The sequence below is a fragment of the Trichosurus vulpecula genome, chromosome 5 (genome assembly GCF_011100635.1).
Source record: "Trichosurus vulpecula isolate mTriVul1 chromosome 5, mTriVul1.pri, whole genome shotgun sequence".
Classification (NCBI taxonomy): Eukaryota; Metazoa; Chordata; class Mammalia; order Diprotodontia; family Phalangeridae; genus Trichosurus; species Trichosurus vulpecula.
The window spans coordinates 132,146,913-132,276,567 of NC_050577.1; the positions used below are offsets into that span (position 1 = coordinate 132,146,913).

Genomic DNA, 129,655 nt, shown 5'->3' on the forward strand with positions numbered 1-129,655 from the left:
GAAGGATGCGAGAAAACCATGAAAAACAAGTCAATGACTTGCTAAAGGAGACCCAAAAAAATACTGAAAAATACACTGAAGAAAACAACACCTTAAAAAATAGACTAACTCAAATGGTAAAAGAGCTCCAAAAAGCCAATGAGGAGAAGAATGCCTTGAAAGACAGAATTAGCCAAATGGAAAAGGAGGTCCAAAAGACCACTGAAGAAAATACTACTTTAAAAATTAGATTGGAGCAAGTGGAAGCTAGTGATTTTATGAGAAATTAAGATATTATGAAACAGAACCAAAGGAATAAAAAAATGGAAGACAGTGTGAAATATCTCATTGGAAAAACCACTGACCTGGAGAATAGATCCGGGAGAGATAATTTAAAAATTATTGGACTACCTGAAAGCCATGATCAAAAAAGAGCCTAGATATCATCTTTCAAGAAATTATCAAGGAGAACTGCCCTGATATTCCAGAGCCACAGGGCAAAATAGAAATTGAAAGAATCCATCTATCGCCTCCTCAAATAGATCCCAAAAAGAAATCTCCTAGGAATATTGTTGCCAAATTCCAGAGCTCCCAGATCAAGGAGAAAATACTGCAAGCAGCCAGAAAGAAACAATTTGAGTATTGTGGAAACCCAATCAGAATAACCCAAGATCTGGCAGCTTCTACATTAAGAGATCGAAGGACTTGGAATACGATATTCCAGAGGTCAATGGAGCTAGGATTAAAACCTAGAATCATCTACCCAGCAAAATTGAGTATCATGCTCCAAGGCAAAATATGGATTTTCAATAAAATAGAGGACTTTCAAGCTTTCTCAGTGAAAAGACCAGAGCTGAATAGAAAATTTGACTTTCAAACACAAGAATCAAGAGAAGCATGAAAAGGTAATCAAGAAACAGAAATTGCAAGGGATTTACTAAAGTTGAACTGTTTTGTTTACATTCCTACATGGAAAGATGACATGTATGATTCATGAGCCTCAGTATTAGGGTAGCTGAAGGGAATATGCATATATATATATATTTATATATGTTTATGTATATATATATAAGTGAATGTGTATGTATGTATATATCTATGTGTGTGTATATATATGTGTGTGTGTGTATATGTATATATATGTGTGTGTGTGTGTACATATATATATATATATATATATATATAAGAGAGAGAGAGTGGACACAAGGTGAGTTGAAGATGAAGGGAAGATATCTAAAAGAAATAAAATGAAATTAAGGGATGAGAGAGCAACATACTGAGAGAGGGAGATAGGGAGAGATAGAATGGGGTGGATTATCTCGCATAAAGGTGGCAAGAGGAAGTAGTTCTGTGGGAGGAGGGGAGAGGGCAGGTGAGGGGGGAATGAGTGAACCTTGCTCTCATCAGATTTGGCCTGAGGAGGGAATACCATACATACCCAATTGGGTATCGTACCCCACAGGAAAGAAGAGGGAGGAAGATAAAAAGGGGGGGGATGATGGAGGGGAGGGCAGATGGGGAAGGAGGTAATCAAAAACAAACACTTTTGAAATGGGACAGGGTCAAGGGAGAAAATTCAATAAACCGGGATAGGTTGGGAAGGAGCAAAATATAGTTAGTCTTTCACAACATGAGTATTATGGAAGGATTATACACATGATACACATGTGGGTTATGTTGAATTGCATGACTTCTTAGAGAGGGTGGGTGGGAAGGGAAGAGGGGAGAGAATTTGGAACTCAAAGTTTTAAAAACAGATGTTCAAAAACAACAAAAAAAAGTTTTTGCATGCAGCTAGAAAATAAGATACACAGGCAGTGGGGTGTAGAAATTTATCTTGCCCTACAAGAAAGGAAGGGAAAAGGGGATGGGAGGGGAGTGGGGTGATAGAGGGGAGGGCTGACTGGGGAACAGGGCAACCAGAATATAGGCCATCTTGGAGTGGGGGGGAGGGTAGAAATGGGGAGAAAATTTGTAATTCAAACTCTTGTGAAAATCAATGCTGAAAACTAAATATGTTAAATAAATAAATTTAAATTAAAAATAAATAAAATGAAGATTAAACATGTTTTCTTTTTGTATAAATTTCTCTCTTGGTTCTGTTCATTTTACTTTGTACCAATCGATAGAAGTATTTTCAGACTTTTTGTTCCCTTCTAGAGTTGCAATTATCACTTCATTTCAAATAGAATGAAAATATTGCTTGATAATCACAATATTCAAAAAAATCAGTCAATTGACAAGCATTTCTCAGGCACCCACAGAGTCCAGAGGGATGGCTAAAACAGCAGACTCTTCGCAACTCAGCTCATGTGAACTATTGTTGCTGCCATCATTAAATTTTGCTTTTGTAATGAACCAAAGGTTCATTTGTTTCTTGTCACAAATTAAGTCAGTGAAAGATTTTTATGGACATACTAAAAACAAATATCGAAAATCCATAAAGCAGAATATGTGAAAATGTTCTAAATCTGGTTCTAACTTTACATAGCTCTAATGCTGCCTAGGCGTTCATCATTCAATTATGTAAAATGGACTTTGTACAATTGAGACTCATAGTGTTCTTTCTTAAGATTGCAATTGAGTTTAATAGATTGTTTCTTGTGCTTTCATTATTGTGATTATCAAGTAATATAATATAACAAGCACTAATCAACATTTTCAGGAATAATGACTAATGTTTGTTGATAATGATTGAGGTGGTACAAGGTACAGAGTGTTGGACAATCAGGAAGACCTTATTTCAAATTCAAACTCAGATATTCTCTAGCTATGTGACTCTGAACAAGTCACTAAACATTTCTCAATATTAGTTGCTTCAGTTGTAATAATAGCACCTACCTCACAAGGTTGTTGTGAAGATTAAATGAGACTTACATATGCAAGGCACTGTAAGCCCTATATAAATGCTAATTATTATTATAGGAGTATTATAAGCAAGATCTTGCTTATTTGTTTACTAGGATACTATCTTTTTTCTTTTCCCAATTATGGAATATTAACAATTATTATAAAATAACCATTCAATTATTTGAAGAATTATAGGACAGAAAGAAATAAACATGATTCCATCTCCTTTCTGTTACTTGGGATTAAGTAATTTCCAAGAAAATAAAAATGTGGCAGAATTGTGATTTCACTGGTATAGTTATTTCCTGGAATAATGCAGTCACCTCTATGCCTAGAGAATAGTCTTTCATGAGTTGCTGCAACCAAAAAGAAATTGTCATCTTATGATCAAGTTTGATAAGGTTTCAAAAATTAATATAACTACATTACAACTGTTTATTAACTGTTTCAACACAACTGCCTCATTCTCATTTTATCTTGCCCTGGACTCTATTAATGCAAAATGCTGTAGCAACAACTTCGTATGTATAAAAGTTGTAGGCAAACAAAAACAACCAGACTACAATTTGTCTTGAAGTCCATTCACTGTACCTTTCGATCTGAATAGATAAAGCATGGGACTGTACTAGAAATGTTAGCTTAAGAGAAGAAAAAGAAATTGAAGGAATTATAATAGGCAAAGAATAAACAAAGCTATCACTGTTTCTAGATAATATGATGGTATACTTAGGGAATCAAGTAAAAAAAACCACTTGGAATAATAAAAAAACTTATCAAAGTTGCAGGATATAAAATAGAGTGACATAAATCATTAGCATTTCTATATATTACTAACAAAGCCCAAGAGCAAGAGATAGAAAGAGAAATTCCATTTAAAGTTACTGTAGACATTATAAAATATTTGAGAATCAACCTGCCAAGACAAACCCAGGAACTATATGAGTACAATTACAAAACACTTTTCCCACAAATGAAGTCAGATCTAAATAACTGGGGAAAAAATCAGTTGCTCATGGGTAGGTCAGGCTACTATAAGATAAACGACAATTCTACATAAATTAATTTATTTATTCAATTCCATTCCAATCAAACTACCAAAATATTTTATAGAACTAGAAAAAAATAACAAAATTCATCTGGAAGAACAAAAGGTCCAGAATATCAAGGAAACTGATGAAAAGAAATATAAGGGAAGGTGGCCTAGATATACTGGATCTTAAACTGTATTATAAAGTAGCTATCATCAAAATTAGTTGGTACTGGCTAAGAAAAAGAGTGGTGCATCAATGGAATGAGTTAGGTATACAAGACACAGTAGTCAATGACAATAGAAATCTACTGTTTAATAAACTCGAAGAGTTCAGCCTCTGGGATAAGAACTCACTATTTAACAAAAACTGCTGGGAAAACTGGAAAATAGTATGGCAGAAACTGGGCATAGACCAACATTGTACACCATATAGCAAGAAAAAGTCAAATTGGGTACACAATTTAGAAATAAAGGCTGATACTATAAGTAAACTAGGAGAGCAAGGAATAGTTTGCCTATCAGATTTGTAGAGAATGGAAGAATTTATGACCAAACAAGAGATAGAGAACATTCTAAAACGCAAAATGGATCATTTAGATTACATTAAATCAATTTTTTTTTCACAAACAAAGCCAATGCAACCAAGATTAGATGGGAAGCAGAAAGCTGGGAAACAATTTTTACTGCTAGTGTCTGTGATGAAGACCTCATTTCTAAAATATATAGAGAACTGAGTCAAATTTTTAAGAATACAAGTCATTCCCCAATTGATAAATGGTTAAAGGATATGAAAAGGCAGTTTTCAGAAGAAGAAATTAAAGATATCTACAGTCATGAAAAAATGCTCTAAATCATTATTGACTAGAGAAATGCAAATCAAAACAACTCTGAGGTACCACATCACACCCATCAGATTGGCTGATATGATGACACAGGAAAATGATGAATGTTGGAGAAGATGTGGGAAAATTGGAACATTAATGCATTGCTGGTGGTGTTGTAAAGTGATCCAATGATTCTGGAGAGCAATTTGGAATGATGCCCAAACAACTATAAAATTGTGACCCAGCAATACCACTTCTAAGGCCATATCCTATAGAGATCATAAAATGGAAAAAGCACTCACATATACAAAAATATTCATATCAGCTCTTTTTGTGGTGGCCAAGAATTGAAATTGTGGGGATGCTCATCAATTGGGGAATGGCTGAACAAATTGTGATATATGAATGTAATGGAATACTATTGTTACATAAGAAGTGACGAGCAGGCAGACTTCAGAAAAAACCTGTAAAGACTAAGATGAACAAATGCTGAGTGAAGTGAGCAGAACCAGCAGAACCAGGCAACATTGTGCCATAACTAACTTTGATGGACTTCTTCTTAAAGCAAAGATCTAAGAAAACTCCCAAAGATTCATGATGGAAAATGCTATCCATATCCAGAAAAAGAACCGGGGAGTCTGAATGCAAATCAAAGGATACTATTTGCTCTCATTTTTTGTTTGTTTGTTCTCTCACATTGTTAGGGAAGTTATTGGTTCTAATTGGTTCTAATACTTCTTTACAACATGACCAATGTGAAAAAATGAGGTGACTACATGAAAGTATAGGTGGAGCCTATATCGGATTTCATGCTGTCTCAGGGTGGGGAGAGAAGAAGGACAGGGAGAAGATTTGGAACTCAAAATCTCATGGAAGTGAATGTTGAAAACTAAAAATAAATAAATAAATATGGTTGTTTTTTTTTTTTTTAATTAGATAAAACACAGGGTAGGAGCTTTACAACATCAAGGCAAGAGCCTTATGCTCTTTCTTAAACATCCCCAGAACTACAAACCCTACTTTGTGTATTGTTAATAGAATGGGAAGATGTTTCCCATCCATTAATAGGCCTTTGTGACCTGCTTAAGTTACATGGAAGCCTGAGTCACATGAGCCTGTGGTTGGAGGAGCTTGCTGAATGGGTGGAGCACGAAGGGGTGGAGCAAGAAATGGGAGTGAGTTGAAGCTTGGAGAGAGAGGAGGCAGGGGAGCAGAGCAGCTAGCATGAGAGAGAGAGGGAGTGATTTTGCTTAAGGAAGTTTGTTTGTGGGGAGATCTGACGGAGGAAAGCCTTGGGGATGGTGGCGCCCAATGTGTTAATAATGTGTATAGATTTCTTTGTTGCTATGTTGGATTTGGCTTTCTGGTGTTTGAATAAATGTTTTGGTTTCATCTCCCATGAAGAGAGTCTGTTCTATCTTGCGATTCAAACCTGGGAATACACTGGCATATTCATAGCAGCTGCCGTGGGTATCGTATTGGTGATATACTCTGTCTGGAGGGAGGGGAATGGGAACAAGAATTTGAGTCCGTGAGAAATATGGAAAGTGGTGCTGAGTTTAAAACTGGTTTCCTCCAAGGGGGCACTATACTGCCTAGGACAAAATGAACTTCCCTAACTCCTCTTGGCTCCACAGAAGCCCAGTCATTCAGCTGAAATTTGGATTAGACTTCAAATTTATTTTATCTCTTACAATTCTATGATTACTCAGTTAGTGATACTCTCTCTACCCACTCAGGATAATATCCAGCACAGTAGGTGGTGAAGCATTGCTTAGCTGAGGTCCCAAGCACCTATAACCTGGGTGAATCCCAGGCTTTCACTTGCCATTGTGGTTTGTCAAAGTTTCCACACTGAGCTTGGAAGCTTGACTTCTCAATAGAGGACCTAGGCTCTCCAATATAATAGGCCCCCTCCCCAATTCCAAGGATAATTCCATATTTGACTACAGCCTATGGTTTCCTGTAAAAAGGGAAACAGTTAAAAAAAAGAATCAGATATGTAGCAGACAGCTTTATTCCCAGACAGAAAAGAAAATGCTAAGTAATAAAGAATCATGGAATGATTAGACTAAAATCCAGGAATTTAGCACTATCAGATACTTTAGTAAGCTAATATTCAGTTTTTGCAGTGCTACTAAGTAGGTCAGTACATTTCACTTTCACAAAACACAAGACTTAACACTAAGTGGAATTTTCCTGATTTTCAGCCTCTCTGTCTCTCTCTGTCTCTCTCTGTCTTTCTTTTTCTCTCTCTCTCCCTCTCCACCCCTGTCCATGAAAATGATTCCCTTGATACCAGCTCCCTCCTCCTGCTCTAATTATAATCCCTCTGGTACAAGCTCTTCCTTCTGTTACCTGTAGGACTGTACAATGTTCTCAAGGGCAGTGCTAAGGGAAAGAAATACACAACAGACTCAAAGGAAATCTAGAGTCCCCTAGCAGAAATCTAGCTAGTTTTGTCCATGCTAGACTCTCCATACAGAAAGCCCCCCACCGACTTTCCGAGAGTCCTGTGTGGAAAATCCCTCCAATAATTATAATGAAAAGCATAATAAGAATGGCTAGCATTTATATGGTACTTACTATATGCCAGGCCCTGTGCTAAGCACTTCACAAATATTATCTCATTTGATCCTCACAACAATCCTGGAATGTGGGTGCTATTATTATCCCCATTTTACATATGAGGAAACTGAGACAAATAGAAGTTAAGTGACTTGGCCAGGGTCACACAGCTAGTAAGTATCTGAGGCTGGATTTGAACTAAGGTCTTCCTGGCTCCCAGTCCTGCATTCAATCCACTGTGCCTTCTAAAGTGCAAAGGGTACCAAAATTATCCCAAAGCCCCCATATCAAGTATAACGGCTAGCTAGATTGCCCTTGGCTGAAGACACAAAGACTCTCAACCTTCACAAATTTTTGTCTTTTACCTGCCATCACCCTTTTCCTAGGGTTCAATTCTGGGAGAAGCTTGACTTTCAAATAGCAGAAGAAAGCCATGGAATTGGAACCTATTAGAATATCCACTGACCGCGCCCCCCCCCACCCCGCCTCTGCTTCACAAGGAAAGTTGCTATTTACAATAATGTTGCCTTTGGCTGTAATCTAGGGTATCCCAAAACAAGGAGAAAAAGTAAAAAGCTATCCCATACATCAGATTGTAGAACAGTTTGTTTTCACCCCATATAGAAAGCATTGATGAGTGTTAAGGGAATTACAGTGTACATTAAAAGAATAACTTCAATAGGATTTGGAAACTCAACCTGTAGTCAACGTGTAACTTGTAATTATCTGCCAGGAGGCAGGGAGCAAGTCTTGAAATATAATTCAATTTGACGATTCTTCTAATTAGTTATTTCACATTTTTTATGAACAGGTTCAATCAAACACCTTATATGTATGTATGTCTGTATATGCATATACATATATATATGTACACATTATATATGTGTATACACACACACACATATACACATATACACGCATACACACAGATATCCAAGGCAGATCTTTTCCAGTGGCTCCTCTTTCTCAAATGCCAACTGTTCCTTTTGTTCCAGCCTAGTCTTGTTGCTGCCATACAATTGACCACTTCAGTAAATACTACGGCCATAGCTTTAATGGCCTCCCAGGACCTCATGACCTTCTGGAACTTACAAGGTCTCCTGGGCTCATCTATCTTGAGGTTGCTACTCAGTCGTCTAGTGACTCTGAAAGACAAAGTTTCCATCATTCCCTTACTCTACTCTCTCATGAAGCTTTGAAGAGTCCTTATGATTAGAAGCCACAAAAGGAAAGGAACATTATGGGGGAGGGGGCTAGGGCAGAGGTTTGAGCCTCCTCATTGGTTCTTAATCTGCAACTGTGGGTATACAGATAAGTCTTGATAAGTACAAATAATGAATCCCCTGGAGTTGTCCCATATAATCACACTATTTGAAATTATAATTATGTAAAATATGGCAGTTGATTCCAGCCCAATTCAAACATATAGTATAAATCCAAATAATGTGACTAATACATAAGATTCATTATTTGAATTAATTGGAAGCTAGCTAAGTTCTGGCTTGAGAACCAATGGGAAGACTTCACATACATAGACTTGACATCCTAGATAGGCAGAATCTATATAGTCTATATAGTCTCAAGAACAGATGGGGAAAAGGGCACACATTACACATATGTGTCTTATAAAAAGGAAAACCAATGAGGAACTTCATCATGCATGGCTTTATTTATTAGATTTGGCATCCAAAGAGCTGTGTTCCAAACCATCAAATAGAGATAATCATGCTTAAACTGCCTATTTCACAGGATTGTTGTAAAAATGGGGATAAAGTATATAAAGTGCTGTATGAATCACAAGAAACTAGGTACATGAGAGTTAGTATCATCAAAAATAATTGTAATGGGAATTATTTGTCCATTTTCATCTAGTCTATTTTCATCTGTCTTCATTAAAAACTCATGAAAATATTTTTCCCTTCCACAAATTTCATACTAGATTGCAGCCAAACACTTGTCATTAAGTCATGAGGTTTTAATTAATGATTTGCCTCTATATTTGAAATATTAAAAAACTTACTAATTTATTCTTCCCTATACATATCAGCTAGGGTTTTTTTGTAACATATACATTGGCCCTCTCCCCAATAACAATTATATACATGTTAGAAAATAGTTATACAATACACTGCTAATTTTCTGTCCACAAATTATACATATAATATGTATACAATGATGGAGTCTATTACTTACTAAATAGGACTTCTATCTAGACAAGCCATAACCCAAATGTAGTCAAGAGTACTAGATCATGGTCCCAGATGGCAGATAATGTTATTGTACTCCATATGCCATTTAGAGACAGCATTGAAGTTTGGTAGAATATCAGGTTTGGCAGAATAGAATGGAGGGTCTATCTTTGAAGAAATATTGACGGGTCATGGCACAAGTACAACCAACAACATATGGATCTTCTGACTTATACACTGGGCCATAAATAGTCCACCACTGAGACCAAAATACCTACAGGATAAGCTTACATTTTGGTTGTTTGGACAGAAAAAAAAAAGGAGTAAGAGGAAGAGGAGGAGGAGCAGGACAAGAAGAAGAAGATGGAAGAGAAGGAGAAAGAGGAAAAGGAGAAGGAGAAGAAGAAGAAGAAGAAGAAGAAGAAGAAGAAGAAGAAGAAGAAGAAGAAGAAGAAGAAGAAGAAGAAGAAGAAGAAGAAGAAGAAGAAGAAGAAGAAGAAGCAACAGCAGCAGCAGGACTGGGTCGTCATGGTGGGTATGTATCATTTCTGTATTACGAAATTCATTCATCGTGAATGAACAGGATAAATACTAGTAATATAGAGAATCCAATTCATATTATGAATGAAAAACAGCAGAGGAGAAAAAAGGGAAGGGGAGCCAAGGCCAATTAGATAATAGCCTGTTCCATTCCCCTTTGCAGAAATTTTCTCACATTTTGAGGGTCAAACTAATGTTAAAACAAAATACTTCTAGCTTCTGTTCTACATTATATGTATCTTAAAGATGAAGCCAACTTTGATGATCTATACTAATGGAAGCCTGAAACAGTATTATACACTAATACAGGCAATCAAAATATCTGTAGTGGAAGAAACCACAAAAATCACAGACTCCAGCCTTGTAATAAATATAAGAAATATTTCTGCACTATGGTCAGATAGCTTCTACTTGAAGGGAATTGTCTCACAAGCAATCCATTCCATTTCTATAAAGTTATCTTTCCTTATAAAAGTCAAAACCAGGCTCCTTCCATCATTGTTCTTGGGAATCCATTCTACAGGGTGTTCCTAAAGTCTGTATACATAGGCAAAAGTGCATATTTTCAAGAAATGAAATGAATGGAATTTTCAACATTTTATTTGATTGGAATATTAACAAATAACAACTTCAATACAATCTCCATCATTTGTGATACAAAGGTTGATGCGCTTTGCAAGATTCATGTGAACTCCAAGCAATAACTCCATATTGCCATCAATTTTAGCACATTCAGTCTTTATGCGTTCATGCGTTCAATGATGTGTTGCATCTGTGATTTTCATTGACTACACCTTCTCCTTTAGCATGCCCTAGAAAAAGAAGTCTCTGAACAACACAGGCTTCAGTGAAATGGTTAATGAGGTGTTAATTAGATTTCCTATGTATCCAGACTTTAGGGACACCCTGTAGAGATACCCAAGTCTATACAATGGCCCTTCACATATTTGAAAATAGACATCACGCCTTCACTTAGCCTTCTCTATCTTAAGTATTCTTAGTTCATCCATATCTCTCATCTCGGAATTTACCAAAGTCCCTGTTAAGATGAAGCATCCATAATTAAACACAATACTCTGGACAGAGACCCTTCAGCCAAGAGTTGAATGGGACTATGAGCCTCTGTAATTTAAACCCTATTATTCTATTACTAAAGCCTTGGGGTACGTTTAAATCTTTTAGCAACTTATGATCAGCTAAAACTGACATATCTTTTCTCAGTGAACTGCTGTAACCCCCTCCTCCCCACCATTAATAACAGCATCAATAGGGCAATTATAATTCTGCAGAGGCTGGGTTTGAACCCAGGGCTTCCTGGCTAAGGCCAGCTCCACCCTCCCTGTGCCAGGCTCCCTGTCCCATACAAATCATGCCCCTCCTCTCCTGAAGGCAATAAAGGGGAAGGGAGGGTCAGAAGTAAGAGGAACCTAGATTGTCTGTGTCTCAGGGCATCCATCAGACCCCCACGGTGCTCTTTTTCGGTCTGGGCTTCACAGAATTATTAATGGCCGGAAGACACTTGGGAGGTTGTCTAGTACAACCTCTTCATTTTACAGAAGAAGAAACTGAGGCTCAGAGAGGAAGTGCTTTGCCAACATTCACAAAGGGAAACAACAGAGAGAGTTCAGGAATTTGGACAGGAGGCCTCTGCATAGGATACAGCTCGGCTCCCATTAGGCCACACCTCTCCCCCCGCAACCCCCGCCCTGTCTCCGCCCCGCTCCTATGCCTCCTGTGTTTCAGCACCAGACTCGAAAGAACCTCCAGCGGCGGGAACAGCCAACCTTGGGCTCAGCCACCCTCATTATCTTGAGCTTTGGACCCTCCCACACAGAGCTAACCCACTCTGCACATGCGCAGTTGCGCATGTGTGACTTTACCATTGGGCACATGCGCGTGACCCGCGCATCTGACAAACGCATGCGCAGTCCAGTCTCCCTCGCGGCGTTGTCAGGGCTACAAACATCTCTAGGGTTGAATCCTTTACAACTGTTTATAACTGCAGTTTGGAGTCTCTTATCCTCCTCCCTTCAGCCACTGAACTTTTCTGGAGCGGAAGCGAGGGCCCGGAGAAGGCTGAGAGACCAAGGAAGAATCCCTCGCGAGTTCTCCCGACCATCTCTGAAGCCGGGCCCCGGAATGAAGAAGATTTTCAGCTTCGGCAGCAAGAGAGAGGCGTCTCGGTCTCGCGCCTCCTTCCCCCCGCGGAGGGACAGCGGGGTCCAACCCTCCGGCCCTAATGCTGGATACCTCATCAGGGTCAAGGACCTCGGGAAGATCCACAAAGCTGCCTCGATCGGGGATGTGGCGAAGGTGCAGCAGCTGCTGATGCTCGGGAAATCCGGCGTGAACGATCTGGATAAAGAGAACCGGTGAGAGGGCGGTGGGGGAGAGAAGGGAAGGCTCCCCTAGAGCAGCCTAAGACCACTCTCCCGGCCCGTTTCTCCCCCCCCCCCCCCCGCCCGTTCCTCCCTGTGTGTCCCTGGGCCTCCGCTGACCCTTGGAAAAACTATTCCCCTCAGCACCTGGGACAGGGCAGCGCCTCTGGTCAGGATCAGGTCAGGGTCAGTCTTTGCCTCCCGGAGATTGGATGGCAAGCCCCGAAAGCTGGCGTCCCCTCAGCCTCCTGCCTGCCCATTGCTAATGAATGGGAAACGCCTTCATTTTACTCTTAGCCCGCGTCCTACTAACTTATTCTTTCTCAGTGGTGACGTGGGAGGAAACACTCCTCTCTTCTAGTGAAATGTCGTTTTGAGTCGTTTCACTTGTGTCCGTCCATCCATGACGGCATTTGGGGGATTTTCTTGGCACAGGTACGGGAATGGTTTGCCGTTTACTTCTCCAGCTCCTTTTACAGATGAGGAGATTGAGGCAAAGAGGGTTAAGTGACTTGCCCAGGGCCACACAACTAATGAGCCGAGATTTGAACTCAGGAAGATGAGTCTTCCAGACTCCAGGCCCAGCGCTCCTATCCACTGTGCCCCATCTGCCCCATCTGGTGAAATGTAGCCACGATATGTGGAGTGTAAAAGTGTCAAGGCAGTAAACTAATTTCTTCTTTTATTAAGCATTTTCTATATGTGTCAGGCACCCAGCCAACCGCAACATATAGGAAGAAATGGGGGAGCGGGGGATTGTCCCTGCATTCTAGGAGGTCAGTCTAATGGGGGAGGTAATCTGCACGGGAGACTGAGGAGAGAATCTGATACTTGGGAGGACCAGGAAAGAGTAGTGTTACAGAACCCAGAGAGAAGAGAGTATCAAGGAGAAGAGCGCTCTAGTTTGAAAGGCTTCAGAGAGGTCAAGTAGGATGAGAATTGAGAAAAGACCATTCCATTTGGCACTTAAGAGAGCATTAGTATCTTTGGAGAGTTTGGAAGCCAGACTGTAGAGTGTTAAAAGAAAATGACAGGAGAGGAAGTGGAGCCACTTGGTGTCAGTGGTCCTCTCATAGCATTTAGGCACAAAAGACGAGAGAGATGTGGGATGGTGAGAGTGGGGACAGATTGATCAAGTGGAGGTTTTTTGTGAATGGGGGAGAAGTCATAGGCATGTTTGTAAGCAAGCAGGGAACTAGCCTGTAGGCAGGGGAAGATTGGGGATAAGTGAGAATAGGAATGATACAGGAGGCAATCTGTTGGAGGAGATAAGATAGAATGGCGTCACTTGTACGTGTAGAGACATTTTCATGGGCAAGGAGAAGGCCACCTCTTCATGTGAGATGGGTGAAGGAGGAGATAGTAGCAGAAGGCATTTGGATGATGTTAGATGAGAAGGAGAGGGGAACAGGGAGGTCTCAGGTAATGGCCTCAATTGTTTCAGTAAAATATGAGGCAAGATTTTTAGCTGAGAAGGTTCACAGTGAAACATAGGAGGTTTGAGAAGGGATGAAAAGGTTTGGAATAGCTGCTGTGGTAAGTGTAAGCAGACTAGTTTTTCATGTGTAGTTTATAGAATCAGTTTCCTTACTTTCTTTCCACACCTAATATAGCTATCCAATTAAATAATATATATTAGAGTTTCTCATGGGATGTGGACCGGATATGTGGTTTCATTGATATAGGGAACTCCCTTTGCACTGCAGGCCATTATCTTCTCTGCAAATTAGAATCTTAGAAAATTGCTTAGATCAATGAGAGGTCAAGTGACTTGCCCTGGGTCACACTAACAGTGTGAGTCAGAGGTAGGTCTTGCAAGCTTCAAGGCTAGCATTTCAAGGCTAACTATCCATCATACCTGGATATCATACCTGCCTTTCTGGAGTTTATTCAACAATATATGCAAGGGGATCTTTAAATATGAGTCACAGAAATTATACATAGGGAAATTCATTTCCAAATGCATTTTAAAGGACATGTACGCTTTATTTTGTTTGTTAAAAATTGAAAATCTGTGGAATCCAGGCTGGAAATTTGATAGTTCAAAGTACATTATTCACTTCTCCAAATTGAATTTTGTACGGTTTCTTAATTGGTGAAAATATACAAATGATTATGTTTTCCTAGAAACAATGAAACACTCTCTTGCTGTAAACTTGCCCCATATTTTTTAATGTCATCTCCAATATCAGTCATTAGCTTTAATAATTGAAAGTGGTATGCTATATTTTGAGTTTTTCTTAATGTTTTTGCTTGTCCTAAAAGCCAAGAAATACAGGCATTGGCATGTTCCTTGTACACATAGGTCCATGTCAGTTTATCCACCTTCACATTTACAGAGACAAAGTAGGAATGGATCAGTCAGAATAGCCTCATAGGTTAATGCAGCTGAGGTACTGGCTCACTGAAATGGTTGAAGCCAAAGGCTTTCATGGTTGGCTATCCTCGCTGACTCTCTTCTGATGGATATGCTGTGATTTGCAGACTAATAGCTTTTGCCCTTCATATTTATATTTTTTGGGCCCTGAGCCTTATTTGAATAGCAAGAATACAGGACTTTATTGGAAACTATTAATCTCATTTTGTTGATATGATTATTAAAAATCATTTAAATAGTGTAATGATAATGGAAATGAGTATAGGCAACCATTTCCTTAAAATACAAATGTTATCTAAAACTGAAGATAAACAAAAAGCCTACAACCAGCGCCATACAATTAAAATTCAAGATTGAGATACTCTTAAATGTGTCCAGTAGTGATCATTGAAGAGTATACTTCCCAGTTGAGCCTGAATGGTATGTCAACTAGATAATTATCTCCTAGTTTTAAGATTAACTGTACTTAATATGAAAGAAACTCTCCCAGAATGATGACCATCGTATTTACAAACATCAGCCACATGTGAATTCAGACTGAAAATTGTCACAGACTCTTCTCTCCCCTCCATCTTTATGGTTGTATTCTCCCCTTTGCTTCCTTCCTTTCTGATTTCTTTCACTACTCATAACTTAGATTTTTGCTTAAGCAATTTCCCAAATGTGCATAAACACGTTTTTTAATTCCTTCCTCTCTCTCTCTCTGCCAGTTCCTTCCCAGGAATATCTCTAGTCCACATGAACTTTGCTGCATTGCAGTAAGGCTTTAGTGGAGAATGCACACACATGTGCACATGTGTTTGTACAAATACACAATATGCAAATATGTAAATGTTTCTTCTGAGGCAGCTGCTTTATTAAATATTTTGTAATTATGGATACTCTTAGTGGAAAGAAGTTGTTATCAAGCTTAACAGCCAGGCAAGATGATGCACACCTATAATCCCAGATACCAGTGAGGCTGAGGCTGAAAGATCTCTTGAACTCATGAGTTCTGAGCTGCAGTGGGCTAGGCCAGTAGGGTGTCTGCACTAAGGCTGGCATCAGTATGGCAAGTGCCAAAGTTCAAGAGGCCATCAAGTTGCCTAAGGAGAGGAGATACCTGAGGTCAGAAACAGAGCAAAGTTCCCATGTCAGTCTGTAGTTAAATCTTAATCTACCTGCCGTCTTTCCCCCCAGGCAATCTTGTCCATCATATCTGGCAATAAGAGCTAATGCATATTTTATATTTCTTTGGGTGACAATAGTGCCCATTTATATTTATTTTGGCAGTGTTTTATAATTCAGTCATAAGAATAGTAATACATGTTATGTTAGAAATCGTAAGTAATAATTGTACAATTTTGATTGTTGTAGTACATTATCAAGCAATCACATAGCTCTCTCATTTCCACAGGACGCCTCTACACCTGGCCTGTGCTAATGGATATCCAGATGTTGTGTCTGTCTTAGTAGAGAGAAAATGTAAGCTAAACGTGCGTGACAATGACAGTCAAACACCTTTAATTAAGGTATGCTCTAGTTAACCATGCTGGTCAATGAAATGCGTTTTGATTTCTCTCTTTCACTAAGAAAATATGCTTTACTAATCTATTTAAATATCACTAATGATGTTTTATTATACTAAATTTTATAATAGAGTATTTTTTATCACTTTCTCTATATTATAATGACAGGCTGTACAGTGTCAACAGGAGGAGTGTGCAACTATCCTGCTGGAACATGGTGCAGACCCTAATCTTGTGGATAACAACAACAACACTGCACTTCACTATGCTGCCTTTGTACAAAACACAGCCATAGCAGCAGAGCTGCTTAGACATAATACAGATATTGAAGCAAAAAACAAGGTAAAAGCTCTCCTTTTGTATAATAAATTATTTTATGAACTAAAATGTGTAATCAGGTAGTGTTCAATTCACATAATTTATAATTCATATATTCATGGGAGCATTTCTTTACTGAAAATAACTTAAAATAATTTTGTAGTCAAAGTTCATTGGCCTTTGGAATTTTCTAATGGGGGGAAGGAAACAAGGGAGATTTCATTCATGTTAGACTCTTCCATGATTTAATTTTAGAGTAGGGATTCTTAACCTGGGAAAAATTAAGTTAAAAAAAAAACAACAATAATTTTGTATTTATTTCAATGTAATTGGCATCCTTTGCATTCTATATGTTTTAGGCATTTACAAACATTATTCTGGAAAGGGATCCATGACACAGAATAAACTTAAGAAACCCTGTCTCAGGGAGTGTCCTGCAGTACTGAAATGTCAAGTGACTTTCCATGGTCACCCAGCCAGTTTGCTGTGTCATCAACAGGTCTTGAATTTAGGTCTTATTGACTTTAAGGCTAGCTCTCTATCTATTCCATCACAGCTGTCTCTCCAGAATTTTCTTTGCATGATATATTAGGTCTGCTCCCCAGAATACAATGATTTCACCAAATGTTTGCCTATAATACTTTTGTACATATATACTTTTATTTATGATTATATAATGTTAATTTATCATGTAGAAATGCCATAATTTTTAAAAATTCTTCTTAAAATTTGTTCCTAATAAGTATAAAAATACACATAATTTTCACATGAGCAGATTCTTAAGTGTATGTGGGTTTTTTTAATATTTCCTAAAGGCTAACATTTCCTTTCTAAAACTACTGAATAACTCCTGATTTTTAAGAAGAGGGTTTAATTCTTAGTTACTGTCACTTGAGAGAGAAAAATCATAAAGTATACATTAGGAGGGTTGCAAAGGGAGGGAAAATGCCAGGAGAATGACTTTCTTCCAGGTTTAAGTACCTCTAGGCAAGATTTTCTGGAGTTTTGAGATTGGTTGTACACACTTGACGGGAATGGGTAAAGAGAACTAGTCAACTTTAAAACTAACCAGAGAATAGCTTTAGCTTAGAAGAGTTCTGAGGAAATAAGGTTGGCTGTATGCAGACAATAATAGACCATGACATGAAGAAATGATATGAAACAGTCTCTTATATATCTTGAGTTTCTCTGTCATGATCACAGATTAACAACTGGAAGGAATCCCAGAGGCTATCTAGTTTCATTCTGTTATTTTACATATAAGGAAACTAAGGCCCAGAGAAGTGAAATAATTTACTTACAATTACACAGGAATTAACTAACAGAAGTAGGATTTAATCCCTGCTCTTCTCACTCCAAAGGTCCATTGTACCATTCTTCCTTAACATGTAATTGTCAAGGTTACAGAATGTTCACAAAATGCCTTAAGCTGAATTGAAGTATACATAGAATTGTTGCATACTATAACAATATCTTTAATATGATTTTGCAGGAAGGCTATACACCACTTTTGCTTGCAATTAGAGAAAATAATCAAGATATGGTAGATCTTCTCTTAAAGAGTGGAGCAAATGTGAATGCCTCGGATAAGTCTAAAAGGTACAGTGATTAAAGCTTGAAAGAAAAAAAAAGTGAAAAGTTTCTAGAGGAATAAGAACAACTTAAATCATGGAACACTTAGTGATCAACAATAAGTGAAATTGATTATCATTGTGAAAGGGTGAAAAATGTCCACAAGCATCCGATATGAAAAGCAAAGCTCTTATTTGTGACTGCAACAGAGAAAGCAATTCATGTGGGTATGCCAACCACTGTTAATTGGTGACTACTATTTGCAGTTTTCTTTATTTGATTTTAAGTTAGTTAAGATTATCCTGTAGAAGTTTTGTACTGCAGTGATTCCATTGATTCTCTTTATGAAATCATCTTCACCCATGAGAATTATAGTTTGTCTTCTACTCCTTCTTCCTTTGATTGTCCTTAAGAATATACACATTGACAAATACAAATCAATACAAGAATAATATGATGAAATAGTTTGATGGACCCATGGACCCATTGTGGATACTTGTGCACTGGTTCAGATTTTAATCCTTCCATGCCTTCTTATCGTAAATGATTTTTGTCCTTGTCATTCCATAAATTCTTCATAGAGGATCCAGGAAACACCCTGATGCCTTCTCCTGGCTCTTTTAATATTTGAGGACCAGTGCAGCTAAAATACCTTTTGGCTTTTATTTTCAATACAATATTAGCCCACTTCTTTTTCTGTTCATACTTGTCTTTATGATGTCTGTCATACCACTTACTACATCAAAGTCATTATTTCCTGAACCTCCTTATACTCACCATGCATATTTCCATATCCTTTGGGATTATCTACAATTTTGATCTTTCTGAGATCATGTTTTTGGTTTTGGATTTTTAAAAAATCACTGTTGCAACGTGGCATTCCTGAGAGAATATTGGTGTTTGTAAAATGAGCTTTTGTGGCAGTGGGATTATTGCAAGTGCCATGTAGTTTCTCAAATGAGATCCAGTTGGATCTCCTTTTCCCAATAATTATGAGCCCAGTGCACTGCTGTTCTTCAATGCCCATCCAGGTAGTGTGCATGTGTTTATCTATACACATAAACACATCTACAAAGATGGAGATAGACCAACTAGATGGGGCTGCCCATTGAATTCTGTGGAATCTAGGAAATATTTACTTGGCATCCACTTTTTCAGTGTAGATTCTTGGACTAACCTCTTTTGACTAAGTTTGGATTTCATCAAGGAGCCTTTTTCATATTCCAGGGCTTAATGCAATTAGCACAATGTCATCAAACATTAGGAGCATTTGGAAATATTCACCATTATATACAATCGCTATTCTATTCGCACTCAGTGCAGGACATCCTACGTAGCATTGGCAAACACCTTAGGTGAGCATATGCCTCATTATTTACATCTAGCTTAATGCTGATACTTACTTATTGAACAAAATTGTCCCTTTGGGTAGTCATCAAGTCTTGTATGATTTTAACATTTGCATGGGAGAAACTTGTTTGGTATCACCAAAATTTAAAAAGAAATAGAACTGACATTATCCTAAGAGACAAAAATGACTTTCTACTATTGTTGGAATAATTTCAGAATTAATTTTCTATGTTCATTCAGATCATAGACTGGCCAGAGTAAAGGTCAAAATTAATAGAAATGAGAAGAAAGAATAAAGATGAAAAGCAGACAGTGGTTATAGCAGCTGTAGCCTGTTGTGATTAAGCAAGCTATCAACTCCTCAAAATGAGAAATGGACATATTGTCATCCAGTTTATGAGCATATGTTAGTTAAGCACTGCTGTGTATGGTAAGCACTACAGCTTAGGCAGTGGACATAAGTAATTTCTCAGAAGTTCAATATAAAACAGTTCTCCCAAGGAGAAGCCAAAAGAGCCCAGAAATGGCATCAACTGAGGAACATGATTTCTGACAAAAAAGAGCTATTATGGCCAAGATTAACTCAAGCTTAGAATAAAACACAATTGGCAAAAAATTAAGGAGGAAGAGGATAGAAGACTAATATTGCTTCACAAAACAATAAAAAGCAGTTGAAGAGAAAATAAACCTGTAGGTGGTTTGATGTGGAGCCTAAGCCAGATCATTCTGAGAGCATTTGTCTATGGATTTGGAAGAGTTACAGTGAATAGATATGAAATAGAATAGAACTACCAATATTTATATTTTCATTAACACCAATACTGGAATATGTGGATTCATTCCGCTCAGTTTCTGCTGTTCTCTGTTAGGCAAGGGCAATAGTACTTCACAAGTCTGATTCAGGAGGAGTGGCTAGACCTGACTAGATATGTATAGAAAAAGAAAATATATGACAGATAAAGTACAATTGTGAGGTTACTTCAGAATTATTTTTAAGGGCATTTGAAAGAAGGGAAGATTCCAAAAGGGTGGGAAAGATCACTTCTTAATGAAATAAAAATATACAAATGTTGAAGAGTAATAAATCTGATTTTCCATTTAGCTGATTTAGCTATATATTTGCAAAAGAGGCCTTTATCAGTGACACTTGCTGTAAAAATTGTTTCCCAGATTTTTGCTTTCTTTCTAATCTTGGTTGCATTGGTTTTATTTGTATAAAAGCCTTTTAATATAATCAAAATGATTTATTTTTCATTTCATAATGCTCTCTTTCTCTTGTTTGGTCATGAATTTTTTCCTTCCCCATAGAACTGACATTACTCTTCTAATTTGCTCATGGTGTCACCCTTTATTTCTAAATCATGCACCCATTTTGACATTATCTTGGTTTACAGTGTGAGATTTTGATTTGTGTCCTATTGTTTTCCAGTTTTCCCTGCAGTTTTTGTCAGATAGTGAACTCTTATCCCAAAAGCTGGGAAGCTTGGATTTAATCAAACACTATGTTCCTATGGTCATTGACTACTCTGTCTTGTATACCTGGTCTGTTCCACTGATCCACCACTCTATTTTTTAGATGCCAGATAGTTTTGTACCAGATAGTTTTGATGATTACTGCTTTAAATCTAATATTGCTAATATTTCATTAATTCTCTTGATATTCATGACCTTTTGTTCTTCCAGATGAATTTTTCAGTTATTTTTTTTTCTAGTTCTGTCTATTTTTTTAGTAGTTTGATTGGTATGGCACTGAGTAAGAAATTACTTTAGGCAGAACTGTCATTGTTATTTTTTTAATATTGTCTTGGCCTACCTATGAGCACATGATGTTTTTCCAATTGTTTAGCTCTGACTTTATTTGTGTAAAAACTGTTTTGTAATTTTATTCTTTGTTATTCTAGAACAGCACTGATGATTGCTGTCAGTGGTGAACCAACAGGCATAGTCAGTCTTCTTCTTCAATATGATATTGATCTCTCTTGTCAAGATACATATGGATGGACAGCTGAGAAATATGCTATTGTCAGTGGTCATTCTATGTAAGTACTAACACTATAATTCTAATTTTCTTTATACCATTGCATTAAAAAGAACTTTTCCTTCATACAATTGAGACTGCCTGGGACTTTTGTAGTTGCATAATATAGCAAGCATCTGGCAAGCATACTTAAAGGCACTAAGAAGAAATTGGGCAAATGGCAAAGTTAGGTCACCCAAGTTTAGGAGGACATAAGAGAACAGGGTACAAGGTAGTCAGGTAATATGAGATGAGAATTTTCAGAAGTAATAATAATGATAATAGCTGCCATTTTTCCCAATGTTTTACATACATTTTATTATTTGATCTTCACAAAAATTCTATAATTTACTTATAATGTTTGATTTAGAGAGGCAGTTGTTTTTTTGTTTGTTTTTTAACCTTTGCTGATACTTCTCAATTATAGTAGACCTGAGGTTAGTTTTAGGGAAAATCATGTTATGTCTTGGACACCTTCAAATGAGTGATAACTTAAAAGAATAAATCATAAAAATTAATAGTCAACATCAGAATTTACAGAGAGGCGGTTTGGTATAGGGAAAAGAGTTCTTGATTTGGAGTCAGAGGACCTGGGGAGAGATCATGCCTCTCACTACATGTGTGACCTTGGACAACTGCTACCTTTTCTGCGACTCAGCTATTTAATCTCTAAAATAAAGAGATTGGAATAGGTAACCTGTTTAGAACCTTTCAGCTCTGAATCTACAATTCTATAATACTGTGACTGTGAGTACAAGTGTATTATGTATAGATTGAATGACTAGTTTACATCTACAGACTTTATCAAAATAACAAAAATAAAATTTTTGATAATCTGATTATTTAAGGTTTGAGATACAGAAAGACTTGGTACATATAATTTTTATCTTGGTTGATGTAGACTTATTTTGTTTTATATTTTATTTTATACATAGTCATCGTCAACTTATTAATCAGTACAGGACGCAGAAGGCACCTAATCAGCCCCTTTCACCCCAAATCAGTGGTTCAGAGAGGGCTTCTGATCCAGAATTTACTTTGGGTGGATCTGCCATAGACCAAGAAGGTAGGACTGACAAACCTGAATAAATAGTTAATTTTTTTAAAAAAATTTATATATATATTTCTATTTCCATTTTATACTTTAAAGGGATAGGGACTGATTTTTTTTTGTTAGTTAATTAACCTTGTACGTTCACTATCCTGAAACTGTTTACTAAAAATAGCCTCAGAATCTTCTGTGTTATTATTATCTGCTTCATCCAAAAATTTCTTCATGTAGGCTACAATAACAGTTTTCAGATTTCTCCATTATTCTAAATGTATTAGCCAAATCATATGAAAACTTTTGAGCACTTCTAAATGTATTATATTTAGCAACATTATTTATTTCTGATTCTTAAATATGAGAAAAATAAATTATACATATAACTGTAGCATGTGGACACACACACCGATACACACACAGAGACAGATTGACTGATCTAATATTTGAATATATAAAGACAGAACAGTAAAACAATGGGAGAACAGCATCCTTGTTCTCTTTTGAAATTCTGTGTAAATTATTTATCCAAGCTTTGTAAATGTATACATTTTAACCGTTTCCAAAATTTTTGAATGTTAATAAAGCTTTTGCTTCACAGATACTAAAGAGAATACATAAGCCACAAGAGTTAGGGGGACCAGGGAACAGAGGTTTGAAAGGTAATGCATGTATGTTCCTAGATTTTTGGTCGATATTTGCATATGTGCTCATCTCCAGCATGACTCCAGGAAGACTTTCCAACCTCCTGATTCAGATAGTTAAACTTTAAAAGACAGAAGAGTTTCTGAGTTAGCTCCTAACATTTAATCCTGCCAGCTGGGCCATTTGGAATTTTAATGACCTGGGCTTGTAATAATGAATTCATCTTGCACTTATGATATTTTTTTTTAAATCAAATCAAATCTCACCTTGTTAGAAAGGTAGTATGGGTATTCTGTTTACTCCCATTAGAATGGTGATGAAACTGAGGAGCAGAAAGCTTAGATGACTTGCTTATGCTAACAGAGCTAAAAAGAAAGCATTATCATGCACTTTTAACTAATGTATATTACACTATATATCAGAAAGAGATGATCTGTTTCTGTAAACTCTTCCATAGATGAAATAGTATTGAATTTTAAGTATATCTTACTACTGCCTAAAAAAATCCTTTTCCATATTTTAATTTCCTATAGCTAGTCAGGTGATGAGTAAACCTCACTTTTCCTCATTTTCTTCATTTGTAAAATAATGTATCCCCAGCTATATACATGAAATTGTTATGACAAACATTTAAGAATAAAAAAATGAATTTCTATTCCTCAATACGTAGTATTTTTAAAATGTTAACTACACATCAATATTTTAAGCACGATTTTTTAAAATCCCTTATCCAATTTAGTAAAAATAATTATACTATATAATCTCATTGAAAATGAAGTGTATATGAAGTTTGTCAATCAAGAAGAAGTTATAGTGGAGAATATTGAATTAAATATAAAGAGTATGGCTTACTAGTGATAGAAATGTTCATAAATATGTTCCAGGAAGATATCAGAATATGCTGTGAAGCCTAGAGCAATAATAAAGTGAGAACCTTTTTGTCTCGACTTTTACTAACAGTGAAGCCTTTGTATATAAATTTTCATATAAATCACATTGTCAAAGGAACCAGACCCTTACCACAAAGAATGAGTGTGTTAGAGGCCTGGTCCTGGGGCCTGGTAGTCATTTTCACTTCCCTGAAACCAACATCTTGCTTTCTTGCCATTATTTCTTGCATTTTTTTGTACACATTAATATTGTGAATAACATCAATTTCTTTTTCAAAAAAAATTTATGAGTTTTCTGGTACTTTCACAAATTACTCTGTTCTGATCTTTAGCACTCCCTAGTTATTTCTTCTAGTTACTTTGATGTTTTAATTCAGGGTTATGGTAGAAAAGCCATAATTTATCCAAAACATGATATTCTAAAAGTCTTTTTTTCTGCTCTCTGAAAAATGAAATTCAATTTACTTTTCGTGCAACCATAATTTTAATTGTGTAATGTCATCTTCCAGCAGAAGTAATCATGGATAATACTGTGAACCACTAAATGACAGATGCCAACAAGTAAAAGATATCCTTCTCAACTGAGACGGTGCTGTAAGTTAGTGTAGAGAGGTAGATAAGGCAGGCAGGATTTATAACCATGTAGTCTACTGATGGCTCTGCTGCTAACTAGCTCCTTTATCTCTTTGAATCTCAGTTTCCTTTTGTTTCTGTTTATAAATATAAAGTGAAGGATTTGTAGTTCTCTCTGAAATTCCATCTGTTCTAAAACACTATGTTTCTGTGTAAATTCATTTTAATATCATTGATTTGAATTAATTTTTATGCAGATCCTAAATAATATGCCTATTTAGCTACAGTATTATTCATCATCTATTGTCCCCCTCCCTCATAAAATATTTTATATCACATAAATAGTAGTCTATAGCATGACAAACAAATCCCCCTTTAATTGTGCATTTTATCATTTCAATTGTGTCTATGACTTGTCTCCATAAGTGCATGCAAAACTTTAATTCATAATTTATAAATCCTTTCCATCATAAATACCATTTCATTCTATTGCAGAGGAATTTCTTAGCCAGTACCAAGTAGTTTTGATGATTGCTGCTTTATAATATAGTTTTTGATCTGGTATAGATAGGCCACTTTTTTCATGAATTCCCTTGATATTCTCGACCATTTGTTCTTGCAGATGAATTTTCTTGTTATTTTTTCTAGCTCTATCAAATAATTTTTTGGTAATTTGATTGGTACAGAACTCAAAAAATTAATTTAGGTATAATTGTCATTTTTATTATATTAGCTTGGCTTACCTATGAGCAATTTATATTTTTCCAGTGATCTGACTGTATTTGTGTGAAAAGTGTTTTGTAATTGTGTTCTTATGGTTTCTGGGTTTGTCTTGACAGGTAGACTCCCAAATATTTTATATTGTCTACAGTTAATTTAAATGGAATTTCTCTTTCTATCTCTTGTTGCTGAGATTTATTGGTCATAAAGAAATGCTGATGATTTATGTGGGTTTATTTTATATCCTACAACTTTACTAAAGTTGTTAATTGTTTCAAGTAGTTCTTTCATTGATTCTCTAAGTTTTCTAAGGATACCATAATATCATGTTCAAAGAGTGTTTGTTTCCTCATCGCCTATTCTAATTCCTTCAATTTCTTTTCTTCTCTTATTGCTAGTAGTCTATTGAATAATGGTGTAATGAGTATCCTTGTTTCACCCTGATTTGAATAGGACTATTTCTAGCTTATCCCCATTACAACGTAATGCTTGTAAATGGTTTTAGATCAATACTGCTTATCATTTTAAGGAAAGCTCCATTTATTCCTGTTCTCTCTAATGCTTTCAATAGGAATAGGTATTGTATTTTGTCAAAAGCTTTTCCTGCATCTACTGAGATAATCATATGATTTCTGTTATTTTATTATTGATATCGTCAGTTCTGCTGATAGTTTTCCTAATATTGAACCAGCCTTGCATATCTGGTATAAAACCCACCTGGTCATAGTGTATTATCCACATGGACAGTTGCTGTAATCTCTTTGCTAATATTTTATTTAGAGTTTTTACATCTATATTCATTAGGGAAATTGGTCTATAATTTTTTTCTCTATTTTGGCTCTTTGCAGTTTAGGTATCAACACCATATTTGTGTCATTAAAGGAATTTCATCGACTCCTTCTGGGCCTAATTTTTCCAAATAGTGTATAGTATTGGAATTAATTGTTCTTTAAATGTTTGCTAGAACACACTTGCAAATCATTCTGGCCCTGGAGATTTTTTTCTTAGGGAGTTCATTGTTGGCTTGTTCCATTTCTTTCTCTGAAGTGGGATTATTTAAGTATTTACCTTTTCTCTTAATCTGGGAAATTTTTATGTTTGTAAATATTTATTCATTTCACCTAGATTGTCAGATTTATTGGTGTACAGTTGGACAAAATAGTTCCTAATTGTTGCTTTAATTTCCTCTTCATTGGTGATGAATTCATGCTTTTCATTTTTGATACTGGTAATTTGGTTTTCTTCTTTCTTTTTATGAATCAAATTAACCAAAGGTTTATCTACATATCTTCATAAACCAATTCTTAGTTTTACTTATTGGTTCAATAGTTGTCTTACTTGCAATTTTATTAATCTTTCCTTGGATTTTCAGAATTTCTAATTTAATATTTAATTTGGGATTTTTAATTTGTTCTTTTTCTAACTTTTTAGTTGCATGCCCAATTCATTGATTTCCCCTTTCTCTATTTTATTCACTGTGAGCATGTAAAGATATGAAATTTCCCCTAAGAACGGCTTTGACTGAATACTATAAGTTTTAGTATGTTGTCTCTTTATTATCATTCTCTTGGGTGAAATTATTGATTGTTTCTGTGATTTGTTGCTTGACCCACTAATTCTTTAGGATTAGGTTATTTAGTTGCCAATTAGTTTTTAGACTATCTTTCCTTGGCCCATTATTACATATAGTTTTTATTGCATCATGATCTTACAAGGATGCATTTAATATTTCTTCCTTTCTGCATTGGATTGTGAGGTTTTTATATCCTAATCTATGGTCAGTTTTTGTGTAGGTGCCATGTACCACTGAGAAAAAGTTACATTTCTTTCTATCCCCATTCAATTTTCTCCAGAGGTCTATCATATCTAACTTTTCTAAAATTCTATTCACCTCCTTAAATTCTTTCTTATTTATTTTGTACTTAGATTTATCTCGTTCTGAGCAGGGGATGTTGAGATCTCCTACTAGTATAGTTTTGTTGTCTATCTCCTCCTGTAACTACTTCTCTAAGAATTTGGATGCTATATCACTTGGAACATATATGTTTAGTATGGATATTACTTCATTGTCTAAGATACCTTTTAGCAGGATGTAATTTCCTTCCTTGTCTTTCTTAATTATGTATAATTTTGCTTTTGTTTTGTCTGAGATCAGGATTGCTACCCCTGCTTTTTTTACTTCAGCTGAAGCATAATATATTCTACTCCATACTGTTGCCTTTACCCTTTGTGTATCCCCCTGTTTTAAGTATGTTTCTTATAAACAACATATTGTAGGATTATGGTTTTTAATCTATTATGCTTTCCACCTCTGTTTTATGGAGAGTTCATCCCATTCACATTCACAGTTATGATTACTATCTGTGTCTTTCTCTCCATCCTATTTCCCACCCACTTATGCTTTTATTTTGGCCCTTCTCAAAAAGAGTTTTACTTTTGATGATCTCCTCCCTCAATTTTCGCTCCTTTCTATCAGTTCCCCTCCTTTTTCTTTCTGCTTTCCTCTGTGTGATAGTTTGATTTCTATACTTAATTGAGTATGTTATTCCCTCCTTGAACCAAATCCGATGGGAATAAAACTCTCCCTCCCTTCTTTTCCTCTACTATAATATGTTTTTGTGCCTCTTCATGTGATGTTATTTACCCTTTTCTGCCTCCTCCTTTCCTCTTCTCCCATTACAATCCCTTTGCACCCCTTATTAAGATTTTTTATCATCACATCAGTTAATTTATACCCATACCCTCTATCTGTATATATCCCTTTTAAATGTCCTAATAAATATACAATTCTCAAGATTAACAAGTATTATCCTCCCATAATAGAGATGTAAACTGTTTGCCCTTATTGAATAAGAAGGATTTTTTTTCTTCCTTTTTTCTTGTTTACCTTTTTATGCATCTCTTGAGTCTTGTATTTGAAGATCAAATTTTCCATTGAATTCTGGCCTTTTCATTAGGAAGGTCCAGAAATCCTTTATTTTATTGAATGCCTATCTCCTTGCCTGAAAGATTAAGCTCAGTTTTGCTGGGTGGTTGATCCTTAGTTGTAGTCAAGCTCCTTTGCCTTACAGGATATCATATTCCAATCCCTATGATCTTTTAATGTAGAAGCTGCAAGGTGCTATGTGTGACTGTAGTTCCTCAGTATTTGCATTGTTTTTTCCTGGCTACTTACAGTATTTTCTCCTTGACCTGATAATTCTGGAATTTGACTACAATAATCCTTGGAGTTTTCAATTTGGGATCTCTTTCGGGAGGTGATAGGTAGATTCTTTCGATGACTATTTTACCCTCTGGTTCCAGGACCTTAGGGCAGTGTTTTTTTGTGATTTCTTGGAAGATACTGTCCAGAATCATGGCTCTGGGGTAAACCAATAATTCTTAGATTTTATTTCCTGGATTTATTTTCCAGGTCAGTTGTTTTTCCAATGAGATATTTTATGTTTTGGGTTTGGAATGTTTTCTTATATTTTTTTTTCATTCTTTAAATTTTATTTGACTGATTCTTGATACTTCATAGAGTCATTAGCTTTTACTTGCCCAATTCTAATTTTCTAATGAAATGTTTTCTTCAGTAAGCTTTTGTACCTCCTTTCCCATTTGGCCAATTTTTCCTTTTAAGGAGTTATTTTCTCCTGATAAGTTTTGTACCTCTTTATCCATTTGACCAATTTTACTTTTTAAGGAGTTGTTCTCTTCAGTGATTTTTTTTTTCCATTTTGTCAATTGAGTTTTTCACTGGTCAATTTTTCTTCTACCTCTCTAACTTGGTTTTTAAATTCCTTATTGAGCTCTTCCAAGAATGCTTTTTGGGCTTGAGACTAGCTTATATTCCCATTTGAGGTTTCAGATGTGGGTATAGTATCAATGCTGTCCTTTTCTGAATTCGTATTTTGATATTCCCTTCCCCCATAGTAAGATTCTCTGGCTTTACTTTTCTAGTTTGCTTCTTGTTCATGGTGGTTGCCTTTTTTCTGGCTTTTAAAATAGCTCTCTGCTTCTGGGACCCAGAGGGTTCTGTCCCTTGTCTCTTGTGCCAAGGTCAGGTGAAGTCTTTCTGAATTTCCAGAGGGGTTACACTGAAGCTCACAGGAATGCCCGACCACATCGGTGTCTGCCAATTTCCCTGGCTGTGTGAAGGCCAGATGTAACAGACATTTTCTGTTGACCTTCCAGGTTGTCTTGGGCTGGAAATTTGTTTCCTTCTGTCTTTTTGTGGGTTCTACTGCTCTGGAATTTGTTTAGAGTGTTTTTTTACAGATATTTGGAGAAGTTTGTGGGAGAGCTCATGCAAATCCTTGCCTTTACTCCACCCTCTTGGCTCCTCCCTCCCCCATTCTAATTTTTAAGGAATTATTTTCTTCATTTAGCTTTTGCACCTCCTTTTGCATTTGGTCGATTCTACTTTTAAAGCAGTTATTTTCCTCAGTGGATTGTTTTTTTTTTTCCCATTTGACCAATTCTAGTTTTTAAGAGGTTGTTTTCTTCGGTTAAATTTTGTGCTTTCTTTTCCAAACTGCTGACTGTTTTTTCTTAATTCTCCTGTATAACTCTTATTTCTTTTCCCAGTTTTTCTTCTACATCTCTTACTTAATTTTAAAGATCCTTTTTGACCTTTTCAAAGAGGAATTTTTGGGTTTGAGACCAATTCATATTCTCCTTTGAGGATTCACATGTAGGCATTAGACACTGTATTCTTCTGAGTTTGTGTTTTGATCTCCCCGTCACCAAGTGGCTTTCTATGATCAGGACTCTTTATTGTTTCTTACTCGTTTCAGCTTATTTGGTTACTTTTAGAGTTGATCTCTGCTCTTGGGGTGAAAAGGGCACTATCCCAAGCTTCTTATGCTGAGAGCCAGTTGGTGGGTCATTGTCTTTCCATGCTGGGGCCTCAGCTGCTTGCGTCTTGCCCACTGCTCTGGCGGTGGCCCAGCCTAGTTGTGCCCATTGTGCTGAGGTTCCCTGGCTCATATTTTGCCTTCTGCCATGGGGTTGGAGGCCTCACTGCTTGCCTGCTGAGCCAAGACTGAGCCTTGGTTGCTGAACTGTGTGGTGAATAAGAGCATCCCACTGGCTTGCCCAGACTTTGTCTATGCTTGGTTGGACTCTCCTTTTATCCAAGTGAGACAGACTTTTTCCTGAAGTGCTTATAAGTTATCTTAAGCTAGAAAATTGTTTCACTCCATCTTTTTTGTGGGTTCTGTCACTCCAGAATCACTTTAGAGGCTTCATTTTATCTTGTTTCCAAGGGAAACTGGGAAGAGCTCAAGCAACTGCTTGGCTCCTGTGTTTTAATGTTTTCAAAGTGTTTTCCTCACATTACTTTTGTCCTTACTTATAACTGTTGAAATTTGTCATATAGGGGAAATATCTAGCAACTTGATGATATTTTTTCATAGTAACATTTGCTCTTCTCAGCAACACAATATGCAGAGACAGCTCCAAAGCACTCACGATGGAGAGTGCTATCTACATCCAGAGAAAGAACTATGAAATATGAATGCAGATCGAGGCACACTTCATGCTCACCTTTTTCTCCCCCCCCTTTTTTTTTCTCTCTTTTGTATTTGTTGTTGGTTTGTGTTTTGTTTTGTTTTTTTTTTTTTTTGGTTCTGTTTCTTCTTTCCCATGATTCATTCCATTGGTCATAATTCTTCTCCACAACTTGACTAGTGTGTAAATTAATTCAATGTGAAGTTATACATGGAAGTTATATGGGATTCCATGCCGTCTTGGGGAGGGAGGGGGGGAGGGAGGGAAGAAAATCTGGAACTCAAAATTATGTAGAACCGTGTGTTGCAAAGTAAAAAGAAAAAGAAAAAATAAAAATAAAAAAACCATTTTCTCTTTAATGAAAAGTTAATAGAATATAGTTATAGATACTTGGAATTGGAAATTACTTTAGAGGTAATCCAATCCAACAACATTGCTTGGGGAAATTCATTCTTAACAGCAGGTTTACTTCAGTTTTTGTTAAAGATGTGTACTTCTAATAGTTTTTAGTCTTTTTTTAAAAGCAAGATCATTTTACAGTGGGAAAAAGACTGGTTTTGGAGTTAGCACTTCTTGAAATTCCTTGGGAATATCATTTAACCTGTGAGCCTTTGTTTATTGATCTCTAAAATAAAAGAATTCAATTAGATGATTTCTATGATTTCTTGTTCTAAATTATGTGATTCTGTGAAATCATTCTTTAATTTGACAGGCATTGATTGCTTATTATGTGATGTTAATGTTTCAAAATTTCATTTAAAACTACATCACTTTTGTAAGATTTATGGGGATTTAAACTATGTTCTATATTCTGCTACAATTAAGTAAAACAAAAACTATGCAGTTCTTTAGGGAACATAAAAAGCCTGCACAACCAATTTTGGGTATTCAAGGCAATTCAAAGGAATGTCATTTTTGGGGGTGTAAGAGACACTTAAAAATGTTCTCAATTTTCATCAAAGTTCATAACCAAAGAGATCTATATTTACTTTTATTTGATTAAAGTGTTTTTATTTATTGTAAATAATAGTAAATGTCAAAGATGATTTGTGCCAACCTTAATTTCCTATGTATCCATATTATAATGACAATTTATATCCATGATAACTTCTTAAAGGTGCTGATGGATATTAGAAATTCTCTAGAAATTAAATTTTATTCAATATAGTTTTGTAGTGAAATGCATTTTATTTTAGTTTAGTCTTTTGATAATGGGAATTTATATGTGATATTTGTGGCAACTCATTATTTGCATGTATTTAATTTAAAAGAATAGTTCGTTCCTCATGGAATGGGCAAACATATCAGATTAATAATTTGTTTTTTTCTAGCAAAGATCACTTCTCTTAAAATTATTAATATTCATATCCACAATGGTCATGGGAGGGAAGAGAGGCCATCTTATTTGAATTGGTTGAATAAATTGCTTTTTACTTTTTGCCCTACTCTTTCTGTAGTAGCAAATAATGACTTTCTTTGTACCATAGCATTTAATGAGGAAGCAGTGTTTTTAGTATTGTGCAATTAGATAAGGAACAAAATTGAAATTAGATAAAGAGAACCATATCATCAGTAGTGGACTTATTATGTGAATGGTGATTATATGTCTTTGAAGATGCATCCCATTTGTCAGATTGGCACATAAACTTTTGAAATGAGGAAGCAAAGCACAGTTAGTGAGAGAAAATCATTTGACTCTGTCTCATTGAGATTTTAATAATCTTTTTTTCTTTAAGTACTTTTATAATTAATAAACCAAATAGACTCTACTAGCAATTCCTACATTCCTTTTAGAACTGAGCTGCTTGTCTTCATTTTTTTTTCTGATGACATTATTTCCTCTATCCCTTTCATGCCTGTTCCTAAATGGATATAGAAATACAGGAATCTCCAGTGCAGACATCAGGAACAAGAATTTCAGGGAAAGGTATTTTGTGAAATAACCAAATAAAAATGTTTGCTCAAATAATAATTAAACTACTTTAGTTGCTGCTCTGGTTCACATTTTATTTTTGGTGTTGCTTTTACTATTTCTGTTTAGCCTAAACATTATTAGAACAAAATAGGATAGAATCCACTATACTGGTATTTTCTTTGTGGCATGCCATTAGAAAGTAGTATACAGTTTTGTAACTTGATAGGTTCTGAACATTTTGTTAAAAATAATTAAGAGATGATTTCTGGGAAAAAGGTAGTAGTAGAATCTATTTAGCATTTCTGCTATTTTTGAATAATTTTCTTGAGTTTGAACTTTATTTAAAATATAAAGATCTTTGAAATCTATTTTAAAAAACTACTTTGTAATGGTATAATTACTTTGGTATTATTCATTATTTGATTGAGTTAATTCTACTCATGTTTATATTGATAGTGTATTGATTATGTGTTATATTACTATTATAATTCCACTCTAGGATATATACATATATATATATATATATATATATATGAAGAGAGAAACTAATCAAACAGTTTTTCAAACTGTCTTATTTTGTCTATGTGTCTAGTTCAAGTTAATTGCTTACATGCCACAGAAAGGGAAAGAAAATCAACCTGCTACTACTCTGATCTTTATTCTGTTTTCAGTGTGACCATGTAATTGCTAACTATACTGAAATTTTGCTACAATCATTATATAGTGTAGGTTGGGTGCTTTCTAATTAAAAAAAAAAAACAATGAATGAGAGTCTAAACCATGGAAATTAAGTTGCTTGAGATCCTGTCCCACAAAAGGCTTCTTCTCCTTTGCTTTTATCATGTCAATTTTACCTTGCCCCATAACATAAGTGCCTCTTCATATCATGTCTGTGGTATGAAATGAGCCTGGAGAGAGTGTGCCAACTCTCCAGCTTTGAGGGCATTAAAACTTTTATGCTTTTTAAAGCCACTATGGTGAAATCTTTCCTGATCATCTCTAAGTAAGGAGGAGAACTAGAGACTTTGTTCTGTATGAATTTAACTTCTGACCCTCTACCCTTTGGGGGTACAAAATGGCATAACATTTTTAGCTTAGGTACATTTTAATTGGGAGAAACAATGTAAGAGTCACATATGTCACTCATTTAACAGTTACTAAGTACTAAGTATGTATTATGCTCTATACTAAAGTCTTATTCTAAAATTCATCAGAGTTTAGAGGTAATCTTAAATTTTTAAAATTTCAAAATGTATAGACAAAGTGAACACTTACAGGTCTTAGCCATTTGGAAAGACTGGATAGATAGCTGGCCTTTACAGTATGAAGTCATGGGTTTAAAACCTACTTCTGATACATAATGACTGGTTGACTGTACACAGGTTACTTAATCTTTCACTGCCTCAAGTTACTAACTCTCTAAAACTATAATTTGCAGAGAAATTCCGTCTATATCAGTGGAAGTAATTTTTCTCACTAGTAGTTCCATACAGATGACATCGCATATCTCATTGAACATATCCTGTTCAAAAGAAATCTGGCAGTATCTTTTTGGATGAACTGGAGAACATAAAGTTTGGAGAATGGTTGTTAATCAAATAATAAAATAATGCACCCAGTGAAATGGGCAAATAGACACCTCTTAATTGCTTCCCTAGCCAGTGTGATGGTTGATAGAAAAAATAAGTGCTTATTTCACGGCCCATCTGACTATCTTTAAACTATATTTTGGGAGAGGTCAGAAGAAATAACAGATGTACATTGTATAGCATTCCCTCCCCAGGAAGGCTTGAAAAGAGAAAATATATTGGTTTGCAACTCATCAGCCCCTTCCTTCTCTAGACTGTAGAGATCTATGAACAGTACATTATTTCTGCATCTCTTGCCCATGGGGAAGAGCTTGAAATATGTTATGTCATACTAAACAAAGTAGTCTCTGGATTTGCTGATTTATAGAATGGACCAAAGAGGTCATGTTGTGTCATGATAAATGTGTCAGTACTATATCTCCAAACATTTGCTCTGTAAGGTGTGTGGTGAGAAAGGTGAAACAAATATGATCTTTCTCAGTCTACCTACATGAAAAAGCCCAGATCAGTCCTGTAATGTCAGCTTGTTCCTTCTGTTTATGATATCTGCTTGTGATGTTATGTTCTGTCAGTGTGAAAGAATGTGCAAGTGAAATGGCTAATGTAAAAAAATCACTAACAGATACATGATGCTTGAAGAAGACCTCTTTGTACCCTCATAGCCTTGATACGTAAGACACTTATCTCTAGCATAGTTCCATTTGTATCACAGGTCTTTGTCATGTCCTGAAAACACATAGTAGTAAAGCTTCAATTAATTGTGCTTTTGATATTAATTTCATATGTTGGTATGTATGTTTTAATTGTATTTTGCTTCTTTCTCTAGTAGTGGAAGAAAGTTCCCTAGAAGAATCTATAAGCAGGTAGGCTTTATATCAGATTAATATTTCTTTTAATTGATTAATCCACTAATTAATTTATTTTAATTAAATTAACTTAAATATTAAATTAATTTAATTAATTGATAATCCCCATGATCCATTCTCCAATAGGTATTTTTATCCAAGGCAAAGCAGATTCTCATGCTCCAAAAAATAATGTATCTTCAACCTAACCAATTCCCACTATCACATTATCTCATATTTTTACTTCATTATCTTACATAGAATTATGTTTATTAAACACCTAGTATATTTTATTTATTAAGCAGATTGACAACTGTTCTGTGTTAGAGAGTTGCTTGGGAACACTGAAGGAATTTAGTGAATTTATTGGGCTCACAAAACCAGTATGTGCCTAAGGGAGAACTTGAATCTAGTATATTTTTACTCCCAGACCTAACTCCTTATCCATAATCCCCTAATAAAACTACTAATAAATAGTAATTAGATGAATGAAGAATGAGCAAGCTATGTTCTTCCACCTGGCCACCCTATATGTTAGCTATCTGGGATAGACTCCTAATAAGCCTTTTAGGATACATTTATGGTTCAAATATGTATCTTCATATAATTGTGGAAGTGTATCTAAGTGCTCAGGGATTATCAAGTAAAGGAGTTCTCAACATGGAGTTGGGGATTACTAACTGGGGACAGGGTCTTAAGTCAAGACAGAAAGTGGTCTTGGAAATTTCTCAGCAAGAATGAGAGAAGCTATAGAAAGGAGTCAGAAGGGGCTAGTAAGTGGTTTCTGCTTAGAACCTTGTGGACAACAGTGGTAGAAAGCTGCTTCTCACATTGAGACTGGCAGATATATTTTAGTTCTCAATTTGAGGCATCCAGGCAAGCTGACATTATATCTTGGGAAGAGGTGGCAAGCCTGTTAAAAGAACATCATTTCTCTGGCACTCCTAGGGAGGCAAGCAGACATGGCAATGCATTAGCTGTAAAGGCCACTAACTGGAGTGACTAAAGACTAAATTATCTCTCTTCTAGTGAGCTCATAGTCACACAACACAGGTTATTTTGCAGTGACCTGCAGATTTTGTGCTTTCTTTGTGTTGCTACCAGAGTTAGTCAATATAGAAGGTGAAAAGGCTGAAGAAAAGCCATTCCACTCCCCAGATGATTGAGTAGAATTAAATATTCCTAGAAATGATACAAAGATTTTAAAAAATAAAGAAAAAAGAGAACCTACAAGAGGCAAAGGGGAGGTGTGTGAGTGTGTCAGGCAGTTGGTGAGAAGAATCATGTGACACAGAGAAGCTGAATATTTGGAGCCTTTCTTTCTTCTTTTGTTGGAAGCAGATTGTGTGAAAAGAGAAGCATTAGCAGGACCTGAATTCAAGAAGAAAAAATAGTTGTGAGGATGATTTGGAATCCCTTAGAATTTTGAAAAAGGGAAAGTGGCTGCTGGATGTCGATTGGTGGCCTTTGTGACCTTGCCATGGCCACGGATGGGGCTGTGCTCTCCAGGCCGTTCATTCTGGGTCCCTATTCTAGCACCTCGTGGGCTCCAGTGATGACAAGATTCTTTCTGAGTAGTTCTTTGAGGAGAGCGAATTCTGTTCGAGGATGGTCTGAAACAAGCAAGCAAGCACTTAAGAAGCCCAAGTTACCACAAAGACAGTTTGATGCTCCAGAGGATTCCAATTTAGAACAAGAGCCACTAGCAAAATTTCCAGTTTATATCAATCCTCTTACAAAGGAAAAGAGTGGCCCCAAAGGCCCTGAACCTACTCGATATGGAGATTGGGAATAAAAAAGGCATTGTGTGAATTTTTAGTTGTCCAGCTCTTGACAAACTGGTCTCCTTTTCTGAATGTAGTATATTTAAGTTCTACATGTTTAATTTATTTTTGCTCCTTTTCTTTTTTTAACTAATAAATCATCTGATTTGGAAAATGTCAGTCCAAAAAAGATTAATTAAGTTTTGGAAGTAGTTTTACATTAAAACATTTGTTATTACAAATTTGTTAATGAAGAGATGATGTTCAGTACTGCCTATTAATTTATCATTTAAATTAAAATTGGGTATATAATACGTTCTATAATTTTTTATGGGGTTAAAGTGGTTCATTGGTTGAAACAGTCTTGCTGGAACATAAAATGTCATAAATCCCCAGACATATGTTTCTGGGTCTAGTCTCTAGTCTTCTTAGTGGAAAGATGTGGAAACAAGTACTTGAAGCACCATAATTGAGATCTTAAGAAATAATTATGTAATTTTTGCAAAATAATCCATTTCAGTTCCACTAATTGAGAATTTGTGATAATTTGAACAAGTAAATTACTAAAGTAAATTAGACTATGATGCCATTATCATCTGCAAAGAAAGGTTTTGCCAAGCAAACAATAGTATAATCAGCATTTCAGTTAAATCCTTATTGAATACATTCTCTATGCCCAACACTGTACTAGATTGGGAGAGGGGGAAATAACAGAAGGAGAAAGAGGCATATACTCTGGCCTTCAGGAGCTTATGCTGTACTTGGAGAAATAACAGTATTGTTTTACAAATTGTGGGCTGTCCCACATTGGTAGGAGACAACTCTTCTGTCTGTGGGATCAGGAAAGTTTGAAGCAATAACCAAAATTATTGGATGTTTTTAAATATAATTCTTGGATAAATACATCCTTTTTAAAAAATGGAAACAAAGTTCAAATCAAAATTGACATGTGAAACTAGCATCAAATTCTTGATAGTTGTTGAGGTGGCAGAAAAGGAGGTGCAGTTTTACAGCTGAAGGCAGTGTGCCCCCAACAGAGGTGACATGCAGGAATACGTAGTTACATGGGGAAAGGACCCACCTGCTCCTTACACCAGAGTGAAGGATTGGGTACTTTAATCTCTCAATGCTGCTTGAATGTTCCCTACCAGCTCTTCCTATGACAGGTGGCACTGGAGGAGGCCAGTTTATTGGCATTTGGACCATAAGCACAGCCCTTCTCTCTGGTGGAGGTGTCCTAACCTTTTAATAATGAATTCAGTTCATTGAGTATTTTGTTTTTGTTACTTTTACTTTATGTGTAAGTTTTGTTTTCTGTTATAAAATTGTGATAAATACTTTATTTTACTTGACTAAAATGCAAGCCAAGAAAAAAAAGAATTTTGAAAAAGCTCAGAGATTGAAAGTTAATAATATAAAGAAATTCAGAAGGCCTTGAGAAACTGAAGTAACTTGAGCTGAAGAAGAAAGACTCCATCTAAAGGAGAAATAGAAAGTGAGAAAAGGTGAAAGATTTGAAGAGATGGAGGAGGATATAAGGAAGAAGACAATGTGAAGGTTATGAGAAGGAGAAGGAGATGGAATCAAACTGAAGGAGAGGCAGAAAGAGAAGGATTTAAAAAGACAAGACCAAATAAGTAAAATAAATTGACAAGTTGAAGGAGAAGGAAAAAGAAGTTGGGCATGCCTATCAAAGAATCAAGAAGAGCTAAAAAAAAAAAAAAAAAAGCTCTCTTGGTGTTAACAAATCCTAAGGAGCTGAGACTTGTCTCACTTAAAGTGCCTTAGGGGTAGTGAATAGGGAGTAGGTCTGGGAGTGAGGATAAACTATGTTCCTCTTTTGTCACATGTTTTGGGACCCTAAGCACATCATTAAATCCTTCAGTGTTCTCAGGCAACTCTCTGACATGGAACAGTTGCCAATCTACATTATTTCCTCTCTGGAAGTTCCCTGCAGCAATGAAATCACAAGTCATACACCCTTGTATATCCCTTGAACATCCACCACCACCCCCAAAGAGACAAATAGAGTGATAACCCTGGAGTTGAAACTCCCTGAAAGCAGATTACCACAGCAGTTCCACAGCAAGAAAGAAAAAGACTAATGATTTTACTTCTTGTTCATATGGGGAATGAGGAAAATTTTTTTAGTGACCTGCATTGATTTTTCTGATTCTGTGATTCGTAGAAGTCTTCTGTAAGGAGGTAAGTCTTAAATTAGGTCCTGAAGGAAATGGTACACATTAATTGGTAGTAGATAGACAGACAGATGGACATTCCAAACCCAAAAGGCATCATGAATATTCTAATTTACTATACAAATGGTCTCTATTCTATTCTATAATATTAGCTGACCAGATTCATCAGTGATTATATTATATTCAGGAATGGTTGCACTTGTAATAAATACCTTTCTAAAATTGGAATATATGACCTACTCACATATCTAGAGGGCAAGTAGGCAACACAGTGAATAGAGCACTGAATTTAGAATCAGGAAGACTGATCTTTACGAGGTCAAATCTGACTGCACTTATTAGCTGGGTGGCCCTGGAAAAGTGTAAAATGAGCTGGGGAAGGAAATGTCAAACCACTCCAGTGCCTTTGCTAAGAAAACTCCATGAAGTTGTGTCATGAAGAGTCAGACACAACTGAAATGACTGAACAACAACAAATATAAGTCATAGAGTTGAAATCTGTGGAAGGTAACTTCAAGAAAAATGAGAGACTCAATGGGAAAGTGTTTGTCAGAAACTGGTAAGGAAGACACAGAGAGTTATGACATGGCATAAATACACTGTAGGGTTTTGGTGATTGTGATTTATAATGTCCCATTGTGTTCATTTGTCAAATTTAGAGGAGTATAAAAATAGGAAGTGAGATTATTCTGGAGGATAAACCCACTGATGGCTTCTATAACAACATTTTCTTCTCCGCCAAATTGAATCTTGGAGTAGCAATAGGTTGTATAGCCTTCTCAATTAAGTCATCCTTTGTAGTGTATCTTTTGGTAGTAAAACACCTAATAACAACCAAAAAGCCTTTTTGATGATTCTCTTCTGCAAATAAAACTATTTATTTTTATTTTCTTTTTTAAAGACTCTCTGACAAACCTGGAACTGATGATTCCTGGCCAACCACAGATGAAGAAGAATTAGATTTTTGTGCAAAGGTAAAGTTTCTTCATGGAATATTTTTTCTAGTCTAAATTTGTTTGGCGGTTTTTTTCTTTTGTAAAATTTTTTTATTGTAAACATAACCATCGACAAAAACAAAGAAACAAAAAATCCTTGGTATTTAACATCCAATGAATTCAACAATGAATTAAAAGCAAAAAACAGCTTTTGTTCTGTGTCAGGCTTTACATTTCTTTCACGTTAACCCCACCTCTAGTTTTCTTTTTATTTTACTGAAAAACTAGGTGAAATCAATGTGTGTACAGTTTCCTTTCTGCTAGTATCTCTTTATTGCTTTCCATAGTTCCTTGTAACCTTTGCATTAATCTGTACACTGGAAGGAGTATTAAATTTGGAGTCAGAGGACCTGGGTCCATATTCCGCAAATGCCACTTAAATATATGACCTTGGAAAAGTCTTTGTTTTCTGGATGATATTTAAGGTCCCTTCTAGCTCTAAATCTATGATCCATTACACAATATACTGTTCTCCAAATGTTGGGTTTAGAGATTGCTTACAATTTCTTGCCATCACAAATAGAGCAGCTCTGAATATTTTTGTACAGCTAGGTCCTTTTTTCCTTTCCTGTACTCTTTTTAGGATGATTTACAGAAGTGGAATCGTAGCAATGAAATCAAAAGATATGATCAGTTTTATGTATCTTGTGTGTTGTTCTCCAAAACGTTTGCACCAATGTACAGTCCCACCAGTGGTATATTAGAATTTCCCATAACTCCACGAATTTATAATTTTTGCAGTTTTTGGTATCCTAGTTGATATAGTAAACTTGTGTTGATTTACATTTCTCTGATTATCGGGAAATTGGAACATTTTTCATAAAGTTATTAATTTTTTATTCAGTCATTGCTTCATTTGGAGGTATTTTACTAGATTGAGAGTTGGTTTTCAGATACAATCAATCCTCAATTTTTGCGGAGGTAACATTTCTAGAAAAGGCACAAAAGTCAAAAAGCTTCATTGTGTGTACAATGAACATATGGGAAATAGGGAGTTCCATTCCCATGATCATGAAAACTGTAATCTTTCACTAGAGATTGCTGAAAATACCATTTCTAACTCAGCTTACTCACCTACTCTTTAGACTAATCTTCTGCCATGTCCCCCAGTGGATACTTTCCCTTTGACCCTTTTCCAGCTTTCTTTTATGTATTCTTTTCTCATTAGAATTTAAGCTCCTGGAGGGGAGGGGCTACCTTTCCTTTTGCTTGTATTTGTATTCCCAGCACTTAACACTGTCTGAATTATACTAAGTGCTTAATTAGTATCTTTGTTGTGCTATATAATCATGTAATCCCAGTACTGATTGCAATTTTCTTGTGGTATGATTTGTAAAGGTAATGTCAAGAATTTGTCTTTAAAATAATTATTATTTATATGTGTCCTAACCTTGTGTGGTTATGTGGTTTGCCCTTCATTCTCCAAGAGGACCATGACATCATCGAGATGATGACATGACTTGCAATTGACTTTGATTTGAGTGAGGCAAGGCTGTGCAAAGTCACTAGCCTCATTTTTTTCCACCAGTGCAATCTGGGTCCAGTGGCCTGATATTGATCAGGAAGACTGGAGATGACCCAGGATGCAATGGGAGACCTTGGCCCGTTTAAGCTAAGGTCTTTTCAAGTTCTTACTTTGACTGACACAATGTCCATTCAGTGGATAGGCCTCTTTAAGAAGCTAATCAAGGAATGGCCTCTTTAATTAAAAAAAAAAAATAACTAGGAAAGGAAGACCCTCAGGGTTACTGGCCAAATGAGAAACAGTTGCTATTTACATTCACTCTGAAGCCAGGAGAGCCCCACCAAAATAACTATTAAGTGGTGCTTGGGTAGGGACCTATTGTCCAGTCCTTGAGATCCAGAGTGAAGTGAGTTTAAGACTTGGTCTTTGAGAAAGAAATCTAGCCGGTAAACAGTTAACAAGGTAGCTTTCAGCCATCAACATTTCCCTTCCTTTGGGCAGTCACCTTCAGGTAAGGGGAGAGTTCTATGTGATAATGAGATATATTTACATGGTTTTCTTATTCTAAGGACCCAGTGAGACTTGTGCTGAAGAAGTTTGGGGTTGAGGGGTGCTCGACACCCCAAAGGACTGACGCGCCGGGTCCTGCCAAAAGAATTCGATTCAAGCCTTCTCAGCCAAGGGAAAAGGCAAAGTTTATTAAGGGTTTGCCATAATGGGTTGTCTTAAGAAATTTCACCCATTGTGACACCTGTTTTCACAAGCAGGCCAGATTCAATCTACTGAGCTAGACTGAATCTGAGTGCCTTCATGGAGGCAAGATGAGACTTATATACACAAAGATTGTAGGAGGGACCTAGGGTGGTTTTGAGTAGTCTGGGATGACTGGAGGAGGGGTTTAGAGTGGACTGGGGTGACTGGGGTGAGGTCAGAATCCAGGGTGGGAAATAGCTGAAGGCTACCTGGAGATGATAGCCAGTAAGAGAGCTAGGGTATAGATGTTTTGATCATGATCAAGGGTGGGAAAAAGCCAGAAGGCAGTCCAGAGGTAACCAAACAATGGAAGGCTAGGCTAGGCTATTTGGGCATGAAAAGCTAGATCAAGGGGGAAGATTCAGGTTGGGGCTCAAGGGGGCTCCCACAGACTGCACTCCAGATTCAATCGAGTTCCCAGAGACTGTGCCCTCATCAGTACTACTTTTGGGGGGCATAATTGTAACACAAAACCAGTGAAACTATGCAAACAAATGTTTGGGAAGTTCTTAAATCTACTAAAGAAGGGTGAAGAAGACCAGTGAAATGCCTATAGACACCAGCCATTCCACAGATTTTCAACATTGTGTGCTTCATTTTTTTTCTGTACTGTGTATAGGGGTTGTCAGTGTGAAAGTGAAAATGAGATTTATTAAATCATGCAAATGCTTGAAGTTGTAAAAGTTAAGCTATGTGAATATTGAGGATTGATATTACATGTTGACATTATCCAAATTAAATTATGTGCTTACTTAAAATATTTTTCCAACCTTTTCCTCTTCCTTTAATTTTAGAAACATTACTTTTTTCGTTGAAGAGATCTACCTATAATTAAAACTATTGGTTTTGTCTCTGATAATTCTTCTGTTTGATAAAAGATATCCTCTGTAGTTGATTAAAAAAAACATTTTATTCCATTTATTACAACTCTTAATTTTAAATATTTAAATTAATAATGTTGAGTTTATTTATAGTATACACTATGAGGTATAAGTCTAAAACCTCACCTTCTACTGCTTACCTAAGGAAATCCTAAGCACAATAGAAATTTTACTATGTACTCTTCTTTGACTGTATGCCTTGTACTCTCCAACCTCCAAAACTTATATATATATGCTCATATAGTTAATTCCATCTTCCAGAAATGTTTTTCTCTACCATTTACCTTTTGACACTGTAAATCATAAATTGTGGTATAAATTAAGGCCAAATGCTACTTATTTTATGAAATCTTCCTTGATGCCATTTCTTTCACCCTTCCTGTATGGAAATAAGCTCTCTCTCTTTTGATGTCCATTAATACCTTAAGTTGTATCACATTTCCCATATTTATCACACTGTTTTATATTATAGTTATTGGTATAAATATCTTATTAGCAATTTGGGGATAGACCATCTCTTTTTATCTCCCACTAAATCTAGTAGAGTAACTTACACATAAAAATATGAGTTGAATGAATTGACTTTTTATATTTTTTTCCCTGAGGGAATGGGCAGTATTAATAATGGGCAATGGGCAATTAATAATAATAATAATAATAACTAACATTTATATGGCACTTAGTATGTGTCAGACACTGTGTACTTTACAATTATTATCTCATGGCGGGGTGGAGCCAAGATGGCGGCTGAAAAGCAGGGACTAGTGAGAACTCCCCGCCAAGTCCCTCCAAAAACCTATAAAAAATGGCTCTGAACCAATTCTAGAACTAGAACCCACAAAATAGCAGAGGGAAGCAGGGCTCCAGCCCAAGACAGACTGGATGGTTGCTGGATGAGGTCTATTTCGCACGGAGCTGGGAGCGGAGCAGAGTGGAGCAGAGCCCAGCGTGGGCCATGTGGACCAACCAGACCAGGAGCTGGGTGGGGCGCGCCCTAGCACCCTGAATCAGTGAGCTGTGGCAGTTGCCAGACTTCTCAACCCACAAACACCAAACATAACAGAGAAGAACTGCAGAACCCACAAAATAGCAGAGGGAAGCAGGGATCCAGCCTAGGACAGCCTGGATGGTTGCTAGATGAGGTCTATCCCGCACGAAGCTGGGAGCGGAGCAGAGTGGGGCAGAGCCCAGCGTGGGCCGCGTGGACCAACCACACCAGGAGCCGGGCGGAGCGTGCCCTTGCGCCCTGAATCAGTGAGCTGCAGCAGTTAACAGACTTCTCAACCCACAAACACCAAAGACAACAGAGAAGGCTAGTGGGAAAAGCTGCTGGGGGCAGGGTGATAAAGTTCAAGGTTCAGCCACCACCCCAGGGGGCAGTGGAGGCAGGGCAGCTACAGAAGTACAGCTGCAGTTGCTTCTGGCCCCAGGCCCACCTGGTGGGAGGAATTAAGTCGCAGATCAGAGCAGGAGTGCAGAGCCTGCTGAAGATCTGAGTACAGTCTGGGTTGGGGGTTCTTGGGGAAGGAGGAGTGCTGGTGTGGCAGAGCTGGCTATAATAGCTCTGAAATGAACAGCACATCCCCCCAAGCTTGGAACAAAGTACTCTTTACTCTACAAGCAGTCATACCCCTAGGAAAAACTCAAGGGTCAATAAGTTGGCTGGGAACATGGCCAGGCAGTGAAAATGCACCCAGATTCAGTCTCAGACTTTGGAATCTTTCTTTGGTGACAAAGAAGACCAAAACATACAGCCAGAAGAAGTTAACAAAGTCAAAGAGCCTACAACAAAAGCCTCCAAGAAAAACATGAACTGGTCTCAGGCCATGGAAGAGCTCCAAAAGGATTTGGAAAAGCAAGTTAGAGAAGTAGAGGATAAATTGGGAAGAGAAATGAGAAGAATGTGAGAAAACCATGAAAAACAAGTCAATGACTTGCTAAAGGAGACCCCCAAAAATACTGAAAAATAAACTGAAGAAAACAACACCTTAAAAAATAGACTAACTCAAATGGCAAAAGAGCTCCAAAAAGCCAATGAGGAGAAGAATGCCTTGAAAGGCAGAATTAGCCTAATGGAAAAGGAGGTCCAAAAGACCACTGAAGAAAATACTACCTTAAAAATTAGATTGGAGCAAGTGACTTGATGAGAAATCAAGATATTATAAAACAGAACCAAAGGAATGAAAAAGTGGAAGACAATGTCAAATATCTCATTAGAAAAACCACTGACCTAGAAAATAGATCCAGGAGAGATAATTTAAAAATTATTGGACTACCTGAAAACCATGATCAAAAAAAGAGCCTAGATATCATCTTTCAGGAAATTATCAAGGAGAACTGCCCTGATATTCTAGAGCCACAGGGCAAAATAGAAATTGAAAGAATCCACTGATTGCCTCCTCAAATAGATCCCAAAAAGAAAACTCCTAGGCATATTGTTGCCAAATTCCAGAGCTCCCAGATCAAGGAGAAAATACTGCAAGCAGCCAGAAAGAAACAATTTGAGTATTGTGGAAACCCAATCAGAATAACCCAAGATCTAGCAGCTTCTACATTAAGAGATCGAAGGGCTTGTAATACGATATTCCGGAGGTCAATGGAGCTAGGATTAAAACCAAGAATCACCTACCCAGCAAAACTGAGTATCATGCTCCAAGGCAAAATATAAACTTTCACTAAAATAGAGGACTTTCAAGCATTCTCAGTGAAAGACCAAAGCTGAATAGAAAATTTGACTTTCAAACACAAGAATCAAGAGAAGCATGAAAAGGTAATCAAGAAAAAGAACAAGAAAAAGAAATTTCAAGGGACTTACTAAAGTTGAACTGTTTTGTTTACAGTCCTACATGGAAAGATGATCTGTATGATTCATGAGACCTCAGTATTAGGGTAGCTGAAGGGAATATGCATATATATGTGTGTATATATACATATATACATATATATATGTGTATGTGTGTGTATGTATATATGCATGTGTGTATATATATATATATATATATAGAGAGAGAGAGAGAGAGAGAGAGAGAGGGCACAGGGTGAGTTGAAGATGAAGGGATGATATCTAAAAGAAATAAAATCAAATGAAGGGATGAGAGAGGAATATATCGAGAGAGGGAGAAAGGGAGAGATAGAATGGAGTAATTTATTTCACATAAAAGTGGCAAGACAAAGCAGTTCTGTAGGAAGAAAAGAGAAGGCAGGTGAGGGGGAATGAGTGAATCTTGCTCTCATCAGATTTCACCTGAGGAGGGAATACCATACACACTCAATAGGGTATCTTACCCCACAGGAAAGAAGGAGGAAGAAGATAAAAAAGGGGGGATGATAGAAGGGAGGGCAGATGGGGGAGGAGTTAATCAAAAACAAACACTTTCGAAAAGGGACAGGGTCAAGGGAGAAAATTGGATAAAGGGGGATAGGTTAGGAAGGAGCAAAAAATAGTCTTTCACAACATGAGTATTGTGGAAGGGTTTTACATAATGATACACATGTGGCCTATGTTGAATTGCCTGACTTCTTAGGGAGGGTGGGTGGGAAGGGAAGAGGGGAGAGAATTTGGAACTCAAAGTTTTAAAAACAGATGTTCAAAAAATTTTTTGCCTGCAACTAGAAAATAAGATACACAGGCACTGGGGTGTAGAAATTTATCTTGCCCTACAAGAAAGGAAGGGAAAAGGGGATGGCAGGGGAGTGGGGTGACACAAGGGAGGCCTGACTAGGGAACAGGGCAACCAGAATATATGCCATCTTGGAGTGGGGGGGGGAAGGTAGAAATGGGGAGAAAATTTGTAATTCAAACTCTTGTGAAAATCAATGTTCAAAACTAAATATATTAAATGAATAAATTAAATAATAATAATAATAATAAAAACAATTATTATCTCATTTGATTCATACAACAATCCTGAGAGATAAATACTGTTATTATCCCCAATTTACAGATGAGGAACCTGAGGCAAACAGCAGTTAAGTGACATGCCCTCAGGGTCACACAGCTAGTAAGTGTCTGAGGCAGGGATTGAACTCAGATCTTGCTGTCTGCATACTTGGTGCTCTATCTATTATTTTTGTTCAAATATCCATCTCCTACCCTTGTAGAACATACTGAGTTTTATTTGGTAGATAATTTTGGGTTTGTGCCCCATATTTCTTTATTTTGTAAATATTGTGTTCCAATTTCAAAGTTCCTTGCTTTTTTTTTTCTTTTTTTTTTTTTTTGCAAGACACTCAAGGTTAAGTGACTTGCCTAGCGTCACATAGCTAGTAAATAAATGTCAATGTCTGATGCTGGATTTGAACTCAGGTCCTCTTAACTCCAGGGCTGGTGCTCTATGCACTGCACCACCTAGCTGCCCCCCCCAATAGTCTCTTCTCTTAAGAAGTTCTTGAAAAATCTGCTTTGATTATGTCTGTTACTTGGTATATGATGTATACACATTTCTGGTAGCTTGTAGTAAGGAGGCAGTATGATGTGGTGGCACCACAAAGGACAGAAGAGAGATGATAACAGGGATCAAAAGGATTTAGTGAGGGTTTTTTTTCAGAATGTGGCAGACATGGACGTGTTTGTAGGCAATAGGGAATGACCTAATAGATGTCAGAGATTAAAAATAAATGTTAGAGTTAGTATGAGAGAGGAGGCAAATCTGTTGGAGGAGATGGGAAGGAATGAGATCACCTGAACAAGTACAGGTCTCAGCCTTGGTAAGGAATAAGTCCCCTTCATCATGTGACATAGGAGTGAAGGAGATAGTGGCAGAAGACATCTGAGTGATAGGAGATGTGGAAGTGGCGAGAACAGGGAGCTCGTGTCAGATGGCCTCAATTTTTTCTGTAAAATATGAAGCAAGTTTCTCAGCTGAAAGTATTGGCGGTGGGGAGAGGGAACCATGGAAGGTTTGAGAGGGGATGAAAAGGTTTAGAAGAGCTGCTGTGGAGAGGGGGATAGTGAATTGATAAGGGAAGTATGGTAGGATTGCCTAGAAGCAGTAAAGGTCCAGTTGACATTATGTAACAAATTTGTAGTGGTCCCAGTCAGAATGGTTGTATGATTTTCTAATTTTTAATTGGTTTCTTATTTAAACTTAGTTTATTTCATGCACTTAAACACATTTCTTTAAATAGTGGTCCCTCGGTACTAGACTGCCAAAGAAGCCTATGACACACAAAAAATGTAAAGAACCTCTGTTTTAGTTGTTTGTTTTTTGTCTGGTGTATATAATATTTGATTCTTGGCATTGACTCACAAGCAATAAACAGTACATAATAAAATATCTACCATTATAGTACACCTTCACAGCTTTTCCTAGACCCAGAGAGTTTCTACAGGGTAAAGCCCGGTCCTTCCAAGTGCATACAGACAACACAAAAAAAATTAAACCTATACGACACAGTTTGCAGTTGGTGTTCAGTACATTTTCAGGAATTCTAGTTCTTGGATGAAGATATGAGACCTGAACTCAAGATTTCAGCATTTTCTCAGTAGTACAACGAAGGCACTCAAGATCTTGTGTGTTATTATGGCCTGTATTTTTCAGTTTAGTGGTCGCTTCCTAATAGGAATCTCTGATTTTTTCTTTCCTGTTGAAAGTGTCAGGCAGAATGAATGAACCCAACAACCAGGCCTAGAAAAAGTGAGCCTTGACATCAACATTTCCCTAGTTTCCCCAATCTTGAGACCGTTAGTCAGGTGTCTCTTCCTCCCTTTTAGTTTTAGCAAAAGAAGTAACTCAGAGTGATTTTTACTATTCTAAAACAAAGAAGCTAAAACTAGTGACTCAGATTTTTACTTTCTTTGTTGTAAGTAGTGATTTGGATGATATATTGAAATACTAATTTCGAAAACCTAGTATTTTTCAATGATGCGACAAAGTATTGAAAAATAAAATTAAACTTCTTGGTATATTGGTTTTTGGTAAACAAAATAGTCCAGAAGATTTTATTTTCTACATGATGATCAGATTAAATACATTACATAGTAAACCTCAGAGAAATGTGGACAAAATGTTAATATTTTCTAGGAATTGATACTCATTATTCTCATTGCTTTTTTTTGGCAGAAACTCCCCAAGGTGAACTTAACCAAAATAATAAATGCTTCTCAGCAAATAAGGAAAAACAGTAAGCTATCTGAGGAATTTCCACCCTTATATTATTATTTAGTGCCTTGAAATGATTGATTTGTTCATGTACTCTTTATTTGTTTTTAATATAGTAGATGAAAAGAGTAGCACTGTCAATACAGAACATAGAACTTTTCTTCGGCACAATCAATCAGATAGCGAAAAAGAAGACATGACAGATACCGTTCCTAAGCCTTCATCCCAAGCCCAGTGCTCCCCTCATCCTGTCCATCCCTCACTTGGCTCCTTTTCAAGGTCTTCCCAGGTGATGACTACTCTTCTAGGCATTAATAAGGTAATTATATTGGCTATGGTTCATTTCCTTCTTTCCATATTTGTTCACCCACTGTACTTTCCTCCCACACTCATCCTCACTTCATGAAGATGATAAGGTTTCTAGGAATGGAAGTCAACAGTCAAAGGAAAGAAAACTCAGGGAAATTTACATATTGAAGATAAGACCCTGATGAGTTCAGACAATTCATGAATGAACTATCAGGATGAAGAGGAATTAGAAAGCAGCCAAGGACGATTAGAAGATTGTGAAGATGAAGTGGTAGAGGAGGAAGAGAGTGAGGAAGAGGAAGAAGCAGAAGATGAGTAGAAATTCAGTCAAGAGGGGCAGGATGCTATAGACTGAGAGGAAGGATAAGAATATATAGATAAAGAAGATAAAGAAGGAAGTCAAGATGAAGAAGATTTTGATAATATGAAGGAAAAAGAGGGTTTGAGTAATCAACAGAATCTCTCTTCATACTATTAAATATGATAGAAATGAAGCTAAATGTGAAATGAGTGAAGAAAAGCAACTAACAAACATTCCTACAGAATTTACCATGTCAGTTTTAATGGATATTTATGGAAACTTAGGTGCAAAAATGTATGCTAGTTCTCTTGAGGTAAAGAATAACAGAACATTTTGTTTGGTTAACAAATGATTAGATCTAGAATGAACTTTACAGCTTGCCTAGTCCATTTAACCCCTTAAATTTAAAGTTCTAAAACTTGTTCTGTTTTCACAGGTGAATTAGAACAAGCAGAATATGTGAAATATTTTGGGCCATAGTAACTTGATTTTCATTTGTTCAAAAAATAAGTATCACATATTAGACTTAAGTGTGTAAAATGAATGAAAATAGAATTTTTGATAGATGATAAGCAAAAAAAGTTTCTAGTAATAATGAATTATAAAAAGAGAAGGAACTTTGAAAAGATCAAGTAGTATGTATCTTTCCTCTTATTTAGGGTGCATGTATGCCATCCTTAACATTCTATTTTTAAACACTCAGAAACAGTGACTCCAGAATATTTTCATCAGCCCTTTATAATTTTAACCTTAAGAATAATAAAACCCTGAAATGGAATTTCCTTTTTATTTGTGACCAATTTTAATCTTACCTCTTTTTGTTCTTCATATGGATACTGATTCCTTACAATAATAATTAACACAGAACAGGGGAATATAAATCAGAACTTGAATAATAATCTTATTATACTCCTACATCTTCTAACCATTTTTTAAATACATCTAATTTCCAAAACTCTTATTTCTGTTCTATGCAGTGTGTGTGTATGTGTGTGTGTGTGTGTGTGTATATATATATATATATATATATAATATGTGTGTATACATATATATTTATGATATTAGCTCTTATTGTATTGTGACCTCATATAAAAGTGGGACAAAAAAGTCATAATCTCAAATTCCAAATTTTCATATTTAATTTCACCTTTATATTTTAATAGCAATCATAATAATCCCAAATTTTAATAATTAAGTTCAATTTATTGCACATTTATAAAATGTTATTATATGCAAGGCACAGCATTTTATTATATGGAATTCAGAAATCAAGAACATTCAGTTCCAGCCATCATGTACTGTACAATTTAATTGTGGATCTAAGGCACCCATAACTAACTTTAGTTTCTCATGGCTATTGAAAAAGTCATCTTAAAAACTGACAATGTTATTAATCAATCTACTTGAAGTATTTGGGACATTCGTATTTTAAATAAAACTAAAGTTCAATGTATTTCCTCTTCACTTATCTCTGTTTCAGTCAAGCTAGATTACTCATCATTTCCTAAATGTACCTTGATCTTTTCCTCCCTCAATACCTTGTCTTACATTGTTCCCTGTGTTTGGAATATCTTTGCCCTCTTTTTTGCCATCTGAAATTCTAGCTCTCTTTCAAGGGCCCAAATCACATGATACCACCTATATATAAAGCTTTCACTGGTCCCTTCTAAACTCTTATAGCTCTTTGTAATTCTCAAATACATTTCAGAGATTCTTCTTTCTCTCTTATTTATATCTTAGTAAACATAGATTTAGTACCTGCTATGTGCCTGGCAGTGTGCTACAGGCCAGGAGATAAATATAAAAAAGACAGACAGTAAGCTAAAGGAACTTACAATCTAATGGAGGAAGACAATGCACAGCATCAAAGGAAACCCATAATTTGGAGGTTGGGGGAAGCTACCTGGTGCTGGGACATGGGGAAGAAGTTAAAGAAATCCCCAATAGAGCGCAAAGTGTGAAATGAGGAGATATTTGTGCCAAACTGCCTTCTTCATTGGAGGCTTTGAAGTTCCTGGCTCTTCCTCCAGTCGTGGGGGCACTATGAAGTGGTTAAGGATATACGAAAGCTGATAGAATCTTGCAGGATGATGAGGTTTTCCCAGTCATAGGATTCTTACGGCCTGGTGGAAAAATCCCAAAGTCATCGTGAGAAATGAGGAGATGTCTGTGCTGGGATCTCTCCTTCATTGGAGGTTTTGGAGTACATGGCTCTTCCCTCCAATCAGAGGGTATCTCATCTTCTCTACTAGGTTAGTAATTGAGCATAAGAACTGTTTATTCTATCATTTTTCTCAGTTCCTAGTAATTGAATTTGTTGAAATAAGAATTAAAATATTCATCAGCATATATAATGATGTAAATTAATATTTCTAGTTATGGAGAAGAATTTTTCTTTAAATCAAATGTCTAAAACAAATGATGGGAAAAATCCAGTTCTTTGCATGATTTGATTGTTAGGTCCATCAGCATCTGGCAATTATAATATGTTAGTTAGATTTGCATTATTTTTGTTAGCAATAGATTAAAGAAAATTTTGGAGGACTTTATACATTTCATTCTCATTAATTATAGGAAGAATCAACGGAATCAGAGGAGGAAGAAAAGGAAGGTAGTGTATTAATTGACAATGGTACTAGAGAACAAGCACCTCCTGAAACTCCAAATCTTGCTAATGAAGTTCAGGCTCACAATACATCAGTGAATTGCACTATTAGAAAAGGTAAGTTATTGTTTTGATAGGACTTATGATTTCATTACTGCAGGAAATTCCCAATGAGGAAATTTCTACCAATGAAGATTGGCAACTGATCTACAGCTTATAGCCTTATTGAGTAGCCTGAGGCACTAAGAAGTTCAGTGTCTTGCAGCCAATATATCAGAAATGGGACTTGACCCCAGGTCTTCCTAATTCCAAAACTCGCCTGCTATCTACTATGCTGTGCTATCCCTCGAATTGTAGAATATGCTTATAAAACTTTTTTTTGTAAAATGCCATTATAAGCCTGTTTTGACCTAACTCTGAAGTATGTTAAATATAAACAATCTTTTTCTCTTTTTTACCCATAATATTAAGTGGATTTTAGAAAAGTATTTTGTTATGTAGCCTCATATAAAATTACCTCTTAGCCCCTAACTTTTTTCTTTGAAGGACTCTACTTATAATCCTTAAATCCAAATGTTGCTCTTATTCTGTTTTTGTTTCCTGGAATTTTTTTTCTGTTGTCATTTTCCTTTATTTTTTGCTGAAGCAATTATGAGTAGACATTTGAGCAGTTTTCATGTTCTCCGTAGCACATATCCTCATTAACAATGTATTTTTCTCTATGTTTTATAGATTTGATGTCAGCATTAGGACTGGAAGAGGAAGAAGATGCAGAATCACCTTGGGATTCAGAGGTATCTTCTCTTAAGTTATTTTCAAACTTCAATATTGATTGTTACCTTTAAAATTACATTTCACATTTATTTACTAATCATTGCAATTGCCTTGATAGAAAATTAGAATCAGAATTTTAGAGCTGGAAGGGACCTTAGAAATAATTTAGTCCAGTTGCCTATGGTCTCACATCTAGTTAGTGACAGAACCAAGAACAGAATCCAGCGGTCAGTCCTGTCAGCCATGCACTTCCAACTCCACCTCTTAATACCTTGTCAATTTCAAAATGTTATTCAATCATTTAGTCAATCAGTCAATCAGTGAACAAATGCCAGTGTACCATATGCTGCTCTAGGTATTAAGATATATTCCAGTAAAGTAAGAGACTTTCAACGAAGACGTAGTATACAACCCTGCCTCCCTACTACATGAGTAGCTTAACTTTAAGTGATGGGATAGGACAGAGGGGCATATAAGATGACTTTATGGCCAACTGTTAGCAAATTTCTGTGCAACTTGAATATACAGTTGCTGAGGGAAATACAAAGGAAAATGGCAGAGTAAGTGGTGGTTATAGTCAGGACAAACTTCATGAAAGAGGTAATAATTAGGGCTTAATGATTGGGTCAAATTTTGATTGGCAGAGAGAAGGGAAGAAAATATTTCAAGAGAGAAGATAGGTAGAAGGAAGTAAGGATAGTTGCAAGGAATTGAAAGAGTGAGGTATAGCTGTAACAGATGGCCTGTAAGAGGGAATATAAATAATTTCCTGTAAAGGAGATGGTGTAAGTTCAGGCCTTGAGTCATAACTAGAATTTGGGATTTGATTTGCATTGTCGTTTCTTATGCAGTATAACAATATTTTAAAATTTTGTGTTTTAGGAAAGTTTTTAGTGATCAGTATAGAAGATTAACTGGAAAGCAAAAAGATGTTTTAATAGGTGTAAGGTGATGAAATAAATGGAAGTGATTGTGGAAATAGGAAAGGTTAAATAATAATTTGTTTATTTTAGAGAAAGATTCAGCAGTATATAGAAATTACTTGGCTATAGAGTGCAAAGTTGATAACTGAATTTTTAAGGCTAAGAACCTGGAAAAATGTAGATATCACTAATACAGACAAGGAAGTTAGAAAAGATTGGGGGGCTTATATGATGACAGGCTAAAGTAACTTTTTAATATGGTAGGTCTCAGTGAACATTTAAATGGAGCTGTCTTATAGATTGCTAGAATTTTAGGAACTTGAGAGTAAAGTCAGATGGTTCTTCTTAAATGTCTTCTGGCAAAAGGGGGTCAGAAATCTGGGTCACACAAGAATCTCTCTTGTAATTGAAATAGGTAGAGTTGAAGGGATTAACTCCCAGCTTTATGCTGGAAGTAATCAAAGGCAGGGTGTTCCTAAAGTCTGGACACATAGAAAATGTGGAGTTATTGCATCGAGTTCATGTGAATCTTGCAAAGTGCATCAACCTTTGCATCACAAATGATGGAAATCATATTGAAGATGTTATTTGTTAATATTCCAATTAAATAAAATGTTGAAAATTTCATTCGTTTCACTTCTTGAAAATATGCATAGTTCTGGTAACCTACTTTAATCGGGAATGGGTTTAAGAGGCAATAATACATATATGTTTAGAAGAGTATAAAAGTCTTCTAAATTTAGAAGAAATAAAATAGTAGGAGTATAGTGAGGAGGGAGAGGACAAGGGAGGGATTAGGACAAGAGAGGAATTTTTGGAGGGGAGAATGAGGGAATAGGTAAAAAGGAGTTCAGATCAATGGAAATGGGAGGATAGGGAAGATTTCCTTGGAGGGGGGAAGGCAAATATTAGGAGGGCAGGGTAGTTGGTGGAGGATGGGAATGAGAGGATAGGGGAGGGATTCTTGGAGGAGGGAAGGCAAGTAATAGGAGGACAAGGTGGTTGGTGGAGGAGGCAGGTTAGGCAAGTAATAGGAAGGCGATGTAGGGGGTAGAAGTAAAGTAGAGGAGGCAGGAGGGATAGGAAACAAAAGATATGTACAAATTTAAAAAAAAGAGCAAAAATAGATTATGTTTGGGAAGGTATATGTCTATATACACATGTATATATGTGTAAGTGTATGTATATATCTGTATCTGTATGTATATATCAAGAAACAAATCTAAATTATATTGTAGCCTTCTGGGGGTGGGGGGAGGGGGAAAAGAAGTTAAAGAAGTTAAAAAGTACACAGCAGAGAAAAGAAAACACAAGGAAGCAAAGAAAAGATAGACAATTATCAACACAAGTTATACTATTTATCGTACAGGCATTCTTGAAATGAAAATTTATTGTTACATATTTCAAATCTTCTCCTATGTTCTGCTACGTATATGACATGCTTTTTTTCTTTCTTACTTTATGTTTAAGTTTCAATATTTAAGTCTATTGTCCTGCCTTCCCCCCTGCGAAAAAAAAAAGAAAATATGCATTTTTGCCTATGTATCCAGACTTTAGGAACACCCTGTATATATGTATACATGTGTGTATATATGTATGTTGCATATACATATATGTGTATGTGTGTATGTGCACATATACATAGATACATATATGTACACATACACATTTGCATATATAATTATATATACATACATATACACATACACACAGATTGTGTGTATGAACTTAGACCAGTTTGCACTGTGCAAGCCTTTGTTGTTGTTTAGTAATTTGAGTTGTGTCAGACTTTTCATGTCTTCATTTGGTGTTTTCTTGGCAAACGTACTGGAGTGGTTTGCCATTTCCTTCTCCAGTTCATTTTACAGTTAAAGAAACTGAGGCAAACAGGGTCACATAGCTGGTAAGGGTCTGATGCTAGATTTGAAGTAATAAAGATGAATCTTCCTGACTTCAAGCCCAGAGCTCTATTGAGTACATCACCTTTTCTAAGCAGATTATATACTGTACATTTGGCCCCAAATATTATTTTCTTCTCCCATATCATTAGCATGAGGAAAATAGTATTTTAAATGTACTATAAAATATTATTATAATTGTCATAGCAATAAATCCTGACTTAGAATTTTATCATTACTTACAAGTAAGCCATTTCTGTATGAAAAGTGTAATCTAGCCTACACCACTACATTTACCCATGTTATCTCATCTACAGACAAAAGATAGAAGAGTAAACTTGAAAAGTGTAAGCATGAGGTTGTTCTTTTGAAGAAAATGTTCTACAAACACGTTTTATTTTCTGCAGAACTATCATTTCTCTAAGTGGGAAGTTCACAATTTACCAGCAGAAAGCATTCAGTACTGCTTTCTACAGTGAGCTTGCTAACTATGTTGTTGATCTTTTCGCTTGATAAGTGTGCCACTGAAAGTCTCCCCAAAGGATCTGCCAGGCATAAAACTGCATCCACAAATCAGACAATAAAAGACAATATTTCAATGGAACAACGTGAAGGTAAGATTATATTATACACATTGTTAGGTTTGTTAAAAAATATAAAAGTGGTATGTGGTGTCTCAGGGTGGGGGGAAGGGGCAGGGAAGAGGCTTTATCATCAAATATATAGAAGGTAAGAAGGTACATGAAGTCTTAGTGCCACTAACAGGAATAAGCAGTATTGCTGAAGGCTTGCCTGAGCAAAATCATAAAAAGAGGAGACAAGGAAGGAATATAATAGGAGAAAAATGGGGAAGGAGAAGTATTAGAAGGAGAGTGGAAGAGTTCAATGGAAAGAATATAAATAGATATGTTTGATATGGTGTGAAAGATTGGCTCTAGTAATTGTCTCTGTTAATAATCGTCCACCATTGCCTGGTGGTTAGTTTTAGGAAATAACAATGAGCTTGATTTCAGTTTAATGAGTTGGTTTTACAGATGTCTTCCTTATAATACAGGCCTGTATCACATAACTCTTTTTGCTGATAGAGACTAGAACTGTATTCTTTTGGTATGAGGTAACTCCTTCTACCAGTGCAGGTTAGCACCGTCTCTAAAAGACTTAGGGTCTCAGAGAATTGACTAGAGCACTGAAAGGGTAAGTGATTTGTTAATAGTCACACAGCCAATAACAAAATCAGAGGTAGGACTTGGGCTCAGGCCTTCCTCATTACAGGGCCAGCTCTCCATCCATGCTGCCTCTCAAACTTACTGGTCTCTCTCATCTCCTGGCTCTGAAACCTTAGGTGATTTATTCCAAGTGTCTATCAGATAAAATGCAAACTGAAAAAAAATGTGTTATAAACTTCATTTTAAAAAATATTACGTATCTACTTACCAAAGGCTGTTAATGTTCAGATGCTTGCAACTTTGAACAAGAGATTCCGTAGGCTGATGACTGTTAATGGTGACATTACAGAGTAGGCTGTAGGAAGTCAGAAATATAGATAATAGAACATGGCTGCATGGGAACCAGGAAGAGAAAGCAACCAAAGACTCCTTTGCTTTCATAAATTGCTAGGAAGGGTATGAGGGCCTCAGTCTGTACTGGAAGTTCTTATTACTCGTTTTTACACAGATACACATTTCCCCCCCCCAAATTCATTTATTTAAGAATGGATTATGCTTCTTGTTCTCTTCATTCTTGGCAACTTTTGGCTTACTTTCCTGCATGTTATTATCTAGTTATATAGTCTAAGGATGTTACAATGAGGTGGCCCTAGGGTAAAATACAATTTAAAAAAAATTTCCAGTAGTTAAGCAGAAAAGCTCTCCTGCCAGTGAATGTTTACAAGATGGATTCTAAGGACCTTGAGAATAGGACTCTTACCAGCCTTAAATCATACTGCTGATTTTCACTCTCTTTTCAGCCAAACTGTTCTTTCATTCTGTATATTGTCCTGCCCTGTGTCCATTCAGGCCATCCGTTAAAATCTCTCTCTTCCTTCAGAAACTTTCTCAGGTGTAAACTCCAGGAAACTTTCCTGGATTTTACTAGTCTTCCTGACAATTATTTCCCAATATATTGATTTGTTGGTTTCTTTTAAAGGTATACTTATTGTAAACATTGTCAACTAATGTTACAGAGCACCTATTACTACATATATGATAATGTAATCCATCCCAAGGTTTACTAAACTTAGACACAACAGCCATTTTTCTTTCTGAACTTTTCATAGAGGGAAACATAGAACAAATGTTAAATAATAACAAAAAGAATTATATTTAAATGTTCACTTACCCTATAGGACCCATGAGTTCATTGGTCTAAACTGTAGTCTAGATGCTCCGGAGACAGATACAGATTGAGACCACTTCCCCTCCCCACTTTGTTTGAGTTGTATACAGTCTTCTTCATTAATGTCTAAGGCAAAAAAAAATCACCTTATTGCCAGGCTTTGAATGATGCCTACACAGAATACACACATAAGGACAAGTATTGATCACCTGTAGCAACATAGGCTATCCCTCTCTCCTTGAAATTAAACACGTGTTCCAGGTGTCCATAGCAACTGCAGTGTTTTCATCTTCAATGAATGAGTGAAGAAAAGGAGAGCTAAAGTTAGAAACTTATTGGGCAATCTGTCTATCCTTTCTCTATCCGGAAGGAGGTTAATTAATGTCTTTTTTAGCCTATTTGAGTGGGTAAAAACAGTTTCACAGAAGTTAGTTATAATGCTTATATTACTGATGCATATAGAATAAATAATGTCCTTGGTGCTGTTTTGGAAGTACCTATTTTAAAACTTCTTTAGGTTTCTTAGTACTTTTGTGGACTGATGTATAGTAACCCTAATTTTATAATTTAATATAGTAAACGGTTTCTTAAGACTTTTTTGGATTTACATGTAATGAACTAATTTAATATTGTAAAATAGACAATGCTTTCAGAACTTCAAGTTTTATTTTCTGAGATTTATTTTCAATATGTAGTTTGTTTTCCATTAATATTAAATTGCACATGATTATATATTAATAACATTGAATTTAGTAATTGAAATGATTTAAAGAATTTTCCTCTTTTAAAATAACTCTCAAAATTGAAAATCGTTTCTTAGATGTATTTTATATACCTTCTTTCATGAATGGATCAAGAAACTTTAAGATGGATAAACTAATGGAAACAAGAAGTATAGGCATGCCAGTAGGCAGCGTGGGTATGGAAAGAAATAAAAATGTATTATTAACTAACTACAAGTGTACATCCAAGTGGATGTATTCAGGACATTTGTTTCTAGCCCTTTGGTTCTGTGATAGGGATTTGGTTTATAGATTGTTTTAAATGCTGTTTTATCTTTACTATTTGCATATTGCCTATTTTTTGCATATTTGCAAATTACATAACTAATTAAGGAATCATCCACTGTATGAGCACTTGTAGTATAATTACATTAATCATTCTCATTGCTTGGAAGATATGCTGCTGCATTAGAGCATCAGCTTTGTAATTAACCTCCTGTGGAACTTGATTATCCATCTCTTAAAAAAGATAACCTTTATGTGTGTCATTGATGAGCATGTTTATATATTGGTACATGTACACATATGTATTTGAGTCCCTTTATATCTGATCTATTTTTCATGTAAATTGCATGTTGTGCCACCACTATATTCTTGTTTTATTTCAAGTACTAATAATTGATTCTAATTACTGTCATGCAAATGCCATAATAAGAATTATACCAAATTAAAACATTTGTTCTTTAAATCCTATAATGAGATCCAACAAGCCTATTCATTTTGCATGGAATTGTGATTGATTTACACTGTTTAAATAGAGTTGATGGTAAAACTTTTATTCTTTTGTCAGATTATCTTGAGAGACATCCAAATTTGAAGGTAATAACATTGATACTTTTAATTTATTATCCAATATTTATCAAAAACTTTAACTATAACCATCTTGTTATTTAATTATCTTATTTCACAGCCCATTCAACCCACTATTGAAATGAAAGATTCTTTCACAAATCAAGAAGTAGAAAAAGGAGTTAAGGGAAAACAAAAGTCACGTAAGTTTTATAATTATGTAATTTAGGAAGAAAAGAAGTATATTTTAAAGAATTTTCAATATTCATATTTCTTTTTTCTTTCATTCCTCCCTACTTGTATTACAGATTTAATGGAAGAATTTGGTTTAGATGATGCAGATGACATTGATGGTATATTCCCTTTTTTACTTTCTTTACAAGTATGAGAATATGTGAATTTTTGAAAATCACACCTAGTAGTAGATATGTCCTATAGTCTTCAGGTTTTCACTTTTGTGTTTTGAACACTATATTTCATATTGTAGTTTTATACTTTCTGGCTCTTTTCTATATTGCATGAAGGCACGTAAGTCCAATTATGTATGTACTCTCCCAATTCAATTTAATATACATTAAGGAACTTTTATGTGTCATGTGCATATCAAGTGCTTGCTGTTTTACTGTAAGATACAAAGATAAAAACAAGTAGTTCTTTGCCTCAAAGAATTTGCTTTCTCTGAAGAGATACAACATGTAAAGTATTTTACAAGGTCTGGAGTAAAGGAGGTTAGGGAGACAGATAAAAGTGCTGTAGGAAAATTGAGGAGGGAGAGAAGGGTAATGGCTGTGGAAGGAAGGTTTCATAGCTGTGATGCCCCTGAACTAAGGCAGTAGGGTACCACAGAAGGCTTTAGAGCAAGACAATGGTCTAGTTAAGTGCCTTAAGAAGATTTATGGCTTTGTATAGAATGGACCAGAGAGGGTAGGAACCAGAGATTTGAAGACCAGTTAGTAAAAATCCAGGTAAAAGTTGATGAAGTCATGAAGTAGGAGGGTGGATTTAGGAATGAAGAAAGGGGAGAGGATGACAGATTTTATGGAGATGGAATCAACAGGACACAGCAACTTTTGGAAATGTATGTGTCTATGAACACACATATATATGACCCGGATGACTGAGAAAATGGCCTGTCTTTAACAAAGATAAAAAATATTTAAGGACTGATTTTTTCAGAGATAGGGGATAGGAGGAAAAAGAAATAATGAGTTCAGGCTTGTTCATGTTGCATTTGAAGGTCCAGGAGCCAGTCCTAAAATGTTGTGTCTGAAACTAAGTACAATATTCAGGTGTGGTCTGACCAATGCAGAGGTCACCCAGACTAACATCTCCCTTCCTCTGAACATTATATCTCTTTTAATGAAATCTAAAATTGGTCTAGCTCTTATGGCCTCCATAGTCCAACAAATTCTGAGAAACTATCCATACTTCTTCTATCTTTTGTTTTCACTTGTGTTTGTCATTTTGTCCACAGAGATGACAAGAGGGAATTTGTCAAATGCTTTGCTGAAATTTAGGTAAACTATAATAACAATAATCCCTTGGTCAGTTAGTCTAGTAACCATGTCAAAATGTGAAGATAGTCTGGTATGACCTGTTATGACCACTTCCCAGTGAAATCACGAAAGTGGATGATATCACCAACAAATACTTTCAGAAGCCATTACCCGTGAGGCAAAGGACTTCAGCAGTATCTGAGGCTATGTAAGGTCAAGACAGATGAAGACTGAGAAAAAGGCTATCAGATTTAGCAGTTAAGATACCGTTGATAACCTTGGAGTAAGCAGTTTCACTCGAGTATTGGGCCCAAAGCCAAATAAAACAGTTTGAGGATAAACTATCAATAACCCTAGTGATTAGACTGTGAAAAGGAGGGGAGATATTGGATAATAATAACTTGAGGGGATGCCATGATTAAGTGAAGGATGGGAGAAACTTTAAAGACCCAGATAATGAAATGTTTGTTGTATATTCTGGTGTTTATCCCTTTCATACATAATTGTCCTTTACTTGCACTTTTTGAAATGAGCATAGAAGTAGTCTTGTCATATTTGAAAAGGGAATACTAAAACTCTATAAACTGTCATTTTCATGCTAAATTTATAGTGTATATTGAAAGTTAAAAGATTAATCTTTAAGAAGTTAGATTATTCTGAAAAAAGCCATCTTCTTCTTAAAGTAGTTCACATTTGAAAAAAAGTGATACACCTATGCTTAGAACAAATGGGTGTCCTTTTTTTTTTAAATAAAGTCACTCAAAGGACCCTAATTGTAAGCATTTTCTCTAGAAAAATATTTTAGCATGATGGGTAGAGAGTTGGCCTCAAAGCCAAAAAGACATGGTTTCAAGTGTCATCTCTGACACATAGTGGCTAGGTGACCCTGGGCAAAGCACTTAGCCTCTAAGTGCCTATGCAACTTTCTAAGACTGTAAGTAGCAGAGAAGGTACCAGCCTACATTATTAGAGGGAGTTTGCTCACCTGAGAGTTCTCTATAAATAAATCACATGTTAAAAACCACACGTTCAAACTCTATTTCCTAATCCTAAATAATTTGAAATATCAAATGTACATGTTGTTTTTAAAAGGTTATCACAACAGAAAAGCCTTTCCGCAAGGATCTTAATAATAAAATCTTTGGGACTACATGCTGAGATAGATTTTGATGAGGGAGTAAGAGCTGGTAATCCAAGAAAAAGAGGATTGCCTGAATAAAAGAAAGAAAACAGAGATTGTTTCTTTTTTCCCTCATGTTACCTAAGAGGTAAAATACAGGAAGCATAAATTAACAAAATAAAGTCATAAAGCTAGGAGGTATTGAGTGATATCATGTGAAAAAATTAAATAATGTGTTGGGTGGATAAAACCAATGTAATATTCAACTCCAATATTTCCTTTTCAGATGCTTCTGATTGGGATTCTGCCAGTACTTCCCAGAAAAATGAGACTTACAGAAGTTCCAAGGATTTGAATTTTAATGAGAATTATCCTTGCCAGTCACTACCAGTGACTAAAAATCAGTCAGGATCCATAGAGTTTGGAAAGATTCCTTTAAAAGAAGATGAAGCAGCTGGAGCTGAAAGTGGACATGAGACTGGATTTAGGGTTGTGATTCTAGGAGAAAACCCAGTCCCCCAGAAGCAATGTGGACCACATCTCCCTCTAAAAAAAGAGGAAGGTAAAAAAGGTAATGAATAAGCATGTAGAGTTAACATTTTGAATTTTCCTTAGGTAGATTATTTGCTCAATTTATTACATTCCAATCTTTCTTAATATAGGTAAGCAAAATAAATGATAAAGTTATGTGATGACAAAATTCACTGCCTGTTTTTACTCCTCTCATGCAACCTAGAATCCTAGAAAGTGTCTTTTTAACAGGTATTTTGATTTTCTCCTCTAATCAGTGTAACATATTATATAAACACCGAGGGGAGATAGTTTAGGCCTATGTGCTAAATTAGTCTTCTTCTGTCTTAATTACCTGTTTTTCCTACTTTTTTTTTTTTTAGTGTTTCAAATCCTAAAACCATTAGGCTTATATAGGTTTACATTCACATGTAAATCCATGTATGAATGATTTTTCTTTTTTTTCTGTCATTTTGGATTATTTGTCTTCCCCAAAGCTAAATATAATTGATTTAACTTTCCCCAAGTATTAAAGTACCTGGTTAGTTGATGCTTTTCGGTAATTGTTTTTATGATTGATTTGAGTGGAATGCAGTTACCATACCAGGGAATGTCTTTTTAATATTATTATTGGAAGCTCCTTAAATTAAGATAACTCTGTCGTATTCAGCTTTAACTGTTTGTGTTGATTTTGTTTCAGTAGATTTGTTTGATCTGTGACATATACAGGGATATCTTCCTAATCTTTAGAAGTTGTGTTAATCTCTGTGAATTTCTTTCCATGTGATCATACTCTATCTAGCTCTGAAGAAACCAAAAGTTTTGCAGTGAATTTCAAATTAACTGCTGCATATCTTTTTTAATGTTTTCTTGGCTTAATCAGAATAGCTTATAGAGTTACTTAATAATACAGATCTCATTTACTTTTATTTCCCTATGCAACTTGACCCCAAGGAAGAGGATTATTTTTCCTACTTCTTTTGAACCATTCCTTGCCAGTAATTTCATATATTAAGATTTAGATTTTCTTCCCTCTCTGTTTTGAAATAATCAGATTGATTCTGTCTTTTTTTAACTGGATTTTGTCCTCTCACTGCCTAAGTCACAATTCGTTGTCTCTGAACTTGGTTCAGAAGTTCATCTGTCCTGTCATGAGCTAAATTTAGAAATCCAGTTCTCTTGTTAATCACTTTACTATTCTTGTGTTAAGGAAATCTGTTACCTGTGAAGGAGACATGTGGACACCGGGGAGTCTGGTCTCGTATCTTTATACCACCAAGCTTTCCTTCAAGGATGTCTGGCTTGCTATCCAAAGAAGTCTTGTTCATTGTCTCTATTCTTGCAGGAGGACTCAAGCAATGAACGTTTCTTAGTCACAAGAGAGAAGGAAGGGGTTGTTGCCAAACCCCTCATTCTAAATTTCCAGTCTGTCATGTTGTTCTCATCCCCATGATACTGTCACTGTACATAACCTATCTCATTTTTTTCCCTACCTACCCAACTCTGTTCACTTTTGTTTCCCCAAACTCTAAGAAAGCTAGTAATCCCTACCTCATGGTCTTTGGTCATTGAGAAATTCCATTGACCCAATTTATTGGTTACTGCTAGCCTAACTAATAAATCGATCATGTGCAGACCATTGTCTCTCTGTTCACCTTTAATTTTCAAAGGTAACTGTTTCATCTAGATTAAATATGTGAAATAACCTTCACAGCTTCCTGTGATGTGATATGAAATGAGCATCTCACAAGAAACTTAAAATATTGCAGTAGATTGAGAATTAAAAATAACCATCTAAATGCATAATTAGTAAAATAGAAACTTCTTACATTTTATACCTTATTTTAAATTAGATAAATTGTAGCTTTGATAACTGCCATTGCTATTAATGGTGGGATTTCAATCATATGCAAAAAGTAATTCTAAATAATATAAATTTTTACTTAAATATTAATATTGATTTAACATGAGGATTGGAATTTAAAGGATCAACAGAGGAAAGCCAAGAAAGTTTTCATAAACGTGACCCAGAACAGGTATGTAAAAATGATATTCAAATTTCTGATATTTTATTTGTGTAAAAGTGCCTTTCATGCTAGTTGTATTGGATGTTTTTCAGAACTTAGCTTCCTTTTAAATGCATGTTAAACTGGTCTAGAAAATAATGCATAAACAAATAGTACCCCTTTTTTTCATTATAAAGTATATGAGTTGTTAATCTGAAAATGGATACTTTTAGATCTAGTCTAACAGTGAACAAATAGTACCCCTTTTTTTCATTATAAAGTATATGAGTTGTTAATCTGAAAATGGATACTTTTAGATCTAGTCTCCTAGTGAAATGTGTCCATTGTGAATGCTGGAAAACTAATAATATTGCCTCATTTCCTCCCATAAATAAAATGAAGACTATCATCTGTAAAAATATTGTGACTCTTTATGATAATTTTCATAAGGTTCCTAAATAATTCAGCTTCTAGGTAGTTATGTGGCATAGTATATAGAGTCAAGAAGACCTGAGTTTGAATCCATCCTTGGGCTCCTAGCTAGCTGTATGAACCTGGACAAGTCACCTCTCTTAGCCTGTTTCTTCATTTGTAAAATAGTTATGAGTAATGCTTATCTCAGAAAATATTTGTGAGAATGCCATTAGATAATGTATATAAAGTGTTGTGAAAACCTTAAAGTGCTACACAAATTTTAGCCATTGTTCCCGTTTTTAAGTTTTTATTATTTTGCCCTGCTGTTATGTATTTTACAGGACAAAGTTCAGATGGATGCAGATGATGTTGATGACCTCACTCAGTCATCTGACACAGCTACAGAGGATTATGATTTACCTCCCTTAAACTGTAAGAATATTTTGTTACTGATTGAACAACTTAGTGTTGATTGTAAAGGTAAGAATATTTTTAAATTTCCTAACAGAGTACCAGTGTTAAACAGAAACCAAAGATGTGGGTATATACAAGAAGATGCCACTGAAGTCCTATTCCATTGACTCATAGTAAAGTAGATTTGACTTTGAGTTCTTGGAGGCTGTGACATTAGAGCCTAATCTCTGGCAGGCCTTATGAACATGAAAGAGATTATGTTGGCTTCAGGGTGATGAATTTTTCAGCCACAGAAGATGACCTACTATTTATTTCAATTCAAAAAGAATTATTGAGTACCTACTGAGTGCCAAATATACAAAGTTTATATAAGACATAGTCATTGTCCTCATTGAGTGTGCAATCTGCTAGGGGAATATAGCCTACAAGATAACTCTAATATTTAAAAATACATAAATCCTTGAGGAGCACTGTCCACATTGCTACATGGGGTTCGGTGTGGGAAAGAGCATTAGCTATCAAGAATCAGTAACCTGTTTGTGAAGGTACCATTTGAAGTGAATTTTAAAGGATGGGTATGAATTCAGTAGGTATAGATCATGGGAGTATAGGAGGATGAAGTGAACATTTCAAGCATGGGAACTGTGAGCAAAGAGGCAGGAAAATGACAGTGAAAAGTCCAGACAGTATATAGCAGTAAGAAGTAAATATGGAAAGGAAGGGGATTAGTTTTGTACAGGGCCTAGCTTTGTGTCTATAGACAAATTCCCTAAACTTGAAACTTCAGCTTCTTAATCTATAAAATACCTTACTTCACATTATTGCAGTATTTTGTAAGCCTATATGTGCTATATTACTTAATGTAAATTATTAATATTGGATGCTAGGGTAAGTTGAATGAATTTTATTTGCCTGGTTGACAATAGAAAACCAAAGAAGAGATTGGCATGACTAGATGTATAAAGATGTCAGGCAATGATCTCTTTCATTTGAAGAGGAGCCAAAATATTAAAATCTTTCACAAAATGGTTAAAAATGTCAACAATCTCACAAATGTTGTTCCTAGTTTTTATATCTTCTGTCATTGTGGCATATAGGATAGTGTACTAGATGTGATATAATTAATACCTAGGTTCAAATTCTGCCATATAAGGTATATGTACCTACTAACTGTGTGAATCTTAACAAGTCCTTTAACTTCTCTGTGCTCTCAGGTTCTTCTTTTGCTTTCAGTCTTGGAGCTTATAATTTCCCTTACTGTCAGCTTTACTGCCCACTACTATAGGTGTGTCTACCTCTAGCAGCCCTGTTCTACCCCAGTTCTGCTAAACATTGAAATATAAGACAAATTGAAAGTTGCCAAGGAATACCCAATAACCGAGTCTGATAAATCTGTAACTTGATATAACATAAATTTCTAACTCTGGATTAGGGCTAAATTTGGTTATGTATCTCTCTGCAGAATAAATTGCCTTTGTTTGGTGGGAACTGTTTTCCTTAACGATCAGAAGAAGTTTTCACTTTCTTCTGGTATCGCAGCTACACTTTGGTTAAAGTTACCAGAAGGCTAGCCAATGATTAAATGATCATGAATGCTATTGTATGAATGTTACATACAGATTTATATTAAAACTCTCTAAAGAAGAAGCAGTTTTTACATATAACTATTTAGGGTAAAACATATTTATGACACCTATAAAATAATTTGTAATATATAGATATTAAATATATAATCCATTTTATTAATCATATTTTTCCCACCCAGAATACACATCAGAATGTTTACTTTTCACATTTTTCTCATATTGTAAGAATTCTGAGGTTTCAAATGGTTTCTTATAAAGTAATGTATAACTTAGAGAATCTTTTTAATTGCCCACAATGCCTATGGTAAATAGGTTATTTTCTATTTCAATGTAAATCTTTTGACACAATAATATTGTAGTATGTACTTAGGGTTTATATGTCGGTACAATTTTGTCATTGCTAGAGTATCTGAATTCTAAGTATACTACTACTGTCCTGCAGATTTTAAAATACTCCTATTTTTATTTACTTGTGGTTTTCTCTGTACAGATCCTATTAGCCTTTTGAAAATTCAGAATGCAGTTCTTAGATATGAACAATCAGTAGAACTTAAAAAAGGACGTTGTACACTACTCGCTGGAAAAGTTAAGAGTTTAGAAAACAAGATTACTGGACTACAGAAAGAATTATTGGAATCAAGAGAAATGAAATCCCAGTTAGAACATCAAAAAGCAGAATGGGACAGAGAACTCTGTAGCCTCAGGTATGGAACTCATGAGTTTAAATCAAGACTTGAAAGCATTTCTCTTACGTTGAAGCAATGTGACAGAAGATTCGAGGTTAGGAAGGCAAAAATGAAACATCTTTAAAATTATGTTATTAATGAGCCCTACTTAATTCTTTTTACTTTATGGACATTTATGAGAGGTGCATTTTTAGTGAATTTTCAAAAGTTTAGCACAATTACTTGAAGGTTTTTTTCAACATGAAGTAAGAAGTTAACTGAAAAATCAATAGTAGTGAGAAAATGGATGAGGGAAATGTAGAAATCATTCCCACACCTAATTTTAGTTAGGAATTTTATCCACATCCCCCTCTAAACATTTTACCAGAGTCATTCAAATGTATCAAAACTCAGGAATTTTGAAAAAGTCATTTCTTCTAGCTTCTCTATAGTGCAGTTCAGTAAAAGTTTAAAGCCAAAAAGTCAGGCAGAGAATGAGGGACGTAGGTGGATATGTGTATCCAATTTATGGAATTTCTGTCCATTGAGTACAAAAAGCCAAAGGACCGAAAGAACTATATGATACATTTCTGATAGAAGTTTAATACCCTGGAGAAGCCTGGAAAGAGAAATGGGTTCCTGTCTATTTCTGACAAATCCTGACTGTCTGAGCCGGTGCAAGTTATGTTAATTCTTAGTGCCACAGGTAAATCTCTAAGGCTCAAAATTATAGAGCAGGGACCAATCTGCATCAGTAGGAGGAGTTTCCTGATGGCGACTTCCCTACATGGATCCAGTTCCGCCTAAATCAATGTTCTTTTCCTTTAGACGTCCAGACGAGTATATTTAAATGACATTACATTCCTTATTTTTACTGAACTGTGTTTTTAAAACAAACAATTTTTATCTAGGTTTACATTGAAGCAAGAGGAAGTAAAGCGAGTGACTGCAGAAATGCTATTTCAAAAAATTAGAGAACAGTTAAGAAAAAAAGAAGAACAATGTAGTAAAGAAGTGGAGCTAAAACAGCAACTTGAATTCACTCTCAATACTCTGGACCTTGAGCTGAGAACAGTAAGAAATCATTTAAAACAGGTAAATTGGAATTTTAAAATCAAAATTTCCATCTTTCTTAAGAATATTTATGGGTTCCCTGAGAGTGGGGAGATAAATACTATAAAGTCTATTAAATGCAAAAAAAGTGCTATGGCATTTATGTCTAGTATAAGTAAGTTGGGTTCTGTCACTCATAAATATATAAAGAAAAACTTATTTTAGAATTTGAATGTAATATTACAGAATGAATAGCCATGGAAAAGGTGAGGTGGAGCTAATACTTTTTAAATTATGTCTCACAGTAGAGAATTAGTATTGTAAAGTGGATAGAACTGGCCTCAAATCCAGGAAGACGTAGGTTCAAGAGTTGGCAATGACACTGGCCAAGTTTTTTCCCCTGACTCAAGGCCAGAGATTTCAAACTCCCCAAAGCTGCCTACAGAACATGGTACTGGGGAGATCTATTTGACACCACTACTCTATCTTTAGCCTGTCTAAGCCTGTAAGTTCCAGAGAACTCTTCTGCATTGGTAGAGGGAGTTTCCTTACTAGGCCAATGAAATTGCAGGTTCAATCCCTTTCTCTATTCCTTATGCTCCACTTTACCACACATCCTTCAGTCTTTCAGAAAAGTCTATTGTTCTCTAGCATCTTTATCTCTTCCTTATGCAATTAAAATTATCCAAGCCTTTCTAAATGGAAGAAAGGCAAGCTCTTAATAGGACAGAGCACTGGACTGAATCTACCAATAAGATGAAATTCAGTAAGAATGAATGTAAAGTTTTATAATTGGATACAAAAAATTAGTTTCACAAGCATAAATTGAGAGAAATATGTTTAGATAGCATTTTGTCTGAAAAGATATAGGAGTCTTAGTGAGCTCTAAGCTTAAGTTGAGTCAGTGCTGTTATTTGACAACCAAAAAGCTAGTGTAATTTTGGATCCCATTTAGAGAAGCATAGCTTCCAAAACCGAGGAGGTAAAAATACCTCTGTATTCTGACCTGATCAGACTTTATGTGTACTATTTAGTTAATTTGTGGCTGCCTCAGAATTATGGTAGCTAGTATGCAGGATGGCAAACAGGAAGAGGAAGGCCCTTGATTCTGTGACGTATGAGGATCAGTTAAAGGAACTGGAGATGTTTATCTTTGAGAAAAGAAGACTCAAAGGCCACGATAGGTGTCTTCAAGTTTTTAAAGGACAGTCATGTGGAAGAAGAATTAAGCTTGCTCTGCTTCAGCCTAAGGGACAGATGTAAGAGTAATGGATAGAAGTTGCAAAAATGTACATTATTAGGGTTAATGTCAGGAAAAAAATTGCTAACAAAAAAAAAAACACATCTATAAATAGAATGAGTTGCCTTGAGAGATGATGATTTCCCCCACCTGTGAAGAAGTCAAGCTGAGTAAAATCTAGTAAGAGTCAGGTACATAATGATGTATATGGATTGGAGTGAATAGTTGTTTAAGTTCCTTTACAACTCTGAAATGCTATCCTTGTTGCTTTTCATTTTCAGTAGCCTACTTTTCTGAGACTTTTTTCAGCTATTTTCCATCCTTTTTCAGATTCTATATTCCAGTTAAAGGTTAAATATTTTGGCTGACTTTTGATGGAAAAAAATGATGAAAAATTTTATGAAATTGTTGTCCCCAGGTTGAAGAAGAGCGAAATGACACTCAAAGACAACTTTCTCAGGAGCTGAATGCCAGAGCTTTGCAAGCCAGAATTCTGAATAATCCTCTTTGGAAGCAGAAAGAAATAGAATCAGCTGCATCCAAAATGATTCAGACTTCTGAGGTATTCACTTTGGTCATTTTCAAATCTAATTGCGTATTTAAAAAATCAGGATTTTTGTTCTTCATTTTTGGACATTTTTGTCATCCTCAGTCACATTCATATGTCTGCAGCAGACAAATACTGACACACATGGTGACCAAAATCAATGCAGGTTGTTTGGTTGTTTCTTTTCTTGGAATTGAATGATCCCTCCAGAGACCTAAGTGTACTTCTACTGAAAAAAATATCTGGTTCTCAGTAGTGCCTCTGCTCTTTCTGGACATAGGAAAGGGGCAGCTCATGAGTTTCACTAACCCCTAAGGTTAGTACAACCAGGTAGAAGGTGATACCTCAAACACAAACCTCTTTTCTTCCTTAATTAAGTGATTTATCTATTTGTCCTTTCCAGGGCAGAGACTAAGGGTTACAAAACACATGACAATAGTTTCTTCTGTTTTACCTTGTTGGCTCACTCATGTTTCATGAAAGAGAAGGAATAAAAGTATTTGCAACAAGAATAAATTTCACTTAAGATTTCTAAAATAAGGCTTTATCCATTACAAGGATTCGTTCATTCACATTCATCATTGCTCAGCATGATAGAAACACTAGTTGGTCAAATGCCAATTTTCTTCATTTTCTTTTTTTTCTCAACAGTGATTTGAAGTAAATTATTCGAGTTTTTGCCCTAAGTAATACTTTGATGCCTGGACACTGGAATGCTTCACTTAACTAAGATGCTGCCTATTCATACCTTCCTCTTGGTTTTATACAAACTTTCATCAGTTAATCACACAAGATCATATTCCCTCTGAATGGCTTTGTGACACTGATCTAATCTAAGTCTCCATGAAGGTGTGACAAACTTGGGTACAAAGGTTCAGAATCTGTAGCATCTATAGGAGCAGTTCTTATTTCTCTATTTTGTCTGTTATCAAGTCCCTTATCTCAGTACATTCTGTACAGTTCATTGGTTGGAATGCCATTTATCATTTCAAAATCTACCCCTGCTCTCAGCGGAGCAGTGAACATTTTTTTCTTGTCACTTTATTCTGGTGCTGGATCTGCTGGCTCATCTCTTAAGGAGATCTATCTCTTCCCCAGTCTCCTAAGTCATTTAACTGTGAAATCTTATCTATTACCACCTAAAGAGTGTTTCCTATTTCCCCAAGTAGCAGAGTCAAAATCAGGTATTTATAAGGAGGAAAAGCTGTCTTAACGATTAAATTTCTATGAGAGACTCCCAAGGGAGCCTCATAGTCTGCATCTGCGATTCCATAATAGCAATCTTCATTACCTCCTCTTTTAGCTTGATGATACAGTCTCTAAGTGAATACCAAAGTTTATTCCCAGTGGGCCACATAGAATCAGCAGGATATTTTTTATTACATCCCTCAGCTACTAAAGCTAACACATTAGTCATGCTATCATCATCTTCTTGCTGATGATAATCCCTAAAAGCTTGCTGAACTAAAGGATCCTGGCTGATATCTATGAATCTCATACAGTTGACGCTATCTACTGATGTTCCACCAGCCCCTTGATGACTGATTCTTACCATCCAAGATATTAACAATTCTCCCATTCTTTGGGTGAATCTACTCAAAATGTCTGTGATTTCTTGCTGTGAAAAATCTTCCAAAACTTCCCTCGTAACTGAATTACCAGCTTGGGTTTCTGTCCTCCTTCAAAGTGTAGGACGAACTTCTGTCTGAGTATTTAACAGTCTCTCATTCTCTATACGAGGGACATCCTGAACCCTAGTAGCATTTCATGTGTCAGCCCCTGACATTGTCTCATTTTCTCTCGACTCCATTCCCCTGCCACCATGGCAAGGACAAATCTGGTGGTCAGGCTTGACCTGAGCTGAGTTGAGATTCACTCTTGACCTATTTGGCCTCCTGTTTCTCCTAGCCACATTAATGGCAATATTCTCATTTGAGTCAGGAGACTCTTGAGCCACTACTTGTTCTCCTACTTCCTGAGATTCCCCATCTTGCTATGGCAAGAAAGAAACCATTTCTTTCACTTAGTTTCAGTCTTTCACATAATAGCTGGTAGGCTGATAACATCATCCAGCTTCGCCTAGATTGTGATGCCGGCAATTCTTCCCTGGCTCAATTCAAACCTCTCATAAACATCTTTCCAAATACCTAGAGTCTCCTCTCTGTGGCCTTGGTTCCCAGTTTTCACAGAGTCTAGCTCCTTTAGCCCATTCCTTTGGTAGGGAGGAATAAGATGGATCCTCCCACCCTGGGATATTCATCTCTTCCTCTGAAGTCCTTCTGCTTCTAAATAGAGATTTTATACCCCGTGATCCCATTCTCGTTGCCAGATATATCATTAAGGCAAAATTCATGCCCTCAAAGAGGACCATGAGCATGCCTGAATGGTTCAGAATCATTTAGTATACTGAATTCTCTAGGTAGAGGACAGAGGAAGTATAACATTTATTTAGACTCTAAATGATCAGACCCAAGGACCAATACTCCCAATTTGATATCCTGGCAACAACATTCCAAAACCACTAAGCCCACCTCACTATAGTAACAAGGAGATTACAAAAATATATTATAGCAGCAAGCCAGACCATATTTATGCTTCCCCTCAAGGCTAGGGCCCTCCTATAAGAAGATCACTCACAAATACTAAGTCCCTGCCCAACATTCTCTCTCCCGTGGCTCCACTGACTCCAAGTTCCAAAACTCCCTCTTGTGTTCAGCACTCTCTGCTCTGCATGCTCTGGAAGCTGGCCCTTGGCTATGGAATCCTGCTGCTTTCCATTTCTCGGTTTCTTCAGCTTCTTGCTTCTAGTCCTCCATTTTTCGGTTTCCTCCATTTTCCAAGCTCTGTCCTCTCTTTTTATACAGTCCTTAGACATCATCTGATTGACTAGAACTCAGGCACATACCATTGGTCTTAGCAATTCCCCTTGGGGCCTCAAGGGCTTCCTACCTCTCTCAAACTAGTGAACTAGTTTGCTAATTAGCCTGGGGTGTCATATGTAATTAGTGAAAGGGTGTGGGCCTATCTCTAATCAGACCTCCCTTTGTTGGCCCACCTGAAACCTATTCAATGGGAGGGAAAGATCTTTTCACTTACTGATTGGCTTTACAAATGGGGCTTCTAACTTTTTGATAACAGCTGTTTCTACCAGTCCTGAATGGGGCCCAATTCTCCTGGACCAGTTTTACTATGATGAGAGTACAACATTTTATACTTTGACCTCAGTAATGCTTTTGTTACTCCTTTAAAATTTGACCTTTAGAGCTAGGTTACCATCTACTGACCACAATCTGGGTCTCACTTTTCCCATCTCTAAAATGAGAGGTTTGGACTAGATAACCTCTAAAAGTTCTAAATCAATGATGCTATGAAAATACTACAGTTCTATCAGAGAACAGATTGTTCCAAATATGTATAAGAAATTTTAAGACTGTTATCACTTCATTGGTCTGTACCTAACATAATTGTACCAGGACAATGACTCTAAATGTAGGACACATGCTTATCTTCAATACCTAAAAAGAAGTTAGCTCTTAGAAAAAAGTGCTAGATTTGGAATCTGAAGAGGCCTGAGCTCAAATACTGCTTCTAACACTTACTAGGTGTGACAATGAGCAGGTTATTTAATAACTTCTCCTAACCTAAGTCCTCACCTATAAAATGGGAAGAATGATGTGAGTAAGAACAATAACCCCTCATAAGGGTATTATAAGGCTTATGTGAGATAATTTATCAGAGGTACTTGCAAAGTAATTTAAAAGGCCTCCATAAATATTAGGTATTGTTATTTTGATCATAACACTATGACTAGCCAGTGTGGGATAGAATGGATACAGAAAAGGAAATAGAATATGCTGAAAGGCAGACAGATTTGGGGGCCTAAAAGTACCAGGTTTGTAAAATGAACTCTATCATATAGTGAAATGCCCATTTTGAAGACTGAATATCCAAAGTTCATATCTTCTGATTAATGTAGCACTTTTAAGACCTGTTCTTTGGGAAAATTGAGTCCAACAGAAATGTGAAATAGGCGAAACTCCCCCAATTTATTTTTTCTTTGAATACACTGTGCTTCTTGGTACATTGGGCTTTATTTTTAATTACTAAGGAAAAATCAGAATGCATAATTTTATTTTGAGTAACTATTTTTTTTCTTGTTCATTGTGTTTAGGTTTCTGATAGCAATGAAAAAGAAAAATATCTGCTGAATAAAAATCAAACCCTACAGGATGAAGTTGCCAAGCTCAAACTGGAACTAGAGACAGTAAAAATTAAAGATCAGGAAAAAGAAAATCAATATACAGAAGAAAATGAAGTTTTAAAAGAAAAGTATGATGAGCTTCAAAAGGAATTAAAACTGAATGAAGAAGCATTAACAAAAACAATATCCCAGTACAGTGGACAAGTAAATGTTCTGACAACTGAGAATGCAATGCTGAACTCTAAATTGGAGAACGAAAAACAAAACAGAGACAGACTGGAGACAGAAATTGAATCATACCGTTCCCGTCTGACTTCTGCTATTCGTGATCATGAACGAAGTCAGACATCAAAACTAGACCTTGAACATAGCTTTCAGCGAGAACGAGATGAGTGGCTTCGTTTACAGGACAAACTAAATCATGACTTGTCTAGTCTAAGAGAGAACAATGGTGTCCTTTCTCAAGAGCTCTCTAAAGCTGAAAGTAAAGCTAATAGTTTAGAAAATGAGCTATACCATGTACGTGATTCCCTCAGAGAAAAGACACTAATTTTAGAAAGCTCACAGAGAGAATTAAACCAGGCCCAGTATAAAGCAAAGGATCTGGAACACACAAATCAAATAGAAAAGGAAAAACTGAACAAATATATCGTTAAACATGAATCTATCCAAGAAAGATTAGCCCAAATCCAGAGTGAAAATATGCTGCTTCGACAACAGCTGGAAGATGCCCAAAACAAAGGCATCATTAAAGAAAAGGTATTGAGTGATGCCCAGGTACAGTTTATTGATCTCTTCAATAAACTTCGTGCTGATACCGAAAAACAAGTTCTTATGGTAGAAGAGAGAAATAAAGAGTTAATCACTGAATGTAACCACTTAAGAGAGCAAACGTGTAAATATGAAAATGAGAAAGCAGAAAGAGAGGTAGGTCTTTAAATAATATCATTTCATAAGCATTTAACTTTTTGAAATGAAATTCAAAGTTATTTTGATCAAGATAAATTATCAATTTGAATTTTCAGCTGGCAGATGGTGTTATTAACTTTCATTGTAAAAATTCTGACATGTAAGAAAGGAGAATAAGGAGGCAATAACATGATACAAGTCAACCTGATATCCATCTTTTAGATAAATGACTCACTTTGCTTAAACCTATTATGTAGGCCATGAAATTTTAAGGGTAGAGTTTTAGCTTAATAAATGTAGACAGAGTTTATCACTTGTAAATAAATACTGATAAATTTGTTATTCTAATAATATGCCTAAAATTCCATTTTAACACTGCAATAGAATAAATTATTTGAAATGCTAATACTTAAGATAAATCCTGAAAAATTATGCTAGGAATAATGTAACAATACAAATAAGACATCTCAATTAAGATACTGTGGAATATTCTAGTCACCCTTTTCATAACTATTTAAACCATGCTTACCAATCTGACTAGTTTTAGTTCAAAGTACTTTGGACTAGTTTTAGACATATTAAACACTGGATCCTATTTTTAATCAATTTCCAAAGACTAGAAGCTACTTTCCTTTAAAATTTAAGACAGTAATTCTGTTCAAAGAGATTATGATTGTGCATTAAGTAGTAAATTTTTTTGTGTGGTAATAGTGCCATTTTTTAAAAAAAAATTTTTTTTCTTCCTTGCTTCATTTTTTTTATCTCAGTATTTTTTTTTTTTTACTGTTTTACCAATACTTCTTGCTTAATGTCCAGCTTGCAGTTTCTGGGATCACTGACTTTCATTTGTTGAAGACAGATAGCTTTTTACAGTCTAATAGCAATTTTTATTATCTGTAATTTTTCACATATACAGTGGATGGCAGGACTACCAAGTATTGTACTGGATAACAATTTTGTATAAATATGTGTTTTTTAGTGTATATGATCATGTGTTTGAGTCTAGTCATTTCATACCAGAATTTATTTTATTTATAGGAATTAAATTAATTATTCCAATTTTTCCCTTCACAATTATACATTGACTTCTTTTAGCTTATGTTTCCTTTAAAAAGTTTACTAGATTTTAGTTAAATTTATCTTTATAAGATATTTAATTTTACCTAATGAGGTAGAAAATTTTTAATTTGTTTTCCTGTTTAACTTCATTTACTATTATTAATATGTGCAATGATTCACTTTGCTGTAAACTGAAAATGAACATGATTTTAATAGCATATCTATATGTGCATATATAAGTGTATATTTCTGTGTTATTATATGTGTGCACATGTGTACATATATATGTGTGTGTGTGTGTGTGTGTGTGTATATATAGATAGATAGATAGATAGATAGATAGATAGATAGATAAATAGATAGGTATTCCTGCTAGGTTAGAGAATGAAAAGAAGTGAAATGACTTCCCTTTAGCTGTGACCTTGCACCATATTGTGAATACATGAGAGGAAGAACCACCATATTTTCTGTAGTTTCCCCTTTTTCTATCTATTGACTGAAACAGGAGTATAATTCATATCCTAACAGAAAAAGGAACTGCTTTGAAGGCTTGGCAAAGACAGTTGAAGATGTGAATAGTAGCTAGCAACCTTTTTTTTTTTTCCTTCAGCAAACCAAATCAATCAGTGCTTTTACCAAGCCTGACAAGCATATCAGTGCATATGTTCATTCTCCAGGGAAAATTATGAGAGGAAGGAAAATGAAACTTTTTCTTATAGATATCCTCCTTATAAGGGCAGGTACAAAGGAATAAGGTAGTAAGCTTTTCTGAAAAATGTAAGGGAATACCCCTAATATTTCTATCAAGTATAGGAAGCTATACATTCTTCCTTCCCCATTACCCCATCTTCCATGTCAATTGCGCATAAAAAATTTTATCCCCTATGTGGCTATAGAGGTGGTATAATTCTCAAAAACAGGTAATGGGAAAATCAAGCTGAATACATTGCTTTATGAGGACAATACTGAGCGAGTAGGAAGATAGCATTTGATCCATGCTGAATGGAGGGTGAGTGGTATAGTCAAAAGAGCTTTGTAGTCTCTGGAGCTAAGTTCCAATCCTTTTCCCTATTAATTACTACCTTTATGACCTTGAGTAACTCATTTAACCTCTTTGTGGCTTAGTTTCCTCATCTGCAAAATGAGGTGGTTCAATTAAATCGTTAATTAAATAAAATAAGGATTTTCCTAGTTCTGCATCTATGATAACTATGAATACATTCAGGAAATTGATTTGCATGTGAAAATATTTGTATCAGATAATTCTGAAGATATGTTTATTTTATATAAGCTGATGTTAATTGATGAAATCAGTAATTGAAATAATTTGGACATATTTCTATTAGGGTACAGTAAGAAAACTTCAAGAAGAACTTGCCGATTCTCTTAAAAAACAATCCATGACGGAAGCTTCACTAGAGGTTACATCACTTTATCAGAATGATTTTGAAGATAAGAAAAAACAACTACAGAAGGAAATAGATCAAATGAAAAGTAAAGTATGTATGCAAAAAATCAGTAATTTGTCCCTGATTAATGGAAAGTGTTTTCAGTGTGACATTTCTTTTTTTTACCAATCTTACATATTTCCTGACCACTGTGCCTGTCCTTTAAACTGACTTAGAATAAGACATAACTTCCAGCTTTGTACTCTTAAATTGGGATAATTATATTCACTCTTTAGGTGGCTAACAATTTTGTTTATCCTCACACAAGGAATGAGGTGTTTTTCTAAGTAACAATAATTACTAAGTCTTTTCTATCATGGTTTAACTTGGGTAGAAAGCCCTTTACATACATTATGTCATTTAATCCTCAAAACAGCTCTGTGGAGTGGGAGTCATTTGTTTGTTTCTCTTCAAACTTCTCCTTAAATGAAAGGAAAATATTATTTCACAATTTGAGAGTATATAAATTGTGCATGCAAAGTGAAATTGAGAATTAAAGTAATTAGATGGATAATCTCATTATTATAATCTAATTTATTCAAACTTATCTCACCATGTTGATTTCCATCTCCATACTCTCAGTCATACTCCTATTCTTGCTTAGTTATACTTCCCCATCTGTGCTACCTATCCAAAACCTACCTATTCTTCAGGACCCCGCTTCTCAAATACCACCTTTACTTCAAAGATCCTTTTCAGTTCCAATAGTATGATTATTTTGCCATGAGTCATTTTTTTATTTTTTTGTCCTATTTCACAATCTTCTGAATTCCACTTTTTATCTGATACCATATAATTTAGTATTTTTAACTGTATATTGATTGCCTTACAGTGTTCACATTGTTACCAAACTAATTTCCTGTGTCTAAGTCTTTTTTCCCAACTAGATTGAAATTCCTTGAGGACAGGGATTGTTTATACTTCTTTATCTTTCATAGAACTTCCTTTTCCCAACATGTTGGTAGTTGAAGTAATAGTTATTATTTTAGTAGTAGTAGTAGTAGCAGCAGCAGTAGTAGTAGTTGTTGTTGTAGTAATAGTAGTAGTAGTAGTAGTAGAAGTTACTACTTGTTCATTTGTCAACGTTGCAATGAATTTAAAGTTTAGCTAAAATTAAAATTACTCTAAGGTAATATTTGGACTAAACAACTTTGAGTTTTTCTAGTCTGATTTTTTATAAATTTCTAATTTCCCAAAGTCCCCCAATGGCAAAATATTAATTTGGTATAAAATTATTTTGTTATTTTCATTATTATTATTAAAAACTATTATAATGAAGGTTAAGTTAAGAATAGAATACATTTTCATAGTCAAACTCTCCTAAAGTGTTCCTTTTATTACTTCAAAATATATTTCTCTATTCTAGGTTGCTTTCCCACATTTATATGCAGTTAAAGGTATGATATTCATAATTATACCAGCCAAAAGCTGTAGAAATGGATATTCCTGAAATCCTTCAAAACATGTTTTCAACCTAGTAACCATCATTAGTAGTAAATAAAAATCTGTTCCAAAGCAGCCAAACACAGAGTTTTTGATGATGAGAGTTTTCTCTGCTTAGAGGCTGCTTGGTGGAAATATGGATAGAACTTTGGGCCTGGAGTTAGAAAGACCTGACTTCACTTGTGTGATCTTAGGCAAGTCACTTAATCATCCTCACTTTCCTCAAATGGAAAATGGGAATAGTAACAGCACCTACCTCCCAGGATTGTTGTGAGAATCAAATGGCACTTAATACATGCTTGTTTCTCTGCTCCAGAAACATAAAGGCCAATATTGTCAGTTATGTATGTGATCACTGCCTCCCACATTTTGTTAAGCACCTCCTAATGCTGCAGAACAATTCTCTTACCTGGTTAACTTTAGTGTAATTATTTGAACTAAGAAATTATTTAGTTACCAAGCAAGTGCAAAGGGTCCCAAAATTATGCCAAAGTCCCCATATGAAGTACAATGACTAGTTAGATCACCTTGGGCTGAAGATACAAAGACTCTCAACAGGCACAAATTTTTGTCCTTTACCTGCCATCACCCTTTTCTCACGTTCAGTTCTGGGAGAAGCTTGACTTTCAAATAGCAGAAGAAGGCTATGGAATTGGAAGATATTAGAACATCCATTGACTCCCCACCCCACCTCCACTTCACAGGGAAAGTTGCTATTTACAATCATATTGTTTTAACTGTAATCTAGGGTTTCCCCAAAGAAGGAGAGAAAGTAAAAATGCTATCCCATGTATTAGATAATAGAACAAGTTGTTTTCTCCCCACCTTGAAAGCATTGATGAACATAAGGGAATTACAGTGTATATTAAAAGAATATCTTCAGTAGGATTCGGAAACTCAACTTGTAGCCAGCTTGTAACTTGTAGTTATGTGCCAGGAGATGGAGAGCAAGTCTTGACACATAATTCAGTATGACAATTCTTCTAATTAGCTATTTCACATTTTTCACAAACAGGTTCATTCAAACACTGTGTGTGTGTGTGTCTGTATACATACATACATCTATACACATATATCCTATATATATCCAATTTTATTTTTGTGAAAATTAGTTTTCTTTCATATTTATATTCTTGAGAAATATTTCTAGGTTTCAGAAATCAGCATTAGAATGAAATAGGTTTTCTTTCCCAAGCGACTCCCCTATCACTCATTCTCTTTATTTCCCTCCTAGTCTTTTTGGCCCACATTGATTAAAATATTAACCTTCAAAAGCTTTTGGCTTCAGGCTGCAGTCTAGAAACTAGGTGTGGACTGAGCCCTAGAAGGTATATAGCAAGGAAACAATGAGTTAGACCATCTTAGGTGAGATGAATTAGCTCAGTTAATTGGCATTCAAGGCAAACTGGAACCATTTCTTTCTTGTCTTTTTTCCCAGATTATGCAAGTAACTAAGCTTTTACTATATAAGAATTAGGTGAAATTACTGTTCCTTCCTTGTTCAACATTTAATCCATCAACTAGTGAATGTCAATTATGTGAATTACACTATGATAGATTCTGACTAGGTTACAAAGACTGTGGGTAAGACATGCCCTCTCTCCTTGAAGAATTTGCAATCTCACTGGGAAGCCAATGCAAAGCAGAAGAAATTCATTTATAATACAAGGTAGCATATAAATCAGTACCAAGTAACTGGTATGTAAGTAAGTAGTTTATAAACATTTATAAAAGGGAGGTGTCACTGTGGATGGAAATTAGAGCAAAAGGTACTTAATCCAGTTGTTTTTTCCCAACATGAAAATAAAATATTATAAATTTCCTCAGCTAGCACCTCTATTGGAAGAACAATTGCCAAATAGGTAAACTTAATAACATGTATTTTAGATAACTGCATAAATATAAATTATTAAAGACCTACATCTGAAGTTGACTTTTCCAAGATTTTGAGCAGACTTTTGACAAATGATTTTCTGTCTTCAGGCTTCAGTCATCAGTAGGGTCCTTTTTGCTCTAACAGTCTACAATTCTAAGTGAGTGAACTCTAGTTGCTTATTCCTATTCTCTAATCTAGTCAGCCTTCCTAAATCTACCATTAAAAAAAAAACTAATGAGTTCTTGGTATGTCCTTATACAATATATCAGCACCAGATACCGAAATAACAAAGAACTGAAGTAAATGGTAGTACAAAATTTAGAAATTAGCTAGAATGGCATACTCACTGTATGCCACAAAGAAAAATATCAAAGAATGTAGTGAAGGAAGAGATCATTATTGCAAGATAGCAAGAAAATCTTTATAGAAAAGACAGAACTTTGAGTTGCCTTTGAGGTTTGGGAAAGGATCAATAGGATAGGAAAGCAATATATTCCAGGAAAATAGCAAAATCACAAGAGTGTAAGGAGGGTTGTTGTGAAGAAGTAAAATTTGGAAAAAATAGGATGCAGTTAGATTTTAGAGGAAGAAAGGCAGAGAAGTTTAGCCTCAATCTGGCAGATCATAGCAGTCACATTGTGGGTTCCCGAATAGGGCAGTAATGTGATCTAAACAGTGTTTTATGAAGATTAACTTTGCATCTTGTAGTAAGGATTGATGTGGGGGTAAAATTAGAACAGAAAGACCTTGTAGGACTTTTTTTTTGAACCATAGGCAAGTGACTTGATATCACTGTGTTGGTTCCTAATGTGTAAAATGAGAAAATTGGACTAAAGTGTTCACCTTTCAATTTATGATCCTCTGCTTGAGGTAATGAGTCTGGACTAAGGTGCTAGTCATGAGATATAAGAGGAAAGAGAAACACTATGAAGAGATAATTTACATGAATAATAAATGACAAATCAGATAAGAGAAACAGGGTCCTATACTAAGAAGAAAGGTTTTTGGTATGGACAGAACTTCTGCCTATTGAGAATGCAGTTTCAGTAGACTAGTAGAGAGGTAATCCAGATTCCATGAAAATAAAGAAAAGCACTATGTTATATGCAAAGAGAGCCTCAGAATCAAGAAAACATGAGTTTAAATCCCAGTGCCGACATAGATGGCTTTGTGATCCTGGGCAAGCCTTGTAACCTCTTGGTACCCTAAGTCATTCCCTAAGTTGCAGATTCTTAGAGTTGTAGATCCTAAATTGCAGGCTGAGTGGAGGGCATTGATAGATGTAATTTTTTCACTGAGAATTCCATATACAAATTAAATCACAGACCAATTAATTGAGCAAACAATCATAAATAAATAGATGAATGAAATGAGAATAAGAGATGAAGAGATGGCAGCTGTGTGTTAGTGATTCATTGGAGAAGTTTGGAAGCAAAGAAGAGAAGTAAGAATAAATCTAGAAAGGGCAACAGAATTCAGCAGAATGAAGAGAGTTCTCTCTTCTTTTGTAAGAGAAGAGCACTGGAGAAGGGAGAGGTTGAAAACCTTGAAAGATGTTGTCAAGAGGACAGGTCATTTATCTGGTCATAGTCTAGAGCAACAGATATCACTCAAGGAGAATAACAAAATAGGAATTTACACAGGTTTGTTTCTCAGCCAAATACAAAGAGATTTGGAGAAGTTTTATAGCCTTACCTAAGAACAGATATATAGACATTCAGCATAGGCCAGGTGTGCCAGCCCAGGGGGAAGGAGGGATAAAGCGACCATTTCCATTGGCTTTAGAGAAAGGGGGAAGGCCAGTGCTCCTCTAAGTTGTGTTGGGAAACTTGGGAAACATGCTATGCATCCCTACACATTTCAACCATTTAAAATTTTTTAACATTATTAGTATAACTGATACCTATATTGAAATCAGATGAGTACTTTCATTGATCCAAATTTCAAAAGAATAATTTGTAGTGAAATCAGATTAAATCTATGTCATTTTAAGTAAGACCAATTATTTTCAAATCTCTCCATTTTTGCTTTGATTTTATAAATCATACTTAAACTGATATTTACAATTGCATCTGGAGTTAATGAAAAATATCCTGTTCAAAAATGCTGGTTCAGTTCTTGTAATATTTTTCTTTGCAAAAATGTTTTCAAAGCTTAATACTGAAAGGGAAAAATTAAAGAAACTCATTGAGTTAAAGCAATCTCTGGAAAATCGTCTAGAACAAGAAATGAAGAGAAATGATGAATTACAGAAAGACCTCAGTGGGTAAGACTTTTTTACAGATTGTTTCAACCAAATATTAAGTAAACAAGGACTAACTATTTTGTTAAATCCTAAGTACAAATTCATTTTATACATTAACACTTGGATAATTAACAGCATATGTAATTCTAAATGAACAAAGAGTTTGTTTCATTTTCATTTTATTCAAATTATTGCTGAAAAACAAGCCTTCAGACCTGCATCTTTGAAGTTATAGTAAAATGTGGTATAGCACCTATACCTTAAAGTATGTTTCCCAGAATTATACTATATAGCATTTGATAGTTTCTTGTTAAGTATACTATTTCTGAACTTAAAAGCTTCTGTAAGGTAGGTCTCTAAGTTCTCTATCCTAATTTATTTCCTTCATTATTCACTTATTTGTTCCTCTGTCATTCATTCAGAAGTATTATTAAACATCTGTTGTATATGAAATACTGTGCTAGTCCCTAGAGCTACAGAAATGAATAATGTACAGTCCCTGCTTTGAAGGTAATTACAGTCTAGTAAAAGTGGTAATGTAGGGACTCAAATAACATGTGCAAAGAAGAATGTGATAAGTGCTTAAGAAAGTTCCAAAGAAAATGCAGAGACTAAAGGAGGAAAAGATCTCTTCTGACTTTGGGATCAGCAAGATTCCATTAAGGATATGAGTTTTGAGCTAGACCCTACAAAATTTCTTGGCCTGGAATTTAAGGCCCTTCACAATGTGGTGGCATCCTGCCTTTCCACACTCAGATTATATTACTCCCTCTTCTATAACTTAAGCTCCTGTTAACTGGACTATTCTCTGTCCTTCAAAGCATGTCCTGCTCTTTCCCGCCCCTGCCCTGTGCCTGTGATGTTCACCCATGGCCTCTGCATTCATCCTCACTCAAATGCAACTCCTCTATGAGGCCTACTCTATTGTTGGTAATGAATGACCTTCACCATCAGACTTCACATGGAAATTTCTGTTACACTCCCCTAAACCTCTTACAGATTTTTGTGTTTCGTTATCTATACATATGTCTTATCATATTCCAATTATTTGAGAGCCCAGACAATGGTCTCTCTAAATTTTGTATTCTATCACCATTTTTAGGGGAAGCACTTAATGCTTTCTAATTAAATTTTAATTGAATTCCAATTGGTGAATTTTAATTTAATATAGTGAGAAGCTACCACTGTTGAGGTATCACATCCTCCGACCACAGGCTAGAGGCTGCCATTTCAGTGGCAGAGGAGAATCTCCAAATCATCATGCAATTTCCAGGACTGTAATACTACTGTGTTATGGTTTAAATAGGTTTTTGTGGGCTTCTATTGAACTCTTAGAGCATTAGCTCTAAGGGGAGAAAATACATTCTCTATTCCAACCAATTTACAAAGTAACTTTTGAGATCCAATTGACTTTTCAAGTTGACTGCCTCTATTTACATCCACTAAAGGAACATTTTAAATGCAATTTTGTATTCTACTAACATTAAATTATATCATTTTGTTTGGTGGGCTACAGCATTTAAATAGTTCACTAGCTAATTTACACAGGTCTACAATTAAAATAACAAAGGCACAGAACATCACCATAAAACTTTTTTCTTTTTAAAAAATATTTAATTTGTTTATTTTCCATTTTCAACATTTCTTTCCATAAGTTTTAAATTATCTCCCCTCCTACTCCACTCCTTCCCAGAGACAGCGTGCAATCTGTTGTGTGCTCTGCACATACATTCTTATTAAACACATTTTCACATTAGTCGTGTGTAAAACTTTTTTTCAAAATAAATTTACTTATAATTTAAATTTTGGATTATATTACTAGAAGGTATCCCCCTCTCTAAAAATATTAAAGCATAACCAGAAATCATTTGGAAAATATTCTGTTAATGAACAGCTGACAATGAATATACTTCTTTTGAAATAGGGAAGAAATGATTAGTGAGGCTTTGGTTTTATTTTAACAAAAAATTGTCAAATTTGAGCTGGGTGACCTCAGGAACTCTTTTTAGATTTATTTTCTTCTCTGTGATTGAAAATAATTTAAAGCAATGGGTAAAATTAATACATTTAAATGTAAAATATTTAAACTGTAAAGAGTTTGACTTAATCTGTTCATTCCTACAGGTTTAAAAAACTGTTAAAAACAACACAAAAGAAATTAAGAGACTATGAAAAAGGAGATGTTGTTTATGAGGGGGGACTGAAGCAAACACATTCTGAAATGGATAGACAAATTAATAGATTGAAAAATAAGGTAATCCTTAATATTGAAAAATGTAAAATGTCCTATCTTTATATTCCTTTTGAAATGGTGATATATGTAGCAGATCATTGGACACCAGTACCCATGAGAAGATATAGCTTTCCCATGTTTGTATGGCAACACTTTCTATCTAAGGCCTTGTCACACAGTTCTTGGACTCAGTAGACAAACTTGGGAAATTTATATCTCCTGAAAGGGCTCCAGTGACTTTCTACGCAGATTTGTATGTTTGAAATTTTTCTTCTACTCCCATTATAGAATTCATATCACATGCATTTAAAAGCATTTTCAGATGGGAGAAATATTAAATTTGTTTTGCTTATGAATGGAAGTTGCAAAGATACAATTTTAGGTTTGATGTAAAGAAAACCTTTCTAACAATTAGAGAGATCTCAAAGGGAAATAAGCTGTTTGAAGAAACAAATGCTGAAAAGCCTTTTAGGGTTAGTATTTGCAGGTTGTCTTAGAACTTCTGAGCTCCCTCTGACACTCTGCTTCTGTAATCCTAAAGATGAAAAAATATGCCCCCAAAAGGATGACTAAAAGGCAGAAACAGTTTGAAAAGCAGTAGCCCTTTAAGAGATTTTAAAATGACAAAGAACAAATAAAGCAACGTTTTGATTGCAGAGTAATTACTGCTAATATTAAGAGACTTTATAATACAACACAGAGTTGTAAAAATTAAGGACTTTGTAAAAACAGGACTTGAGTCAGTTTGAGAGAGGGAAGGACTCTAGTACTTTGAAGATGTTCACTTCATTTCACCAGTAGCAGGTTGGGACTTTCTGCTGTTTTTTGTTTTGGAGTGCTTCTCAGCACTAAGGTAATCAAGTGCCTTTGATTGAGCCTTGCCTTTGTTTGAACCAAGAGTCGTTGATTGAATCAAGAGTCTCTGATGACCTGCTTAAGTCACAGGAAATCCTAAGTCACATGAGTTTGAGTCACATGTAATGCCCTCCGTGGGCTGACCCTGAAGAAGTGCATATGTATTCTGAGGTTAGCGTTTTGCTTTGGGGGGCTGACTCATTGGAAGAGCATTCCTGTCATTTGGCCAGATGAGACTCTGTGTAGCCATTAAGGAGCCCCCTGGCTTTGAAAACCCAGATGTTGATGCTTCTCTCTCTGGTAACAGTGTATGTATTGCTAGAGAGTTAGAAGCCCTGTCTGCTGATTTGTGTTATTTGCTCAGTTTGTATAATCTCTGTTTGTAATTTCTGTTTATATTTGCTCCAGAGTGCTGGCTTTTCCCCCTGAACTAAGTGAATGCTATATGTATGTTTAATTAAAGTAAGATAGTTGACCCCTTAAAGTTGCTTTCCTTAGAAAAGCAGATCAAAGATCCTGTGCTAGCAGCCCTCCTGTGTGCTGGTGTTATTGGCCTTACACAGCCACAGTAGCTGCAAGCAATGTTACAGTAGATGAAAACGTTTTACTGCAGTATGCTCTATATATTGCTTTTCTGTTTTAGAGAAGGAAAAAATTTTCCCCTTGCTGGAAGCATAATAAATTGACTAATTCATCTGAAGCTACTACTTTCCTTTTTTAAAAAAATCATAATATTTGATGATATTAAGGCATTTCCCCAATTCTTAATACCTTACATCACCCCAAGTTGGGAGAAAGTCCTAAAGAGGTTTTGAGAAACATCATAAGTATCCAAATTAGATAACATTGGCAAACCTTAAAGTGCTATGTATGCTAACTAGTAGTAGTACTATTTTTTTCTATAATGACGTTACTCCTTAGAAACATCTTATCTTACTGTCATTAATGTTCCTAGTTGATGTCTGCTGTCTTGCAGTTCTCATCAATATTTGTCAAAAAGAATTAACTTCTTAACATTTATTGAAGTTTTGCCCTTTGGAACTCAGTGGTATAATACTTTTTTATTTATTACTTATTTCAGTCAGTCACCTAACCCCTTGGGCTGAAGGAAAACAGGTAGAAGCACTGCTAAGCTTGTTGGTTTATTTTTTGAGGCACTTGGGGAGCAGGAAGAGAGCCATTACATAATAGAAGCTCTGGTAAATGTAAAGTATTTCCTGGGTACTGCACCTGAGTTTTGTAGATAAGAAAGAGGTGATTTTCTCTGACTCTGTAATTGAGCATCTCACCATGTGACATTCAAATTAGCATAAATTTATTTGTTTTCTCAGTAAAGTCTATCATCATAGCTCTTTAAGAGATTTTAAAATGACAAACAACAAATAAAGCAACTTTTTGATTGCAAAATACTGCTAATATTAAGAGATTTTATAATACAACACAGAGTCTATCATCATAGAATCAGTGTTCTTATTAGAATGATAAAAAAAGGAATCTCATTTCTTTCCAAATTCCTTTTAAGATTTATTATTGCTTTTGGTGTAGCATAACTTAAGAAGCATTTGTTGATATCCATCTACTATGAACTTTATTGATGTCTGCTCACTAAAAGCTGGGCAGAAAAAACACATAGAGAAATTAGAGAACATAGAAGACAATATGGGATCAAGTACTAAATGTGAATTATACAGACTATAAGAGCTATTAATATAATGACATGGTTTGTCCTTTTGGGCTTAACTTTCTTTTTGATTTGTCAATTTATCTAAATAATCATTTCAGGAAATACATTTTGAAGCTGTACTATAAATATAATTATACATTTAATTACATTTGAATTAAGAATAATTTAATAAATAGTTTTAAATTAGTATTTAAGTTGAAAACCTTTATTTTGCTTATGTAATTTGCTAACCTGATATTTTATACAAATAGATTGAAGACCTTACACAACAATTGGAAGCAGCATCTTCAGAATGTAATCAGCTGGAATCAATTAATCAAAGTCTTCAAGAAGAATTATTTTCTATGAAAATCTTGCAAAAAAATTGTGACAAGCTGGAAGGGAATAAAAGACAACTGGAAGAAGAAGTAGTAAATCTTAAGTATCATTTGGAAATCACTAAGCTAGAACGCAGTCAAATAGAACAATATAAACATGAGATTGAAGAAAGAGCAAGGCAGGAGATTGTCGAGAAACTAAAAGAAGTCAACCTATTCCTGCAGGTCACTTTTTTTTATCACTACTATGCTACTATTATTCTATATGCTACTACTATACGATACTGTGCTACTACTATACTACTATGCTATACCACTATTTATCACACAACTATTAAGTGTCAGGCGTCTGAGGCTGAATTTGAACTCTGGTCCTCCTGACTCCAGGGCCAGTGCTCTATATCAGTTGAGTTTTTTTTTTTGTTGTTTTTAGCTCAGAAATATCTTCTATTTTATTATTTTGGGAAGTAGAATGCATGCACACCTGACCAAGCAAAGGCATAGAGATCCATAAATCTTCGCTAATAGTATCCCTGTTCTTCCAGCACATGAGGACAGTCTCTTTAACAGCTAATGTTGTTTGTGGAAGTCATGTTTTTTCCTTCGCTTATCAGCCTGGGAAACAGATTATCATTAACTACAAGAGAATGAGAAAGCTCTTTCCTTCCATGTATTTCTTATTCTCTTATTGAAAATGTCTTTTGAAATTTATTTATTTTTAGTTTTCAAAATTCACTTTGATTTTCTGTACTTCCCACCTTTCCACACTCCCCAAGATGGCATGCAATCTGATATAGGCTCTACATATAAATTCATATTAAACATATTTTCAAATTAGTCATGTTGTAAAGAAGTATTAGAACCAAATGTAGGAGCCACAAGAAAAAATGAACAAAACAAGATGACAAAAGAAAAAAGAGAACAAATAATAAGCTTCAATCTGCATTCAGGCTCCGTAGTTCTTGCTCTACATGTGGACAGCATTAACATCATGAGTCTTTTGGAGTTGTCTTAGATCCTTGAATTGTTGAGAAGAGCCAAATTTATGAAAGTTAGTCATCACAAAATGTGGCTGTTACTGTGTACAATATTCTCCTGATTCTGCTCACTTCACTCAACATCAGTTCATACAAGTTTTCCATGTTTTTCTGAAGTTTGCCTGCTCATCATTTCTTATGGAACAATAGTATTCCATTACATTCATATACCACAACTTGTTCAATCATTCCCTAGTTCATGGGCATCCCCTCAATTTCCAATTCTTGGCCACCGTAAGAAGAGCTGCTATAAATATTTTTGTACATATGAGCCCTTTTTATATTTTTATGATCTTTGAGATATAGAACTAGAAGTGGTATTGCTGAGTCAAAGTGTATGCACAGTTTTATAGGCACTTGGGCATAGCTCCAAATTGCTCTCCAGCATGGTCAGATCAGTTCACCACACCACTAACAGTGCATTAGTGTTCCAATTTTGGCACATCTTCTTCAACATTTATCATTTTCCAGTTTTGTCATGTTAGCCAAACTAATAGGTATCATGTGGTACCTCAGAGTTGTTTTAATTTGCATTTCTCTAATCAATAGTGATTTAGAGCATTTTTTTCATATGACTATAGATATCTTTAATTTCTTCCTCTGAAAACTGCCTGTTAATATCCTTTGACCATTTATCGATTAGGGAGTAACTTGATTCTTAAAATTTGACTCAGCTCTCTATATATTTTAGAAATGAGGCCTTTATCAGAGACACTGGCTGTAATTTTTTTCCCCAGCTTTCTGCTTCCCATCTAATCTTGGTTCCATTGGCTTTGTTTGTACACAAACCTTTCAATTTAATGTAATCAGAATCATCCGTTTTGCATTTCATAATGTTCTCTATCTCACATTTGTTCATAAATTCTTCCCTTCTCCACAGATCTGGCAGGTAAACTATTCCATGCTCCCTAGTTTGCTTATAACATCAGCCTTTACATCTAAATCATGTACCCATTTTGACTTTACCTTGATATACAGTATAAGATGTTCTTCTACACCTAGTTTCTGACATACTATTTTCCAGTTTTCCCAGCAGTTTTAGTTAAATAGTGAGTTATCCTAAAAGCTAGAGTCTTTGGATTTATCAGACAGTAGATTGCTATTAGAGTAATTGAGTATTGGGTCTTGCGTACCTAACGTATTCCACTGATCCATCACTCATTTCTTATCCTGTACGAAGTAGTTTTGTTGATTGCTGCTTTATAATACAACTTTGTTTTCTTTTTTTAAATTTATTTTTAGTTTTCAACATTCATTTCCACAAGATTTTGAGTTACAAATTTTCTCCTCATCTCTACCCTCCCCCCCAACCATGTATTCTTATTGACCCTTTCCCCAGTCTGCCCTCCCTTCTATCATCCCCTCCTCTTATCCCCTTCCCCCCTACTTTCCTGTAGGGTAAGATACTCATTTTAGTGTGTATGTTATTCCCTCCTTAAGCCAAATCCTATGAGAGCAAGATTCATTCATTCCCTTTCACCTATCCCCTCTTCCCTTCCATTATAACAGCTTTTTCTTGCCACTTTTATGTGAGATAATTTACCTCATTCTCTCTGTCCCTTTCTCCTCCCAATATATTCCTCTCTCACCCCTTAATTTTATTTTTTTTACATATTGTCCCTTCATATTCAACTCACCCTGTGCCCTCTGTGTGTGTGTGTGTGTGTGTGTGTGTGTGTGTATGTATATTCCCTTTAACTACCCTAATACTGAGAGAGGTCTCATGAGTCACAAGTATCATCTTTCCATGTAGGAATGTAAACAAAACAGTTCAACTTTAGTAAGTCCCTTATGATTTCTCTTTCTTCTTTACCTTTTCATGTTTCTCTTGATTCTTGTATTTGAGAGTCAAATTTGCTATTCAAGTCTGTTTTTTTCATCAAGAATGCTTGAAAGTCCTCTATTTCATTGAATATCCATATTTTGCCATAAAGTATTTTACTCAGTTTTGCTGGGTATTTGATTCTTGGTTTTAATCCTAGCTCTTTTAACCTCTGAAATATCATATTCCGAGCCCTTCGATCCCTTAATATAGAAGCAACTGGATCTTGTGTTATCCTGATTATGTTTCCACAATACTCAAATTGTTTCTTTCTGGCTGCTTGCAATATTTTCTCCTTGACCTGGGAAATCTGGAGTTTGGCTACAATATTCCTAGGAGTTTTCTCCTTGGATTCTTTTTCAAGAGACAATTGGTAGATTCTTTCCATTTCTATTTTATACTCTGGTTCTAGAATGTCAGGGCAGTTTTCCTTGATAATTTCTTGAAAGATGATGTCTAGGCTCTTTTTTTTGATCATGGCTTTCAGGTAGTCCAATAATTTTTAAATCATCTCTCCTGGATCTATTTTCCAGGTCAGTGGTTTTTCCAGTGAGATATTTCACATTGTCTTCCATTTTTTCATTCCTTTGGTTCTGTTTTATAATTTCTTGATTTCTCATAAAGTGACTAGCTTCCACTTGCTCCGTTCTAATTTTTAAGGTAGTATTTTCTTCAGTGGTCTTTTGGACCTCCTTTTCCATTTGGGTAAATTCTGCCTTTTAAGGCATTCTTTTCCTCATTGGCATTTTGGAGCTCTCTTGCCATTTGTGTTAGTCTATTTTTAAGGTTTTATGTTCTACAGCATTTTGGGGGGTCTCCTTTAGCAAGTAATTGACTTGTTTTTCATGGTTTTCTTGCATCACTCTCATTTCTCTTCCCAATTTTTCCTCTGTTTCTCTTACTTGATTTTCAAAATCCTTTTTTAGCTCTTCCATGGCCTGTGACCAATTCATATTTTTCTTGGAGGCTTTTGATGAAGGATCTTTGACTTTGTTGAATTCTTCTCGCTGTATGTTTTGATCCTCTTTGTCACCAACAATCTTTTTATGCTGCCTGCTCATTTTCCCAGCCAATTCCTTGACTTTTGACCTCTTTGTCAGGGTATGACTGCTTCCAGAGTAGAGAGTGCTTTGTTCCAAGCTTCAGGAGTTTTGTACTGTTTTTTCAGAGCTACTTCTATTCTGAGGTGGTATGACATTCCTCTCCTGGCCTGTGCTCTAGTCTGTGAGTGCAAGCACTCCTTTCTGCCATGCAACTACCAGAAGGACTCCTCCACAGTAACTGAAAGTTCTGCCACACCAGCACTCCTCCTCTCTCAGGGACCGCCAACCAGGACTGCAACCCAGATCCAAGCAGGGCAAAGTGAGAGGATCCTGCCTTAGCACCAGCAAAGAGATCCTTGCGCTCCTGCTCTGATCAGCTGCCTGATTCCCCCCACTGCCTGTAGCCCTGGAGCTCTGCAAATAGCAGTCACAGCCTTACCTGCAGCCACCTCCACCACCCCAGGGTGGGGATGGGGTTTGGGGCCATACCATGCACTTTTCTCACCCAGGTCCAACAGTTTTCCCACTGGCCTGCTGTATTGTTTCTGACATTTGTGAGTTGAGAAGTCTGGAAACTGCCACAGCTCAGTGATTCAGGGCCCTGAGGCCTGCTCCTCCTGGTGTACTCCTGCCTCATCTCTTCTTCGTAGCCCAAGCTGGGCTGTGCTCTGCTCCCAGCATGATGTGATTGACCCTTCCCATCGACCATCCAGGTTGTCATAGGCTAGAGACTTGTTTTACTCTGTCATTTCATGGGTTCTGTAGCTCTAGAATTTGTTTCGAGTCATTTTTTACAGGTGTTTGGAAGGATTTGGGGGACAGCTCAAGCAAAGTCCCTGTTTTCAGGCTGCCATCTTGGCTCCACCCTCTGTGCTAAGCTATAATACAATTTAAGATCCATTTAGGGCTAGATCACTTTCCCTAGCATTTCTTTTCATTAACTCCTTTGCTATTCTGGACCTTTTGTTCTTCCAGATGAATTTAGTTAATATTTTTTCTAGCTTTATAAAATAATTTTTTGTTAGTTTGCTTGTCAAGGCACTGAATAAGTAAATTAATTTAGGTAGAATTGTCACTTTTATTTTATTAGCTTGGCTTACCCGTGAGCAACTGATATTTTTCTAGTTATTTAGATCTGACTTTATCTGTGTTTTGTAATTGTCTTCATATAGTTCCTGGATTTGTTTTAGCAGGTAGACTCCCAAATATTTTACAATATCTATAGTAACTTTAAATGGAATTTCTCTTTCTATCTCCTATTCTCTTTAAGTTTTAAAAAAATAATTGGCATAATTAGAAAAATATTGAAAGGTGAGTTTTTTTTAATACAACAGATATTTTATTTGGAACAAAACATTCTGGAAGATTCTGGAGCTTAATTTTTTTAGAATTATACTTCTTGTATTTATAATGATCCTAATATTAGCACCACAATAAGAACTAGTACATTAACATCCAATAAAAATAGGATTGTGTTTTTTTAAGTTTAAATTTAATTCAGCTGACCTTGATAATGACTACTTTCAAAGTTAGAATCTATTTTTAGAAATAAGAATTGCTCCCTAATCACTGACTGATATTAAAATGTAACCTAACAGAATATGGTAACAAACATCAGTAATTTTCAGTTTAGAGTTGGGCAGTTTTTCGTTAACTTCATTCTTTGTTTTCCATTTGTTTTAGACACAAGCAGCATCGAGAGAGAACTTAGAACAATTAAGAGAAAATAACAATGCTTCAATAAGAAATCAAATGGAGCAACGAATTAGAGACCTGGAATCTGAACTCTCCAAAATGAAAAACTCATGTCAAGACTCTGTGGAGGCAGAGATAGAGAGATACAGACAGCTTTATTCTGAAGAATTAAAAATTAGAAAATCATTGTCAAACAAATTAGATAGGTAAACCCAAACACAGACACTTAGAAAATTGCACTTAAACTTATTAGATTACTTGTAAAGTTTTCAAATCTTTTTGAAGTTAACATCCTTAACGGACAAATCTGTGACTTCATTGCGAAATGGTGCTTCGCTGTAGAGATGATACTTTTACACATATTAGTAAATCAAATATTTTTTTTAAAATGTTAACAAGGTACAAAGTAATGCATTGTGGTACATTGGAGTGATGGGTACTCTGACTGTAGAGGCAGAGGATCTGACTTCAAATTGTGCCTCTTATGCTTAATACTGTATGACTTTGAGCAAGTCACTTAACTTATAGTTTACTCATCTTTAAAATGAGGATGTTTGATTAAGTGGCTTCTGAGATCCCTTTCAGTCCTCAATTTGTGATCCTATGAAAATGATTTGTTTTATGTGTGTATTATTTAAGTGTTATATAGTTTCTTTTTACTATCTGCTATAAATTAGTCCTTCTAAGATGAAGTTAAATATTTTTAAAATTAAAATAACATTTTTACCATCTCACCAAATGATAATACTAAAAGGTTTAAAGTGTTTCTGAAAATATATAACAGGATCATAGCAATATATAAAACATTGTAAATAATATTCTCTTAATGGTGACAACCAGGACTGAAGGATTCAGGGCCATCCTAGTGACCCACAGCAAGTTGAACCATGCCCCTCAATTCCCTGCTGTCCCACTCCTTCAGTTTTCTGTACAGGTGAAAGCTCATTGAAGAAGCTTTTTGGAAGGGAAAAGAAAGGAAATACTACAGAAGGGTTTAAATTAGAGCCTTGGATAGCCAAGAGATACAATCTGTTAAAGAAAAAGGGGTGGGGCAATCTTCCTTGCTATATATATATTGGTGACAATGGTGTGTAGGTATTATAGGCTTGCCAAATATTAGAGAGCTCAGGACATTTTTTTTAGCCTCAACTGAGTCACCTTTTCCCTCAAGAGACTGCATCCCTGAGTCATTTGGCTGCTACCTGGGTCCTGGGGGAAAGACTGCAAAAGCCCTGCCTGGGATAATCACCCAGATTTGATATGCTTAAAACCACTCTACCACTTTCCAATATAAATTTATAGAATACGAGTACTTTTAATAGCTTCCTTAAAGATTAGATTAGTAAGGAATCCCAGACTTGCAAGTATCTTTTGCGTTTTGGTTTGTTTAGTTTTTAATTTTCCCATGACAGTCTGAAAACCTTCACTCAATCTCTTTCTATCATTTTTGGGAAAGGACCTTAAATGGAAGTATCTCAATTATGCAAAAACTTTGATAACCTACATACCTCATTTTTTTTCAGAGTTAAGAAACTACTCAGGGAAAAGTCTCAATTATGATAGCATTAATAAAAAAAACAACCAATTAAGAAAAATGCTAATCATTTCTGTTCTTTGAAATATTCACAGAACTACTGAAAGGTTAGCTGAGGTGAGTCACCGACTCCTGAATGAAAAACAAAAGAATAAAGTTTTGATCCACAGTTTTACTGCAAGTCCAATTCTGGAGCCTGTGCATGTTGGGAATATTAATACCAGTATGCTCCTCGGTAGAAGTCTTATTCCAAGAGGAAATTTGGTATATTCTACTGGAAACACAGTGTCTTCAAAAAGCAGAGTGGAGGCCTACATGGCAAAGGTTAGTCATTTAGAATTTTTTTCTTCCTTTATGTCAAAGATTTAATGTAAAATATTCATCTTAGTGAAATTTCTTTAAGTATTTTTGAATCTGTCATAGTGATATTTGTGGTCTATTAAAATGAAGTTGGTCCTTTTAACGGATGATAAGCATTTTTTAAATTTTGTTTCATTTTTAGTTTACAACATTCACTTTTATAAGATTTTCAGTTCTAACTTTTCCCCCCTTGCCCCTCCCCAAGACAGCATGCATTCTGATATAGGCTGTACATGTATAATCAATCATATTAAACATATTTCCACATTGGTCAGGTTAAAAAAGAAGAATCAGAACAAAAGGGGAAAACCATGAGAAAGAACAAAAAAGAAGAGAAAATAGTATGCTTTTATCAGCATTCAGACTCCATATTTCTTTTTCTGGATGTGGATAGCATTATCCATCATGAGTCTTTTGGAATTGTCTTAGATCATTGCATTGCTCAGAAGAACTAAGTCTAACAAAGAGGGCCTTCACACAATGTTGCTGTAGCTCTATTCAATGTTCTCAACATCAGTTCATAAAAGTCTTGCCAGATTTTTATGAAATCGATCTGCTCACCGTTTCTTATGGAACAATAATATTCTATTACATTCATATACCACAACTTGTTCAACCATTTCCCAGTTGATGGGCATCCCCTCAATTTCCAATTCTGGGCCACCACAAAAAGAGCTGCTATAAATATTTTTGTACATATGAGCCCTTTTCCTCCTATTTTTATGATCTTGGGGATATAGACCTGTATTGGTAATTATGGAGGGTTTTTAGCACTTATTCAGTCAAGTGCCCTGGAAGAGTTTAGCCTTTGTTTCCTTGATTAAATTAGGAGTTCTTGATGACCTCCTTGCCTCAAGGGAAAGCCTAGTTGATGTGGGTTTGAGTGACATGTTTGTGGCATCAGAGGCTTTTAGACCATATGGGTTTAAGTAGCATTTTTGTGACACTTTTAGGTCACCTGGGTGAGTCCCATGTGTGACTCACCTTTGACCCTGAACAAGATATATAAACCCAGAGGTTGGCGTTCTCCCTTGGGGCTCTCACTCTTGGAGGTGTGTTGATGTGGAGATTCTGGGCAGCTGTAGTTAAGAGCCCTCCAGCTTATAAACCAGGATTTGGGACTTTGTTAAACCCTGGTAACTATGCATTGAGATTTGAATCAGACAAGGTCTATCTGTTGATGTTTGTAATTTGTTTGTATTTGCTCTGAAGATCAGGGTGCTGGCTTTTTCCCCTGAACTAAGTAAATGATATATGTATAGGTTGGATTAAAGTAAGATTGTTAACCCCTTAACATCACTTTCCTTAGTAAAGCAGATCAAAAGAACCTGTGCTGGCAGCATTCTTGTTTTGGGGTTTGTGTTGGTCTTTCACCCCCACAGCAGCTGCTAGCCAAATTGTTGCAACAAGACCTAGCTGAGTCAAAGGGCATGTACAGTTTTATAGCTGTTTGGGCATAGTTCCAAATTGCTCTCCAGCATGGTTGTATCAGTTCACAACTTCACCAACAATGTGTTGGTGTTCCAATTTTCCTACATCTTCTCCAACATTTATCATTTTCTTGTTTTGTTGTGTTGGCCAAACTCATAGGTATCATGTAGTACCTCAGAGTTGTGTTAATTTGCATTTCTCTAACAATAGTGATTTAGAGCATTTTTTTCATATGACTATATATAGCTTTAATTTCTTCTCTGAAAACTGCCTTTTCATATCCTTGGACCATTTATCAATTGGGGAATGACTTGTATTCTTAGAGATTTGACTCAGTTCTCTATGTATTTGAGAAATGAGAACTTTATCAGAAACACTGGCTTTAAAAATTGTTTCCCAGCTCTCTGCTCCCTTTCTAATCTTGGTTGCACTAGCTTTGTGCCAAAACTTTTTAGTTTAATGTAATCAAAATTATCCATTTTGCATTTCATAATTTTATTTATCTTTGTTTGGTCATAAATTCTTCTGTTCTCCATAGGTCTGACAGGTAAACTATTTTTTGTTCTCCCAATTTGCTTATAGTATCAGCCTTTAAATCATGTACCTGTTTTTACTTTATCTTGGTATATGGTATAAGAGGTTGGTCTATGCCTTCAATATGGAAGCTGCTAAGTCTTGAGTAAACCTGACTGTGGTTCCACGATACTTAAATTGTTTCTCTCAGGATGCTTACAGTATTTTCTCTTTGACCTGATAATTCTGGAATTCGGCTACAATATTCCTTGTAGTTTTAATTTTGGGATCTCTTTCAGAAGGTGATTGGTGGATTCTTTCAATGACTATTTTGCCCTCTAGTTCTAGGGCTTCAGAGCAGTTTTCCTAAATTATTTCTTGAAAAATGCTATCTAGCATTTTTTTTAATCATAGCTTTCAAGTACTCCAATAATTCTTAAATTGTCTCTCCTGGATCTGTTTTCCAAGTCAGTTGTTTTTACAGTGAGGTACTTTGCATTTTCTTCTATTTTTTCATTCTTTTGATTTTGTTTGACTGATTCTTGATGTCTTATAGAATCATTAGCTTACACTTGCCCAATTCTAATTTTTAAGAAATTACTTTCTTCATTTAGATTTTGTACCTCCTTTTCCATTTGGCCAATTTTACTTTTTAAGGAGTTGTTAATTTTTGTCCTTCCTTTTCCAAGCTATTGACTGTCTTGCATACCTCTCATTTCTGTTGCCAATTTTTCTTCTACCTCTCTTATCTTACTTTAAAAATCCTTCTTGAGCTCTTCCAAGAATGCTTTTTGGGCTTGACACCAATTCATATTCCCCTTTGGGGTTTCAGATGTAGGTATATTGACAGTGTTTTCCTCTTCAGAGTTTGTATTTTGATCTTTCCTGTGACCATATAAGCTCTCTATGTTCAAGGTTCTTTTTTTGCTTCTTTTTCATTTTGTTTGCCTGTTTCCTGGCTTTTAAAGTTGAGTTCTCCTGCTAGAGTATAGGGGGCACTGTCCCAAACTTCTTTTGTTAGGGTTTAGGGGTCTGGACACTAGCTTTGTGTCCTGTGGCCTTAGGTGCTGACCACTGAAGGCTGTAGGGGTCTGGTAGTTTAACTGGTGCTGAGCTGGAATCCTAGTCATGGTATCTGGCGCATGCTGAGGCAAGGTGGGTTTTTGTGTGTGTGTGTGTTTCTTGTGGGCTGCACTGACACATGGTGGGCAGGGGGGGGGGGGTGCAGGCCACACTGTTGAAGGTCACCTGCCTGCCCACAGCTGAGCTGAAGTTCAGGGAGGTCTCGCTGCTTGAAGACACCTTCCTCCCGAGGTGGTTCTCTGAGCTGGAATCTTGCTGGAATTTCCCTGGCTGTGCTAAAGCATATATTGGGTCCTGATGTTGGTGTTTGCCTACTGCACAGCTCTGGGACTCAGGATCTCCTGCTGGTATGCTAAAGTGGAGCTTTCCATAGGCTTGCTGGGAAACCTCCTGTCCTGAACTGTGCTCCCCTTTTACCTGAGTGATACAGACCTATTTTGCCAATCCCCTAAGTCTCCCAGATCAAAGTTCTTTCTGCTGGCTCCCCTGATGTAGGATCTGTTCTTTGGTGTTATGTTATGGGTGTTTAGGGATGAGAATGGGAGAGGGACAGCAGTCTACTGCTTACTTCGCCATCTTGGCTCCTGTAAGTAAAACTAATTTTTTTTAGATCCACGACTATCATATGTACCAGTCTGTTAACTTCTCAGATATAGTCATACCTGGCTTTACAAAATGCATGTAATCTTGACAAGTGGCATTCATAGAAGATTATTTAAATTGAACACTATTTTCTCACCAACCAGTGCTTAAAAAGAGGTTTAATCTCCTCTGGTTTATTTTCCCATGGTAATAGCATCTTAACACTTAAAATACAGTCTTTATGTGATTCTTCTTTCTGTTTCTTTTTCAGAATTTCTTAAAATAAACACATGTATAAACTCAAAAAAAAACCATACACCTATAAATAAACCCTCTTTTTTTAGAGTATCCTAGAGAATTCTTTTGCAAAGCAACCTCATATAATATGAATAATGATCTCCTAATTTAGTTATTTCATATTTGTATAAAGGTTTTCTTAAACTAGGGTTATAACCCTAAAAGATTGTATAATATATGGCATCTTTCTCTCACTTTATAAAACATGCCCATTTCTAGGGACCTCCCAGCACTGATACAATAAATGTAATATAGTCAACATTGAGTTCAGAAGATGTTTAGATTTTTTTAAAGACACTGCTAAAGTGCCCTCAAAAACGTATATATTGAATGAATTAACCAGTCAATTAATAAAGATGAAAGGATAAAGCTTTATGGGTCTATATCTTGTAAGCATCTGGGTGATATCGATATGACAAAGAAAAATGAATGTTATTTAATATGTTTTCCCTATGAAGCATTTAATTAAAATGTTCATTTTAACAAATGATTGTTTTACAGTTTTCAGGAAAGTATTCCATCTGAAAGTCTCCTCATCAACTCTGAGTTGACGATTTAATTTTACCTGTACAGACACAGGCATTATATTCACTCTTTTCCTTTGGGAGTCACCTCACCTTCACAGCTTTTCTATTGTTTCACTGAATCTTTTGGTGTAAGATCTATAAATGTGTTCTTACTTCTTCAGCTCCTTGATCAACAATCTGTTTCTCCCTTCTCTTCTCTCCAGCTAGATCCATGAAAAGGTGTGTAGTCAACATTTCTCAGTGTTCTTGTTGGCTCTCTATTTGTGGCTTGGACCACTTTGGTCACTTATGTGATAATTTATGTCATTTATGACTATATGTTTATTTTATCACTTTTTAAAAACTAGTCAATGTTCAGACTTCACTCAGCTGATTCTAATATTACTCCCAAAGCAGTAAACAATCAGTTCCTGTCTTTTAATAACCAATTTCATTTCTCGTATGTGGGTTTTTTTGTTGTTTTTGTTTTTTGTTGTTTTGGGGGTTACTTTGGTATTTACTTTCTAACTCTTCAGGAAGCAAATATTCAGGAAGGACACACTGACAGACATAGATTGTAAGTAATCTTAAAAGCCTTTGTCCTCTTTCATTTCCCAAACATGGGTTGTATTTTCCAGCATACTTTCTGGAATCCTCCCTTGTTTGATCTTTGTTTTGAAGTCACTGAGTAAGCATCAAAATAACTTTTGACTTGGTTAAGAAACCCTATGTTTCTCAGAGATTGTCTCTACTTTGCTCTCTTCAATAGATTTCGACACAGAGGCTACAATTATCTTCATGTTGGGCTTTTTATATGCTATAAACATTGCATTATGAGATGGCCAAATATCATGTGGAACAGTGGTTCTTGTTGCCTTTGGGCACATACTGAAACCAACTGTGATCCATCCTTCTAAGCTGTCCTTCAGTTTAACCACAACTTTGTTTTGTCTGTTCATTTAATTTAGTCACATCAATATAGATATTATTAAGTTCTTCCCATAGCATGGCACTTTATTGATCATTGGACATTTATATTACCAGCGATTAAGTTAATGTTTGTGAAATAACTAAAACTATGATTTATTCTTGGCACCATCCCCTCCCCCTTTTTTTGGAGAAGGGGTGCCATTCAGGAGAACTAAAAGCTGTGTAAAATTTTTCTTTGCTTCATAGGTTAGCCTAAGAGTCTGTTATCACCTGTCAGTGGTCAATGTACTGACAAGGGGCCCCTATGCACTTGGCACTCATTGATTAAACAAACATTTAATAAGTACCTACTCTATACCAGGCATTGTACTTGCACTGGGGAGAAAAAAAGGACAAAACAACCCCTACAATGAAAGAGCTTGCACTCCATTGTGGCTAAAAACAAACAAAACCACTTACTTAAGTAAATCTAAGTAAATAAGAAGCCTGTACCAGGACCTACAAAGGAATTTGTTTATACAGGGAGGGGCCTAGCAACTAGGACAATCAAAATAATACTTATATACACTTAGCTGAGCCTTCTGAGGACACTGGGGATTCTGAGGGACCCAGGTAAGATGGGATTACATTCCTGGCCTGGGAGAAAGCATTTGTAAAAGCCTGGAGACAGGAGATAGAATATCTTTTATAAGTAACAGAGATAGGCGAATTTGCTTGGAATTTAAGAGTGTATGAAAGGAAGTAATGTACAATAAGCCAGAAAAAGACAGGCAGACAGTAGGCACTTATAAATTCTTGTTGATTCATTGATTTACTTTGGTCTCAGTTTTCTCGTCTGTAAAATGAGAGAGTATGACTAGCTGACCTTTAAAGTTCCTTTCCAGCTCTGTTACTATATGCTGATGCTGGATAAATTTGTTACTGAATTTTTGAGGGACGTGGGTATCAAATGCCTTTAAAACAAATAATAATTTCATATCTATTTTTATAACTACTTTGTAGATCTTTTTTTTTCTTTTAAACTTATTTTTAGTCTACAATATTCAGTTCCACAAGTTTTTAAGTTCCAAATTTTCTCCCCCTCCTTCTCCCTCCCCTCCCCACCCAAGACTGCAAGTAATCTGATATGGGTTCTACATATACCTTCACATTAAACATATTTTCATAATACTCAAGTGGTAAAGAAGAATTATAACCAATGGAATGAACCACGAGAAAGAAGAAATAAAACATAACAAAACAAACAAACAAACAAAAAAAAAGAGAGAGAGCAAATAGTTTGCTTCAATATGCATTCAGACTCCATAATTCTCTCTCTGTATGTGGATAGCTTTTTCAATCATGAGTCTTTTGGAATTGTCTTAGAACCTTGCATTGCTGAGAAGAGCCAAGTATATCAGAGTTAGTCATCTCAAATACAATGTGTTTGTATGTCCATTGTTCTCTTGGTTCTGCTTTCCTCACTCAGCATCAGTGCATATAAGTCTTTCCAGGTTATTATGAAGTCCATCTGCTCATCATTTCTTAGAGCACAATAGTATTCCATTACTTTCATATACCACAACTTATTTAGCCATTCCCCAATTGATGGGTATCCCATCAGTTTCCAATTCTTTGCCACCTCAAAAAGAGCTGCTATAAATATTTTTGTACATATGGATCCTTTCACCTTTGTATGATCTCTTTGAGATACAGCCCTAGATGTCGTATTGCTGGGTTAAAGAGTATGCACATTTTTCGAGTCTTTTGGGGAAAATTCCAAATTGCTCTTCAGAATGGTTGTATCAGTTCACAACTCCACCAACAATGCAATAGTGTTCCAATTTTCCCACATCTTCTCCAGCATTTATGATTTGCCTGTTTTGTCATATTAGCCAGTCTGACAGGTGAGATGTGGTACCTAAGAGTTGTTTTGATTTACATTTCTCTAATCAGTAGTGATTAAGAGCATTTTTTCATATGACTATAGATGCCTTTGATTTCTTCCTCTGAAAACTGCCTGTTCTAATCCTTTGACCATACAAATTTGACTCAGTTCCCTGTATATTTTAGAAAGAGGCCTTTATCAGAGACACTGCTTGCAAAATTCTTTGCCTCTTTCCTGTTTCTCTCCTAATCTTTGTTGCATTGGCTTTGTTTATACAAAACCTTTTCAATTTAATGTAATCAAAACTGTCCATTTTGCATTTCAAAATGCTCTCTTTCTCTTGTTTGGTCATAAATTCTTCCCTTCTCCATAAATCTGACAGGTAAACTATTCCTTGCTCCCCCAAATTACTTATAGTATCAGCCTTTATATCTAAATTGTAAACTCATTTTGACTTTATTTTGGTATACAGTATAAGATATTGGCCTATACCCAGTTTCTGCCATACTATTTTCTAGTTTTCCCAGAAGTTTTGTGAAATAACTGAGTTCTTATCTCAGAAGCTGGAGTCTTTGAGTTTATTAAACAGTAGATTACTATTGTCATTGACTACTGTGTCTTGGTACCTGACCTATTCCACTGATCCACCACTCTATTTTTTAGTCAGTACCAAGTAGTTTGGATGATAGCTGCTTTATAATACATTTTAAGATCTGGTATGGCTAGGCCACCTTCTCTAGCATTTCTTTTCATGAATTTCCTTGCTAATTTGGACCTTTTCTTCTTGCAGATGAATTGTGTTATTATTTTTTCTATCTCTATGAAATATTTTTTGTAGTTTGATTGGTATGGCACTACATAAGTAATTTAATTTAGGTAAAATTGTCATTTTTACTATATTATCTCTGCCTAACCATGAGCAACTGATGTTTTTCCATTTATTTAGATCCGACTTTATTTGTATGAACAGTGTTTTGTAATTGTGTTCATAAAGGTCCTGCATTTGTCTTGGCAGGTAGACTCCCAAATGTTTTAGTGTCTACAGTAACTTTAAATGATATTTCTTTTTCTACGTCTTCCTGTTGGGCTTTGTTAGTAATGTATAGGAATGCCAAGGATTAATGTAGGCTTATTTTATATCCTGAAATTTTGCTAAAGTTATTTATTATTTCAAATAGTTTTTTACTTGATTCTTTAGGATTCTCTAAGTATACCTTCTTATTATCTGCAAAGAGTGACAACTTAGTTTTTTCTTTGCCTATTTTAATTCCATCAATTTCTTTTTCTTCTTTTATTGCTAAAGCTAACATTTCCAGTGCCAAATTAAATAATAGGGGTGATGATGGACATCTTTCCCCCCTCCCCCAACCTTATCTAAAATGCATCCAGCTTATCTCCATTATATATAATGCTTGCTGATGGTTTTAGGTAGATGGTACTTAAAATTTTTTTGTTATTATTATTATTTATTTATTTAATATTTTAAGTTTTCAGCATTGGTTTCCACAAGAGTTTGAATTATAAATTTTCTCCCCATTTCTGCCCTCCCCCCACTCCAAGATGGCATATATTCTGATTGCCCCATTCCCCAGTCAGCCTTCCTTTCTGTCACCCCACTCCCCACCTTCCCCTTTTCCCTTACTTTCTTGTAGGGCAAGATAGATTTTTATGCCCCATTGCCTGTATATCTTATTTCCTAGCTGCATGCAAAAAAATTGTTTTGAACATCTGCTTTTAAAACTTTGAGTTCCAAATTCTTTCCCCTCTTCCCTCCCCACCCACCTTCCCTAAGGAGGCAAGCAATTCAACATAGGCCACATGTGTATCATTATGAAAACCTTTCCACAATACTCATGTTGTGAAAGACTAACTATATTTTGCTGCTTCCTATCCTATCCCCCTTTATTCAATTTCCCTTGACCCTGTTGCTTTTCAAAAGTGTTTGCTTTTGATTACCTCCTCCCCCTAGCTGCCCTCCCTTCTATCGTCCCCCCTTTTTTTTCTCCTTTCTCTTTCTTTCCTATGAGGTAAGATACCCAACTGAGTGTGTGTGGTATTCCCTCCTCAGGTCAAATCCGATGAGAGCAAGATTCATTCATTCCCCCTCACCTGCCCCCTCTTCCCTTCCAACGAGCTGTTTTTCTTGCCACTTTTATGTGAGATAATTTACCCCATACTATCTCTCCCTTTCTCCCTCTCTCAACATATTCCTCTCATCCCTTAGTTTGATTTTATTTTTTTAGATATCGTTCCTTCATATTCAATTCACCCTGTGCCCTCTGTCTATACACACACACACGCACACACAGACATAGACACATACACACATCTATATCTATATCTATCTATATATCTATATATATTTCTATATCTATATCTATATATATATACATATATATGTATATTCCCTTAAGCTACTCTAATACTGAGGTCTCATGAATTATACACATCATCTTTCCATGTAGGAATGTAACCAAATAAACAAAACAGTTCAACTTTAGTAAGTCCCTTATGATTTCTCTTTCTTGTTTACCTTTTCATGCTTCTCTTGATTCTTGTGTTTGAAAATCAGATTTTCTGTTCAGCTCTGGTCTTTTCACTGAGAAAGCTTGAAAGTCCTCTATTTTATTGAAAATCCATATTTTGCCTTGGACCATGATACTCAGTTTTGCTGGGTAGGTGATTCTTGGTTTTAATCCTAGCTTTATTGACTCCCAGAATATCATATTCCAGGCCCTTTGATCCCTTAATGTAAAAGCTGCTAGATCTTGTGTTATTCTGATTGTGTTTCCACAGTACTCAAATTGTTTCCTTCTGGCTGCTTGCAATATTTTCTCCTTGACCTGGGAGCTCTGGAATTTGTCGACAATATTCCTAGGGTTTTCTTTTGGGGATCACTTTCAGGAGGTGATCGTTGGATTCTTTCAATTTCTATTCTACTCTCTGACTCTAGAATATCAGGGCAGTTCTCCTTGATAATTTCTTGAAAGATGATAGATATCTAGGCTCTTTTTTTGATCACAGTTTTCAGGTAGTCCAATAATTTTTAAATTCTCTCTCCCAGATCTATTTTGCAGGTCAGTGGTTTTTCCAATGAGATATTTCACATTGTCTTCCATTTTTTCAGTCCTTTGGTTCTGTTTTATAATATCTTGATTTCTCATAAAGTGACTAGCTTCCACTTGCTCCAATCTAATTTTTAAAGAAGTATTTTCTTCAGTGGTCTGTTGGACCTCCTTTTCTATTTGGTTAATTCTGCCTTTCAAGGCCTTCTTCTCCTCACTGGCTTTTTGGAGTTCTTTTGACATTTGAGTTAGTGTATTTTTTAAGGTGTTATTTTCTTCAGTATTTTTTTGTGTCTCCTTTAGCAAGTCATTGACTTGTTTTTCATGGTTTTCTCACATCACTGTCATTTCTCGTCCCAATTTTTCCTCTACTTCTCTAACTTGCTTTTCCAAATCCTTTTTGAGCTCTTCCATGGCCTGAGACCAGTTCATGTTTTTGTTGGAGGCTTTTGATGTAGGCTCTTTGACTTTGTTGACTTCTTCTGGCTGTATGTTTTGGTTTTCTTTGTCACCAAAGAAAGATTCCAAAGTCTGAGTCTGAATCTGAGTCTGTTTTTGCTGCCTGTGTATGTTCCCAGCCAACTCCTTGACCTTTGATCTTTTCATCAGGGTATGACTGCTTGAAGAGTAGACAGTACTTTGTCCCAAGCTTGAGGGCCTGCGCTGTTGTTTTCAGAGCTATTTCTACACAGCAAGCTCTGTCACACCAGGTGTCCTCCTCCCCCAAGAATCACCAACCTGGATCGTGACTCAGATCTAAGCAAGCTCTGCACTCCTGCTCCAATCTGCCACTTAATTCCTCCCACCAGGTGTACCTGGGGCCAGAAGCAAATGCAGCTGTAGCTCTGGAAGCAGCCTCAGAGCTGCACCACATCCACTGCCCCCGGGCCTGTGGCCAACCGTGACCTCCTTTCACTCTGTCCCGGCAGTTTTTTTCCTACTAACCTTCTCTGTCGTCTTTGGTGTTTGTGCGTTGAGAAGTCTGGTAACTGCTACAGCTCACTGATTCAAGGTGCTGTGGCCTGTTCCACCTGGCTCCTGGTCTGGTTGGTCTGGGCACGGCCCATGCTGGGCTCTGCTGTGCTCTGCTCCCAGCACGGTGCGATAGACCTTACTCAGCGACCATCCAGGTTGTCATAGACTGGAGCGTTGCTTCCCTCTGCTATTTCTTGGGTTCCGCAGTTCTGGAATTTGTTCAGAGCCATTTTTATAGGTGTTTGGAGGGTCCTGGGGGAGAGCTTTAGGCAAGTCCCTACTTTCCAGCCACTATCCTGGCTTCACTCCCTCCACCCATTTTTTTCTCTCCCTCTGCTATTTATAATTTTAAGGAAGACTCCATTTATTCCTATGCTTTCTAGTGTTTTTAATAAGAATGGGTGTTTTATTTTGTTAAAAGCTATTTCTGCATTTATTGAGATAATCATATGGTTCTTGCTAGTTTTGTTGTTGATGTGATCAATTATGCTGATAGTTTTCCTAATATTGAACCAGCTTTGCATTCCTGGAATAAATCCTACATGGTCATAGTGTATTATTCTCATGATAAGTTGCTGTAATCTTTTTTGCTAATATTTTATTTAAAAATTTTGCATCTATATTTGTTAGGAAAATTGGTCTATAATTTTCTTTCTCTGTTTTGACTCTTCCTGGTTTAGGTATTAGAACCATATTTGTGTCATGAAAAGAATTTGGTAGGATTCCTTCTTTGACTGTTTTCCCACATAGTCTATAAAGTATTGGAATTAATTGTTCTTTAAATGTTTCATAGAATTCACTTGGAAATCCAGCTGGCCCTAGAGATTTTTTTTTTCCATTTTATGGGATAATTCATCCCATTCACAGTTATGATTATTATTTGTTGCCTTCTCTCCATCCAATTCCCCCCACCATTTTTATGCTTTTATTTCTCCCTTCTCCGTCTCCCCTCCTCAAAAGAGTTTTGCTTTTGACCACTGCCTCCCTCAACTTTCCCTCCCTATCAACCCCGTCCCTTATCTTACCCTTTTCCCTTACCACTTCTTCTCTCCCTCTTAACAACCCCCCTTTTCTTTCCTCTTTCCTCTCCTACTGCCTGTATGGCAAGTTTGCTTTCTATACTTAACAGAGCATGTTATTCTCTCCTTGAACCAAATCCAGTGAGAGTAAAGCTCAAAACTGCTCTTCTCCCTCCCTCCTTTCCCTCTGCTTTAATATTTTTTGTGCCTCTTCATGTGATGTAATTTACCCTTTTCTGCCTCCTCTTTGCATCTTCCCTCATTACAATCCCTTTACATCCCCTAATTAGCATTTTTATCATCTTATTAGTTAATTTATGCCCACACCCTACGTCTATGTATATCCCTTTTAGATATTATAATAACTGTTCCATTCTCTAGATTAACAAATATCATCCTCCCATATAGGCATGTAAACAATTTGCCCTTGTTGAAGAACAAAGTTCTTTTTTTTTCCCATTTACCTTTTTATGCCTCTCTTGAGTCTTGTATTTGAAGATCAAATTTTCCATTGAGCTCTGGCCTTTTCATCAAGAAGGTCCAGAATTCCCTTATTTCATTTTATGTCCATCTCCTTGTCTGAAAGATTATGCTCAATTTTGCTGGATTGTTGATCCTTGCTTGTAGTCCAAGCTCCTTGGCCTTTCAGAATGTCATAGTCAAATCCCTCCTATCTTTTAACGTAAAAGCTGCAAGGCCCTCTGTGATCCTGACTGTAGTTCCATGATATTTGAATTGCTTCTTTCTGGCTGCTTCCATATTTTCTCCTTGACCTGGTATTTCTGGAATTTGGCTACAATATTCCTTGGAGTTTTCAAATGTGGTGATCAGTGGATTCTTTCAATGACTATTTTACCCACTGGTTCTAGGACCTCTGAAGAGTTTTCTGTGATGATTTTGAGGCTCTTCTTTTTTTCATCATGGCTTTCTGGTAGATCAATAATTCTTAGATTATCTCTCCTGGGTCTATTTTCCAGGTCAGTTGTTTTTCTAATAAGATATTTTACATTTTCTTCAATTTTTTCATTCTTTTGATTTTGTTTGATTCTTGATGCCTCATAGAGTCATTAGTTTCCACTTGCCCAATTCTAATTTTTAACAAATTGTTTTCTTCAGTTAGCCTCTGCACCTCTATTTCCATTTGGCCAATTTTACTTTTCAAGGAGTTATTTTCTCCTGCTAGCTTTTGTGCCTCCTTATCCGTTTTACTTTTTAAGGATTTGTACTCATCAGTGAATTCTTCTTCCATTTGGTCTATTGTATTTTTAAAAGAATTGGTCAATTTTTCTTTTATCTCTCTAATTTGGCTTTTAAAATCCACCTTGAGCTCTTCCAGGAATGCTTTTTGGGCTTGAGACCAGTTCATAGTCCCTTTTGAGGTTTCACATGTGGATATAGTGTCAATGCTGTCCTCTTCTGAATTCATATTTTGATCTTCCCAGTCTCCATAGTAAGATTCTATGAGCTTTGCTTTTCTACATTGCTTCTTCATTGTGGTTGCCTTTTTCCTGGCATTTAAAGAAATCTCCCCTTCTGGGGCACAGGGGGTTCTATCCTAAGCTTCTTGTACTGGGAACTGGGGGCCTGGTTACTGGTTTTGTGTGCTGTGGCCTCTGGCTTTGTCAGCCAGAAGCTATATACTGCTGCAGCTCACCTGGTGCTGAGCTGGAGCTGGCTGGTGTGTGCCAAGGATCAAGGCCAGGCGAAGTCTTTCTGAGTTTCCCCAGAATCACACTGAAGCTCACAGCTTGAGGTGTGGGGGAAGGGTTGTCTGGCTACTGGAAGTCTCCTCTTCCCCTACGGCTGAGCTATAACGTGGGTAGCCTCGGCCATCATCTACACTAGTGTCTGCCAGTTCCCCTGGCTGTGCAAACTCATGCCTGGGGTCCTGGTGTTGCTGCTTGCTGGCTCCACCCCACTGGGCCTCAAGAACTCCTGGTGGTGGGCTGAGGCATGGCTTATTGGGATGCCTCCTGATCTGCACTGGTCCTCTTCTACCACAGCAAGAAGGACCCATCTCCCTAGATTCCTGAGCTGAAAGACTGCTGTACCCTTACTTCTGGCTCCACTATTCTAGGATTTTTCCTGTGGCAATATTCTCTGGGTTTTTCAAGATCAGCAAGGGAGGGATGAGAGCATTTACAGTTTACTCCACCATCATGGGTCCCAGAAGTTCAAGTAGATGAGTTTCAAACATTTAGTCTGTGGGCTGATAGCCCCAGGAGTAGTTGTTGCCGCTGCCTCAGGCCCTGTGCTTCTCTCACTCAACTCCAACAAAGTCCTGAGCTGAGAGCTTTGGTAATTGCCACTGCTGCCAGTAATTCAGATGGCTGGATCTGCTCCCGCTCCACTGTGGTCAGGTCTTGTCCTGCAGGCTCAGTGCTCTCCCAGCCTGGTGCAACAGATCCTTCCCATCGACGTTCTGGATTCTCCTGGGCTGGAACGCTACCACACTCTTGTCTCCTAGTGGATTATACTACTCTCAGATTTGTTCAGATTCAGTTTTTTTTAGCAGTGTCTGAAACAATTTATGAGTGAGCTCAGCTGTGTCCCTCCTTTCACTCCATCATCTTGCCTCCACCCCCAGTAGATCTCTTTAAGAGCTAAGAACATTTTACATTTTCAAATGATCTTCAGAAAACCCTATGTAGTGATAATTACATGAATTGTCAAATGATAGTCCTAGAGAGATTAGAAAAGAGTCACTGATGGAGCCTATTCTCCCATGTTTCATGTTAATTTATAGAACTAACGTCTTATAAAACTTTCAGAGAGGTAATAGTTTCCAGAAAATTTGTCAATGATAACCATGTTTTTCAGAAATTCAGTTTTTCAAAATATTTAATCACAAACAACCAAAGCCCTCCAATCTTCAGAATATGTGCTAAGAAGAAGAATGACAACAATCACTTTCCTAGTAACTGATAGATTCAAATCAAAAAGTCGCAGAATTTTAGACGTAGACTATGTTCTAACCTCCCGAATAGACAGGGCTAGCCTATGCCAAATTGGTTTGTAATTGGTACTTTCCTATCTCCCTTTGTTACACTTTCTCCTTCCTTGCATGCTCCCATTTCCCTGAACACCCAGGGACCATCATGCTGGTGCTAGCCCCTCACAACTGCGCTGTTAGATACCCTACACATGCCTGCCTGGACCTTTGTCTTTATTCTAATAATAATGCCAATGACAGTGCTGTTATTTGTAGCTGACAATTATATAGCAATTTAAAGTTTACAAAATGCTTTACATATGTCCTCTTATTTGATCCTCACATCCATCCTGTAGTGTGCTATTATTATACTTTTTAACAAATGAGACTGAGGGTGAGAAGGGCTAAGTGACTTTCTCATGACTATTTCTGGATTGTTAACTAGAAGAAATATAGATCAGAAACAGCTATAGGTTCACAGAGACTGTGAGCAAGAAGAGCCAAAACCACTTGAGAGGAAGAAGGGTCAGATGTACCCTTTAAACCAGGACTCTCCTGACTCCAAGTCCAGTGTTCTTTCCACCAAATCACATTGCTTCTCCTATTAGGATTAACTGCTATGTATCATCTCATGTCCACAAGAGAGATGCTCTCAGCCCTTTCATACTGTAAAGTATTTAATAATCTAATTTATGTTAAGTGTTCAAGGCTTCTGCTGATTTAATATATTCCTCCCTCCTGGGTTATGTATGTTTACCATAATCGATAGGAATGAATCTGAAACAGAATTTCAGACATCCATGAAAGTCTAGTATGGAAACTATTTGGGAAGAGGAAACCTTTCCTGGAATAAGAAACTTTCTCAAAATAAGACACATGGGTTATGATCTACTCTACCCTTGCATACTGCCAGTCTTATTAAGGAATATCGTAATAGATTTAGAATGGTTAGATTGTCGATATGATAACTTCTCATGTCTAAAACTGAAGTCATGTGAATTGTCTTTGGAAGTCTACAGAAATCAAGAGTTTTTGTACATAGTGCTTTATAGTTAGCAACATATTTGACATATATAATTTTGTGTTATCCTTTTAATGCCCTGTAAGGTATTAGTGTAAGTATCATTCCCATGTGACACATGAGAAAAGTGTGACTCATTGATTAGGCTTGCCCGAGGTTATACAGCTATCAAGTTGCAAAGTCACTTTATTGTGTTTGCAGTAATGAAAGAAAACCTTTTTTTATTTACAGACTTTTGAAACCATGTCTGTTTCTTTTCAAAAAATATTTCTTTTACAATATCTGCAAACAGTTTATATGTGGTGAAGTTTTGCTTTATTTGGCGTCATGGCTTAGGTTACAATGAAGACCTGGGTTTGACTCTTTGCAGGAAATTGGGAGTCAGGAAGCTGATATAAACAGGACCTTTATTACTGTGCAGCACAGCTAGCCTGCGGAAACAAAGCACACACACAAATACCTTCTATGGCAATAGAGGGAGACAGAGATTTGTCCCCAAAGGAGTAAGAAACTCACCGAGATCGCAATGGAGGGAGATGTCAGAGCTAGGGCTCAAGGAGGGATGTTAGAGACCCTAAAAATTGCTCTTGGTGGAGAAGAGACGATCAGTGGTAAATGTGGGAGGAGGCATTCCTAAATAAGACCCAGATGTGGTGATGTTCTTGGGGTTACACTGATACCAGGCTTGAGTGAGGCTCGGGTGGGAGTGGGGATTTCTTTGTTAGGACCAGATATTAGGAGAAGGTCTGAGTTGACTATCTGAGGCAACAAAAGAAAGGAGTAATTCAGTTTTCTGCACCTTGCCAGGAGTATTTTCCAGTCAGAACCTGTGAGCACTAACTGTTGACCCAGGGTCAGAAGAATATTGAAGTACATATTGAAGTACTGACTGTATTTGCCTATATAATCTAAGAGCCTTAGGACCACTTAGCTTAAGTGACCTCATATTGGAGTCTTATCATTATACTTCTAATATTAAACAATAAAAAACTACAATTATCACAAATTTCTTTAATTGAAGTCTTTTTCTAATTAAACCGTCATAATGTCTAGAATTGTAAATATATAATACATACAGGTATATATGCATATATAAGTGGAAAAAAATATATTATTACTAGATTTATTACTAGATTTGCAGGCAGGAAGACCTGGGTTCAAATCTCACTCTCTGTACACCAAATGCTTCTGAACACACATACATACATATGTACATGAATATATATGTATGTGTGTGTATATATATATATATGTATGTATGTATGTATGTATGTATATATATATATATATATTACACATATGTATACACAGACAAAGACAGAGATGGAGAGAGAAAGATCACCAGAAGAAAGAGCCTTATTTGCCTAATAGAGTTAGAATAAGACTTTTGTGCTGATTTTGAAGCTATGCCCCCAAAGAGACTGTGAATATGCCCACTGACACCATATTTGGGATATTGCTCATATATGGAAAGTAAGGAATGGCCTTTTCTTGGCTACTTAGTGGCCTCTTGATTCCACATTGATGATTGGTTGAGATCTGGCTGGTATGCATCTGAGCCATGCCCCTGAATTTGGCCTTTAAAAGGGAGCAGACATATTGGGATTCTTCAGTATGGTGTCATTGGTCACCTAAAGCAAATACCATGCCCTACTAAGAAGATATGACCAAAATGCTAAACATGGTTTCATTGGGCAAGTTCATGCCATATATATTAGGAATATCTTCAAATCCAAAACAGAAGCCTTATCTTTTAACCATGTCAAGTTATCTAGGCTCCCCCTGATCACACCCCTTTACATATCACACATATAAATGTGGGTCCATATATTTCATATATAGAGAGGCATAGAGATATCTTTACATATATGTTAAACATATGAAAAGAGCTTTTTGTAAATGATATTGAACGTTTGTTTTTCCTTATAAAATATTTCCATTTTCATTTCTTTTCAAAGCATATCTTTATTATAAAGTACCATTTAAAATCTTTTAGGTAAAGGTTTTGTCCAATGTCAAGTTTTTCATTACCTAAGACCTCTTCTAGTAATGATGCTATCAAAGAAATGTTTAAGAAAGAGCTAACTCAAAACCTGGGACATAGTTCCAAACTTTACACCTCTCCTACCTCCAAATTTATGGCCAGGACAAAAGAAGTTGCCAGTGTCATCATCAGGAACAATAACAGACAATTTGCACAGTTCTATGCCAGGTTCTCTTTTGTGCATTTACTCTTCCAAATTTGGTGAGGAATGTCTTGAGTGTAAATTCAAATAGTAATGTTATATATAAGGATACTGTGTTTTGGTGATGCTTTCCCCACAGGCTTTATGTGTATGTTGCAATATTTACAGCCTATCAATATATACTATTCTAACCATTTCATTTGTCTTCTGAAAAGAAAACTACTACTTTAATCATTATTGAGAGTGCTCTCCCATTTCGTTTCCTCTTCCCACTTCTATGAAGTGGTAATAGGAATTGAAAGTTGGAAGCTGAATTTTTCTTAGCTTTTTTTTTTTTACTGAGATCTACATAACCACAAAGCATTGATTTACAAAATCAAATGAAATCAGTTTCTGTCTGGATTAGGAAATATTTCAGTTGTAACAGAAAATATTGGAGCTGTTTTCATTTAATATTCTCTTCCCATCCTTGAAATTTTTGTATTGTGTTTCATCATTTCCAGGCATTTAGTTTTCTGTTTTGCTCACTATATGTTAATGATCATTTGTGTTTAGATTGTCTATAACTTAATGAACTAGTATATTAGTATTTGAAATTAATTGTTTCAAAGTATATAAGAAAAATGTTATTTTGATAATAATGGATATAAAAAGGGTAAGATTTGCTGAGAGTAGAATAAAACTAGATTCAAAACCCGAGACAGGACTACTATGCTAACAAAGTTCATGTCTCTTTGTATATAATTAATTGTTAAAAGCTCTTAACTATGTTCATAATAGTATTATTTTATTGGACAAATATATTTTATATTCAGTGACTAAAGTAAAACTACACTAATGTCTAAGTTTATTAATAATATCTTTGGATGTCTGCAATTTTTAAAAAGATTTTTTTGAGTTCTGTTTATTATCTCAAGTTCCTTATTCCTTGCTTACTTCATTGTTCTGAATAATATTTTAATGGTATTTCAGATGCAGCAGGAGTTGGAAGAAAGTATAAGCAGGGAACTTGATGAAGGTATGTCCCAAATGGTTCACAAATAAAATGGAATTTGATGCTATACCTGATTTTCAAACATGCTGGAAAACTCCCACAAAGGTGCAGTTTCAGTGCCACCTCTCTCCTCTTCATCACTTTGAAGTAACCATGGATTCTTCTATGCCAGTGAAAAGTAACGTCTAGCAGGTTCATTCTAATAAGCTAGAAAGATAGCACAAGCCCAGAGACAGTCCGTGTCTGTTTCCAGAAGACAAACCTGGCCACTTACAGAGAGGCTAAGGTCCAAAAGTCTGGTCAGTAGGTAATGAAGTCTTTGGCCACAACATCCCGTGAAACAGAAGGATAATTGGTCCTCATTCATGTGTAGCTCCTTCTGATCTTCAGATATGAAGCTAGTCAACCACTTTGGGTGGGGGGAGGATGCAGTCAAGAAGATTGCTGTTCAAGGATTGTGTAGACTAGATAGCCATTGAAATCATATCCAAGTCTGAGATTCTATTCTGTTTAATTCTGTTTAAGACTGATTCCACAGTGATTTCAGGAGAGTGATGGGAAAGGGGGAAGAAGACACTACGAATCCCACAATTCAAAACTGATATACAAATATCACTTTAACTCTTAGAATCTTAATTTACAGTCTTTTTCCAGTGACGAACAGTACTGAAAGAAGAAAATAATGTTCATATTGATACCTTTGTTATAAATTTATCCAAAAAATAGAAGTTGTAGTTAAATGCAAGTGTGCTTTACATTTTCCTCAAATAGGCAAATAAAATAATTGTCATGGTTGGTTTCATTGTGAGCCCAAAGGCAAAAATAAACATAATTAAATAGGAAATAGAGCTCAACATGAACATAACAGATCACCGTGAACATAATTATATGTAGCTTATATACCAACTCCTGCTGCAGAGGGTGTAAAAGAAATATATGAACAATTTGATGAGTTGCTCCAAAATCAGCATACATTTTAAGTGTAATAATAGTGACTGACATTTATATAGCACAATTTTTCAAAGCATTATGCATACATTATCTAATTTGAGCTTCAAAACAAGCCCATATGGCAGGTAACTTCAAGGAAAACTTGAGTTCAAGTCCTCCTTATGATAAATACTCCCCATGAGACCATGGGCAAGTCACTTAATTTCAAAGTGCTCAGGAAACACTTAAGACTGAGTTGGACCAATGACTATTTTCATGATTCTTAAACCCAGAATTCTTTAACATGATGAATCATGAGTCCTAAGAGAAATTAAAAAATTACACGTATACATATGTGTGTGTGTTTGTGTGTGTATGTGTGTATCTATAAATAAGGTAAATTATTTTTTTATTTTTCCTTTTTTCCCCAGCTACTGCTAAACTTGAATCTAGATCTTGAAGGACTACTTATCTAACTAATAATTAGCATCTACTAATGAATCCTCAAGAATACCAAAGCTAAATCAGGATCCAGAAAAACTACATGCTTTAAAAGAAGAAATAATGTTCATTTGTGAAATGAACTATGTTTACATAATATGTAATGGTTTCCATTAAATATATAAATGTGAAAAAAATCTAATGTATTAGAAAATGTGTGTCATAAGTTTTAATGTGTACTATATTTGTAAATATATTTGTATAGTTCTTTATTAAAAATTTTATTTCTTTACATTTGGAATACTTCCCCCAAATTATTCATTGTTGCTAGTTGCTCTAGAAACCACTAAATTTACTGTAATAATTTAGTTATCTACCTTTGAAGATGATACTGTTTTTATTTAATAAAATATGTAATAAGATAGGCAGGTTTGCTAATTATTGATACCTCGCTGTTAAAACAATTGAGATTTTTGAGTCTTTTAAGATGAGGAGGAGCTTACTTTCAGATTTTTTTATTCAATTTTGTGTTTTCTGGAGAAGACTGTGCTAACACCTATGAGTGCCTACTGCTGACTGCTAACATCCACAGAGGCTAGGGAGGAAGGAGAGGGTGCAGCTGAATTGGATTAAAGGAAGGATTTCAGGGAACCCGTATATGACTAAAAGGCATGGGAAACTGGCTCCCTTTGGTACCCAGGAGGTATAGTCAAAGGAACAGGTTCTCCCCTACAGAGTAGTTGCTATATTTATCTTCTTGCTGTTGGCGCTCATCAGTTACATGTGCTATAAATACTGGCTGATCCCTCCACTCAGGATGAAGGTAAAGAGGGAGAGAGGGAACACCTTTACTTACATTTTGGCTAGAGAAGTCTTCAGAGACAGCACAGAAAATAATCCAAGATGGAACACAAAAAGAAAAAAAAACAACTTGAGGAGGGAGAGGCAAGTTGATAGTAGAGCCATGGAAACTGGTGATTCAGGAAGAAGTCTGAATCCTACATCAATTATTTACTGGCTGTATGACAATGAGGCTGGATTTGAACTCAAGTCTTCATGACCCTAGGCCCAGCTCTCTTTCCACTGCATGACCTGACTTAGCTGCCAGAAGCAGCCTGATGGCTCCCACTGTCAGGAGCTTGGCCCATGTTAGTGTTGGACCCAATGTAGACACCCTCCTGCAGCTCAGGTGCCTCTCTGGCAGTAGGATAACAGGACTATGACGCTATGTGCAGTTCTAATTCACCTTAAACAGGGAACATATATGAAAACCCACAGATGTAAAGTGATTTGGAGGTGATTATTCATTGTACAAATGGCTTGCTATTGGATTCCTCTTAATAGAAAACTCCGTCTCATGTTTACCTCAACCTTTGGACAATCATTATTAAAGCATTTTTCACTGAACTAGCCCTAGAATTTGGTTACTTTCAGAGCTCTGGCTTCACCTGAACTGCTATTTGAAATGTTTTCTCTTTCATCCATGTGAAGGGTTCTCCCTCAGAGCCTGTTCATTGTCCTTTTCACAGACCTCTATAGGCCTCATTGCCTTTCAAGGGCAAAGATCTGAAAACAGTTGTAAACATCAGAGTTTTCCATGGATAAAGCTGAATTCATCCCACATTTAGGAGATTTTTTTTTTCAAATGAATTTACCCATGACCTTGTGAGGAAAGTAGTGTAGGTATTCTGTTTATGTCTATTTGAATGGTGATGAAATTGAGGAGTAGAAAGCTTAGATGACTTGCTCATGCTAATAGAGCTAAAAGAAAGTTTCCTCATGCACTTTTAACTACTGTGTATCACACTATATATAAGAAAGAGATGAGCTATGTAAACCCTTCCTTAGAAGAAATGAGAAATCATAATGGCAGAAGGAAAAGTATTTAATTTTAAGTAAAAAATGTCCTTTTCCAATAAAATATTTTAATTTCCTAAAGCTAGTCATCTAATAAGTGAACCTCACTTTTCCTCATTTTCTTCATTTGCAAAATAGTATATCACTAGCTACATACATGAAATTGTTGGCATTTAAAACTAAAAAAGTGAAGTGCTATTCCTCAATAAATAGCATTTTTGTCATGTAAACTACATATAAAATTTTTAAAGATAAAATTTTTTTAAATCCCTAATCAAATTTTAATAAAAATAACTATATTCAGGAATCTCATTGAAGATGGAATGTCTATGAAGTTTATTGATTGAGAAAAAGTTTTGTAGTCTAGAATACTGAATTAAATATAAGGACAATTAAAGAGTATGGTTTATTCATGATAGAAATATTCATAAATATTTTCAAGGCAGATATCTGAATGTAGACACTGACTTTATGAAATATATAGTCACAAATAACATTTTCTATACAAGCCAAAATTATAGTGTATGAATAAATGTACTAATGTTAGAATTTTAAGAGGTTAAAAGAACTAGGGATAGGAATAAGAAGAAAAATTAATTTTAATGATTTGCTATTCTAAAATATATATGCTTTCCTTCAAATACTCATTCTTCACCATAAGATATTTATTTGTTCCACCTTGTTTTGTGTTCATCAACAAATTGATAAAAGTCGTTATTTGATAGGTAAGTGTAACAGTACAGCATCACTTAACTCATCATTAGACTTGAAATTGGTGATCTCTCACTTCTTTTGAACTTGAGGAGTCAGTGAGCTGTTGCCATAAACCTCAAACCTTCATTGTTTTGGGGTGAAGCTTAGAGCAATAAAAAGTGAGAACATTTTTTTCTTCAGTTTAATTAATAGTGAACCCTTTGCATACAAATTTTCATGTAAATCATATTGTCAAAGGGAACCATACTCTTACCATGAAGAATGAGTGTGTTAGAGGGCTGGTCCTGGGGCCTGGTAGTCCTTTTCACTTCCCTGGAACATCTTGCTTTCTTGCCATTATTTTTTTTCATTCTTTTGTACACATTAATTGTGAATAACTCCAATTTCTTTGTCAAAAAAACTAAATTTATGAGGTTTCTGGTACTTTGACAAATTATTATGTTTTGGGGTTGAGCACTCCCTAGTTATTGCTTCTGGTTACTTTGATATTTTAATTCAGGGTTGTGGTAGAAAAGCCATATATTATCCCAAATCATTTGAGTCTAAAATTCTTCTTTTTTCCTGCTCTCCGAAGATGGATATTCAATTTACTTTTTGTGCAACCATAAATTTAATTGTGTATTTAATTTAATTGCACAAGTCATCATGGGTAATACCATGACCCATGAATGAAAAATGCCAACAAGTAAAAGATATTCTTCTCAAATGACAGAGTGCTGTAGTATAGATAGATACAGTAAGCAGGATTTAGAACCATGTGGTCTACTCCTGGCTCTGCCACTAACTAGTTCCTTAATCTTTTGAATCTCAGTGTCCTTTTGTTTCTATTTGCAAATAAGTCAGGGGTTTGGAATGCCCTCTGAAATTCTATCTCTTCTAAAATACTATGTTTCTGTGCTAATTCATTTTTTAATGATTGATTTGAAGTATTTTTTATTTAGATCATGAATAATATGACCAGTCAACAACAGTGGTATTCATGAATCATCTGTTGTCCACTTCCCTCATAAAATATTTTATACCATATAAATACTAGTCTATGGAATGGCAAACAAATCCCCCTTTGTGCATCTTATCAATTCAAACACTTCTATGACTTGTCTCCATAGGCGCATGCAAAACTTTAATTCACAATTTGTAAAACCCTTACATCATAAATAACACCTCACTTCACTGCTGAGGAATTGAAAATATGTCTAACCTACTCAAAATAATAATCAATGCAAGCTAAAGAGACATAATTTACAATAAAGCAGACTCTAGCCTGACATAGACTTTAAAAAAAAGTCATTTTACTTTCCATTCAGTCCTCATATTTGTGACTTTTTCCCTTCTAAACCAATGAGATTTTAGTAAATTTTTCATGTTACATAGAATAAGACAATCTATTTTTCAGACCTAAAAGTGATGTTGTGGTCCTATCTTTTAGCCAATAGTAACTCTAATTTTTCAATTAAGTTATTTTCCAATGAAATAAGACATAGATATAAAACATTTTTCAGTCCTATCACCCTCATACCAGACCTCTTCTGTATTATGTGATGAAGAAAGTAGTATTCCTTATTTGCTTTTTGAGGAATCTTTGAATTGCTTCTCACCACAACAAAATAAGTCCAAGAAAAGAATCTAAAAGCTGCTATCAAATCTGAGCCTTCAGCTTGTAACCTGGAATTGGGATCTACATGGATACTAGTTTCATAGTACCTTTACATTAAGGCTGAAGATAGAGTGCTATATGCCCAGCAGCTGGAAAATATTCTATTATACTTAATACTTTAAGAGAAGCAGGGACACTCTAGTGGAAAGAACATAGATTAAAGTCAGAGAAACTGGGTTCATGTCCCATCCCACATACTCCTTGTATGAATGTAGACAAGTCACTTGACATTCTTCAGCTGCATTTTTCTCATCTCTAAAATAGTGAAGTTGGGCTAGATATCCTCTGAGATCCCTTCTACCCTAAGCTTTATGTTTCTAATATTTTATTGCTCAAAAAAAGAATAGGATTAGCAATAAAATAAAAAGTGGAATCTTTCAGCACCTACATGAGTCATTAGGACAGTTTGAAATTTGTTGAAATGAACATAATGCAGGCATTTTAGTTGTTTAAGTCTTAATTCTTTTATATAATATCCAGTAGTAATTTACCTTCAAATAGTGTTTTAATGTTTTCTTTTTTTCTTAGTAGTATTTTTTCTGAATACAAGTAAAGATAGTTTTCAACATTCATTTTTGTAAAATTTTGAGTTCTAAATTTTTTCTCCCTCCCTTCCCTCCTTATTCTCTTTGTTAACATATCATCTAAATTTTTGCATCAGTATTATTAGAGAAAATGGTCAATCATTTTCTTTCTCTGTTTTGGATTTTCCTGGTTTAGGTATCAGCACCATATTTGTGTCAAAGGAATTTGTTAGGACTCCATCTTCACCTATTTTTCCAAATAGTATATATGGTATTGGAATTAATTGTTCTTTAAATGTTTTGTACAATTCACTTGCAAATCCATCTGGCCCTGGAGATATTTTCTTAGGGAGTTCAATTTTTCTAAAATGGGATTATTTAAGTATTCTATTTCCTCTTCTATTAATCTGGGCAATTTGTATTTTTGTCAGTATTCATCCATTTCACTAAAATTGTCAGATTTATTAGCATACAGTTGGGCAAAATTGCTCCTAATTAATGCTTTAATTTCCTATTTATTGGTTGTGAATTCACCCTTTTCATTTTTCATACTGGTAAGAGGGTTTTCTTCTTTCTTTTTTAAATCAAAATAGCAAAGTTTTATCTATTCTATCAGTCTTTTCATAAAACCAGCTCTTAGTTTTATTTATTCATTCAATGGTTTTGTTACTTTGGTTTTATTAATCCCTCCTTTGATTTTCAGAATTTCTAATTTGGCATTTAATTGGGGATTTTCAATTTGTTCTTTTTCCTAGCTTTTTCAGTTGCATGCCCAATTCACTGATCTCCTCTTTCTCTATTTTATTCATTGTAAGCATGTAGAGATATAAAATTTCCCCTAAGAACTGCTTTGGCTACATCCCATAAGTTTTGATGTGTTGTCTTATTATTATCATTCTTTTGATAAAATTGATTATTTCTGATTTGTTGTTTGACACATGCATTCTTAATGTCATTAGCTTATGCTTGCCCAAGTCTAATTCTCTTAAAATTATTAATATTCAAATTGGTAATGGTCATGGGAGGGAATAGAGGCCATCTTAGTTCTATTGGTTGGGTAACCATTTGTCACTTTGAATACTCATTGGGGTTCCATAATATAGATTTATGATATCTAGAGTTTTATAGGTATTTTTTCTGGGTCACATTATTGTAAGGACAACCTCTAATATATCTGAATAGGTGACAACACAAATACATATAAATTTGAATCCTTTGTCTTGGAGCAGGACTCCAATATAATCTGACAAATTTGGGCTGGAACTTTTCTCCTTACTATCTCCCTAGTTACAGTCTGTTCCTTTGGCAATTGACACATATAATATTCCTCTGCTACTTTTTTTTAACAATGAATGAGAGATGCTAATACTTTGATCTTGTGCCCCTTGGTGTGTGATCCACACCCCTAAATGGTCAGCTGTTTGATGGACCCATTTTGCTAGTACTGGATCATCAGTTGGTGTCAGAGTAGGAACAATATGTTGAGTAGCAATGCTTGCTAGCCAATCAGTATGTGCATTGTACTCATGTTCTGGTGTGGTGAGGGCCATGTGAGCATCTACATGAAAAATTGACAAATTAGTAACCAAAGACATGTCCCATATATCTTGCCAAAATGCTTTGCCCCAGACGTGTTTGCCATGAATTTCTCAATTTTGATTTTTCCACATGGGCATCCAGGTAGCTAACGCATTAGTTATTGCTCATGAATCAGTGAATATATGACAGTGTCCTCCTTGTTCTGTTTTGATAGCTTGATGTACTACCATAAGATAAAGCAAACTGGTCCCACTGTTTGAAATCTATTGGGATAGTAAAGAAAGCATTGGCTAAATCAATAACCACATACCAAGTCCCATCATATTTCTAGAAACTTTTATTAAGTTACTGGTATCTGGAACAGCAGCGTACAAGGGAAGAGTCAGCTTATTCAATTGTCTATAATCTACTGCCGTTCCACACGTCCCATCTAACTTTCAGACTGTCCAGAAAAGATTATTCCATCAAGTGGTTGGAGGGATTAACAATCGTGCCTCAACACATTCCTTTATAGTATTGATAATTTCATGTTTCCCACCTGGCAAATGATACTACTTTACAGTAACTACCTCAGAAGGTTCAGGTAAAGTGATTGAGCCCATATTATATTTCCCAATAAACATATAGGAATTATTTCATATCTTCCTTACTGCAAATTGGTATCTCCCCTCAGGTAAATTTAGAGTCATAAATCACAGTATTTGTATTCCAATGATGTATTCAGGAATTGGTACAATTACCATGGAATAGTCTTTTTTTTTATTAAATTAGGATTTTTAAGTTTTAGTTTACAACACTCAGTTCCGCAGGATTTTGAGTTCCAGATTTTCTTCCCCCTTTACCCCTCCTCCCCAAGACAGCATGGAATCCAATAGATCTTCTACATATAACTTTGCATGAAACTTATTTATACTATAGTGAGGTTGTAAAGAAGACTTATGACCGATGGAATGAATCATAAGAAAGAAGAAATAACACCAAAAAAAAAAACAAACAAAAGAGGAAAAAAGGAAAAAGGAGAGCAAATAGTTTGCCTCAATCTGCTTTCAGACTCCACAGTTTTTTCTCTGGATGTAGATAGCTCTCTCCATCATGAGTCCTTTGGAGTTGTCTTTAAACCTCATATTGCTGAGAAGAGCCAGGTCTATCAAGGTTAGTCATCACAGAATCAATAGATCTGTGGTTGGGTATAATGTTCTCCCAGTTCTGCTCCGCTCACTCAGCATTATATCATGTAGGTTTTGCCTGGTTATTATAAAATCCATATCTTCCCCATTTCTTATAGCACAATAGTATTCCATTACATTCATATACCATGACTCATTAAGCCATTCCCCAATTGATGGGCATCCCTTTAATTTCCAGTTCTTTGCTACTACAAAAATAGCCGCTATAAATATGTTTGTACATATGGGTCCTTTTCCCACTTGTGTGACCTCTTTGGGATACAGCCCTAGAACTGGTATTGCTGGGTCAAAGGCTATGCACATTTTTATAGCACTTTGTACATATTTCCAAATTGCTCTCCAAAATGGCTGAATCAGTTCACAACTCTACCAGCAATGTAACAGTGTTCCAATTTTCCCACATCCTCTCCAACATTTATCATTTTCATTTGTCATTTTAGCCAATCTAACAGGAGAGATGTGGTACCTAAGAGTTGTTTTGATTTGCATTTTTCTAATCAGTAGTGATTTAGAGCATTTTTTCATATGCCTATAGATATCTTTAATTTCCTCCTCTGAAAACTGACTGTTTATATCCTTTGACCACTTCTCAGTTGGGGAATGACTTGTATTTCCATAAATTTGTCTCAGTTCCTTGTATATTTTAGAGATGAGGCCTTTACCAGAGACACGAGTTGTAAAGATTTTCTCCCAATTTTCTGCTTCCCTCCTAATCTTTGTTGCATTGGCTTTGTTTATATAAAAACTTTTCAATTTAACATAATCAAAATTATCCATTTTGCATTTCGTAATGATCTCTATGTCTTCTTGTGACATGAATTCTTTTCTTTTCCATAAATCTGATAGGTAAACTATTCCCTAGTTACCCAAATTGGTTATAGTATCAGCCTTTATTCCTAAGTCATGAACCCATTTGGACTTTATTTTGGTATATGGTGTAAGATATTGGTCTATGCCCACTTTCTGCCCTACCATTTTCCAATTATCCAGCAGTTTTTCTGAAATAGTGAATTCTTAGCCCAGAAGCTGGATTCTTTGGGTTTATCAAAGTAGATTGCTATAGTTGTTGACTACTGTGTCTTGTGTACCTAATCTATTCCACGAATCCACACCTCTCTTTCTTAGCCAGTACCAAGTAGTTTTGATAACTGCTGCATTACAGTAAAATTTTATATCTGCTGTTGCTAGGCCACGTTCCATAGCATTTCTTTTCATTAATTCCCTAGGTATTCTGCACCTCTTGTTCTTCCAGATGATAATTTTGTTATTATTTTATCCAGCTCTGTAAAATAATGTTTTGGTTGTTTGATTGGTATGGCACTGAATAAGTACATTAATTTAGGTAAAATTGTCATTTTTATTATATTAGCTTGGCTTCTCCACAAGCAACTGATGTTTTTTTCCATTTATTTAGATCTGACTTTGTGTGAAGTGTTTCATAATTATGTTCATATAGGCCCTGGATTTGTCTTGTCATGCAGACACCCAAATATTTTATAGTGTCTACAGTAACTTTAAATGGAATTTCTCTTTCTATCTCTTGCTGTTGGGCTTTGTTAGTAATGTATAGGGATGCCGAGGATTTATGTGGGCTTATTTTATATCCTACAGCTTTGCTAAAGTTGTTTATTATTTCAAGTAGTTTTTCACTTGATTCTCTAGGATTTTCTAAGTGAATCATCACATCATCTGCAAAAAGTGATAATTTAGTTTCTGCTTTGCTTATTCTAATTCCTTCAATTTCTTTTTCTTCTGTTATTGCTACTACTAACGTTTCTAGTACCAAATTCAATAGTAGAGGTAATAATGGACATCCTTTTTTCTCCCCTGATCTTATTGGGAATGCATCTAGCTTATCCCCATTACAAATAATGCTTGTGGATGGTTTTAGGTAGATTCTATTTATAATTTTAAGGAAGGTTCTATTTATTCCTATGCTTTATAGTGTTTTAATAGAAATGGGTGTTGTATTTTGTCAAAGGCTTTTTCTGCATCTATTGAGATGATCATATGGTTTCTGCTAGTTTTGTTATTGATATTATCAATTATGCTAATAGTTTTCCTAATATTTAACCAGCCTTGCATCCCTGGAATGAATCCTACCTGGGTGTAGTGTATTATTCTCCTGATAAGTTTCTGCAATCTTTTTGCTAATATTTTATTTAAAATTTTTGCATCAATATTCATTAGGGAAATAGGTCTATAATTTTCTTTCTCTGTTTTGACTCATCCTGGTTTGGGTATTAGTACCATATTTGTGTCATAAAAAGAATTTGGTAGGACTCCACCTATTTTTCCAAATAGTCTATAAAGTATAGGAATTAATTGTTCTTTAAATATTTGATAAAATTCACATGTAAAACCATCTGGCCCTGGAGATTTTTTCCTAGGGAGTTCATTGATGACTTGCTCAATTTCTTTTTCTGAGATGTGGTTATTTAGGTATTTGACTTCCTCTTCTGTTGACCAGGGCAATTTTTATTTTTGTAGGTATTCATCCATATCTCTAAGGTTGTCAAATTTATGGGCATACAATTGGGCAAAATAATTCCTAATCATTGTTTTAATTTCCTCTTCATTAGAGGTGAATTCACCCTTTTCATTTTTGATACTGGTAATTTGATTTTCTTTTTCCTTTTTTTAAATCAAATTGACCAAAGGTTTATCGATTTTATTTTTTTCATAAAACCAGCTCTTGTTTTTATTAATTCAATATTTTCTTGATTTCAATTTTATTAATCTCTCCTTTTATTTTCAGTATTTCTAATTTGGTATTTAATTGGGGATTTTCAATTTTTTTTCTAGTTTTTCAGCTGCATGCCCAATTCATTGATCTCCTTTTTACTCTATTTTATTCATGTCAGCATTTAGAGATCTAAAACTCCCCCTAAGAACTGCTTTTATTGCATCTCATAAGTTTTGGTATGTTGTCTCATTATTGTCATTCTGTTGAATGAAGCTACTATTTCTATGATTTGTCCTTTCGCCCATTCATTCTTTAGAATTAGATTATTTTGTTTCCAATTAATTTTTAGCTTATTTTCCCTGGTTCTTTATAACAAATAATTTTTGTTGTATCATGATCTGAAAAGGATGCTTTTCTGCCCTTCTGCACTGGATTGTGAGGTTTTTATGCCCTAGTACATGGTCCATTTTTGAGCATGTGCCATGTACCACTGAGAAAAAAGTTATTCCTTTTTATCCCCATTCAGTTTTCTCCTGAGATCTATCATATCTGCTTTTTCTAAGGTTCTGTTCACCTCCTTAACTCCTTTCTCGTTTATTTTGAGGTTAGATTTATCAAGTTCAGTGAGGGGGAGGTTGAGGTCTCCCAATATTATGGCTTTGCTGTCTACTTCTTCCTGTAACTCTCTTAACCTCTCCTCTAAGAATTTGCATGACATACCACTTAGGGCGTATATGTTAAACAATGATATTGCTTCATTGTTTATGGTGCCTTTTAGCAGGATGTAGTGTCCTTCCTTATCTTTTTTAATTTGATCTCTATTTGCTTTTGCTTTGTCTGAGATTAGGATTGCAACTTCTTTTACTTTAGCTGAAGCACAGTATATTCTACTCCAGCCTTTTACCTTTATCCTGTGTGTATCCCTCTATTTCAAATGTGTTTCTTGTATACAGCATATCATACGATTATGGTTTTTAATCCACTGTGCTATTCATTTGTTTTATGGGAGAATTCATCCCATTCACATTCACAGTTATGATTACTATCTGTGCCTTTTTCTCCATTCTATTTCCCCCGTTTATGCTTTTATTTCTCCCTTTCCCTTACCATTCCTCAACAAAATTTTGCTTTTGAATGCTGCCTTCCTCAGCTTACCCTCCCTCTTGATTCCCCTTCCTCATCTTCCCATTTCCCACTTGCTACTTCTTCCCACCCTTTTGACCACCCCCCTACCTTTTTTCCCCTTTTCCCCTCCTACTGGCTGTAGAACAAGTTAGATTTCTACACTTCTCAGGTTATTTTATTCCCTTCTTGAGCCAAATCTGATGAGAGTGAAGCTCAGATACTGCTCTGCCCCCCCCCCTTCTTTCTCTCTACTACAATATGTTTTTGTGCCTCTTCATGTGATGTAATTTACCCTTTTCTACTACCTCCTTACCTCTTCTCCCAGAACCATACCTTTATATCTCTAAAATTATATTTTTATCATTATATGGGTTATTTTATAATGACATCCACAGTCTATGAATACCCCTTTCATTGTCATAATAAATATACTGTTCTCTAGATTGACCTATATAAATATCAAACATATATAAAACAAAATCATTCTATATAAGGATGTAATTAATTAGCCTTATTGATTAACTAGGGTTTTTTTCTCCCATTTACCTTTTTATGTCTCTCGAGTTTGGTATTTAGAGATCAAATTTTCCATTGAGTTCTGGCCTTTTCATCAGGAAGGTCTGGAATTCCCTTATTTCATTAAATGTCCATCTCCTTGCCTGGAAAATTATGCTCAATTTTGCTGGGTAGTTGATC

General features: G+C 35.7%; 2 protein-coding genes across 2 annotated transcripts; both read left to right on the forward strand.

Moving 5' to 3' along the window:
• The first annotated feature begins 11,977 nt into the window (after window positions 1-11,977).
• On the forward strand, window positions 11,978-30,403 carry LOC118851063 (ankyrin repeat domain-containing protein 7-like). The gene is made up of 8 exons (XM_036760633.1): window positions 11,978-12,352; window positions 16,132-16,246; window positions 16,412-16,585; window positions 18,054-18,160; window positions 21,385-21,522; window positions 22,436-22,566; window positions 23,133-23,207; window positions 30,171-30,403. The coding sequence occupies exons 1-8, from the start codon at window positions 12,120-12,122 to the stop codon at window positions 30,401-30,403; spliced, it is 1,206 nt and encodes a 401-aa protein (XP_036616528.1). The 5' UTR covers window positions 11,978-12,119.
• A 2,347-nt stretch (window positions 30,404-32,750) lies between these two features.
• Window positions 32,751-117,890, forward strand: LOC118849921 (ankyrin repeat domain-containing protein 26-like). Its single transcript, XM_036759022.1, has 27 exons — window positions 32,751-32,793; window positions 35,197-35,233; window positions 40,078-40,150; window positions 49,333-49,393; window positions 49,488-49,690; window positions 52,556-52,703; window positions 53,319-53,380; window positions 56,699-56,795; window positions 59,336-59,434; window positions 60,088-60,116; window positions 60,208-60,289; window positions 60,395-60,439; window positions 62,989-63,273; window positions 65,199-65,248; window positions 65,974-66,112; window positions 68,123-68,336; window positions 69,209-69,392; window positions 71,009-71,152; window positions 75,309-76,265; window positions 78,653-78,805; window positions 84,227-84,339; window positions 86,443-86,572; window positions 89,342-89,632; window positions 94,993-95,210; window positions 96,634-96,862; window positions 116,278-116,323; window positions 117,661-117,890. The coding sequence occupies exons 5-27, from the start codon at window positions 49,568-49,570 to the stop codon at window positions 117,687-117,689; spliced, it is 3,867 nt and encodes a 1,288-aa protein (XP_036614917.1). The 5' UTR covers window positions 32,751-32,793; window positions 35,197-35,233; window positions 40,078-40,150; window positions 49,333-49,393; window positions 49,488-49,567; the 3' UTR covers window positions 117,690-117,890.
• The last annotated feature ends 11,765 nt before the right edge of the window (window positions 117,891-129,655 follow it).

Bases quoted from the DNA above. Each gene is read 5' to 3' on its own strand.
- LOC118851063 (XM_036760633.1), top strand. From the start codon at position 12,120: ATGAAGAAGATTTTCAGCTTCGGCAGCAAGAGAGAGGCGTCTCGGTCT. The intron at 16,247-16,411 runs GTATGCTCTAGT...TTATAATGACAG, and splicing joins GTCAAACACCTTTAATTAAG to GCTGTACAGTGTCAACAGGA. The intron at 16,586-18,053 runs GTAAAAGCTCTC...ATGATTTTGCAG, and splicing joins ATATTGAAGCAAAAAACAAG to GAAGGCTATACACCACTTTT.
- LOC118849921 (XM_036759022.1), top strand. From the start codon at position 49,568: ATGACAGATACCGTTCCTAAGCCTTCATCCCAAGCCCAGTGCTCCCCT. The intron at 71,153-75,308 runs GTATTCACTTTG...CATTGTGTTTAG, and splicing joins AAATGATTCAGACTTCTGAG to GTTTCTGATAGCAATGAAAA. The intron at 116,324-117,660 runs GTATGTCCCAAA...TTTTTTCCCCAG, and splicing joins AAGCAGGGAACTTGATGAAG to CTACTGCTAAACTTGAATCT.